This window comes from Liolophura sinensis, chromosome 3 (genome assembly GCF_032854445.1).
Source record: "Liolophura sinensis isolate JHLJ2023 chromosome 3, CUHK_Ljap_v2, whole genome shotgun sequence".
NCBI classification, from domain to species: domain Eukaryota; kingdom Metazoa; phylum Mollusca; class Polyplacophora; order Chitonida; family Chitonidae; genus Liolophura; species Liolophura sinensis.
Genome location: NC_088297.1, coordinates 13,155,303 through 13,258,848, shown reverse-complemented (window position 1 = coordinate 13,258,848; position 103,546 = coordinate 13,155,303). Strand labels below are relative to the sequence as shown.

At 39.1% G+C, this 103,546-nt stretch overlaps 3 protein-coding genes across 5 annotated transcripts; 1 reads left to right on the top strand and 2 right to left on the bottom strand.

Moving 5' to 3' along the window:
• Positions 1 to 6,422: 6,422 nt before the first annotated feature.
• LOC135463607 (oxysterol-binding protein-related protein 2-like) lies at positions 6,423 to 81,514 on the bottom strand. 3 transcript variants are annotated; one of them, XM_064740939.1, is made up of 25 exons: positions 81,265 to 81,514; positions 79,650 to 79,724; positions 75,723 to 75,835; positions 74,042 to 74,127; positions 72,187 to 72,331; positions 69,505 to 69,617; positions 66,930 to 67,003; positions 63,529 to 63,592; positions 61,551 to 61,652; positions 59,723 to 59,851; positions 57,378 to 57,474; positions 55,457 to 55,563; positions 44,162 to 44,348; positions 42,269 to 42,488; positions 32,816 to 32,891; positions 19,155 to 19,289; positions 18,231 to 18,328; positions 16,687 to 16,863; positions 15,821 to 15,899; positions 15,023 to 15,141; positions 14,075 to 14,204; positions 10,066 to 10,194; positions 9,331 to 9,454; positions 8,075 to 8,165; positions 6,423 to 7,352 (listed from the first exon to the last, which is right to left on the bottom strand). In XM_064740939.1, exons 3-25 carry the CDS (start codon positions 75,808 to 75,810, stop codon positions 7,250 to 7,252), a joined length of 2,673 nt encoding a protein of 890 aa, XP_064597009.1. In that variant the 5' UTR covers positions 75,811 to 75,835; positions 79,650 to 79,724; positions 81,265 to 81,514; the 3' UTR covers positions 6,423 to 7,249. The 3 variants fall into 3 exon arrangements, with proteins under 3 accessions (XP_064597009.1, XP_064597010.1, XP_064597011.1); XM_064740940.1 differs by lacking the exons at positions 75,723 to 75,835; positions 79,650 to 79,724; positions 81,265 to 81,514 and adding an exon at positions 75,465 to 75,495; XM_064740941.1 differs by lacking the exons at positions 75,723 to 75,835; positions 79,650 to 79,724; positions 81,265 to 81,514 and adding an exon at positions 74,863 to 74,869.
• LOC135463377 (oxysterol-binding protein-related protein 1-like) lies at positions 79,635 to 83,460 on the bottom strand. The gene is made up of 3 exons (XM_064740635.1): positions 83,235 to 83,460; positions 81,265 to 81,350; positions 79,635 to 79,724 (listed from the first exon to the last, which is right to left on the bottom strand). The coding sequence occupies exons 1-3, from the start codon at positions 83,458 to 83,460 to the stop codon at positions 79,635 to 79,637; spliced, it is 402 nt and encodes a 133-aa protein (XP_064596705.1).
• A 3,729-nt stretch (positions 83,461 to 87,189) lies between these two features.
• LOC135464150 (phospholipase A and acyltransferase 4-like) lies at positions 87,190 to 92,584 on the top strand. Its single transcript, XM_064741645.1, has 2 exons — positions 87,190 to 88,622; positions 92,261 to 92,584. Exons 1-2 carry the CDS (start codon positions 88,215 to 88,217, stop codon positions 92,399 to 92,401), a joined length of 549 nt encoding a protein of 182 aa, XP_064597715.1. The 5' UTR covers positions 87,190 to 88,214; the 3' UTR covers positions 92,402 to 92,584.
• Positions 92,585 to 103,546: the final 10,962 nt, after the last annotated feature.

Sequence of the window (103,546 nt, the reverse complement as noted above, 5' to 3'; positions counted from 1 at the left end):
CGATCAAATACATAAATATATTATATAGTGACATTAGGCTCCAGTCAGTGAGTGCACTTACAAGAGCAGGTTCAATCCTGGCCTTTGGAAGTGAAATTTGTAGCTTTACCCACTCTCATAGGTAACTTCTTCATCAACTTTTTTTACAAGTAATTTTCAAAGGTTTATGTTAAGTGAAATGCCACTTTTCAACATGAATTTTCATCAGAATGACGGCAGTCAGCATTATGGTGGAAGGAAACTCTGCAGAGCCCGGGGGAAACCCACGACCATCCGCAGGTTGCTGCAGTCCTCCAACTTACAACCTGAGAAGAAGCTGGCATGAGCTGGATTTTAACCCCCAGAGGTTTCAAGTTTGATGGAATGGAAAAACTATTACTAGTGCTGAGCTGTCCTCTTGCTGTTTGTGGTACTTGGGTCACATTTAAAAGGACTGCTTTTAAAAATTTAAATTCTTGCTTTATGGGCAGAATAAATCCTGCGTCAATGTCGTTGACAGGTACAAAAGTAAAACTAAAACTTGAAAATCATCTAATTTAGGAGAAAGCGGACAATCCCAGCAGTTGTTCATCCATGATCAGGAAGCCACAAAGGTATGAACCCACAAATAGAAACATCAAGATGAGATGAGTGGGTGGGTGGGTGGGTGAGTGGGTGGGTGGGTGGGTGATTGAGTGCTTGGGGTTTAACGTCGTACTTAACAAGTTTTCAGTCACACGACGACGAAGGAATCCTTAGAGTGCATGTAATGTGCTTCCTTGTTGCAGGACGGATATCCACCGCTTTTTTATCTAGTGCTGCTTCACAGAAACGACTTACTGAAGGCAAGTAAGCCGCCTCACCCAAACTATTATACTGACCGGTCAACCGGTCGTTGCTCCATCCCCTTCTTGCTGAACACCAAGCCAAGGTCTTAGGTGCAACTTGACCCAGGACTGACCCTGAATCTACCACTCCTGTCAAGATGAGACAACATAAAAAGTTGGATTTTTGATTCTTTTTTTTTCCATTTTTTGGACTTCTGTCGACTCACCCATAAAACGAGAAATCAAATAACATTTGATTTATTAATTTATTTGATTTGTGTTTTACACCGTATTCAAGAATATTTCACTTGTACGCCCGCCGCTAGCATTATAACGGGAGGAAACTGGGCAGAGCCCGGCGGAAACCCACAACCATCCACAGGTTGGTGCCAGGCCTTCCCCACATACGGCCGGAAAGGAAGCCAGCATGAACTGAAATAGCATTTTATCACACACATATAACTTAGTATCCATATGTACAAGTAACAAAGACATGAATATCTTACTAATGCCTTTTTAATGGATTCATTTTCAATTACATGTATTTTGTTTATACATATTCACGAGTGCAAAAAAACAATTTTATCACAATTCACTTCCTATTTACCATTTGATAACAACTAAGGTTTGATACAATAATGACTGTCATTGTAGGAATATCGCGTGCAAATCTATATCAACCACCTACTCCTGTACATGTAATATCAAAAACAGCTCAATCCTAACAGATAACAAAAAGCACCACGTTTTTTTTCTCTCTCTTTTCATCCCTGATTAATTATAATACTCTAATTCTTTTAATTTTTAGGACAGATCTTAGTAGTGCTGAAGGCAAAGAATTCTGTTTCTCTCCCAGTCTTTTGGACTGGGTAAAGTAAAGATATGAATATCTTGTTCATCAGATAGACTAACCAGGTGGGGGAAAAAAACAAACAAAAACAGCCAACTAAATATACCTGCTACAAATCCATGTATACAGGCCAAAAACAGCAGGCTGGGTGTCCGAAAAATTAGAAGAATTGGGGTATGTCATGTTTTCATACTTAACTACATGTATTTTTTTTGACACGATTTGGAGGATTTATTCTTCTAATATATATATATATATATATATATATATACATATATCTACATATATACAGTATATATTTGTATTATTTTTCAGACTTGGCATTGAAGACTAGCTAGCTTTTCTTGGCATACAAGGTTAAGATTAAAAATAATAATAATAATAATAAAAAAGATAATATATATCAGTTTTACTTTAACCAAAATACACTGAACTGATAACAGATATGCAAAGGAATGACAGAGTGTTGTCAGAAATGTACTATCAATCAATCAATCAACCAATCAGACCCCGGTTTCATGAAGCACACTTTGCTAGGTAAGCCAGTACCCTAATTCCTCATTGTTTTCACATATGAAAGAGCAACACATTTTTAATTTGAGACAAAACTACATTCGTTGAATATGCCAGATTCAGGGCTTCACAAAAAGCAAAGTTTTATCAGTCAACACAGAATAATGCCTTCAGAACATCCTTGAATAAAGACCTTGCAAACATCCGAAAACACGTTGAAGAATTACAGTAACAGAATAATGTAGTGTATGTTGATAAGTGCACTTAGCACCGAGGTGATAAATGAAAATATTTGTGATTTACATATACTTAGAATTGTCTTGATGTACAGGCATGACAGAGATCGTATATATGTATATAAAGACATAAGTAATATTTGCAAGTATGTACACGCAGCCCCAGCAAACCAAAACCCCTCCGTGATTTATAAGTTTATTTCAGAGAGAACTTCATTTTTCAATGTTAAACGTCATATGTTTGAATTTGTCCGGTATCAATGCATGAAGTATTTGTTAATCACTCCCATGAAGATTTCTGCTTGAACCTAATGCTCTCTGGCCGTACGTGGGAAGGTCTTGCAGCAACCTGCTTATGGTCATGGGATTTCTGCTTGAACTGAATGGTTTTTGAAAGCCTAGAAAACCTTTCCTACCATGGATGGGAACTTTGATGTAATCATTCGTAGTGATTCATAACATGACACGATCATATATACAAATATCACTACTTCAGTTTGTTTGTGAGAAATTGAGCATCTGGGACAGACTCCTCGAAAACCCTTCCTGACTTCAGTCAAAACTTAAAAAACTCTGTACGATGCTTAGTTTTTGGTACTGGAAGTTGAAATTTGGACACATTAATCTTAAAACAACATTAATGAGGTGGACAAGATTTTAAGTTTTAAAGCTTCAAAACAAGCTTTCAGATCGTGTTTAACATTTTGACATTTATTGAGTCAGAAATGGCTTTGTGGAATCGTTAACTCATTAAATTTGATAGGTTCCTTTCTGTTATTTTAGCCGAAATTTGTTGTACAGTAAACTTACCCACAATTTGTGTTGACAAGCAATATTTTGACCTTGTTACATCAGAAATAACAATTGTATTTATTCATTTATTTATTTGATTGGTGTTTTACGCCGCACTCAAGAATATTGCACTTATACGACGGCGGCCAGCACTATGGTGAGAGAAAACGGGCAGAGCCCGGGGGAAACCCACGACCATCCGCAGGTTGCTGGCAGACCTTCCCACTTACGGACGGAGAGGAAGCCAGCTTGAGCTGGACTTGAACTCACAGCGGAATATCAATAGTAAAGTGATTTGAAATTTTCACTGAAGTCTAAGACCCCGAGGCTTGGGCTCTTTGTCCATGTATCAGACATAAATTTGGGTCATTATTTACAGTTCTCACCCTTAACGTATAAAACACACAAAACAATTGTTCCAAATGTACAACAATTTTAGACATAAATTAATCTATACAATGTGTACAAATAACTTTCTGAACTGTCTTAGTAAAAAAACCTCACAACTAGAAACCATACTTTATTTATGAACTCTTGAACTGCAAACCCCTGTAACTGCTGTAACAATGAAGTATTGTGGCAATCTCTCGTAGTCAGATCTAGTCTACAGGCCAACTGATATGTTGCCAACCAGATCTGAAATAACACAATCTTCGTCTCGCCAAAGAAATGGCCTTACATGTAGTAGCAGCAAGTTTGTACAGGGAGCGATTATCAGGCGTCTTTCACAAAACTTCGAAAGTCCTATTTATCGAGACTTCTTTCGTAAAACCTCTGGGTTATACTGCCATAAGGCATGTACGAGAAAAGTTACGAAAAAATGATTAACGAAGTTCTGTGAAAGTAGCCCATGACTTATATATGCAATTAATATGTTCATAGCTGCTATGTCAAATACCCGACAAATACTGTTATCTCTAAGGTCACTGCTGCGTTGACAGACAAATCTTTTAAAATCCCGACGACATATACGTTTTAAAAAAGTTCCCATGCCATTTACACAAACTTTTGTACACTTAAAAATCTGCATAGATCTAGTTTACTGGATGTGTTATTTACAATCCTTGGCTTATAATATTCACATATTTGAATGTGTGTATGTCTGTATGTACAGAAGGGTCCATAACTGTGTGAAGTAAAACTTCTCTGATTTCCACATTCATCTCCCCTGGCTTCCTCTCTGCTAATGAAGTCATAATGGGACATGAATGGATGGATCGGTAAATAAAAGTCTATAAACATAAACACGACATATAGATGTACATATAAACCTACCATTATACAAATTAAAGCGCTTGGAGTATTGATTACCATTTATATAAGAAAAAAAATAAAGAGACAATGACTGTTAAATGAAAAGAAAAAAGATCGAACACAATTGTCAAAATCTCGTCATTATCTCAATGCATAACTGTAACTATAGGCATGTAATAATGACAGACTTTCTACTCAAGTACGTCAACATCTGACACACTGAGCACTTAAAAATATTTCACGTACACAATGGCGGACAGTTTTATGACGCCAAAAAAAAATTGTCATGACTTGTTTAATGAACTGCCGTGCTGAATAGTAAGCCGTCTCGAACAATAAATAAGCACGTTATTGAATCTTCACGTTGTGCATATATAGGCTTGTGTTATAATTTCGCATTAATTAAATGTGGGCCTAATATAATATTACAGATACATTTATACGCTGTCACCCAATCACATTTACTGTGACAAGTCCGTTGATACATTGAACATTACCTGCGTAAATATTTGTGCATTCATTCATTTACTTGTTTAACTCAAGGTTAACTTCATATAAACTCTAGAATTTTCCCACTTTAGATATTTGCAGTTGTGTGTCAGACATGTTTATAGTGGCACCAAATGCCACAATATTAATATTAATACATATCATAATATTGCGCAATGCCCAATGAAATATAAATAAAAACATAATTTTACACACCGTAGGGAATAATAGAAATTGGAGATCTAAAATCATGGAAAACGCCTGGTAAACAGCATACCTCTGTGAGCTTGTCCACTTAGATTCCAGCATATATCACAAGGGCTTTGAAATGTGTTGGAGTCAAAATAACCCGGGGTAATTTTTTTAGTAGAGTAGCCTAATGATGCAATTTCGAGGGTCAAGTCAAACTTCTAAGAATCATGTTAAATGCGATTATATAATCTTGGCTAATTAAATTATTCATTATAAAAAGCGAGTACTTTGCAAATTATACCAACTACCCTAATTCTTCAACCTTCTCAACGGCCTCTGGAGCCAACATTTTTATATAATTTATGTAATACAATTTGTACAGGTTTGCAAATACGAAGTTTGCATCTTTAATAACACAAACAGATCAATTTTGGCATCACTTTCACCGTAATTTTAAGGATAAATTCGTCCCACTCATACAAATGGGGTTTGCTCGGCTTTCTGTACGCATTAATCTAACTGCCTATCCCTTTCGCATGTCAACAATGTTGAAACGATATATATCCGGGCTTATATTCCTCTAACACCTGATAATACCAGTCCATCATCGTCTGTCTATAACCTGCAGTGCACCACGAACGTAAAAGGATGAAGATTTATGGTACATTTACAGCATGAGAGCCATATGGACTTATGATCATGTTCTTACTACTTTCTTCCGTATGTTTTCCTGGACAAAAAGTGTGAATAGGTTATAGCTTCCCTTCAGTATACACTGGATGTTCTAGCTGGGTGAACATAAAACAATATTTTAGATATATCTTAAAAACTTGAGAGGTTCAATAAAGTTGCCGTCCATCACATTTGACAAAATCAATCATAAATCTATCCACGGCTGCTGTTAAAGAGACCCAAACACATGACGCGTAAAACTATCGGTGCACAGATAAAACATATCATCACAGGCTTCCAGTTTATTTACAAGAACAACTACCGGTATTCAAAGCAAAGGACTGGTCCAGCTTCACCTGTTTTTTGCTGGTTGCAATTTCCTGTACAGGGCCCGGTTGTTCAAAACTGTCTTCAGATATAATACCAGATTGAACTTTAAACCGTATTTTCAGTTTTGTACTTGGCCCCAAAATAACTGTGTAACAGTATACTGGTATTAAATATTAACTAAATCTGCTGCTGTTCCATTTTATCTCGGTGCAACTGCAATGATTGCTGATTTTTTTTTTAAAATCATAAATATATAATATATGGACTTAATACCCATATTAGCTTCCCATGAAGCTGTATGTGTAGAATACACTTGATTCGACATGCTGATCTTTGTAAGTTTCTTACACGACCTTGCTACGCCATAAACGTTTCTGATGATAATGTACTATGTATGTCTCATTTGAGTTTAAAAAATATCCATTACCTTCATTAAAAAACAAAACAAAATTATCACATTTTCTAAATGTCCAAAACCCAACAAGCACCTTCCTAACTGCTAACAGGTGGCAACAAGATGTTATGTCACAGTATCTGCAGCTTATCATATGGAGAACTTCACTCACAGCTGAATGAATTACCTCCCTTTAACAGATCTTCACAAATATCAGTCCCCTAGTGCCAGGCCTCTTGTAGGTTGTCATCTTTCAGTCAGACCAAATGTATCTTATCCCCAGAGAGGTTTACCTTGTCCTTATCAGTAGATATTATCGCAATGTTGTACTGAGACAAATTATGTTACGGCTGATCTTGTTTGAAATTCCACTCAGTTTTGCATTTTCTCTACTCAAAGAATTAGATCATGTCATGATCTTATTATCAATAAAACACTTTGCAGGAGGTGCGTTATCAGCTCTGGCTTCATCTTTCCATGGGTCTTTTCCTTCAGTAACTTTCTTCTGTTTTCATCCATCCAGCCTGCCGTTGCTCAATCAACACGGTTTTGTCTATAATCTCATAAATCTGAAACTAATTCAGCAGATTCTGATCCATATTATGCTGATAATCTTGCTACTATGACAGAGCCGCAGAAAATATCTCAGCCACCTGTGATTGGTCAAACTGTCTGCTGTTAAGACAGAGCTGCAGCAAATATCTCAGCTACCAATGATTGGTCAAAAAATGTCTGGACATGTGTCCCACTTCCTCTGCCAATAGTCATCTTTCAGAAGCCAGTCTTCTTTCCCAGTCACAGGGTTAACATCCCAATGAAACCATCTAAAACAAGCAAAAATTCAAGAATAAGGAACATAGATCACATGATAAATAGGCAAGAATTACCTTAATTTTTTTAACCCTTTTCGCTCACCTCTGCAACCAATATTTTGAAACATTGTGAAAGAACTAAGGGGTGTAGAGAAATAATCTGCACAGTATTATGAAGCTTGCATCTTTTCATGACACAAATCATTCTTGCGCCATCTTCATAATAACTGTATGCATAAATTCCACTGAAAAAAACTGTTCTAGACATGCTAGAGGTTGACAAGCTTTACAGTATGCAAATTTACAGTATACATATATCAAGCTGGTATTCAAACTTGATCTTTCGGACCACAAGAGGATTCTACAATCAAAATGTTATCAAAAAGTTGGTAATAATGGAAGCAGTTATTGCACAGAAACCATTATCCATTCAAAATCTAGGAAATTGTTAAATATGCAAAAATATACAGACCCTAGTAGTTATCGATACTGAACAGATGCTACACAAAACAAACCTGCACACAATTTTTTACAAAAACTGGACAATACTTGGAAAAGTTACTACACGGGAAATCAAAAGGTGATGAAAAAGTCCAAATTAATAACTTTTGATTTTTGCAAAGCTCTCTAGTTATAAAATGGCAATGGAACTATTTTGACCATAGGCTGAACAAAAAAAATACTGGCAAAACAGAACAAATCAACCAAATGAAACCTAAATTTTTTTTACTTACGTTGGAACCCACTCCTCTTTCTTCTTCTTTCTCTCCTTCCTCGCTGCCCTCTGTTTTTCTTCCAGTCGGTTTTTCTGCTCTGCAGCCAAATCTGATCAAATCACAGGTATTTATGACTCAGTTACGTGCACTACAGAGAACAATATTCATCGGGCAAGTGAATTTTCATTTTGTTGTTTGAACAGTGGGGGTTCGCTATAACACATGAAATGAATATTTGTGTGTTTGATTTTGACCGACTTAAACGTCCATTCACAAGTTTCATTCACAAGGCATGTGAGGCTTCTCTTCGTGTACAACACTGACCACAAGGAGACAATCGCTACACTTTTACAACTGCTTTCGAGATTATTCCATGCCCATGTGTGGCTTTGCGACTGCAGCAGCACAACGCAGGGTACTGTAACGTTACATGCATGGCCTAAAAATGCCATAGGTTGAGAAAATATGGACCAGATCTCATCAAAAACACCTTTGATTACGGAGGATTCAATCATAGTCGTATGAGAATTGCTAATTCAGCCATGCCTACTAAAATAAAAGGCCGCTGGAAGAGGCTTATATCTCCCTCCTGAAAAGGGCTAAACAACAAAGAAAAAGAAGTCCAGATTTTCACTCTCAGAATGCAGAAGATGCTAAGAGTATAAGAGAATAAGAGTAATTATAGAATTAGTTATCTGTTGATGATAGCTTCAAGAAAAGCACACTGCGAGTTGGCCTAATGCATGGATTTGTCAATGTTTTTCAGGGCTTTTCAATACATAATATTGACAGGTCTTCAGGGCATGACGTCACCGAACCAGGGCTCCGCAGCCGACAAGATAGACAGGTTTTTTTAAGTGGAGCTGGTTAAACCAAATTTTTGTTTTTAAAATGCAGTTCAAATATTAACATAGCAAAAATATTGTGTCTAGGGAACATTTGGTATGCGAATAAAGGTGTCAGGGTTCTCAATTAAGTCTTAAGACAGTTTTGACCAACCAAGCACTGGACCTCAAGCCATTGCTACAACAACAAACTATGACTGTAGTGCAATGTCTACAATGTTGCAATATATTAGCTTCTTCTATAACATTGTTCTGTCTTCATTGTATGACAGTTCATTGTGTGAACTGGGCAACAAAGGTCTGTTGCTAAAAATAGTGTTGAGGCCTCATTGCAAAATCTTAAGCCTTTCTCAAAATCTGTGGATTATACAATGTAGCTAAATGAAGAATGAGCTGGAGAGTGTATATATCCTGACAGCTGTCACTCACCAATCATGCCCTCCTCCAGGTGGCGGATGTCCGGGCGTAGCCTCGAGTCTGTCGGTGGAAGCCCCTCCCTCATCTCATCTGTCAGTTCATTCAGCATCATCGCAAATGTTGTAAAGTTGAAGTACTGGAGGGAGACAAAATACAGAGTTCGAACAGCATAATGATTTCAAATTCCCAGGCCCAAAATTCGCATTTTTCAGGCTACTTAGCATGAATCAATTTCAAAGATGCTGGCAAATAAATTTCTCAGACAGAATACTAAATGTCCATCTAATGGCCGATGTGTATACACAACATAAGCCCAGGTTAGTTCTGAACAGCCATTTTTGTCATTTACTGTTTGTATCATGCTACCTCACTAAAACCACACACAGGATGCAAGACAAGACATTTCACTTTTTATTTACTTACTTAGCTGACTGGTGTTTAACTCCATACCTACACATTATTTATTTATACGACTGTTGTCATTTTAATGGCTGGAGGAAGCCACAGTGCCACAGGTAAACCACAAATCTTTGGCAAGGTACTGCTGTATATTCCCATGTGTGCCAGGCAGATAAGAACACAATTTAAATAAAAAAAAGTCAAAATCAACAAACGAGACTGCGCCAACAAGTGTTATCAGCCACTTAATATCACTAAAGCTGCATGAACAGTCAAAGGATCAAAACTGAAAGGTAAAATATTTTAATGTAACAACCGCACATATAATTATAAAGCAATGGTTTTTACCTGTTCTGAGTGACAGGGACGTGGGTGTGCCCTCCACAGACACTGCTGACCCGGGATATTAAGGTCAAAGTGGGAATCCACACGTGGTATATCATCATCTTCCAGGGAATGTTTGGAGCCATTTGTGTGCTGCAAAACAACAGTATACTTTAAATTTATTTATTTACTTATGTGATTGTCGTTTAATGCCAGAAAAACAATTTTTTACTTCTTCAATGGAGATCGTCAGCAACCTGCGAATGGTCGTGGATTTCCCATGGGATCTGCCTAGTTTCCTTCCCATGGAGGTCAGTTACATAGGAGCACACCCAAGTGTCAAGAAAAAGCAAACAACCTTTGGTAAGTCTCTGTACAAACTTTCCCACTTGTGACATACAGATCTGTCTGCACTACTACTGGTGACAAACAGATCTGTGTGCACTACTACCGGTGACATACAGATCTGTGTGCACTACTACCGGTGACATACAGATCTGTGTGCACAACTACAGGTGACATACAGATCTGTGTGCACAACTACCGGTGACATACAGATCTGTGTGCACTAAAACCGGTGACATACAGATCTGTGAGCACTACTACCGGTGACATACAGATCTGTGTGCACTTGGGTGACATACAGATCTGCATGAACTAATACTGATGACATACAGACCTGTGTGCACTACTACTGGTGACATACAGACCTGTGTGCACTACTACTGGTGACATACAGATCTGTGTGCACTACTACCGGTGACATACAGATCTGTGTGCACTTTTGTGACATACAGATCTGCGTGAACTAATACTGGTGACATACAGACCTGTGTGCACTACTACCGGTGACATACAGATCTGTGTGCACTACTACCGGTGACATACAGATCTGTGTGCACTACTACCGGTGACATACAGATCTGTGTGCACTACTACTGGTGACATACAGATCTGTGTGCACTATTACTGGTGACAAACAGATCTGTGTGCACTACTACAGGCGACATACAGATCTGTGTGCACTATTACTGGTGACATACAGATCTGTGTGCACTACTACTGGTGACATACAGATCTGTGTGCACTACTACAGGTGACATACAGATCTGTGTGCACTACTACAGATCTGTGTGCACTACTACTGGTGACATACAGATCTGCGTGCACTACTACTGTTGACATACAGACCTGTGTGCACTACTACAGGTGACATACAGATCTGTGTGCACTACTACCGGCGACATACAGATCTGTGTGCACTACTACCGGTGACATACAGATCTGCGTGAACTAATACTGGTGACATACAGACCTGTGTGCACTACTACAGGTGACATACAGATCTGTGTGCACTACTACCGGTGACATACAGATCTGTGTGCACTACTACCGGTGACATACAGATCTGCGTGAACTAATACCGGTGACATACAGACCTGTGTGCACTACTACAGGTGACATACAGATCTGTGTGCACTACTACTGGTGACATACAGATCTATGTGCACTACTACCGGTGACATACAGATCTGTGTGCACTACTACTGGTGACATACAGATCTGCGTGAACTAATACTGGTGACATACAGATCTGCGTGCACTACTACCGGTGACATACAGATCTGTGTGCACTACTACTGGTGACATACAGATCTGTGTGCACTACTACTGGTGACATACAGATCTGTGTGCACTACTACTGGTGACATACAGATCTGCGTGAACTAATACTGGTGACATACAGATCTGTGTGCACTTGGGTGACATACAGATCTGCGTGAACTAATACCTGTGACATACAGATCTGTGTGCACTACTACCGGTGACATACAGATCTGCGTGCACTACTAACGGGTGACATACAGATCTGTGTGCACTACTACTGGTGACATACAGATCTGTGTGCACTTGGGTGACATACAGATCTGCGTGAACTAATACTGGTGACATACAGACCTGTGTGCACTACTACCGGTGACATACAGATCTGTGTGCACTACTACTGGTGACATATAGATCTGTGTGCACTATTACTGGTGACATACAGATCTGTGTGCACTACTACTGGTGACATACAGATCTGTGTGCACTACTACCGGTGACATACAGATCTGTGTGCACTACTACCGGTGACATACAGATCTGTGTGCACTACTACTGGTGACATACAGATCTGTGTGCACTATTACGGGTGACATACAGATCTGTGTGCACTACTACTGGTGAGATACAGATCTGTGTGCACTATTACTGGTGATATACAGATCTGTGTGCACTACTACCGGTGACATACAGATCTGTGTGCACTACTACTGGTGACATACAGATATGTGTGCACTACTACAGATCTGTGTGCACTACTACTGGTGACATACAGATCTGCGTGCACTACTACTGTTGACATACAGACCTGTGTGCACTACTACAGGTGACATACAGATCTGTGTGCACTACTACCGGTGACATACAGATCTGTGTGCACTACTACCGGTGACATACAGATCTGCGTGAACTAGTACTGGTGACATACAGACCTGTGTGCACTACTACAGGTGACATACAGATCTGTGTGCACTACTACCGGTGACATACAGATCTGTGTGCACTACTACCAGTGACATACAGACCTGTGTGCACTACTACTGGTGACATACAGATCTGTGTGCACTACTACTGGTGACATACAGATCTGTGTGCACTACTACCGGTGATATACAGATCTGTGTGCACTACTACTGGGGACATACAGATCTGTGAGCACTACTACTGGTGACATACAGATCTGCGTGAACTAATACTGGTGACATACAGATCTGTGTGCACTTGGGTGACATACAGATCTGCGTGAACTAATACCTGTGACATACAGATCTGTGTGCACTACTACCGGTGACATACAGATCTGCGTGCACTACTAACCGGTGACATACAGATCTGTGTGCACTAATACTGGTGACATACAGACCTGTGTGCACTACTACTGGTGACATACAGATCTGTGTGCACTACTACTGGTGACATACAGATCTGTGTGCACTACTACTGGTGACATATAGATCTGTGTGCACTATTACTGGTGACATACAGATCTGTGTGCACTACTACTGGTGACATACAGATCTGTGTGCACTACTACTGGTGACATACAGATCTGTGTGCACTACTACTGGTGACATACAGATCTGTGTGCACTACTACAGATCTGTGTGCACTACTACTGGTGACATACAGATCTGTGTGCACTACTACTGGTGACATACAGATCTGTGCGCACTACTACCGGTGACATACAGATCTGTGTGCACTACTACTGGTGACATACAGATGTGTGCGCACTACTACCGGTGACATACAGATCTGTGTGCACTACTACAGGTGCGAACGGCCACAGGAGCGTTGTTGACCACTTACTGTCCCCAATCCTCCACAAACAGCAGAGGAGTCAATACGCATTATATACTTCAGATCACCATACAGAAAGATTTACTTACTTATTTGACTGGTGTTTTATGCCGTACTAAAGAATATTTCACTTAAACAACGGCAGACTGCATAATGGTGGGAGGAAACTGGGCAGATCTTGGGCACTGCATTGGTGAGAGGCTCCTCGGTCAGTGTGGTGCACTAGCAAGCTTACCACTAGGCCACACAGGGCCCCCACACATACAGAAAGGAAGTGCTGTTATTAATCCTTGGTACATGTATTTCAGAACAATCCTAACAAGCCACTAACCACTGGCAAGCAAGCTTTTCCACTTGTGACGTAAGTCATATTGATCGAAGGTCTGTGGTTTCTAGTGAACGTCATGCAAGAGAGTACTCTTGACTGTTTATTGCCTCCACAGCAGCAAGAACAATGGAATGAATGAATGATTATGGCTTAATGCCAGTTTGGCTATGAAACAATGGAAGGAGGAAAATCCTGAAAATAACCTGTTCGAGACTGGGATTAGTTTTGGGAATTACTTTTCGAGACTGGGATTAGTTTTGGGAATTACTTTTCGAGACTGGGATTAGTTTTGGGAATTACCTTAGACTTCCGGGGAGTGCTGTGTTCTGAACGTGACCCTGAGGACGAGACAGATTCCGTATACTGGTCTACATTCACGGCAAACAGACCCTTCACCCAGTTCCCATACAGCGCTTTCACTTTCCTTTTCCTGGAAAATAGGCAATAAGTTTTAGCAAAGACCTTTCACCCAGTTCTAAAAGTTTTTACCTAAATTCTTTTTTCCACTGAAAAACATAAGCAAATTTTTACCCATTTGCACTAAATAAAGCACCAGGTCGAAGCTTGAAAGCACGTTGAAGTTCTGAAAACATGTTGAAGATTAGAAACAGGTCAAAAACTATTCAACATGTAACACAGATTTCCTATGAAAGCAAGCTATTTGCATGCCATAGTGGTCATAAACCACTCATCTCCAATGGACTGCTGTCAAATGTCTACTGCTACCTTAGACCCAAGAGCATTCGAACACTCAAAATACCATCTGAAGCTGGGGCTGAACTCAATACCTTGCGTATACAACAGAAGGGATGTAATACAATAAAATATTACAAGGCACTTTAACTTCCTCAAAATTTGGAATAATTTTAACACTATAAATAGTACAAAAATCAGAGCTACTGGTGAATACAGAAACAATGATTTCATTAGCGAGTCAAATATACAAAGCCTAATTAAATTTACCTGTCTTCAAACAAGCCAACAGAAATTTTGGCACATTTCACAGTGGGTAATCTACTAGTCTCTGTTACAAATGTGGCCGTCTACAGTACACGTGGAGATCTTTGCCAAACCAGCTTGCAGCCTCATCCAAAACTAATGGACACTTTCTTTTTTTACTTCCGTTATCACAGCGTATAGGCAGTGAATGAACCCATTGTTTCTTAATTGAATTTACCTGTCTTCAAACAAGCCTTCAGAGTTTTTGGTACAATCATGTCACTGAGGGTTTCTATAAAACAGACTTACTCTGCATCATAAATGTACCCTTCGACAGCGTGGAGATCTTTGCCAAACCAGCCGCCTTGTTTGAAGTTCAGTTTGGCCTTCCAGCCTGTCTTGTGATTCACTACTTCCATAACACCGTACTGCACAAGAGAAATCACAGATTAAACATAAAGTGAGTGAGTAAGTGAGTGCTTGGGGTTTAACGTCGTACTCAACAATTTTTCAGTCATATGACGACGAAGGAATCATTAGGGTGCATGTACGTGTAATGTGCCTCCTTGTTGCAGGACGGATTTCCACCGCTCTTTTATTTAGTGCTGCTTCATTAAGACGCCTTACCGAAGGCAAGTGAGCCACCCCGCCCGAGCCATTATACTGATACGGGTCAACCAGTCGTTGCACTATCCCTTTCATGCTGAACGCCAAGCGAGGAAGTTACAACTTCCTCTTTTAAAGTCTTAGGTGTGACTCAATCAAGGATTGATCCTGGATCTACTGGTCCCAAAGCGGACGCTCTACCAACTGTGCCATCTGGGCCGGTAATTAAACATAGAGAAATCTTAACAAATTGTTCAGACAATGTTGACAAACAGACTCTAAACAGGGCAAAATATTATTAATTTTGTTGAACATCGATACAACAGTTCAAATCTTGATCTTGAGCAGTCTGTAAACCTGTCTTGGTTAGGCCATGTACTTGTATCAAGATTCCGCAATTCAAACTATTTAGCAACTATTCTGAAGAAAGCTTGGAAAACTGTCAGCAATCTAACTGTTTTATGCAGAATAAATAAACTACTTTTCTTGGCGTAAACTTACATGTTCCACCCAAAGTTTTCCAACCACCACATTATGAACGCAGCAGTTCACATTTTGCCAACTGTAGCTTTCTTTGTGTCTGTCAACAAAATGAAACAGGCATATTAAGCAAAATATGCAAATCACTTAGAAACAGCATAAAGTAACGGGATCCAAACATTACATGGCAAATGTTTCAGTCATCTGACAGATAGTCAAAGAGTACATGTCTTTGCATTGCATTAGACTTATCAAGCCAAGTTTGAGACTACATGTACAGCAGCCTACATCTTAAATTCCATTTTTATGGACAAATTATTACTAATGATTTATTTTATTTGTTTATTTTGTAGGAGTTTTACGCCATACTCAAGAATGTCAGTAAAGGTCAACCACAACTGTGGTATCCAAAGTTGGAGGAGTTAATCATAACAAATACCTAGCTTCTTAGTACACTGATTTCACTGTTCGTGTATTTTTTTTCTATGTTGCTGTCCACTCCCAAAGCAAAATCAAACCTGCGCCATCACTTTCCGCTTAACGCATTCATGATATTACAAGGATTATTTCAATCACTAATCCTATCTTCTAATTTTGATGACGACAGCCGATTACAATTGTAATCACTCATTTGCATAATTTACTCTTTAAAGGGATACAGAATCGCTACTAACTGGCTGGTTGTGAGAGACAGGCAAGCCTAGGCTGTGTAAAGGCAAAGATGTATTGATACAGGTATGGCATATTTATACAATTTTGACCAAGGCTGCAGGGGTTAACCCAAGAAATCCTATCTGCACTGTCAACCAATCAACACTGATTCTGTATCTCTTAATTTAAATAAAGATTTTCTTTCATCCACTCACTGATTCACAGGATGTACTTACTTCAACAGATTGAGTGTGACTGTCCCTTTGGGCACCACCTCAACCGATTTGCCCCAGAACTTGAGTTTAGGCAGGGTGGAGCCGTGGAATGTGTAGTCTGGGGAGAGGACATGGAAGGCACTGACTGGGGGGTGATGGGAGACCTGCTCACTCGCGAGGCAGAAGTTCAAATCCGGTCTGCGGACAACAATTAACCCATCAATGAGCTTTGTTTTTTGGAGGTTTTTATTTTTTGGAACATTAAGTCTGTCCCATTAGCCAGTGTAATATGACAAAACACATTTGTCCTGCTGAGCATAAAATTTCCTGGGCATCTACTCAAGAACCCAGCATCATAGGAGACTTAGTACAGGTGTTAAGTCCACGTTGTAAGCCTGTGTTTTTTTTTTTTAATCAGCCTAACAAAGTTTACTAGGCATTCATGTGGAAAACCTTTTTGATGGCTTGTTTCGTGTATCTGAATTTAAGTAGGCCAGACACTTGTTTGTGTTCTACCTACAATTTGTTGGACAGAACATTTCTCTGCCCGTCATGTCAGACATGTGAATGGTAATTTCAAACCCTGCTAGTTCAAGTCAAATACAGGGCCACATTGAGAAAATGTTTTGGGCCCCAAGCTCATCAAACTATGTAAGAAAATTAAAAAGTAAATTTAAAAGCTCTCAGAGAGTATCATTTTAACTTCAACTATAAGTATAAAATTCCTCTGTGCGCTGTAACAATGCCACATTTGAAGTTTAATAGGGGAGTTACAAGTTCAAACTCTTTTACAGATAAAGGCAGAAAAAGTCTAACTGTGTCACGTGACCTATCAAAAATGTTAGGCAACTATTTTTTTATGACATATACTGTGACATGGGCATCTGAAAAAATTTCATACAAAGTAATTTAGATTAGACATATGATAGAGAAAAATTGGGAAGTTGGGCCTTTGTGAACTAGTAATGTTCCTAAAGGCAAGAGGTGTCTTTTGTCCTTCTGGAACAAGGTGAGAACAGGTAATTGGTTAATTAATGGCAACAAAGGTTGCCTAACATTTTTCACAAGTCACATGAAACAGTAGGACTGTTTTTACCTTTGACAACAAAAGAGCTCCAACTCAAAACTCCCCTACTGGGATCATAGCTTTCAATTTTAGACATATATTGTCACAGCTGCACAAATTCTGAAACTGTATGGCACTTAAAGTCGGTCAGCCAAGAATGAAACCAGGTTAATCTATTTGCTGTTTCACGCGGTACTCAAGAGCATTTCACTTACAAGACACGGGCCAGCATTTGGGTGGGAGGAAACTTGGTAGAGCCTGGGAGGAAACCCACGATGATCTGCAGGTTTCTCACAGACCTTCCCAATACCTTAGAATAGGTTTGTCAGTTTAGGCCTGTTTCCAGCCATCTTACGAAATAACTTTCTTATATTGTATGTTGCATTTTCAATGAATGAGCACAAAGAATAACACTAAGAGACTGAAGTACATACCTGCATTCGTTCTAAGTCGTCATCTTTTTAGCAAGCGTCGTTTATTAAATCTGTTTAATACTCACCTATTTAACTCATAGGTTTCCCCTAACAAAGGGTTGAAAGGTTTCCCTGTTCTTTCCCAGTTTGATGAAATGGCTGATACGGCGAAGGCACATACTAGCTGACAACACAACAGAGATAAGACACTAGTACAGCCGTATCTTTATTGAAAATTTAGTCTACTTATTTTTCTTTATTTCATTCTTGTTTTACTCCATACTCAAGAATTTTGTGGGTGGATGAAGCCAGAGTGACAGGGGTAAACCACCGACCTTTGGCAAATTACTCAAAAATTCGGGTGTTTCGGACTTTTATTTGTATTTATATGGAAATCATTTAAAAAAAATAAAAAGACAACTCTACTGTAAAAATGTGTATCAGTAATGTATTATACAAATAATTATTTAACACGGCAATGATGTACATGTAACCTAGACATTGCAGTTCCAAAGTAAGCAAATCAAGATAGTAGCTGCCATGTTATATACATTTTCACCAATTAGACGGCCATAGCCCGAGAATGCCGTATTGTTGCCATAAAATTAGCCAGAATTTCAAATCAAGCCGTCTCATTTCCAATTTTCTCCTATTTTCCCTATGTCTCCCTTGTTAATTCTGTCTGAATAGGGCGTCTCAAAGACACTGAGACACCCCCCTGGCCAAACTTGTGATTGTCATGTATCCAGGCTTGCCTTTCAGCCACACATATTGAACAGGGTAGGGTAAGCATGCGTGACAACACATTTCTGGTTTCTCTAATATGGCAATTATCCCATGGTTATTTGTAAGAACACCAGCCGATATATAGTTTTACCAGAATACCGTAGTGTAGGTTTGTCAGTTTAGGCCTGTTTCCAGCCATCTTACGAAATAACCTGGGTTATATTGTATGTTGCATTTTCAATGAATGAGCACAAAGAATAACACTAACAGACTGAAGTACATACCTGCATTCGTTCTAAGTCGTCATCTTTTTTGCAAGCGTCATTTATTAAATCTGCGTATTGTAAATATTCGGAGAGTCTTTGGAGGAAGCTGAGGGGTTCATTAAATATCACCGGCATCGTTATTTTGGAGAGTTCCTGAAACAAGAAAAATAAAAAAACCCCACATTTTTCATGACATACGTATAGTCATATTCAGTAATGAATGTACAAAATGCATGAAGCAAAGATACGAAAATTCTGGGGTCGATTTCTGACTTAAGTTCATGACTTAAAATGCGATCTTCAGGCTTATTTTTTGGCTTTAGTACTTTACAATTTTGTCCACCTCAAAAAATGCGATCTTCAGGCTTATTTTTTGGCTTTAGTACTTTACAATTTTGTCCACCTTAAGACAAATATGTCCTAATTTCAACTTCCTCTACCAAAAATCAAGCATTGTGAGGAGGTTTCAAATTTTGACTTAAGTCAGAAATGGCTTTCTGGAATTCACCCCAGGACCACAAAGCTGCCTTTGACTAAAGTCCTCCTCATAGTCTTCAAAACAGTTTATTGCGGTAACATTGGGTTTTTCATCTTAGACCTTCATTATGATGAAAAAAATGAAAATCAGCACTTCAGTTCAAATCAAAGTTCAGAGATAAGTTCCATGAAGCATACATAGTGTTATTAAAGTAGCCCTCAGCTTAGTGCACTTCATATCTCTACAGCATACATGTAGGTCGTCATTGAAGTAGTTAAGGGCATACTTAGCAAGTATGCTTCGTGTAAAAACCCCAGGAATAATACTAGGTGTGAAATATCAAACTGGAATAACAACACTGACTATAAATAGCATGTCACATTATACTGACACTGGGCTGACCAGTACTTGGCCTATTCCTCTTTACAGTCGCTGTGAGTTCAAGTCCAGCTCATGCTAGCTTCCTCTCTGGCCGTATGTGGGAAGGTCTGCCAGTAACCTGCGGATGGTCGTGGGTTTCCCCCGGGCTCTTCCCAGTTTCCTCCCACCATAATGCTGGCCGCAAGTGAAATATTCTTGAGTATGGCGTAAACACCAATCAACTACATAAATAAATAAATATTCCTCTTTAACATGCTGAATCTACAGCAAGATATAACACCAGAATTACAAAATTTGAAGTCACAAGTTATGACTTAAGTGAGGATTAAATACCTGATCTGCTGCTTTTGCATTTGAAAGATTCCAACTCTGCTTTTGAAACACTTTAGTCATGGTATTTAGTCAAGTATTTAAACACAAAGAGCAGCACATAGGTTGACTGGCAATTAGGAGTCAACCAGGTCTGTAAACTAACTAGACAGGGTCGCCCTACAAGTAACGCTTGTGTCTCAAAAGTTTCACAAAACTGGACGCAAGAACGAAATAGCCTGGCCCAACTGGATCTTTTGAATCGCAGAAAAGTACAATGTTTGAGCAAGATCGCAAGGCCACATATATCGACTGAAACCAGTCTGGAATTGGATGTTCCCAGCTGATTTACATGTAAGGCGCCTCCAGTCACCAAAAACCCAGATGGTCACAGTCGCAATGTCAATCTACGCTCAGCTGAATTGTACACATACGTGCACAAAACTGCCTGTTTATACTATAACAATACCTACATTTCAATAACAATAAAATATGCACTCTACTTCTTTTTGCATGTTGGCAAGGTTTTTATTCAAGCACTTTCCTGTGCTTATTATACTTTTTGTGACGCCCTGATATTGGACAATTCCAAAAATGCAGTTTTCTGTCCAAAATCAAATCAAAAATGTGCACAAACTGCACTGAAAGTTGATCTTATATATGCCAAAAAGGTTGAGGAATTAGGGAACGTACCAAATTATCTTGGAAAACACTGCATGTTCATATCTTCCAGAAGCCAAGGTACATCTTCCTATATCACGTATATAGTGCCTTTATATTCAAATCACACATGGTTTACAAATATCTATGTGTATCTATACATTTACTAATCAAATATGTATAAGCCAGAGAGAGCAATCTTGATCAGCCAATCTTGCTGAAGGCTAATCGACCTGACTGGTCCATTTCCCTCCCTTTGTGGAATATGTTACTGTAATTCTTCAACCTTTTCATATGTTTGCAAAGGCATTCATTCCAGCATATGCTGAAGGCATTTTTCTGTATTAGATAAAATTATACGTTTTGTCCAGCCCTGATGCTGGTCAATCCAACCAAGGTGGTTTTATCTCCAAAATCAAGTTGAAAATGTGTAGAAATCGACTGAAAGTTGCTCTTTCGTGTATGAAAATCAGGAAAATTTTGTAATACTGGTACTAATGCAAGAAAATCAATTTTTGGGGGGGGTTTCTGAGATTTTTTTTTTTTTTTTGATTTCAAACTAAATGCATATATATACATATATATATATATTCAGGTTTATTCTACAGATTATACAAGAAAACTATAGCATTACATATCTACAGCTGTCACTCAACTACTGTTTGCCCTGTCTGCATGATGTAAATCAAATTTTGGGGGGTTTCTGAGATTATACAAATGTACATGGCTGCAAAACGTTTTGATTTCAAACCGAATGAATATATATTCGAGATTATTCTACAGGTTATACAAGAAAACTATAGCATTACATATCTACAGCTGTCTCTCAACTACTGTTTGCCCTGTCTGCATGATGTAAAAAAAAAAGTGATTAATTGGCCATCATTAATTGGCCTTGATGACAATATGGGGTCAACTCTGTTCTCTTTGTGTGGTCTTGCATGAAGTGTCCTTATATGGATGTAATTTGACTTACACCAGTATGACATTTGATTAAAAACTTCCCCCAAAGACATGCAAGTTCACAGGAAAACGAAAGATTAAAAAAAAAATTTTATTTTTGGGGGAGCAGACACTTACATTTCATCAGCAGAATATCATCCTACCTTCCAACCAAGTCTTAAAACATCTATTTTAAGATTTTAAGAACTTGCAGAATCAGACAAAACAGGTAACTACGGTCATATTCAAAATCTTGGAGCAAACACAGTAATAACCCCTGTTGAAGAAGAGAGCAAAATTAGCTTGCTGGAATAGGTTACAATTGTTCTTGCATATTTTACAACACGTACAGCTTAACCTCTATATGGTTACCACGAATTTGGACATTGACTGCTCTGTAGATTTCTCATGCCTTGCATGTATCAGAAACAAGTGGGTAAGTCTCTCTAGTAGCTAGACACTTCCAGACAGGAAATCAATGTTGTCATGGTAACAGAGAGAGTGCACGCCACCCTCTGGGCAACGCATCGAATCTGTTCTGTTTGGACCCCAAATGCCCCTTCCCCTGTCCTTTCTGCCCTCCTTCACCCACAACCCATCTTCAGCAGATTCAATAATTCTGTGCTAACCTTTGACACCAAGAGCTTGGCTTTGCTCCAAGTCTTTTGTCGTTAAGCACGCAAGATAAAAAAATACTTCAAATTTTCTTTTTAACAGGGTTCCCATAAGTGTTTGATAATATTTTTAAGGACTTTCAACGACCTATAATATCCAACATGTAGTTATGTTTACCAGCACTTTCAAGGGTCATTCAGAATATAAAGAACACATATCCTTATCAATGGAGATTGATGGACACCAGTACTATTTTGGTAGCTTCATATAATGTCATGTAACATTAAACATTGAAAACTCGAATAATTAAATAATTGAAAATAAAAAATTACTCTTTTCTGAGGTCTTTAAAACCTTTCAAAAAAATAAGAATAATGTACACTATTTTCAAGCATTTTATTAAAGGACCAGGTGGAAGCCTGTTTGAACATTATGCACTCGTATGATCCATGTAAAACAGCGTTATAGAGCTGGTAGACTAAAACCTGCCATTTTTATAGACTGATTTATTCAGCCTCCCAGTCGGGCTGTAGCCTCCCACCAATGCGGTCGCTGTGAGCTCAAGTCCAGCTCATGCTGGCTTCCTATATGGCTGTATGTGGGAAAATCTGCCAGCAACCTGTGGACGGTGGCCGGTTTTCTCCCACTATAATGTTGGTCGCCATCATATAAGTGAAATATTTTTGAGTACGGTGTAAAACAAAAATCAGATAAGTAAAATAAATTTACAGTTTTTATAATTATAATGAAATAAAATAACAGGTAACATGTATTTGGTCACAAATGTGTTCCTTAAATCTGTATGTTAAGAAGTTCCAGTAAAGAAATTCTTTGGAGTGTAATTCTTCAACCTTTTCGCATTTTTGCAAGGCATTATTCTGTGTAGGCTGATAATATTATACTTTTTTTTGAAGTCCTGAAATTGGCCAAGCCAACCAATGAAGTTTTATCTCCAAAATAAAACTAAAACTATGCATAAATAGTAGCACTGGGAATTGCTGTTTCATATGAGAAAAGGTTAAGGAATCAGGGTTATGTGCCTTGTTTACATTCAGACAGGGGCCTCCGTGGCTCAGTCGGTTAGCGCGCTAGCGCAGCGTAATGACCCAGAAGCCTCTCACCAATGCGGTCGCTGTGAGTTCAAGTCCAGCTCATGCTGGCTTACCTCTCCGGCCGTAAGTGGGAAGGTCTGCCAGTAACCTGCGGATGGTCGTGGGTTTCTCCCGGGCTCTGCCCAGTTTCCTCCCACCATAATGCTGGCCGCCGTCGTATAAGTGAAATATTCTTGAGTACGGCGTAAAACACCAATCAAATAAATAAATACATTCAGATATTTTAACCATTATGTCATATTATGTACCACAGTTCAACGAAAGCCATATTAAATATTGTCCTTGTTTGACATACAGCTAACATCCAGGATTACACTCTCCCTTCCTGCAGGGGCCTCTATGGCTCATTGTTTAGCGTGCTAGCAGAGCGTAATAACCCAGGAGCCTCTCACCAATGCGGTTGCTGTGAGTTCAAGCCCAGCTCATGTTGGCTTCCTCTCCGGCTGTAGGTGGGAAGGTCAACCAGCAACCTGCGGATGATCATGGGTGTCCCCCAGGCTCTGTCCGATTTCCTTCCACTATAATGCTGACCGCCGTAGTACAAGTGAAATATTCTTGATTACGGCTTAAAACCCAATCAAACAAAGAAATAAATCTCCATTCCTACATGTATATTTACTGTAAATCTTTTCAACCACTAAAACACTTTTTCAGTGAAATTTATGGATTAAATTATTATGAAAATGACACTAAAAATGATTTATTTGTGTCATTAAAGATACAAGCTTCCTAATAGTGTGCAATTCATTTCACATCCCATAGTTCTGTCAGAATGTTTCCAAATCTTGGTTTCAGAGGCAACTGAAAAAGTTGAAAAATTAGGGTTTTTTGTGTTGAAGGCACATTAGTCATTTATAATTAAATTAATTGATAAAAAAATCCAACCACTCCCCCCAACCCTTTATAATAAGGTACGCATATTCTTCTGCCAAAACCAGTGGGTGCCTCCATGGCCTAGTGGTTTATAGTGTGCTAGCACAGAACAACGACCGAGGAGCCTCCCACGCCAGTCGCACGACTGGGAAGATCTTGCAGCAACTTGCGGATGGTTGTGGGTATCCTGTGGGTTCTGCCCAGCTTCCTTCCACCATAATGCTGGCTGCTGTTGTGTAAGTGAAATATTCTTCAGTACGGCACAGAGCACCAATCAAATAAATAATAAATCAAAAATAGTGCTTTAATGAGAAAGAACTGGATTAACTTGATGGGTGTTTAGCACTGTCCTGAGAAATTTTTCACTTACAGGACGGTGGTAAGGAAACGGAAATTTCCTGAAAAACCACTGAATGGAAAGCATACCTAACAAATCTCCGCACATGAACATAAAGCTGAAGCAAAACCAGCGAGTGCTGGATTTGAACTGGCAACCTCTTATAGACAAAGGCTGCTTCAGGGTGCAACATGAAAAACTGCTTTGTATAAACAAACTACTTTCACTACAAAGGAATGAAATGGACAAGAAAAACAGGGGAGTCATGGCGGTCAATAATGATGGAGGAGATGCTGCTGTGAGAACACTGTCAGTACCATGGCATGATAGCTTATCCTGTAGCTTCATCAACACAGCCTACTGAATCTGATCTAAAAATTCTGAGCTGCACTTAACTTACTCATTTTGCCTGATTCTGAAAGTTCTATTCATAAAGTTTTTTTTTAAAGATCTGATTGGAAGGCAGGATGATATTCTAGCTGAAATATGTCAGCTTTAGCACCGAAAGTAATATTCATAGTCTTTATATGCCTGTAAGAATGCATTTTTCCACACGACTTTTTAGGGCAATTACAGTAAGATATGGATGGGCTCTCTCTGTAAGGGCTGTCTTTACAAGACTAGGGTGGAGCTTTGGGCCTTATCTTTAGCCATTAATGTTCAAGATTTCTCCCTTGAAAATTGATGACTGTGAAAGAATAAATATTCTTGTGACGGAAGACTTTTTATTCAAGAGAGAATTTCACAAGGAAACAGTGCATACATCTCATCTGTCATACATCCTGATGCAACGGAAACAAAATGTCATAACCTGCGTTTGACCTCATGACCTCAATATTGCAGGACTACAAAACACTGCATGCCTTCTACTCCTGGTAAGCCTGGTAACAGGGAGCTCATGATAACCAAAACCCAGCAGGACAGTAACGACCAGATAGTACCCTAACATATCAGGGAAGCTAATTAGAAGCTGTACCACTGTTAAACTGATCAGCGTTCTTTTAAGGTCACCTCTGGGGAGATGACTTACTGCTATTATTAAATCCACCAATAAGGAGCTATGTCCATGAATATTTCATAGCTTGGTGGTGCGTTGTTACATGGAGGACAGACTGATCCATAATTGAGGAGATAGTACCATAAAGGTTATACAACACACAATACACAGATCATGGCCTATACATGTAAACACGTTTTCTGATTTTTTTTCTTTGTGTTAAGTGTGTGTTTTCTAGACACATACAGTACAAAATCAAGATTGTGGACTGAATGTGTGCCTTCATTAATTCATTATTTCCAAAAAAAAATAAATAAATAATTGAACACCTAACTTGGCTTAACACCAAAGCACCACAATTTAGTTCAACAAAGACGTAACACATACACTAATTTTTCTACATCTGAATTTACCAGTGCAGCTAAATTTGAACACACAAATTTTCTAGATGTGAAAGCTATGTACATAACAACCAGTGCAAACTTAGAAGTGATAGCCAGGTTACCAAAAAGCTCGCCTGTGTAAGACAAATGAATGCAAAACTTCATGCTAAAAGCTCAATGCTTAAAGAAATGAAATCGCGAATTTGTTAATCTACGGTACTTAATGTGCTCACAGAGCATCCGCAACGGAACATCCTCCTTGCTTCATTTTGTGAAGCCCAAGAAAATGGCCAATCGGTATGAGCCCGTGGCTTTCTGTATTTCGCCTGAAGTTTGGCACGTAAAATTGCACTTTCAGAAACACATGAAGCTCATACATGTAGATGTCTACAGTTGAGTTTTGAGGTGCTACGAGGTGCTAGGAGGTGAACCTATCAGGTGAATGAATTAATCAGAATCAAGCAGACCCTTTATTAATCAACAGAATCAACCCTTTATTAGTCCTCAACAATGCAACCAGTATAACTTTAGATAAAATAAATCTGAAAAACAAAATTCACTGGATTATGAATGAGTGAGTGGCTTGGGGTTTAATGTCATACTCAACAATTTTTCAGTCATATGACAATGACATTGGATTTTGAAGGGCAAAATGTGTTAGTATGCCAGCCGAGCATAATGATCCAGAAGCCTCTCACCAATGCCGTCACAGTGAGTTCAAGTTCAGCTCATGCTGGTTTCATCTCTCGCAGTACAAGAGAAAGGAACATGCCAAGAACCTGCAGATGGTTGTGGGTTTCCCCCGGGCTCTGCTCCGTTTCCTCCCACCACAATGCTAGCTGCCACTGTCACTCCCTGTGAGTTCAAATCCAGCTCATGTTGGCTTCCTCTCTGGCTGTACATGGGAAGGTCTGCCAAAAACCTGCAGATGGTTGTGGATTTCCCCCTGGCTCTGCCCGGTTTCCTCTCATCATAATGCTGGCCGTGGTTGTATAAGTGAAATATTCTTGAGAACGGCGTAAAACACCAATCAAACCAAATCAAGCTGTCATTGTATAAGTGAAATATACTTGAGTACAGCCTAAAATATCAATCAAATAAATAAATAAAATATATAGGGAGACATACGTATATGAACGTACCAGAAATAAGAAAATTACCTGTCCAGAACAGGTAACATTGCTCTAATATACCATAACACTCTCTACGCTCGTGCTCAAATTTGTCGAGGTTTTACCGTATAATGCAGTTTACATGATCAGCTTTGTTTACATCAATCACTTCATGAAACAGGACCTGGGCCAACACAGACTTTATTATAAATAAGTATGTAAGTGTCTTTAACAGATCTGAATTTGTTCAATTATCAGCCACTACAACATCTACCAATAAGTGCATGTGTAAAAATCTTCAAGGGTCTGCCAATCTGAATGTCTGGAGATAGGCCAACACACAATTGTGACGACAACAGATCCACATAAGTATTTTCACAGTGTACATGTACACACTGTAATCCTTCAACCTTTTTGCATGTTTGCAAGGTGTTTATTCAAGCATATTCTAAAAGCATTAGTCTGTGTGGACTGATAAAATTAAACTTTTTGTGAAGCCCAAGGAAATGGCCAATCGGTATGAGCCCATGGCTTTCTGTATTTCGCCTGAAGTTTGGCACGTAAAATTGCACTTTCAGAAACACATGAAGCTCATACATGTAGATGTCTACAGTTGAGTTTTGAGGTGCTACGAGGTGCTAGGAGGTGAACCTATCAGGTGAATGAATTAATCAGAATCAAGCAAAATGTGTCACTTGAAAAATGCTGAGCTGTAGGTGAAATGCGGTAATAGGGGAGTTTCAAGTTTGAACTCTTCTATCATTAAAGGTAAAAAAAAAAAACTCCTACTGTGTCATGTGATCAGTCAAAAATGTTAAGTCTGAAGAAAAAATACTGGAACAGTTATTTAGAGTACCGGTACATGATCAATGGAGGAAACTGAGGAGCTGAACATTTGTAAACTTGAGAAGTTTTTACCGAGAAGAAGTGCCATTTGTGCCTCTGGCATGTCTGGATCACAGTGAGGTAAGTGATTGGTAATTTAATGTCCACAAAGGTTGCCTAATATTTTCCACAAGTCACACAATACAGGAGGACTGTTTTTACCTTCAACGGCAAGAGAGTTTGAACTCAAAACGCCTCAACTGCCTACAGGAAGTGCATGCTTACCCACGCTGTAACCTTTTGTGTACACGTACATGTAAATTTAATTAGCATATACCAGGGGCCTGTTCTACAAACATAACAAAGCTGTCTCAACACTGCAACAAGCGCATTTACCATGGTCACGTATCTCTTCATGTTGTCATAGAAATGGCGCCAGGTGCAGTTTGAGACTGCTTCATAGAACACACCCCAAACGCTATGCATTGTGCTATTCGTGCAAGCCAATTTCACGTAATACATATCGGCTTGGTTTTAGTCACCATACGTCCCAACTTTTATCCTCCGCTCAAACTTTAGACTGTTTTTTTTTCTTCTAGTTTTTGTGAGCATATATTTCACAACTAAATTAAGGCATTGATACGGATGGTATTTTTCAAGGGCAATTTTTTAAAAGGCAAAACAGGCTGGCTGCTCAATTTTGCTGAACAAGATTGCAAATTCGCAAAAGCACTCAGAACCCTTGATGACAGTAAATGGCGTATGCTAAAATACAGGTTGTCAAATATCAATCACCTGACTGGCTGTCCGTTTATCTGACGGCAGAGCAACTTAAAAAGCTGGTTGTTAATGACACAAAACCAGAACTGTAATGTTTACAAATGGCAATCTATTTTTTCAATATTATATTCCAACCAACACACAGATACACGTAAACAGAGCAACTTAAAAAGCTGGTTGTTAATGACACAAACCCAGAACTGTAATGTTTACAAATGGCAATCTTTTTTTTCAATATTATATTCCAACCAACACTTAGATACACGTAAACAGAGCAACTTAAAAAGCTGGTTGTTAATGACACAAACCCAGAACTGTAATGTTTACAAATGGCAATCTTTTTTTTCAATATTATATTCCAACCAACACTTAGATACAAGTAAACAGAGCAACTTAAAAAGCTGGTTGTTAATGACACAAACCCAGAACTGTAATGTTTACAAATGGCAATCTTTTTTTTCAATATTATATTCCAACCAACAGTCAGATACACGTAAACAGAGCAAATTAGAACCTGGTTGTTAATGACACAAACCCAGAACTGTAATGTTAACAAAAGGCAATCTATTTTTTCAATATTATATTCCAACCAACACTTAGATACACGTAAACAGAGCAACTTAAAAAGCTGGTTGTTAATGACACAAACCCAGAACTGTAATGTTAACAAAAGGCAATCTATTTTTTCAATATTATATTCCAACCAACAGTCAGATACACGTAAACAGAGCAAATTAGAACCTGGTTGTTAATGACACAAACCCAGAACTGTAATGTTAACAAAAGGCAATCTATTTTTTCAATATTATATTCCAACCAACAGTTAGATACATGTGAACAGAGCAAATTACAAATTACCCATAACTGTAACGTTTATCAACCGCAATATATTTTTTTCCTCACTACTGACACATATCAATGCTTAGGGGTTGCCATTTATATATATATATACATATACAAAGCTGCCTGTCGCTACTAGCCTGATAGTAATTGTTAATCAGCTACAAAACAGTTTTTCCTAGGAAGTGAATTTTTAGACTGCATTGGCCCAAGAGGAAAAAAAACAAGAAAACAAAACCTGATCTGGTATAGAGATTATAATACTGTAACAGCTCATCTTACATGAATGGAATACAGCACAGAGATTAATCATACTGCTCAAGTCTATCTTTCTTTTCCACGTGTGTATAGTAGTTTGTCAAAGTGCCAATAGCCGCTCATGCTGACCTGATTAATGTACCAATCTCTGTGCTACACGTACTTGTTTATGTACCGATTCCAACTCCCGCGCCCGATAATCAATCAACGCAATTTGTTTGCTCTCCGTCACAAAAGATTTCCAGTGTAAGTCATCCCAGTAGGGCCCGAGCGAGACGGACCCCTAAATCAATCGTGTTGACCGACCAAATCAACTGAAAGAGGCCCTCGACCAACTACATGTATGGAGAGTTGCTGTAGTTGACCTAAATTTTCATCCTAAAAATGTAGGTCAGTTCTTGATGGGGGAAAGAAGGTCATAAGAAATCACATTAAGTGGGGAATCTTATTTTTTCCCCAGTAGGCTATCATCATCCTGTAATTCAAGTTTCGCATGTTTGCAAGGTGTTTATTCAAGACTGTTCTGTTTCACTGATGAAATTACAGTTTTTGTGAAGCCATGACACTGGTAAATTCCACCAATGTAGTTTTGTCTTTAATTTATCCAATTAAAAAATGCATAAATTGCACCGAAAATTGCTTTTTCATACGGGGGAAAAAAAGACCTTTCGAACAAACCTTATCAATGCACCTTTCTATAAAGATCTACATCATAATAATGCTGGCCACCGTCGTATAAGTGAAATATTCTTGATTATGGCGTAAACACCAATCAAATAAATAAATAAATAAAGATCTAAAAAATAAGGCTAAATGAATGATTTAATCATGGACGAAATTTTAGGTATATGGATGTATTAATTTTATTCACTAATTTTTTTTGGTCATTTATTTATTTATTTATTTGATTGGTGGGAAACCCACGACCATCCGCAGCTTGCTGAGAGAACTTGTCACATGTATTAATATGCGATCAGCTATCCTCACAAACAGTCGCAGGTAACCAATAGAAAACTTGCAACAGGGCAGTTTGGTTGTACCTCAGTACAAAAACAAATAACATGCAATCTATTCAAAAAAAAAAAAAATTGGCAGCATCCTTAATTTATAAATGCATATATATATTCACAAACAGAAATGTTTTTTGAATTAACGTTTTATCTTGCTCAACATAATCAATGACCTTAGAACTGCTCAAACCAACAAGATAAAGAAATCAATAAAATGTACGTCCAATTAGTGTACACCCGTTTTTTGGTTTCTATGACAGTAATATGACCTAGCTTACGTTTCTCTAACAGCATAAATTGCTCTTTTTTTTTTCGGTATCTCTATCTGACCCAGCACACAGGAAGGAAGTGTTTGTAGCATTCCCCATACAAGTATATACGTAAGCCAAACTACATGTAAGCTAAACTACATGTAAGCCAAATTTCATGCAACTTTACACAAATGTATGTTTCTAATATTGACTGATTTGCCTTACGAAAACAGCCAAATGCTATGAATATTTGGCTTACTAATCAAGAAATATGTGAAGGTAATACTTAATATAGGATGAAACATTATTTTTAAGGGTTTCTTGGGCTATACGTTAGCATGGGACTCATTATATGTGTATCACAAAATCCAATGCGTTTTACATTATTATATTGTTTTAACTTCAGAGCTGATGATTTAATTGATCGACACTAAGTTTGTCTATGTGGGATATGAAATCTGAATCTACTACTATCACATTTTCTAGGAGGCTATAATTTTAGGAGTGTTTTGCTATTTCTTTCAAGCCCTGATATAACCCTGCATGTACCGGTAGAAGGTTATCTTCTCAGAATAGCACTACTTGATATAATGTCCATGTGGTAATGACAATTAATAATGTCTGCCTCTAGACAGGTATTATAGAAATTTTGATTTCAATGAGTTAATCTAGAAGCCCGCTAGTGGCGGACAAATTTCACCAGTACATGCAACGCCTGAGCTCTACCATTGAGTCTATTAGCCAATCAGATTGTAGACGGAAGAGCCGTTGTCCACTAATAAAATGAACGGAATTACTTGCACAGGGGGGTCAGATATTGTTGCCGAATTCCTAGAGATGAAGCTAATCACATCTGGTTTTATTCCCGCAGCCTGGACACTGTGTAGGCATGAGAGGGTGGTAGAGCAAGCTGGTAACGACCTATAAAACTGTAATGTCTCTGCTAGCAGCCATCCCCCAAAACTAATCACATGAATCCGACTGGTGCCAAGAGCTATTTTCCGGCTGAGTATCAGTTTGGTGTGACTAATCTGAACAACCCTCAGTCGTTTGAGGAGCGAGGGAGGAGGGGTGGGGTTGTTAGCAGGAAAATTAATGCCGCAAACAAACAAACTTGAAGCACAAATGCGAAGCTTTTAGACTAAGCATATTTTTAGTCTTGCTTGTTTTCTGTGCAGTTATTTAATTTTAGAAGGAATAAGCTGAACTTTCGTACTTGTGTATGTGACATATATCTCTATATACCATAATGGTGGAGGACAAGTGTTTTTCAATGAACATTAAACTGCATTAACGACCCAAACCTCAATCATCGCTTATAATTACCAAGGCCCTACAAACAGTGAAGAAAAATTCCATATCCAAGGCTGGATTTGAACCCACACCTCATGTGTCTGGAGAACTTGGTTTGAGTTTATGCGTGAACATATACAATTCCACTCAAAATTCTTTAAAAACCTTCATGTATTCCTTAAAAATGTCAAAAATCAAAACCAAAGCAACACAGCTGTCTTACCTTTCCTATACACTGTTTCAGAATGCTCCATATACTGAAGTCGTTCCTAGAAAACATCGGCACAGGAAGACGCGTTCTGAAACACACAAAATGTTAATTAATTGAACACTGAATTACTGCTTGTTGCTTGATGGCACTCTCAACAATTTTTCATGTGTATGATGATGCAGGTGATGTATGGGTAAAACCACTAGCCTTTGGCAAAGTACTAACCAACTTTCTTACAAGTGACACTGGTTGATAACAAAGTGATCACAGAATGAAAGAGACTTAAGAACAAATAGAAACAGACATCCAAGAACGTGGCAACCTTTTCAGATCCTCCAGTCGATTCCATCAGGTTTGGTGAACAAAATCATAGCATCTCCCAGCTTCACAAACCAATTCTTGGCAAAGTAAAAACTTAAAATCTTAATAAAAACAATCAGTTTATGACCCCTGGTGTTCAAAGTTAATATACTTATCTGACCATGATACTTATTCAGTACTCCTAATTTAACCTCTATATGATTTGAAAATAAGGATTTAAATCACATTTTCAATTTTCACTTGAGTTAAAAGGCGACAATTTTAGACAAAATCATCCCACAGGAAGTATAAAAGGCCTAACTTTTTGTTTTTTTGTGATGTAGCAAAATCACACTCACTGAGACAATCAACAGCGTTGCCATGTTACTAGTATCAGTTTTAACCAATCAGGAGCAAGTTACATGTTACTAGTATCAGTTTTATCCAATCAGGCGCATGTTACATGTTACTAGTATCAATTTTAACCAATCAGGCGCAAGTTACATGTATTTCTATAGCCAGAGAACACAGGTGTTTCTGTTTACGTCACCTGTTTTGATTTATTCATCCCATGGTCTCGAGAAAAATTCCCAATTAAAAGTTTATTTGTAGAGTTACCGAAGCAAGTCAATATAAAATGATGAGGCCTTTTAGGTCAACTTCCATGACTCTTCAAAAATAACTCAAGTTATATCACGTGTTGTCTTTTCTTTTACAAATGGCTTTACGGAAATATGTGGCCCCAGGACATTAGATGATATGCAAGTCAGTCTGAAAGCCATGACACTGATTCACTGCTTAATTAATTTATTTAATTAGAATTTTAAGCTCGTGTATAATAACATTTCGCTAAAACTCTCCAGAGTTGAAGCAGCATTCTAATTTTTCTTTCACGTTTTATTTTGTACGCTTTATTCTGAATTCACAGCTGATAGAGTCTGTCAGCAGAAATATGCCAGACACATCTGGACAATGCAGTGTGTGATTCACTCCAAACATTGTGACACCCAGCCCCATATTCTACAAAACAACCCCCATGTTCACAGGCTAACTTGATTGTAAGCACCATGGCATTAACATATCTTAAAGAACCATGTTGGCAACGTAGTTACAATCAAGCCAATAGCCTAAGGTCGCTGTGTGGAACGTTGCCCTGGGTTAGGATAAGTAACTTGAAATCTGTATACATTTCTACTGCATATAATTATAATTAAGTAAGCCATATACAGCAAATTAGTGACATGCTTGACTTAACATGACTAGAGGATATACATGTACATCTGTTCGAGTGAGTGAGTGAGTGTTTGGGGTTTAACGTCGCACCTGTTCACTCAATGAGCTAAAAGTAAAAGGCAAAATACAGTTTATTCCAGAAAAAGTGAATCCTTTCGAAGAGATTACCGCTCAAAATCTTCCATTTGTTCAGTCTGGTACATGTATATGTTAAATAATGGCAAATTCTTATATTTGAACTCGTGTGAAGATCAATGCATTTTAAAAGAGAAGAAGGCAACCTCCTTCTCATCCTCCAAAAAAAAAAACACAAAACAAAAATGAAGTCAGCATTAGGAGGAAGATCTGTGCACTGAAAACTGTATTTGAAAACACAAGTACATTACTTATTATCTTTCTTTTTATTCTTACTGAATTTCATGCACTCAATGTAATGTGCAAAAAAGCAAATATGGCACTAAATACATGGTCTGATAATTCCATATGCTTACAGTTTGTTCTCTTTAGCTAATTGGTGCCTTTTTTTTTTTTACAGTTTAATGCTCTCAATCTTCACCTATTCGTTCAAGCAAAGCAAATATCAGAATCTTTATATATACTATCACCTTCTGCAACACGATCTACTTGCAGGCTGTCTTACATGTTAATGAATAAGGTCTCATATACATACTAATCGTATGATGGACATGGCTCAGTTGGTTAGCACATTAGTGCAGCATAATGACCCAGGAGCCTTTCACCAATGTGGTTGCTATGAGTTGAAGTCCAGCTCATGCTGACTTCCTTTCCGGCCGTACGTGGGTAGGTCTACGGATGGCCGGGGTTTCCTCCCACCATAATGATTGGTGTTTTACGCCGTACTTTAGAACAGTTCACTTAGATGACGGCGGCCAGCATTATGCTGGGAGGAAATCGAGCAGAGCTTGGTGGGAACCCACGACCATCCGCAATTTGCTGGCAGACCTTCCCACGTACAGCCGGAGAGGAAGCCAGCATGAGTTGGACTTGAACTCATAGCGACCGCATTTGGGTCATTACGCTGCGCTAGATGCTAACATGTTAACGCGATGGGATACACTATTCTACACCAGGGCTGACTGTGTCCTTTAAATGGACAATCAAAACAATAAAATTCAATCGCACCAAAAGAAATTTTATCAGTACATGACCTAAAATTTCATCCCTAAATGCAAATAAACACCATAAAATATTAATTTTTTGCACTGAAACATTTTCCCAGTCTGGGGTTCTTATTACTCTACAATGCCTTTCCAGATCGATCAATAGAACTCTCTGAATGTGGAACTTTTGTCATTTTTTTACTTGATTGGTATGTAATAAAATTGAATACCTGGTTTAAACATTTGCTTACCTACAAATCTTACATCCTTTCCTGTTTGATTTCATACTGTTCAACAGAACCAAGTCATTTCATAGTTGTATTTCAATTATTACTATTAAAAAAAACAAATAAAATAAATAAATAAATTTATTTCATTCATTTGTAGGATTGGTGTTTTACATTGTACTCAAGAATATTTTACTTGTATGACGGTGGCCAGCATTATGGTGGGAGAAAACCATGACCATGCGCAGGTTAAAAATAAATAAATAAATAAATAAAAAAAACCACAAAAATTCAGGACATACAATTCCTGGATATTACACGTGTATTATCAAACCAAATATCAAACACATTTATACAGCTTTATCAATGTGCCTCGTTCATGTCAACATTTAAAACAAATATCCACAATGTTGTTTCAAGTTATATGGTAAAATATATGTACACGGAAATGCAGGTTATTCTCTGAAAAACGAACGAACTCTTTGGAAAATAAACAAACTCTCTTGAAAATAATCAAACTCTTTGAAAAATAAACAAACTCTTCGGAAAATAAACAAACTCTTCGGAAAATAAACAAACTCTAATCAAACTCTTTGAAAAATAAACAAACTCTTTGGAAAAATAAACAAACTCTTCCGAAAATACACAAACTCTCTGGAAAATACACAAACTCTCTGGAAAATAAACAAGCTCTTTGGAAAATAATCAAACTCTCTGAAAAATAAACAAACTGTTCGGAACAGTGTTTCATGCTTAAAAAGAGATTTGTTAATTTTATTTATTTTTTTTTTTTGATTGATGTTTTACGCCGTACTCAAGAATATTTCACTTATACGATTGTGGCCAGCATTATGGTGGGTGGAAACCGGGCAGAGCCCGGGGGAAACCCACAACCATTTGCAGGCAGAACGTCTCACGTACGGCCTATAGTTTTTAAGTTAACTGTTATTTCCTATATATATATATATGCAAAACTTAGCCAAAAATGCATGTTATATATGATATTAAACATGTTAGGTGTCTCAGTGTGTGTCTGTACATTATTAATATTACATGTATTACTGTTAATTCCCTTCAGGATGTTTTGATCTCTATTTTTTATGCTAGTAAATTTATTGTGGGTCAATAATCAGTATACGGCAGTGCTAATGTAAAAAAAATAATTTACTTCTACATTTATACATATATTTATAGTAATGTCAGAGTACAAAAGACAAAATATACAAATGTACCGATGACCAATCTTCACTTTTATACGCATCTGCTGAATGAGCACTACAGTAGCAGCACATGGTTTTGTTTACATTCGAACTGTGACCCTGTGACCTCCTGTATACAGATCTACACGTATGTGCATAGTTTCAGCAGACAGTATATATATATATATTATAAGTTACCCACATATTGAGGGGTTTAAACCTCCATTTACCCTTCAACACCGACATAAGAAAAATCATGCCAAATTGTATCAACAGCGCAGTCAGTCTGCGCAAAGATTTAATTTTCACATACACGTACCCCTTGTGGACATGGCCTGCAGCTCTGGCAAGTGTATGTCAACATTTTTATCTGTCTGATCAGTTAATGGCAATCAAGAATCACAGATGATGAGCAATAACTCAGAATTACAAGTTTAATATTTAAACATTGCAAATTACAAAATGGTCATGGCTGAGTACATGTGTCCACATGAAGATATGCATGGATATGATTCATGATTTATGAAAAAAAATAAATCAATAAAAAAAAACAAACTACAATGAAAATCCAACCTGTATTTCCCTGTAGAATCTGTACAGTTTGAGCAGCTACACTGAGTCCCTGATTTGGTCTGTTGTTCGCCATCACAGCAGCCTCCTGCACCCGCGGAACCTCCGTAGCTAGTCTGAGCCATGTTTGTCGCGGCCATGACTTTACATATAGCGTATGCTCCTGGAAAGCCCTTCTGGGGTCGCAGAATCTTTGTTAATACATATATGGATGTCCACACTCCATTCAAACAGCACGATCTCCAACTGCAGCCCTACAGTACGTGGTACTAAAGTGGTATTCTGCCGTCAACTTGACAGGGCAAATTCGGCTACTACTGCATCAAAGCCAATTCAGCTAGGAACCAATAATCTCACTCGATATTAAATGTTTTATATCTTCACCAGATCATCAATCAGATCTGAAAGTGTTATGACTCACTGCTCGAGGTACATGATTTCCACCGTCAGTTAAAATTCTGCAAGTTCGGATAAACAATCCATAATGGTTGACAAGCAGAACGTGTTAAAGCTTTAAGACCAGACATCCGAACCAGATCTATAATGTTTCTCTCTTCCGTAAGATCTTCCACAGATCAATACAGGCCTTCCTCAAGCCATCCGACGGAATGAATGCAGCTATTCCTGGCATAAGCTAGTTACCCATGAAGGTTAATGTAACATTAAAACGGAGCCAGAATTGGGACAAAAACAAGAAAAGAAAAGAAAAAAAGCTGAACAAAACTTCACGTCAAACTCAAAACAGGATATATCTGGCAGGATATATGCCTAGCTAGATACCAAAAAAAAAAAAATAATTTTTTTTACATTTACCGATCAAGAAACCTTTTTGTCAACTTTCTTTTTCCTTTAACTTGGCAAGTGTTGTTTACAGCTACCTACACCCCTTGACTGTCCACTTCGCTGCTAACAGTTAAGGTATCTATATTCCAGTACAATACATGTTTTTATATTATATGAGACATGGAATCATCTGACTACATCGAGCTTGGACGAAATTGGCCATCTGTGACGCACAGCTGTACAAATAACAGGTGTTGTGAAATGCACAGATTGAAGATCATACTACAACTGGGCGACCTGTTTTGTTTAAACAATATTACATCTACACACTGACATTTACCCTCTAAATATGTAATATGCAGTTGTGTATCATTCAAAGCTGAATCCCTGAAATGTCCACACTGAGAATGAATAGTAAATTCTTTTGCTGACATAAATGCATTGGCACATAACACCGTCCAGGTGGTCGAGCACTTTTGATAGTAAGAAAGTTGAATTAGAAACACGTGGCGAAACACATGTACTAAAACAAAAAATAGATCGTGTAAAATCGGGCACCGGGTAGAATGAAAACGTCTCTGACCTAATGAGAATTCAAAATCTTGCATTACATTTCAAGATCGTGGAAATTAAGAGCTTTTTTTGGCTGCCTACCACAGGAAAATCCAACTGTCAAATTTCGTCACAGTCGACCCGCTTCAATCCAGCACATGTTCAGTGTATCCAGATCAAGACGACAGCGTGCGTGAAAATCCTGTCTCTGACGGTTCAAAGCCACATAAAGATGTACAATGATGGTCTCCTTTGCCTCCGTGGCTTATCATTCATCGCCACCACATTCCACCACAATCCTTTTCTCTTAAAATAGTCCCGGGTCAATCGATGAAGCTATGCGACACAGTTTTTCTGACATAAAAAACTGACAGCTGGATAGACTCGCTCCCAGTGCTGAATCCCACACACGTAAACGAATAGGCGCCTCAAAACAGACTCACTTTCGTCAACAAACGTCACATCCGCCAACAAAAACACGTGGCCTACATGAGGCTCCCGTGGAGTGGGGACCACTTTCACTCACAAAAATGCAATGTCACCACGTGGGCTAGCTTTGTAGGGTTGATATATTCACTGTATATACGTACAAACATTTTGCTTGCACATTAACACATAAACAAAGCCACCACAAGTCTATCACAATAAGCTTATAAATCAGTCTGTAAAATTAGCAGGAACTTATGCTGCTATATAAAGACTAGACCAGCTACTAAATACCAATACAAAAAAATCACTAAAAATTTGCCATTTCATGCACAAGAATATCTGAACGATTTGGAGAAGCTTTCAAAAACTGATTTTCTGTTCATATAATTATACTTGGCAAATGAGCAGGAAAATTGGGGACTAAAGGAGACTCCTGGAGTAGGATTCTGCTGTAATTTGCTGACACACGACTGCAAAAAAATGATTCCTTTGAAACCAGAACTTTATGCACAAAGCTCTCGTATTATCAGAATAAAAAATATAGAAATCAGACCACCAAGTCTGTCAGCTGGCATTATAGCCAACATGGTGACATTGTGCCATCACTAACATGAATCTGTTTACATGTTCTAATATATTGTGTAGCTATTGTTCATGATGGTAATTGTAATTCTTAAAACTTTTCATGTGTTTGCAAGGTGTTTTTTCAAGCATATTTAGAAAATATCATTCTGTGTGGACTGGTAAAATTATACTTTTACCATGAATTCCTGAAATTGGCCACTCCAACAAATGCAGTCCCCAAAATGAAATTAAAATATGCCTAATTTGCGCTGAAAGTTACTCTTTCATATGCAAAAAGGTTGAGGAATTATTTATTTATTTAATTGGTGTTTTACGCCGTACTCATGAATAATAGGTGCTCCCACAAGACGAAGCCAGCATGAGCTGCACTTGACCTTACAGCAACAGGATTTGTGAGAGGCTCCTGGGTCATTGCACCGCGCTGGTATGGTAACCCGCTCAACTGCGGAGGCCCCTGGTTGAGAAATTAGAGTGTGTGTTTCTTCCTTTAATATGGAAATATCTTTTCCTAATTCTCAGGTAAGTACTCAGGTATGCTGACAAGCATTCATGGCTATCAGCTGTGATGGCATGACATCATAATGTCAGCCTCCCACTCAATAATTTTGATCAGCTCTTTCTTGCGTTAAAATTTTTTTTTAAATATATGAAAATCTTCGGTGTGTTTCTTATATCCAACGATAACAGGTTTCAATTTGTCTGTAACTCTCCTTCAGGAAATTCCATATCAATGCTTGCTACTGTTGGCTACACATGCACAACCCACACAAAGGTACTCAAGATTTGCCTCATGAACTGAAAAATGAGTGCAGATGCACTTACCGGCTGCATAAAACTGCCACACCAACATACTGTAATGGCTCTAAAAATTCGCCAAAAAAAAATACATCGTTATTATGTATTATAAATATTTCTCCTGCTGCTGAAACTTACAACATGTCTATTCACAGCTTCGAGTTATGTCCCTTTGAACAAGTAAAATCGTATAACTCCTATCTCTACAACGTGAACCCTTACGAAAACTTGGCTACAATTTCTGCTATTGATAATTTAAGTACACAGAAACAAACTGAAAATGGCAAAGAATTCATTTGAAATGAAATCACATGTGAAAAGTCAACTACTAACTTGGAAAGTACATAAAAAAAAAGCTTAAAAAAAAAATCTCCCATTACATGGTTTTCCAGTTATTTTGCCAAACTGATAACAGCTGTATTTCCAGGAGGATGTCTTCCTACCATGCTTACAAACAAACCTCAACATACTTTTCTAAAATTAATAGAATTTTCAGATTAATGCAAAATAAGCAAAAAGTTGAGATGGGATGGGTCATGAGCAGGGATAAAAGTTCAGAAGAGGTTGGGCATGAGAAAAGACAAAAGTTCAAAAGGGGTGGCGCATGAGAAGGGATAAAAGTTGAGAGGGGGTGTGGCATGAGAAGAGATAAAAGTTGAAAATGGGTTGGGTATGAGCAGGGATAAAAGTTGAGAAGAGGTTGCGCATGAGCAGGGATAAAAGTTGAAAAGGGGTGAGGCATGAGAAAAGACCAAAGTTGAAACGGGGTGAGGCATGAGAAGTGATAAAGGTTGAAAATGGGTTGGGCATGAGAAGGAATAAAATATGAGAAGGGATGGGCACGGAGAAGGGCTAAAAGCCGAGAAAAGATGGTGATTGAGAAGGTCTGAAACTGATAAGAGACGGGATCAAAAAGGGTAAAAGCTAAGAAGGGATGCAGATTCAGAAGGGTAAAACTGAGAAAAGATGGAAATCAAAGAGGTGAAATCTGAGAAGGCATGGTGACTGAGAAAGGGCAAAAGTTAAGGTGGGATGCTGAATGTGATATGGTAAAAAAAAAAATGAAAAGGGATGGAGATTCAGAAGGGGTAAAACTGAGAAAAGATGGAAATCAAAGAGGTGAAATCTAAGGGGGGGGGATGGTGATCGAAAAAGGGCAAAAGCTGAGAAGGGATGGTGAATGTGAAGGAGTAAAAAAACTGAGAAGGGATGGAGATTCAGAAGTGGTAAAACTGAGAAAAGATCGATATTGAGAAGAGGTCATATCTGAGAAAGGATAGTGACTAGGAAGGGGTAAAAGGTTGAGAAGGAATGGAGAAAGCTGTATCTGACCAATTTGGTTGTTGTAAAAATATAGACTTGAAACAGCACTGCTTCAGCCTGATATCACTGACTGGGATCAATGCGTTGGCTATTTGGCCTCCCTCTTGCACCAAATTTATCATGGTTTGAGTGATATACTGGGCTCATGCTGGTATTGTTGAGAAGTATCGGCAGTTTTCGCCCAGCCACAAGAGACCAATGTCATAACAATAACAATACAGAGTAATGTTGTATCAGACTATATTGGTACATGCGCATACATGTATTATGGACGAACTGCTTCATACAAACTTGGTGTTTCATCCCTCTTCCTGCGATTTACTGCGATTTTTTTTTTTATCAACTTACCTCCCAATGCATTCTTGTTTTGATTGCCCCATGGATTTGCTCCTGGATTGTACATTCTCCTGGCAGTGATCACCAGTCTCTGTCACCCCATGTGTATCTGCGAGCAGATCGGCCCCACTTAATCCGTCTCCATTAATAGTGTGGAAACTGGCATCATCAAATGAATGGGCATCCTCAAAATTATCACTGGTGTGGGAGTTTGTCCTGTCTCGACTATCATCTAAATATAAATCAAAAGTCCACTTGCGTTAAACAAAATTTCATTGCTTAAATGTAAACTGCAATGTTTTCAAATTTTGCCGAAAATACTGTCAACAATCTTAATTCTCCTGTTCTATAATATTTTGGGAAATTTTCTTAAAGAAAATAATTTATGAATTGATTTTATTATTACCGTACAATGTAGCTGTGAACGAAAACAAATATACATGTTTTTTTTTTCATGGGAACATGGTGACATCATCTTTGTAGGTAGCCTGTCATTCATGACATGATTTGTTGATGTCATTGACAGTCAGGGTCTTGGATGTTACGATGGTGCAAAACCCAATGGGAACAATACATGGAATTTTGTAGAAATTGCAGGTATAAACTGTCCAGATTTGTGCTGTTTATTGAATTTATTTATTTATTTGATTGGTATTTTACACCATACTCAAGAGTATTTCACTAATATGGCGGCCAGCATCACGGTGGGAGGAAACTGGGCTTTGGAAACCCACGACCATCCGCAGATGGCCGACTGGAGAGGAAGCCAGCATGAGCTGAGGTCATTATGCTGCGCTAGCGCCCTAACCAACTGAGCCATGGAGGCCCCCTGTTTATTGGAGGTTAAACATAAAACAGCATGTATTACACTATACAATAAGTCACCAGCATTACCGCAATTGTTCAACCGTTTCGAAGATAGGTGTTTATTTAAGCATATTCTGAAGGTATTATTCCTTGTAGATTTGTCAAATTATACTTATTATACTATATATGAAGCCATGAAATCAGCCAATCCAACCAATGTAGTTTTATCTCCAAATTATAAATGCGCATAAATTGCACTGAAAGCTGCTCTTTTTTATGCGAAACGGTTGTGCGAATTAGGGTAACACAATCATTACCATCATTACTATGTTTAGTTCCAGATTAAAATCTCTGTACCAGTAGTTCATCTTTGAAGGGATATATTCCTCTCCGGCCATAAGTGGTAATGTCTGCAGCAACCTGCGGATGGTCGTGGGTTTCCCCCGGGCTCTGCCCAGTTTCCACCCACGTATAAGTGAAATATTCTTGAGTACGGCATAAAACACCAATCAAGTGAAGGGATATATATATATATATATCTGTTACACGTGTAACAGATATATATATCTATATATATATATATATATATATATATATATATATATATATATATATATATATACACGTGTAACAGATCAATGTTCATTGGCTGATAGAAACTAGAGATCCTGGGTTAAAGATAACGCATACATGGGAGCACCTAGTTTATTTATTCATCTGACCATTGATTCATGCAATCTTCAAGAATCTTTCTCTTCTAAAATAGTGGTCAGCTAAATGATGCAGGACACTGGAATGCTCAAAAAAAAACCCACTGACCTTTGGCGAGTGGCTGACAAATTGTCCTACTTTTTTTCGAAAGTGCATACTTTGTAAGACAAATACCCTCCAATGGATGCTAAACTGTGCGAACTGCCACACCAGCATCATTGACTACATAGCATCAAAGCTCTCAGGCACACTTGCATGCAACTACACTTCACAGCAGCCACTGAGCAACAATTCTATCATTCAAATGCAATTCATCAAGATGATTTTTAAATCTATTTTTACGCTCATTCATGAAAAGAAAATGCACACGTGTTTTTTCGCACATACCATTATTAGCATCTTCCTCATCTGTACAGTCGTAAAATTCGTCGTCATCTGTGTCATATATTTTATTCAGGGAATGACGAGAACCAAGTGATCTTTCCATTTCGTGGTGCTCTGTTGCTAAAGCGTGCAAAGCTTCCTCCAACACTCGAGACTTCTCCATTTCTTCTTTTAATTGTAATTTCCTCACCTACAATTTTAAAATCAAAACAACTTCTTTAATAACAAATCATTATATGCAATAATTAGTTTAATTAACAACTAAATACAGAAAGACATTTGTATGTATAAAACTCAAATTATCATAAGCTGCTCTGGTTATTCCCTCTATGCTATACATCTTTTCTGCACTGTCAATGTCACCATGCTGGCTGAGCAATGTTAACATCACACTGCTGATTGGGCAATGTCAATATCACACTACTGACTGGGTGCCGTCAATATCACACTGCTGACTGGGCAATGTCAATATCACACTACTGACTGGGTACCGTCAATATCACACTACTAACTGGGTACTGTCAATATCACACTGCTAACTGAGTACTGTTAATATCACATTGCTGACTGGCCACTGTCGATATCACACAGCTGACTGGGCAATGTCAATATCACACTGCCTACTGGGGAGTGTCAATATAACACTGCCTCCTGGGGAGTGTCAATATAACACTGCCTACTGGGGAGTGTCAATATAACACTGCCTCGTGGGGAGTGTCAATATAACACTGCCTCCTGGGGAGTGTCAATATCACACTGCCTACTGGGGAGTGTCAATATAACACTGCCTCGTGGGGAGTGTCAATATAACACTGCCTCCTAAGGAGTGTCAATATTACACTGCCTACTGGGGAGTGTCAATATAACACTGCCTCCTGGGGAGTGTCAATATAACACTGCCTCCTGGGGAGTGTCAATATAACACTGCCTCCTGGGGAGTGTCAATATAACACTGCCTCCTGGGGAGGGTCAATATAACACTGCCTCCTGGGGAGTGTCAATATCACACTGACTACTGGGGAGTGTCAATATAACACTGCCTACTGGGGAATGTCAATATAACACTGCCTCCTGGGGAGTGTCAATATAACACTGCCTCCTGGGGAGTGTCAATATAACACTGCCTCCTGGGGAGTGTCAATATAACACTGCCTCCTGGGGAGTGTCAATATCACACTGCCTACTGGGGAGTGTCAATATAACACTGCCTCCTGGGGAGTGTCAATATAACACTGCTCAGAGGGTACTGTCAATATCATACTAATGACTGAGCAAGGTCAGTATGACTGCTGATTGGGTACCGTCAATATCACACTACTCACTGATACTGTCAATATCACATTGCTGACTGAGCACTGTCAATATTGCCCTGCTGACTGGTTAATATCAATATCACACTAATGACTGGGTACTATCAATATCACACTGCTCACTGGTCACTGTCAATATCAGCATGCTGACTGGGCTCTCTTGATATCAATCATCCCATATGTACATAGCTAACAAACTTTTAACTATCTTTGTATTAAAGATAATATATAAAGATAAGTATATCTTAGTCAAATCAATATCTCACGCTGACTTGGTACTATAAATATCACACTACTGATGGGATAATACACGCAGCAGTTACATACAGTGTCCACATTCAATACTGTCACTAATGCAAACAAATCATCAGGTGAACATACTCCATATTGTGTGTGAAAATAAAGGCTGCGGCTAAGTGCCACCAAGTAGGATTATCTCGAGTTCTGCACTGAAGGATTACATCTGATGAATCTAATCATTACAGTAAGTGTACATGTATCTAGTTCCAGCCCTGACTCTAATCATGAATCTAATCATTACAGTAAGTGTACAAGTATCTAATTCCAGCCCTGACTCTAATCATGAATCTAATCATTACAGTAAGTGTACAAGTATCTAATTTCAGCCCTGACTCTAATCATGAATCTAATCATTACAGTAAGTGTACAAGTATCTAATTCCAGCCCTGACTCTAATCATGAATCTAATCATTACAGTAAGTGTACATGTATCTAATTTCAGCCCTGACTCTAATCATGAATCTAATCATTACAGTAAGTGTACATGTATCTAATTTCAGCCCTGACTCTAATCATGAATCTAATCATTACAGTAAGTGTACATGTATCTAATTTCAGCCCTGTCTCTATCTCTATAAACATAGAGGGCTGTTTTAGTGCTTTGGAGCCTCTCATCAAGGCAGTTGCTGTGAGTTAAAGTCCTGCTCATGCTGGCTTCCTCTCTGGCCGCAAGTGGGAAGGTCTGGCAGCAACCTGCGGATGGTCGTGGGTTTTCACTGCTTTTCTCCCACCATTATGCTGGCCACCGTTGTATAAGTGAAACATTCTTGAGTATGGCGTAAAACAACAGTCAAATAAATAAATAAATAAATAAATATAAACACAAAAGCATCACACAATGCCAACGCTTCATGCATCAATCTCCATCAATTATGCATAATTTTTTTCTCTCACAAAAGGCATTCTCTAATGTAATTTATGCACTTCAATCTCTCCTCTTCCATACAAATGGGGGTGGGGGGGGGGGGGGGAATAGATACTTTTCACTGACCTCAAAAAAATTATGCAGCATAATTTAAACAAGATGTGAAATAGTTTTTGTTGTTTTACATCATACTAAAGAATATTTCACTCATACAAAGGCGACCAGTATTATGGTGGGAGGATTGAAATAGCTGATTTTCATCTAACGTCATCTGAAACGTAACTCTTTTAAAAATGTTTTGTTTTGTATTGAAAAATTGGTTCATACTGTTTTAATGCCGTGAAAGAGCTAATTATGTGAAATTCTGCCTTTCAAATTCTTGACATATTTATTTGATTGGTGGTTATTGCAGTGTAATACTCAAGGACTGTGCTCTCACATACTAGTGCATGTACTCCAAGTACTCAACCTTTTCGCATATGAAATGGCAAATTTCAGAACAATTTATGCATATTTTTAATTAAATTTTGGAGACTATAGTGGTTGGATTGGCCAGCGTCAGGACTTCACAGAAAGTCTATACTCTTATCAGTCTACACAGAATGATGCCTTCAGAATATGCTTAAATAAAAACCTTGCAATCATGCAAAGAGGTTGAAGAATTACAATATATAGGGGTAGAGGAGACCAAGCATCATACAAAAGGGGACATAAACCTGTAAATTTTGACTATATGACAGGTTTAAATTCTACTATTGTTATAAAGACAAAGAAAAAAAAAATCCATGTAGACGGAATAAATGCCTAAGAAGATCAAGGACGGCCTGACGGACAGACGGACGGACGGAATAACAAATAAGGTCTTGTAATTCATACACTAACAGCCTACAGGTAACGTATGAATAAAAATGTCCAATATATCACTATTTTATCACATGTGTGTGTAAGCTGAGCTTGTTACAGATAGTATAAACATGTGGATGGTCATGGGTTTCCCCCCAGGCTCCGCTCGGTTTCCTCCCATCATAATGGTGGCCACGGTAGCATCAGTGAAACACATGTACACACATACTTGAGTACAGCATAAAACACCAATCAGGTCTGGCAACAACCTGCGGACGGCCGTGGGTTTTCCCCGGGCTATGCCCGGTTTCCTCCCACCATAATGCTGGCCGCGGTCAAAACACCAATGAAATAAATAAATAAATAAATAAAACACCAATCAAATAAATAAATATACTACAGACTGAATGTTCTTGTTTATATTGTAAGTAAAACAATTCCTAGCTATAATAGAAAACAGTTTATGTTTCTCGCCTGAATTTACATAAATCCAAGTCCAATTGTTGAATACCACCTGATTTATTTATTTATTTATTTGACTGTTGTTTTACGCCGCACTCAACAATATTTCACTTATACGACGGTGGCCAGCATTATGGTGGGTGGAAACTGAGCGGAGCCTGGGGAAGAAACCTATGACCATCCGCAGGTTGCTGGAAGACCTTCCCACATATGGCCAGAGAGGAGGCCAGCATGAGCTGGACTTGAACTTGGTGAGAGGCTCTTGGGTCATTAATCTGCACAGCCTGCGGAAAACCCACGACCATCCGCAGGTTGCTGGCTAACTTTCCAAGGCGCGGTCGTAGAGGAAGCTAGCATGAGCTGGACTTGAACTCACAGCGACCGTATTGGTGAGAGGCTCCTGGGTCATTACGCTGCACGAGTGCGCTAACCAACTGAGCCACGGAGGCCCCTGGCTACCACTGGAAGTCACAACCAGTCAGGTTCATGTGTATGTATCTCACTACTGACATTACATTACAGCAAAGCTTAGATTTAGGTCTTCTGCTCGCTAACACTATCCTCAAAGGAATGTGTCTATTTGCATGTTGATAAGGTAATAAGCCCTACTTCTGATCTACATTTGAATGCTTACACGAGATCTATTTTCTCAATTTAAATTCCTTTCCGTCGTCATATGTGCTTAAAGAGTTCATAGCCTGCTAGAGGTTTGGTAAGATAATGATAAACTTCCCCATGTGTGATACATTACTGATACACATGTTATAACACACGCCATCTTGGTTGAAGACAAGTGGTTTTTAGCGAACATTATTAGAAATGCGGGTTCATCAACATGACCAACACACATGAACACACATCCTTACAACAAAAACTTTTTTGCTCATGAAAGAGCGGCTTTCAGTGCGATTTATGCACATTTGTAATTACATTTTGGAGACAAAACTACATTGGTTGAATTGACCAATTTCTGGGTTTAACAAAAAGTATAATTTTATCAGTGTACACAGCATTGAGAATATGCTTGAACAAACACCTCGCAAACAAGTCAAAAAGTCGAAGAATAACAGTAAATGTGGACTTCATCAAGTTTCATAAAATTTTAATTTCTCTTTCTTTCCATCTACTGACACAGCTCTGGCCCTTGTGATGAAAGATCTTAACCCCTTCCTATATAGCAATTAAAACAGACGAGATTTAAATCTGAATCTATAATTTGCTCTCAACCTGTCATACCAGCACATCAGCCCCACACTTATTCTGTAAGCCTATAATATAGCCTATGTTCTATAAATAGACTATAGGCAAACAATGTTCATGACTGAGCACTCAATACACAATACTGTACATCCTGGATGAAGATGAGCTACATATTTTTCTAAGTACAATGAAACGGTAAAAAGACATACCCTAATTCCTCAACTTTTCCGCACATGAAAGAGCGAGTTTCAGTGCGACATATGTAACTTTTTAATGTGGTATTGGAAAAAAAACTACATTGGTTGAATTAGCCAGATTCAGGGCTTCACAAAGAGCATAGTTTTATCAGTCAAAACAGAGTAATGCCTTCAGAATATGCTTGAATAAACACCTTCTAAATAATGCAAAAAGCTTTTAGAATTACAGTACATAACCACACATGGAATTATCATACAGTTGGCCACATCAGCCAATGACTGTTTTCTTACCTTTGTTGTTGTTGTTACCTAGGTAGGACTAAAATACTGTGCAACTAGGTCTATAAAGGCTATTAACATGGGACCTCGTGAATACACTATTAAGTCTTACAGGTATATTAAATAATGCGTAATTATATATAATTTTAAAAAAAAAAATATACATATATGAATAAAACAAAAACATATCTTAAACTTATCGTCATTTTAACGTCGCATGCGTCATAACAAAAAATCACATTCCACATGGCGACAGTATTCTTAGTGTCAGAATAAACACCAGATCTTTGCACAACCCATAGCAACAGCCGGCTATATTTAGGTCTACACTTGACTGTGTGAGTGAGTGATAATGGATATAGCTAGAAAACACAGCTGGTGCATATTAACACATACCTTTGTGCATCCCCATGTAAAGCCTTAGTGCCTGCCACGTAAAAATACAGACAGGAAATTCTACAAGGAAACGGGACTGCGTAATTCTGCCGTCACCTTCTCAGTGGCACTGTGAAGTCGAGGCCAATAAGCTAACAAACCACACCATATGTTACGACGATGACAACTGCACGACTAAGGCTTACAGCCTAGCAATACAGCATGATAGCTGATAACAACAGCTGGGTCAATATCCCCTGTACAAACAAATCTCATGAATCTTCAAAATATTTAAACCTTGAGGCTTTTCGCGATATTTTTGACCTCATCTTCTTAAGTTATAACATATCTCTTTTATGTGATTTTATATACACCCTAAGGCAATGAAAAACAAGTTTGTGTTTTTTTTTCAGGATGTAATTTGCTTTTGTTACCATGGCGATTATATCACAGGGTCAGCAGCTGACCTTGCTCACAATAAATAATGTGCAGTATTAAACACACAAGTTGACTGATATTACTTAATGAAAATGAAGACCATGTCCAATTTAGCATGTACCATCAACAAATAGTACATCGTTCATAAGGGCGACAAAGAAAAAATTTGTACCATAGTTATCCTAAGATTTAAATCTAACAATATTATCAGTTAAAATGTAGGTATACACCCAATAAAGATGTAAGGTTGAGAGGATAATTTAGTTTTGATTTGTTTGTTGATTTTATATAATGCTAATGACGTTTAATAAACTGACAGGGACAGTTAAAATTACCCTAAATGATCTAAAATTTCGTCCACAAAAGTACATTTTCAGAGGTAAATAAATGTTACAAAACGTCGGTGCTGAAACTTCCAATTTTACAAACCTCTAAACACCTTTCTAAAATCCAAAGAATTCTCAGAATCAGGAAAAATGAGCAAGTTAGTCAGATGATGATGAGCAAAATTTATGGTCATTTAGGGTAAACCCTAACTTTGGTAAACTGACAAGAAACCAGATTACCTGTTATGTGTGAAATTTGCCAACTATCACACTGTTGTCACTCCCCTCGTTTTACTCTCCATTGCTGTGGGTCTTTTATATGCATGTTTATTACAAACATAACGGAAAATATGATTTTTGACCCACTTTCTCAGGTCAGGGTTTATAGTTTTCCTGCAAAATTATATGTTTTTCAAAACTAGCGTCATTTCACAACAATGATGTCAAGCTTGGCAAATCTAGGTCAACCCGTTTTTTTTCAGCTGAGCGGTTCTTTGTCGTAATACATTTCCGAGTCTATATTTAGAGGTTTAATCTGTTTCAATGTGAAATGGAAAGGAAAATCAACTTACCCGTGAAGCGTTAGTCTATCTTATGCATCAAGCTTTATTTACCAAATTTAAAAACTAAGCCGAGAAAACGTAATTTGTCAAGGCCATGTATTTTATGCATATGCACGGCAGTGTGCGTAGGCCTGCATGCCACAGTTTCCAAGCTCTCTGACTCCATGATGTAAAGATGTAAACAGCGTCGTGCTAGGCATTATTCTTGGTACATATCATCAGTGACTTCATGAAAATATAGCATTGGTCTTATTTAGTTGGTGGGAGCAACTGGTGTAAATCGTAGCCATCACAACGACACAAGATCGCCTGGCTCGCTCTATCAAGTCATACACCTATCTCGTTGATGATTATCTTAACCTCTCTATTGTCTAAATAATCAAACTTACAATATAAAGAGGCGATATCACATGTGCCCCAGACAGATGGACAGACTGACAGGCAGACAAATCTCAATTAATATAAATGTATTCATTTATTTGATTGGCGTACGTGGGAAGGTCTCTCAGCAACCTGCGGATGGTCATGGCTTTTCACCGGGCTATGCCCGGTTTCCTTCCACCATAATGCTGGTCGGCATCGTATAAGTGAAATATTTTTGAGTACGGCATAATAAATAAATAAATAAAATTTGATTGGTGTTTTACATCGTACTCAAGAATATTTCGCTTATACAACGGCGACCAGCATTATGGTGGGAGGAAACCGAGCAGAGCCCGGGGGGAAACCCACGACCATCTGCAGGTTGATGCCAGACCTTCCCACAATATAAATGTAAGATGTGGAAATAATCAGGCATCTGTCTGAAGTCTTAAGTGGAAGAATGGGCAACACCAAATTTGTGTTCAACAGAAAAATGTCTCAGACAAGGTTTTACTTTATAGTATACCAACTGTGTAAACCTGTGAACACAATCAATATACACCTGTAAACACAATCAGTATACACCTGTAAGCACAACTGGTAAACTCTTGTAAAAGCAATTGGTATACTACTGTAAAAACACAATTGGCATACACCTGTAAACATAATTGGCATACACCTGGAAACAATTGGTATACACCTATAAAAACACAAATGGTATACACCTGGAAATACAACTGGTATACACCTGTAAACACAAGTGTTATATACAGGTGTGTAAACACAATTTGTATACACTTATACACACAACTGACATACAAATGTAAACACAATTGGCATACAACTGTGAACACAATTGGTAAACAATTGTTAAACTTCATGATCGTCTTTCAGACGCTGTGACGTTGAAAACGCTGTGACACTAGAACATTGTGACACTAGAGCATTGTGACACTAGAACGTTGTGACATATGAGCGCTGTGACATTAGAGTGTTGTGACACTAGAATGTTGTGACACTAGAGCGCTGAGACACTAGAACGCTGTGACACTAGAACACTAGAGCGCTGTGACACTAAAGTGCTGTGACACTAGAGTGCTGTGATACTAGAATGCTGTGACAACTAGAGGGCTGTGACACTAGAGCGCTGTGACACTAAACTGTAAAGTTCATTCTATTGTAATGTTGTTATATGCTGTACGAATAATTGAAAATTATAACCCCATATAACAAAGACTTACTTCATATTAATACATTTCCATTCTATTCCACGGCAACCTCCTTCCTGAATGCAGTCAAAACATGTGTACCCGAAACATTACAACAAACTGTACTCAGCAATAATTTTATAGTTTTTGAACTTGAAAATTCACCTGTCTATCATTTACCAAATACTTTAAATGACCTACCATTTTGTCCACAAAAGTGCATTTTTAGAGGCAAATAAATGTCACTAAATATTATTTTGGTGCTGAAAATTTTCCAGTGAAATATCATCCCATGTTCCAAGCAAACCTCAAAATACTTTTCTAAAGTCAATACAACTCTCAGGATCAGGCCAAATGGGGAAGTTAGGCACGGATGAAATTTGTGGTCATTTAAGGTAGTTACAGAAACATACCTCTACTGTTCTACAACAAGAAGTCCAATGGGGTTATATGGCTTATGCGACAGTATTCTTAGTAAGATAATCTTATGTTAAGGCCCTTGTCAACGGACTTCAAACTGCATCTGATTAAAGCTGCCCCCAGCGGATGGATCCAGCACGTCCAATGTCCCCACCATCCCTTCTCATGACAACATTACTTTTCATTCCATTTCTTATGAAAGTAACTGTGACATCAGGACATCACAGAAAGACTGAACATTTCTAATCATTGTATTGGGACATCCAGTTGACCTATTTGCTACAATACTGCTTATGATTGGTCAATTGTGTGTGACATCACGACGTCACAGAAAGACTGAACATTTGTAATCATTGTATTGGGACATCCGGTTGACCTTTTTGCTACAATACTGCTTATGATTGGTCAATTGCATGTGACATCATGACATCACAGAAAGACTGAACATTGTAATCATTGTGTTGGGACATCCAGTTGACCTATTTGCTACAATACTGTTTATGATTGGTCAATTGCATGTGAAATCATGACGTCACAGAAAGACTGAACATTTGTAACCAATGAGTGGGACATCCAGTTGACCTATTTGCTACAATACTGTTTATGATTGGTCAATTGCATGTGAAATCATGACGTCACAGAAAGACTGAGCATTTGTAATCAATGTATGGGACATCCGGTTGATCTATTTGCAGCAATACTGCTTATGATTCATTGCGTGTTCTTGATTGACAGTTCGGAAAGGTCTATACAGAAATACTGTTCAAGGAGCCATCAAAAGAGTGGTTTATTCCATCCATCCACACCTAGTAAATCCAGGGAACAAAATCTTTAAAAAAGCTGAACTTTCTTCTACTAGCTAAGTCTAACTCCTAGCAGTAAAAAGACCAGTGTTCGCCGGTATTGTCAACGGAACCAAAACATCTCACATACGTCTACACACTGTCTCCAAAGTCAAAATTCTATATCCGAATGGTGGAAAATCATTTACTGGATGTAAACAAGAAAACCCATGTTCATATCTACATGTTGTATTGTCCTCAATACATCTGCCAGATTTCACAGATATCCTCAGAAAAGCTTTGGTTGTCATTAGGTTCCGTTTCCTTTAAGTCCAAATTCTATCTTTAAACGGCGGTAACTTGCAGAGCAAATTCACAGAATTGATCCAATGAACAACATGAACATAGTCTCTCCAGCAGGCTTGCCAAATTTCATAAAAGTCTGTTGAAAAATGTAGGAGCTGCGCTGATAAGAAAAAACGATAGACAGACAGATGTAGCTGATCGCTATATCCCACCCTGCTATTATATGCCACAGACATAAAAAAACAAAAAAAAAAACAAAAACAAAAACAGAAGAGTGGACAACCTATAGGACGAATTACAAAACCCAAAAGCTGATCAACTAACAAACATGCATGTCATGAAGCGTCAAGATGAATTTAGATAAAATTAGCTCGTTAGTTCCATGAAAAGGGCTTTAACATAATACTTCTATATCTCATATGACAAGATTAACCATAAAATAAAAATGACTATATGGTTGAGGCATCTGCTGTCTCTTCCATAAAGAATGGGGCTCTTCAGGATTTGAACCGTAAACCCTGTGCACACATGAAAATAATGCTAATCTGTGCAACCTCTTCTTGATAGGTAAAGGTAATAACGCAGCTGGAGAAAAATGGACTAAAATGGAGGATTTGAACCCCATACCCCATATACATGTACACATGTTAACGATGTTAATCTTACCTCTTCTTCACAGGTAAAGGTAATAAGACGGCTGGTTAGGGGTTGAACCCTAAACCATACATACACATGTTAATGATGTTAATGATGCTATCTTACCTCTTCTTGATGGGTAAAGGTACTAAGGCAGCTGGAGAGAGAGAGATGTTAATCTTACCTCTTCTTCACAGGTAAAGGTAATAAGACGGCTGGTTAGGGGTTGAACCCTAAACCATACATACACATGTTTATGATGCTATCTTACCTCTTCTTGATGGGTAAAGGTACTAAGGCAGCTGGAGAGAGAGAGATGTTAATCTTACCTCTTCTTCACAGGTCAAGGTAATAAGACGGCTGGTTAGGGGTTGAACCCTAAACCATACATACACATGTTAATAATGTTAATGATGCTATCTTACCTCTTCTTGATGGGTAAAGGTACTAAGGCAGTTGGAGAGAGAGTGACTGGTTTCTCGTGAGCACTGGAGAACAAGAAGCATCCTCTGGCTGATGGCCTGTAGATTAGCTGTGAACAGTGGAGTACAATTTATCATTACAGCGGCAGAACAATCTAGTAAAATCAAATTTAATAAGGCAGTACAATATATAAAGAATGCTGTAGAATATATGAATAATGCAGTACAATATATAAAGAATGCTGTAGAATATATGAATAATGCAGTACAATATATAAAGAATGCTGTAGAATATATGAATAATGCAGTACAATATATAAAGAATGCTGTAGAATATATGAATAATGCAGTACAATATATAAAGAATGCTGTAGAATATATGAATAATGCAGTACAATATATGAATAATGAGGGGCCTCCGTGGCTCAGTCGGTTAGCGCGCTAGCACAGCGTAATGACCCAAGAGTCTCTCACCAATGCAGTTGCTGTGAGTTCAAGTCCAGCTCATGCTGGCCGCTTGTGGGAATATCTGTCAGAAACCTGCACATGGTCGTGGGTTTCCCCCGGGCTCTGCCCAGTTTCCTTCCACCATAATGCTGGCCGCCATCGTATAAGTGAAATATTCTTGAGTACGGCGTAAAACACCAATCAAATAAATAAATAAATATATGAATAATGTAGTACAATATATAAAGAATGCAGATGAATATACGAATAAGGTAGTAACCTACATGTACATAACAAATGCTGTAGAATAGATGGTACATATGATGTATGGTACAATATATGAACAATAGAGTACAATACCTGCATAAGGTAGAACATCAACATTGCAGACAATATGTAATGTACAACAATACATCAACAATGTAGTACAATAAATGAATAAGGTAGTACAACATATGAATAAGGCAGTACAGCATATAAATAATGTAACACAATATATGAATAATGTACTTCAATATACATGTGTAAACAATGTAGTACAAATTATGAACAATGTGGTACAAAACTATATGAGAATAATGCAGCATAATATAAAAACAATGTAGTATGACATGTGGACAATGTAGTACAATCATGACTATATTTCTTAACACATCTGTATTCAAAACCTTTCACTTTGTATTTTAAATATGTTGGTCTTTCTTGGTCTTTCTTGTTCTTTCTTAGTGTAGCAGAAATTGGTGTTTTACGCCGTACTCAAGAATATTTCACTTATACGACGGCGGCCAGCATTATGGTGGGTGGAAACCAGGCAGAGCCCGGGGGAAACCCACGACCATCCGCAGGTTGCTGGCAGACCTTCTCACGTACGGCCGTCAGCATGAGCTGGACTTGAACTCACAGCGACCGCATTGGTGAGAGACTCCTGGGTCATTACGCTGCGCTAGCGCTTTAACCGACTGAGCCACGGAGGCCCCCGAAAGCCTGCAATAACGTGCATAAAAAGTTGTACAGATTGGAGTGTGATGTTGTGAAGTAAGATGCTCTGCAGTATGGTGCTGTGTGATGGTAAAAATGTTCTAAAGAATGGCGTTTCTTCCAGACAATATAAATATGTATGAAACCGAACAATTTTGATTACATGGCTATATGCTGAGAAAAACTGTCACACTTTAAAACCTTCACCAACTGCTGTTGTCATGGTAGTTCATAAGGGCTTATTTCGTTCATTGGAATTCACGAAAACAAGGCTTAGCTAACAAGACTCTCAAACCACAAAGCAGCACTACATTTGAATTCGATTCGTATAAGATCTGCTGGCCAACGAGAATCTGGATGGGTAGAAACAAACAAAACAAGTTTCCAAAACAAACAAACGTGTTTCCAAAACAAACAAAACACGTTTCCAAAACAAACAAACGTGTTTCCAAAACAAACAAAACAATTTTCCAAAACAAACAGAATTAGTTTATCCTACCTGGCTTTGACAACTGCTTTTCGTCATGAAAACTGTTGAAGAGGACAGCCATTTGAGCGACTTCCTTCTCAAGGACCTCATGATGAGCACGGGCCGTCTGAAAAATCACCAAAGTATAATTTTATAAGTCTACACAGAATAATGCCTTCAGAATATCCTTGATTAAACACCTTGCAAACATGCAAAAAGGTTGAAGAATTACAGTAATACATAATTTTTTCCTTAATAGAAGGCTGATTCCAAAGCAAACACACACACATATATGTATATGTATATATATAGTGCTGCCTCACTGGAATGCCATGCAGAAGACATCATGCAATCACAGGATACTGACATTGTGTTCACCAGTATTTGGCCTATGACCATACTCTGAGAACCAAGCAGAGACTTCAAATTTTTGTTTTAGGAATAGTTTGCGAGGTGATGCTGATCTGGGATAAGAAATTCAAATAATGTAACTCAAAGAACAAAGAACTTCCCAATAATCCCCTGTTGTTGTTACCAGCTGACCCTTGAAGGTGGAGAAAAGATAAAAATGACATAAAGTTCAGATGAAACACTGTGAAAAGTTATTCCCTAAATGTGGTCTTCAATATTTTTTCCAATTTTTCCCTAAGGAGAAAAAGTCACTTGAAAATAATTTTTGTATGGTGGACATTTGGGACCACCTTTTGGTATTTATAGTCTTTGTTTAATAATGTAATAAATGAGGATGTAACACAGGTTTAATAAATATTTTTGCACTAGAATTTGTTCTTTTCAGGTAACAAATGTATTAAACCTCAATTTGGATCATATTTTTATTTTTAATATGTTCATAAATATTGTCATAATTTAGGTTAAATGTTTCAATATAAACAACAAATTTACATTCAAATAAATTTATTAAACAAATAAATTTATTAAACAAGTATTACATCTTTATTTAGAAAATTATTATGCAAAAATGATAAATACCCGCCATACAATAATATTTTCATACACAGTTTTCTCTTGAAAAAAAAATCCAAAAAAATATTAAAGATCATATTTGCAAATAAGTCTTGAGGCTCTTTCATCTGATTTTGACATCATTTTTATGTTTTCTTCTCCTTTAAACAAGACTACTACCTAGAGAAGTTCATCGTGATATGCTAAGTATATATGATATATGCTAAGTATATATGATATACGTGCTAAGTATTCTGAGATTGTTTTCTACCAAAACAGCAGTCAAAAAAGGTGTGCTTAAATGCAAGGTCCACTCAGGTACAAACACCTTGCCTTAAAGTATACCTCCCCTATACCTCTGGTACACCTCAGGCATCCTATTTGTTATCTACCACGGTACTCCTGAATTGCGGTGTAATTGATGTGTTCTTAAGGTACTAATTTGCACATTTGGCAGTACCTCATACACACCTCGAGTACAAGTGAAGTATACCTCAGCTATACCTCAGATACACCTCAAATATGAAATATGCTACAACTCAAAGGTATTGAGGTGTATTACGTTAAACTAATTAGTGGAACACAAGGTTTCTAGAAATTAATCAAACTTCCCCCAAAAACCTCTTAAGTATCCTTAACACTGTGTGTATGTACAGGGCCCATGTACAGTGTGTATATACAGTATATATGTACAGTACAGCTCAGACTAAAATTCAAAAGCCAACCATCAACACCAATCTGAGATTTATTTATTTATTTACTGGTGTTTTACGCAGTTCTCAAGAATATTTCACTTATACGACGGCAGCCAGCATTATGGTGGGAAGAAGCTGGGCAGAGCCTGCAGGGAACCGTCCCACATATGGCCAGACAGGAAGCCAGCATGAGCTGGACTTGAACTCACAGCGCCCGCATTGGTGAGAGGCTCCTGGGTCATTACGCTGCGCTAGCGCACTAACCAAGGCCCCACCCACCTGCGACATCTGCATGCATTGTGTTTCACAACGTATTCAACCACTTTTCAGTCATATAACAGCGAGGAGTGATTAGATGTGTGATAGGGCGAGTTCAAGCCTCCAAAAGTGCTACTGCCACTAAAAGTATCATGCTGGAGACACCAGACATGGCACCCCACCCAATCAAGTTATACTGATACCTGGCCAACCAGTCCTGTTTCCTTGCTCTCACCTCAGAGCTGAGCACCAAGCAAGGCAGAAACAAGTATCATTTTTGACGTTTTTCCTAACAAATTGTGATATTGCTATATCTTTATGTCACTAGTACATAGAATACATGTAATGTAATGAGAGGCCTTAACACATGTATCAATTACAAAAACTGGTTTCAATTAATGTGTGTGATACCAATTGAAGGCTGAGTATTACCAATCAATCAAAAAAGACTCCGCCTACCTGCAGTGCATCAAACATGGAGCTGGCTGCTGGTTGGTCATCCTCCTTGTCATCATCAATGAAGTCTCCGCCTTGACAGGTGTAGTGTGTGCTGTATGCCACATGGTCCTGGAGAGCGTTCAGCAGTTTCTGTTAACACCAATGAGGAAATAATGGCTTTAGTGCTTTTTAGTGTATGTTTTATTTATTTAATGGCAATATAAAAACTTTTTTCAGGCATGTTTTTGTGTGACATAAAAATAAACGTACACTTTTTAGTGTATGTTTTATTTATTTCATTCATCAGCTTTCATCATAAGCTGATGAACGCTTATTTGATCAGCTTATATGATGCAGCTCACTTTTTATTAAGTGGAGGAAACCGTAGTGCTTGGAACAAACCACCGACCTATGTTCCTAATAAACACTGATATGCAAATCAGGCATACTGTTAGAAAGCAAGTATTCTCAATTAACATTAAACCTGTCTGTTAAAATGAAAAACAGGAAAAGGATGCAGGTATGTTTTTTGAATTGACACTTTTTTCTTAATTCATTAATTTAGGTTTTACCTGTTAATGTAATGATTATTTTTTGTGTGTTTTTCTCCAAATTTTAAAGCTGTTTCAGTCTTTCCTCTCTACAATATCTGACATGCATGTCACATGTATAATCAACTCCTACCCGCCTATAGTCTTACTCATTCTTTAGAGGTGCCCCAATTAAAGTCAGCTAAGACACTTCAATACCAAACGACATTTACTGACTATAATCATAGTCAGGACTGCTCTAAACAGTGTTATATAAATACATCAAATATATATCTTCTTATGACGTTTCACTGGTCCTTTAACCTCTGTCACACTTTCTCACCTGTCTGTTACTGTGAACCCTTAACCTCTGTCACACTTTCTCACCTGTCTGTTAATGTGAGCCCTTAACCTCTGTCACACTTTCTTACCTTTCTGTTAATGTGAACCCTTAACCTCCATGACACGTTCTCACCTGTCTGTTAATGTGAGCCCTTAACATTCGCCATACCTTCTCAGCTGTTGGTTAGTGCGGGCCCCTAACCTCTGCCACACCTTCTCACCTGTCTGTTAAAATGAGCCCTCAACCTATCACACCTTCTCACCTGTCTGCTGACAACAATCCTTAACCTCTGTTAGACCATCTCACTGGTCTGTTAACATCAACCCTTAACTTCTATCAGACCATCTCACCTGTCTGTTAACATGAAACCTTAACCTCCATCACACCTTCTCAACTATCTGTTAACATGAACCCTTAACCTCTGTTACACCTTCTCACCTGTCTGTTGACATGAACCCTTAACCTCTATTACACCTTCTCAACTATCTGTTAACATGAACCCTTAACCTCTGTTACACCTTCTCACCTGTCTGTTAACGTGAACCCTTAACCTCTGTAACACCTTACTCACCTGTCTGTTAACATGAACCCTTAGCCTCTGTTAGACCTTACTCACCTGCCTGTTAACATGAACCCTTAACCCCTGTCACACCTTACTCACCTGTCTGTTAACATGAACCCTTAGCCTCTATTACACCTTACTCACCTGTCTGTTAACATGAACCCTTAGCCTCTGTTACACCTTACTCACCTGTCTGTTAACATGAACCTTTAGCCTCTATTACACCTTACTCACCTGCCTTTTAACATGAACCCTTAGCCTCTGTTACACCTTACTCACCTGTCTGTTAACATGAACCCTTAGCCTCTGTTACACCTTACTCACCTGTCTGTTAACATGAACCCTTGACCCCTGTTACACCTTACTCACCTGTCTGTTAACATGAACCCTTAACCCCTGTCACACCCTACTCACCTGTCTGTTAACAGTACCCCCATTGACCACCTCCACTGCCAGCCTGTGTGTTGTCCCATCAGAAAACTCAATCTTAAACTCACTCTTTGACGATGCTTCAGGCTGTAAAAAAACAGCAATATCTTGTCGTAACTTTGCCACTTGAAACTTTTTTATTGTTCTCAGTTCATCACTAACCAATAACTTCCTTCAGCCTTTTACTGTTTTCCTCGCATGTTCAAATCCATCTGATTCCATTTTTATGCCAGGCATGTCAAAAGGTAACAGATGTAGGGTGGCGCTTCTTTAGGATTTCAAACAAATGCCCAATAATTCACTTGGTTTCCCAGTTATGTCTGTCATGAGGATAAACAGAATCCAAACTACTAACAATTTTCAAAACAATTAAAATGTTTTAATTAATATTCAGGTCTTTTTCTGACTCACTGATAGAAAAACAAAAACAGAAAGAAAATAAAATCTTTTTTTCTGATAACGAAAATGGTGGTTTTACTATTAAGATGATTAAAGTCCCTTGAGAGGCCCCCTTGGCCTAACGGTTGGCGTGCTAGAGCAGTACAATGACCCAGGAGCCTCTCACCTACATATACGCGGTTGCTGTCCAGCTCAAGCTGGTTTTGTCTTTGGTCGTATGTGGAAAGGTCTGCCAGCAACCTGCAGATGGTTGTGGGTTTCACCTGGGTTCTACCCAGTTTTCGACCGCCATTTTGCTGGCCACTGTTGTATAGGTGAAATATTCTTCAGTACAATGCAAAACACGCATCAAATAAATCTTATTTTCTCCATGTGTTTAGCACAAATATTACATTTTGCCACCACATGATTTTCACCTTCTTCGTTTGACATAAGTTTAAAAATTTGAAGCAATTTCTTTCTCCTGTAGGAAAAGGGTCTTTCGAGATCCCTTTACCACCCGATACTATCTTTAAAAATCCATTTGTATTAACAAGAGCCATTTCAGGTGCATCCTCACACAAATGGATTTGTGGACAGGCATCGTGTCTAACCCTACGGTGGTTCCACCCAAACTCTTGGTGGTTTTCTCCACCAATAAATTTGGCCATCATCTCATCACTGATTCTAGAGTACTGCACTGAATCCAAATCAAATACATAATCTAACCCTCTCAGGACGCTTTTTTCTTCAAAGTTTGCCAGAATCTATTTGGATCTGCATACAACTTCATTTCACCGGATTCTAATTTTAGATGTCAGTATCAACCATACTGGCCAATGCTAATGTGTTTTCAACAGCTTGGTACACAAATTATTTGTTTATGGTGGGTGGAAACCGGACAGAGCCCGGGGGAAACCAATGACCATCCCCAGATTGCTAACATACCAGCATGAGCTGGACTTGAACTCACAGCGACCGCATTGGTGCTTTGTAAACAGAAAATATATGTTTGACAATTTATATGTGCATGCACGTACGGCCCCAGATTGCTGGCAGACCTTCCCACGTACGACTGGAGAGGAAGCCAGCATGAGCTGGACTTGAACTCACAGCGACCGCATTGATGCTTTGGAAACAGAAAATATATGTTTGACAATTTATATGTACATGCACAGTGTACATGTATTGTATTCCTTGAGCGAAAAAAGCATATTACGTACTCAACAGTTTAGTCCGTAATACGATTTGAATCAAGTTTGATATTTAGGTTACACTTAACACCTTTATTCACCTTCTACATATATGCTGGAATATAAATGGACAGGCAACTATTCCATAGTCAGCAGTTGTAAAGGCTAGGTTGATCCTTTCGCTGGGCAATGTGCTCCTTTTCAGATATTCACTGGGGGAAAGCTCATTCTTCAATGAATTGAAGTCACTAAACCATGTGACAGCAAGCTCTACTTTAAAACTTCAAAAGTCTTCTTTTTTTCATGAAATAAAAACATAAACTGAAAAATCAGCCCTAGACCACATGTATTTTTTTTTTTTTTTTGGGCTAATTTTTTCATTGATTACTTACCGTTACTTTGGCCTGATCTAAATATTTCATCAATTTTCTTTTCACGCCCGTACTGGCATCTCCCCTTCAAAAGAGATGAATTATTTTGTAAATATGTACATGCCTACACTGTGTCCACGTAGTTTCACCTCAAAAAGCACATATTTGGAGACATATGAACATCAAAAAAAAAAAAAAAAAAAAAATTTCACCTGGTACTGAAGCTTAGGTGTCTCCAGTACAATATCATTCTACATTTCAAACAAACCTCAAAACATCTTTTCTAACGATAACTATGAGGAGGGGCTGAGAAGTTCTGAGGAGAATGAATAAATGAATGCTTGGGGTTTAACGTCATACTTAGCCATTTTTCAGTCATAAAACGATGAGGAATCATTAGGTGTATGGACATAAACCGTGTCTTCTTATGGCAGGGCGAGTCCATGTTGCAAAGTGCTGCCACCCCTGAAGTATCATGCCGAAGACATCAGACATGACACCAGACTCAGTCACATTATACTGACACTGGGTTGACCAATGCTGTTTCCTTTAGCTCTAACCTCTCAGTGTCGAGCGCCAAACGAGGCAGCAACAAGTACCATTTTTAAAGTCTTTGATATGACCCGACCTGGGTTTGATCCCGAGTCTCCCGACTTCGATGGCAGACCCTGTAACTATTAGTCCACAGAAGCAGTCGGTTTCTGGCATAGATATTTCAAAGATGATTTTGTCAAACGTGATGATGTTTCTTGTTCAACTACTCAAATAATGATCTGAATGGCTTGTCACTTCTGATAAAATATACTGATAACGAGGTGCTCAATTACATGTAGTAAACTACATAACGAGCATACAGGATGACTGAATTTGTGCACAAGGCCACAACTTTCAGAGTTTAAAGGACAGGTAAAAATATACTTATTTATTTATTTATTTATCTGATTGGTGTTTTACGCCGTACTCAAGAATATTTCACTTATACGACCGCGGCCAGCATTATGGTGGGAGGAAACTGAGCAGAGCCCGGGGGAAACCCATGACCATCCGCAGGTTGCTAGCAGACCTTCCCATGTACGGCTGGAGAGAAAGCCATCATGAGCTGGACTTGAACTCACAGCGACCGCTTAAAATATACTTATACATCTCTATAATTTAATTTTGCACATTGTAACCTAACATCTCCCACTACCCTGCCTCACCCACTCTTTGGAACAGTCGCTAGGGTGACAGTCATATTTGGACTTTGTCACTGAAGACCTATTTCTCTCTATTCTTTTCTTTTTGTTTGTGACGGCCTTGGGGAAGAACAGCTTTGTACAAATTGACTGAGTTAACTTCAATAAATAAAGATATTATTATTTTATATTTACATAAAAATCATTATATCAGCTTAATAATAATATGCCAGTCTGATGTCAGCCCACATGAAACATTTACCCACAGTTAGTGACTGAATCCTGTGTAAAGGTAGCGCAATGCTACGTGCACAGAGATATAACACAGCCCACATGAAACATTTACCCACAGTTAGTGACTGAATCCTGTGTAAAGGTAGCGCAATGCTACGTGCACAGAGATATAACAACACTACCAACCAATAACCAACGCTACTCTCATTCCTCAACCTTCTTCTCATATGAAAGATCAACTTTCAACGCAATTTATGCAGAGTTTTATTTTGATTTTGGAGACAAAACTACATTAGTTGGATTGGCCAATTACATGGCTTCACACAAAGTATAATTTTGTCAGTCTACACAGAGTAATGCCCTCAAAATATGCTTGTACAAACACTTTACAAATATGTGAAAACATTGACAAAGAAGTCACTACGTACATATACATGTTTTTTCTACATTTTCATGCCTCGAGATGACAAAGCGATCTTAGGCTTAAGTCAAAATTTCAGTCATTAAACTTGGTGTCCTCCCTTTCCATTATTTCAGCTGAAATTTGGTTCACACTAACTTTTCCAGGATTTATGCTGTCTATCAACATTTTGACCTTGTTACCTCAGAAATAACAATTTTAAAGAGATCTGAAATTTTGACTTAAGTCTATGTTTACTTTGTGATACCTGGGCCACATTTCTAAGCCATACACACCACTGAAAGATTAGTCATTCATTACCTCCACCATCAGTCAGTCAGTCAGTCTGTCTGTCTGTTTGTCTGACTGTCTGTCTGTCTGTCTGTCTGTCTGTCTGAAAAAGTTCTGGAAAGATCTGGACAAAATTTGATGCACTTTGCACTTGGGCATTGGGCCAATCTCTACCACTCCATTAAAATTTGGTGCTGATTCTGCCTTACATTGATACTTCTGGTGCCAAACACTCTGGTGACATACACCCTGGTGCCAAACACCCTGGTGCCAAACACTCTGGTGCCATACACCCTGGTGCCAAACACCCTGGTGCTAAACACTCTGGTGACATACACCCTGGTGCCAAACACCCTGGTGCCAAACACTATGGTGCCAAACACCCTGGTGCCAAACACCCTGGTGCCAAACACTCTGGTGCCAAACACCCTGGTGCCAAACACTCTGGTGCCAAACACCCTGGTGCCAAACACCCTGGTGCCAAACACTCTGGTGACATACACCCTGGTGCCAAACACTCTGGTGCCAAACACCCTGGTGCCAAACACCCTGGTGCTAAACACTCTGGTGACATACACCCTGGTGCCAAACACCCTGGTGCCAAACACTATGGTGCCAAACACCCTGGTGCCAGACACTTAAGTTTTTCTGATAAGTAATTAATCAAACTTCACAAAACAACACTTGAACAATCCATTCAGAATCAAGGAAGATGTGCCACATGAAAAATGTTAAAATATTTAAAAATATTTGAAATAAGTGAATACACAGACAACTCAAAACCTTCCCTCACTTGTCAGGGACAGAGAAATATCTTACCTATTCCTGCAAGATATACAGATATACCTTATCTATTCTTGAAGTACGGAATGTCTACAGGTATATGTTATCTATTTCTGTAGAATGACGCGACTGGAGGTTTACCTATTCCTGAAGTTTGACAATGCTGGAGGTATACTTTGTCTATTTCTAAAGTATGACAAGCCTGGAGGTATATTTTGCCTATTTCTGACGTATGGCAAGATTGGAAGTATACTTTAGCTATCAGAGAATTATGACTAGACTCGAGGTATACTTTTCTATATCTGAAGTATGACAAGCTTACATGTATACCTTATCTATTCCTTAAGTATGACAAGACTGGCAGTATACTATATCTATTTCTGAGTATGACAAGAGGTATGACAAGCCTGGAGGTATACTTTACCTTTTCCTGAAGTCCGACAAGACTGGAGTTATACTTTACCTATTCCTAAAGTATCACAAGACTGGAGGTATACTAACCTATTCCTAAAGTATCACAAGACTGGAGGTATACTAACCTATTTCTGAAGTATGATAAGACGCCTCTTTCCAACACTACCCAGAAAACACGGTAACCCATCAGTTTGGACTTCTGGAACAGAAAAGTACAATTTGATGACACCAAGATTATTACACACAGGTTCCAAATTGTATTTTAAATAAAAAGACAGTATGACAGGTGGAGCTTTACTAATTAAGAGTGCAGTAATAAAAAAAAAAAGAAAAAGAGGTTGTTTTGGAAAATCATACATTAAAAGGTGTTACTAATCCAGTTTATAAAGGCAGCCCTAAAGAGCTCAAATTGTGAAGGGGCCTTCGTGGCCGATATGGTTAGCTTGCCAGTATGAAGCCAATCTACACGGGGTGCAGGTATTGGTGTGGGCTCACTTGCACAATACTACACTGGGTGCAGGTATTGGGGCGAGCCCACTTGTACAATACTACACTGGGTGCAGGTATTGGGGTGAGCCCACTTGCACAATACTACACTGGGTGCAGGTATTGGTGTGGGCCCACTTGCACAATACTACACTGGGTGCAGGTATTGGGGTGAGCCCACTTGCACAATACTACACTGGGTGCAGGTATTGGGGTGAGCCCACTTGCACAATACTACACTGGGTGCAGGTATTGGGGTGAGCCCACTTGCACAATACTACACTGGGTGCAGGTATTGGTGTGGGCCCACTTGCACAATACTACACTGGGTGCAGGTATTGGGGTGAGCCCACTTGCACAATACTACACTGGGTGCAGGTATTGGGGTGAGCCCACTTGCACAATACTACACTGGGTGCAGGTATTGGTGTGGGCCCACTTGCACAATACTACACTGGGTGCAGGTATTGGGGTGAGCCCACTTGCACAATACTACACTGGGTGCAGGTATTGGGGTGAGCCCACTTGCACAATACTACACTGGGTGCAGGTATTGGGGTGAGCCCACTTGCACAATACTACACTGGGTGCAGGTATTGGTGTGGGCCCACTTGCACAATACTACACTGGGTGCAGGTATTGGTGTGGGCTCACTTGCACAATACTACACTGGGTGCAGGTATTGGGGTGAGCCCACTTGCACAATACTACACTGGGTGCAGGTATTGGTGTGGGCTCACTTGCACAATACTACACTGGGTGCAGATATTGGGGTGAGCCCACTTGCACAATACTACATTGGGTGCAGGTATTGGTGTGGGCTTACTTGCACAATACTACACTGAGTGCAGGTATTGGGGTGAGCCAACCTGCACAACACTACACTGGGTGCAGATATTGGTGTGGGCCCATTTGCACAATACTACACTGGGTGCAGATATTGGTGTGGGCCCACTTGCACAATACTACACTGGGTGCAGGTATTGGGGCAAGCCCACTTGCACAATACTACACTTGGTGTGGGCTCACTTGCACAATACTACACTGGGTGCAGTTATTGGTGTGGGCCCACTTGCACAATACTACACTGGGTGCAGGTATTGGTATGGGCCCACTTGCACAATACTACACGGGGTGCAGGAATTGGTGTGGGCCCACTTGCACAATACTACACAGGGTGCAGGTATTGGTGTGGGCCCACTTGCACAATACTACACCGAGTGCAGGTATTGGTGTGGGCCCACTTGCACAATACTACACTGGGTGCAGGTATGGGCCCATTTGCACAATAAGTTCGAACCTACTATAGATAGTAAAATAAGTCAGGCTGCTTGCACAAAGGAATTGTAAAGAGATTGTAGGCCAAATTTAACTAGTACATAAAGGTGGTATGTATAAACTGAAAATGTACCAGTCAATAACATCATTTTCAAAAGAGTTATACATCATAACGATTCATACTGTAGTCTAAAATAATCTCTGGTACCTGAAGGCCATGAATGACATGACTTAAAGGAGAAGAAAATTTAAATATCAATCAAATACCATTGAAAAGAGTATGCATTTTCTTGCAGGTGCATGCCATAAAAAAATTCTAATATGTACCTGAAGTTGATAAATTATAAAATCAGCGCCAAAATCTGCTGTGGGCGACTTCATTTTGCCTAAGAACTAGTCCTGAAGTCTTCTGTGTTAGGAGGAGAATTGCCGTCGGAAACTGCTGAAGTGCAGTCTGTACATTTCCGGTAGAACTCTTCTTTCCAGAAGGTAGCGATCAGTACAGTTCGTTCTCCACTTGACGATCGGGAAACCAGAATGTTGGACGTAGGTTCCGAGTTCACACAAACAAGCTGGCAGTATTAATGACTTTCATTGGCTGAGAGACAATGCACCCCCAGCATAAATTTCAGGGTGTTAAAGATGGAGGATGCGATGGACTCAGCGATTTATGCCCGCTTTGCCGTTTTCAGGCTTTACGTGTAAGGCGGGAAAAATCACACAATTATGCAGCAGGCACCACCAGATACAAAAAAAATGTACTCTTGTCAGCCTAAAGAGTAATTTTTTAAAATTTTCTTCTCCTTTAACTCTACCTTTCACAGGTACATGTAGATGTCAATATATCAATTATGATCGCCTCAAAAGAATCTTTTTAACGAAAACAACCTTAATCTTCATTTAGACATTGCACGTTAATTACACATGTTAAATTACCTTAGCTACAGGCCCCTCCCATCTCTGAGGTAAGGTCTGATGATCTTTCTGAGGTCGCACGCCCAGTAGCTGTTTCATGTGAACACTGCGTGCTAAACTGTTTGCTCTCTGGCCTGTTTTAATGAAACAATTTCTAAAAATTAGCATACATGTATAAACACATAAGCACACCCTTTAAGCCCATTAGCACAATGTATAACCCCATTAGCACAACACATAAACCCATTAGCAGAAGGTATAAACCATGAACTTATAACTCCGCATTATATGCGGACCAACTTTAATAATTAAGCACCATTCCAAAGGCTAATTCATACTGATTCCAAATATCAATTTTGTGATTTTTGGGGGAGATTTTTTTTTTTTTTGCAGTGAACGGTTGAATACAGAACAAACCCGGTTTCCCCCACCCATAAAACTGACCACTTACATAGATGGGAGAATTCTTGAGGGTGGTGTTATAGACCAGTCAAATTAAAAAAAATCAATCCCGTGTGTGTGCATCGTTACATGAGAAAACTGACAGCCAAGAAAAGACAACACTAGTCAAAATGTATATATGCATGGGTAAATTATCCCATATAAATATTAGTAAGTGTACAGTAATAATTTTGTGATGTGGCACAGCCAAGATAACACAACATGGAGAAAAATGTTCTCAATTTCACAAAATCAGGCGTAAACTGTTTTGATCACTCAAACACCGAGCAGTCCCTGTTTACGTCACGCAAACACTGTTTTGCTGAATTCCACATTACAAGCTGATTTATCCAGAGTCATCAACCACATTAGAACAAAATGGCTGTGGCCGTTTAATCCAGAGTTATCAAGCACATTAGAACAAAATGGCTGTGGCCGTTTTATCCAGAGTTACCAAGCACATTAGAACAAAATGGCTGTGGCCGTTTAATCCAGAGTTATCAAGCACATTAGAACAAAATGGCTGTGGCCGTTTAATCCAGAGTTATCAAGCACATTAGAACAAAATGGCTGTGGCCGTTTTATCCAGAGGTACCAAGCACATTAGAACAAAATGGCTGTGGCCGTTTAATCCAGAGTTATCAAGCACATTAGAACAAAATGGCTGTGGCCGTTTTATCCAGAGTTATCAAGCACATTAGAACAAAATGGCTGTGGCCGTTTAGTCCAGAGTTATCAAGCCCTGGTTCTGAGGGTGGCTTACATATACTGATACACGGGGACTGCTGGCCACCCTTACAATATAGCCTTACCCCAGAATACAGAGTATATGATTTGGTGGCCCGAGACCTGGTTCTGAGGGTGGCTTACATATACTGATACACAGGGCCTGATGGCCACCCTTACAATATACGCCTTACCCCATACTACAGAGTATATGATGTGATGGCCCGAGACCTGGTTCTGAGGGTGGCTTACATATACTGATACACGGGGACTGCTGGCCACCCTTACAATATACGCCTTACCCCATACTACAGAGTATATGATGTGGTAGCCCGAGACCTGGTTCTGAGGGTGGCTTACATATACTGATACACGGGGACTGCTGGCCACCCTTACAATATACGCCTTACCCCAGACTACAGAGTATATGATTTGGCAGCCCAAGACCTAGTTCTGAGGGTGGCTTACATATACTGATACAAGGGGACTGCTGGCCACCCTTACAATATAGCCTTACCCCATGCTACAGAGTATATGATGTGGTAGCCCGAGACCTGGTCCTGAGGGTGGCTTACATATACTGATACACAGGGACTGCTGGCCACCCTTACAATATACGCCTAACTCCATGCTGAAAGATCACAGCCGAGATCCTTGGCTAATGATGTGGAGCAACAAATAAAACTATAAAGACAAGTTTGTCAGCATACATCTTAAAAAAGGGCATAAAAAAGGCTTTAAACTAGTTTTCGTAAAATCACAGTCACTGTGGTCATTGCAGAAATTATTTATTTATTTATTTATTTGATTGGTGTTTTATGCTGTACTCCAGAATATTTCACTTAAACAACGGCGACCAGCATTATGGTGGGTGAAAATTGGGCTGGGGAAACCCACGACCATCCACAGGTTGCTGGCAGACCTTCCCGTGTACTTCCGGAAATTAAGTAGCCTGCTGTGGCGAGGACAACGGTGATAGCTGTCAAAGCATCTCTGTTTGCGAGAGAGCCCAAAATGGGGTCATTTTCACCAATGAAGTCATTTCCAAATATTTCCTATCAATGACGGAAAATAAGAAATATGTAATATACCTCAAAAATGAAATTTTTTTTTCACATTTTTTTTCATATAACTTTCATTATTTTCCTTACAAGCATAGTCTTCGTTTTATAGTACCTTTTCATGTATCCTTTACATCACTGAATTTGTATGCCCACAGAGGAGTCAGCCTCTGTCTCCCTGTTTTAATAAACATGCAATCACACAGCACAAAAAGCAAAGGGAGGTAACTTAGAACAAATGCAGGTGACTGTGAGATATTAGTGCAAGATCACTCGCTATTGCCTTGTGAATATGGGATATTATTTTACGAGTGTGACGCCATGTTGCTTGAGCACATTATCTTTGTACGTCATGTTGTGCGGAATATCATGAGACCCTGTAATAACCAATGTAAAACAAGAATCACTCTAGGAGACACTATAAAGTTTGTTGACTTTTCCTTTAAATCAGATAAGCGAGAATGTAAAACCAGACCTTTGATGTTTTTAATAGAGGTGTCAATGCCGTGCTGCAGGAGGAATATAGCCACGTCTTTTCTGTCTCTCTGAGCCGCAATATGCAAAGCAGTGTTTCCAAAAATATCTGTACAGTTTTTATTGGGCGGGACAGACCGTGACATCTGAAAAAAAAAAAAAACAGGTACAATCATGAGTGGACTGAGAAAATCTAGAACAAGTTATTTAATTACAGGTAGCTGCTTGACTAATGAATTTACAATGTAATGAAGTGCTATTTCTACATGTTATTCTTCAACCTATTCAATCGCCTCTGAAACCAATATTTTGAAACATTCTGAGAGAACTATAGGGTGTGGTGAAATAATTTGCACAGTTTTATGAAGCTTGGATCTTAAATGACAGAGACAAATAATTTTTAGCATCATTTTCACAATAATTGTATGCATAAATTCCGCTGGGAAAAGTGCTTTGGTGGTGAAAGTTGAAGATTTACAGTATGGTTGTATGTATGTCCATTCATTGTAGTTTTGTGTAAAGTTATTCAATTTAACATTAGCAATATCAACCAAAAAGAGAAATAAGACGAAAGCAAAAGAATTCAAGAGATAATAAAAAGAGACGCAAGACATTTCAAGACATAACATAAGAAGAAAAAGACACAAGATGTAATAAAACAAGCCATTGGACTCATTTACTGATTTAGTTATTTATTTGATTGGTGTTTCACGCTGCACTCCAGAATTTTTAACTTATACGACAACAACCAGCATTATGGGAGGAAACCGGAGAGAACCTGGGGAAAACCCACAACCAACCGCAGGTTGCTGCCAGACCAAGTCATAACATGACAGGACCCAATAAGGGAAATCAGCATTTCAGGGGTCTCACGAGTTCATGAAAATATGGGTGAGACAAAGATTAGGCTCTCCCAAACTAGCATAGATAATAGTCGTGACTTTATGCTAGTTGCTAGATTGAATATATATCTGTCTGTCGACTCGACAATGCTGCTGACACCTATTATAAAATCACAACTTTTAACCGCTGTAGTTTGCGAAAGCCCTCGCCCTGTCTCGCCTAAATCTGCTTGAGACCCCTGAAATGCAGACTGGGCTGATAAGACAAGGTTTCATTAGCCTTAAAGTTAAAACGTAAGAGGGCAAATCAATAATTAAACACACAAGAAGATATAACTATAAGAAAGGTATAAAAATACAAGGTTTACCAAGAAGAAGACATAACAAGATATAATAACAAGAGAAAACATAATAAGACAAGAAATAACAAGACATAATAAGACAAGAAATCACAGGACAAGACATAACAAGAATAGACATAACAAGAGAAGAATTAACAAGAAAGATGTGGCAAGACCAGACATAACAAGACAAGAAATAATAAGGCTAGATAAAACAAGAAGAAACATAGCAAGAGAAGAAATAACAAGGTATAACAAGACAAGGTGTAACAAAACCTTGACAAAATAAGACAAGAAATCACTAGACAAGACATAAAAAGAATAGACATAACAAGACAAGATGTAACAAAACCAAAACAAAACAAGACAAGAAATAACAAGACCAGACATAAGAAGAACAGACATAACAAGACAAGATGTAACAAGACCAAACATAACAAGAAGAAACAGAGCAAGGGAAGAAATAACAAGGTATAACAAGACAAGATGTAACAAAACCAAGACAAAATAAGACAAGAAATAACAAGGCAAGATATAACAAGACATAACAAGACAAGACAAGACATTACATAAGATCAAAGAAGCCAGCACAGTGACAAATCAAACCAACACAGAGATCCCCACCTCTCCCCCACCCCATGATCCCACCCCTAACAACCCCACAAGTACATACCAGTTCAGTCATGGTGCTGATATCCCCATACCTGGCAGCTGTCAGGAATTTATCTTCCACTAATTTCAAGTCTGAAGAAACAGCAGCTGTGTAGAAAAATGAAACCACATCATTTTTATCATCAAAGAAAACCTGATGCAATTTTGTGTGTGTAGCAATTGATCATTCTAGTATGTTCTTTGTATTTATTTATTTATTTATCTGATTGGTGTTTTACGCCATACTCAAGAATATTTCACTTATACGACGACAACCAGCATCATGATGGGATGAAACCGGGCAGGTTTTCTTATCTATAGTATCTGTCATAAAGTGCATGCTTGCGGTTTAAGGTAATTAACAATTTTTCAGCCATATAACGATCAGGAGTCATTAGGTGTGTGTACTTATTTTGTGTCTTCTTATTGCAGGGAGGGGTGGGGGGTGAGGGGGCTCAATGCAGTCGCTGTGAGTACTGGAAGGGGCCTCCGTGGCTCAGTCAGTTAGCGCAGCGTAATGACCCAGGAGCCTCTCACTAATGCGGTCGCTATGAGTGCAAGTCCAGCTAATGCTGGCTTCCTCTCCAGCCGTACGTGGGAAGGTCTGTCAGCAACCTGCGGATGGTTGTAGGTTTACCCCGGATTCTGCCCAGTTTCCTCCCACCATAATGCTGGCTGCCTTCGTATAAGCGAAATCAAATAAATAAATCTTATTGCAAGGTGAGTTCATGCTGCCATGGTGCTGCCAAGCCTGAAGTATCATGAATCTTGGCCAGTTTTTTAGGGTGGGTGGGGGGTGAGGAGATACAACCCTCAATGTAAAGTGACAAGAGATCTTCAAACCTTTGATCATGTTACAGACCTCTGCTGTTTTGGCCAGGGTTTGAGAGGTATGGCCAGTGTAAAGTGATAAAAGATCTTGTCACCTCTGATCATGTTACAGACTTCTGCTGTTATTGGCCAGGGTTTGGGAGGTATGGCCCTCAGTGCAAAGTGACAAAAGCTCTTCTCACCTCTGATCATGTTACAGACTTCTGCTGTTATTGGCCAGGGTTTGGGAGGTATGGCCCTCAGTGTAAAGTGACAAAAGATCTTCTCACCTTTGATCATGCTACAGATCTCTGCTGTCTTGGCCAGAGTTTGGAGGGAATGGCCCTCAGTGTAAAGTGACAAAAGATCTTCTCACCTTTGATCATGATACAGATCTCTGCTGTCTTGGCCAGGGTTTGGGAGGTATGGCCCTCAGTGTAAAGTGACAAAAGATCTTCTCACCTCTCATCATGTTACAGACTTCTGCTGTTATTGGCCAGGGTTTGGGAGGTATGGCCCTCAGTGTAAAGTGACAAAAGATCTTCTCACCTTTGATCATGCTACAGATCTCTGCTGTCTTGGCCAGAGTTTGGAGGGAATGGCCCTCAGTGTAAAGTGACAAAAGATCTTCTCACCTTTGATCATGTTACAGATCTCTGCTGTCTTGGCCAGAGTTTGGAGGGAATGGCCCTCAGTGTAAAGTGACAAAAGATCTTCTCACCTTTGATCATGCTACAGATCTCTGCTGTCTTGGCCAGAGTTTGGAGGGAATGGCCCTCAGTGTAAAGTGACAAAAGATCTTCTCCCCTTTGATCATGCTACAGATCTCTGCTGTCTTGGCCAGAGTTTGGAGGGAATGGCCCTCAGTGTAAAGTGACAAAAGATCTTCTCACCTTTGATCATGTTACAGATCTCTGCTGTCTTGGCCAGGGTTTTTCGAGGTATGGCCTTCAGAATTAACAAGGTGTACATCTGCCCCATGCCTCAACAAACAGAGAACAACCTCCTGTCAAAACAAAATTAGGGATCTGTTGAACAAAAAGCATCTGGTAAAATTCCAACAGGGCTGATCAGAAAAGCAAGGCATCACAATTTACAGACTGTCCAAATTTAGGTGGTTTATTTCTGGCCATACATAAGCTACAATGAAAGTACACAAAATGACATGGCTTCACAGTGACTGGCACTTGTTGACACTGTTCAATGCGCCTTTGCTGTGGACTCTTGCCAAAAAAAAAAAAAAAAAAACGAACAAAAATGGCTGGCAGATCTCATTCCGCTGCTATGATAACCAAAGTGCGTTCTTCAACGCTAAAGGTACGTTTGGTCTTGGAATTAAAATCTCAAGTACAATGGGTTCATTCACGACCGCCTTGTCCACTTAATGATGTCCTAACTGTGTTGACTTTTTCGGGCCGAACATGATGAAGTCTCGGGACAACATTTTGATTATGGGAATGCCAAGTGAATATACAGACTTGCATGGATATTGACTTAACATTATTGTAAACTTATTGAGTCGTGTTTGAATTTGTTTGAGACCTGTTGCCAAGAAAAACTGTCAATTCACCGACAGGTAGACATGCATTATTTCTACACCTGGAGTCACACATCTGATAGGACAGTGCCACACATCTGATAAGACAGAGTCACAGAGTTGATAGGACAGAGTCACACAGTGACCAGACAGAGTCAAACAGTGACAAGACAGATTCAGGCAGTCGATGAGACTGAGTCACACATCTGATGAGACAGTGTCAGTTAACTGATAAGACAGAGTCAAACAGTGACAAGACAGATGAGACTGAGTCACACATCTGATGAGACAGTGCCAGGTAACTGATAAGACAGAGTCACACAGTTGACAAGACAGATCTGGACAGTTAATAAAAGACAAATTCAGACATTTGGCAAGACAGCATCCGATATTTGATGAGAGTCACAGCTGAGAAAAGTCAGACGGTTTATAAGACAGAGACAGACATCTGATAAGAAAGAATCAAACAATTAATACAAAAGCCTGAATCAGGCACACTTGACCATTGATCAGACACGGTTTTTTTCAGTGAATTTTGCCGGAATACAAACGAATTCTTATTCAGATTCCAGTACATTCAAATTACTATTTAATTCCTTTTCTCAAGACAAGTAAGTAATAAAACGTAAGCTGCATTAGACATAAATACTATACCTTCTCAATAATTACAGACACTCGCTAACTGAGACACACTGAGAGTAAGTGGTTAGATCAGAAGGGTCACCCAAGAGGCGGTCACTGCGGGTAGTATCAGCACGTCAGCTGGAGAACAGGCCTGACCAGGCCCACATGTATAAAGCCAGCCTTTCTCGACAGCTTATACACAGCAAGTCACGATGTGCTTTTTCCGTATACATACTTGTTTAAAAAGTAAAAAAAACAAAACAATAACACTTTCAGCCGTATCCTACAATCTGTGCTATCCGATATTTAAAGTAGATGGTCGCGTGGCATTATTTAAAGGGGAACACCGTTTTAGGCATTATATCCACCTAATTGTCTCGAATCTACTGATCTCTAGTCTTCCTCCCCACTCGTGTACGGGGTCTATATAAGAGTGGATCATGGGTGAATGCTGTTTAATCATTAATTAATAATGCTGCCTTACCTATGTGGATAAAACACCTGTGGCAGTAAAAGAGGAGTGTTGGACTTATAGGCAGACTTGCCATGTATTACTGACCATATGTCTATTTTGGCGGGGACATGACATACATCTGACAGTTTGGCTCAATGAGGAGGCAGAGAAGCAGGGGGCCACATCCTTTTTAGATTACTTTAAAAAAGTTTGTAACATATTACCACAGGTATTTCAAGAAAAAGATATTAGTGTATGTACAGTCAGGTATATATGTCATTAAATTAGATAAACAGGGCTTTGTAACACTTTTAAATGCCTTAATTCAAAGCTTTCTGCTTACATACAAGATGACCATGAGAGAATATCAATCTCTGAAGAGTACGTACTGCTGTAAAAGGCACTGCTAATTTGACGGAAAGAACATAAACAGTGTTCGCACATAAAACATGGTTCAAGTGGTTAGACTCAAGTGAAAAGATGACAGGCCTGACTTCCCTGTTGCTGGACGAGAATACAAGCCATGTAGATTTCATCTGGCACCTACAGCCCGGGAGTCATTTCCAGATGCAAGACCTAAACATATATGTTCTGTGTACTAGTAAGCGTCTAAAATAGAGAAGAATTGTCAAATTCTCATATATATATATATTTACTAATCACTCTAAAGGTATGCTCAAAAGTTACGAATGATGCAGAGTATGACAAGGCATCAGTAAATACATTAACAGGTACCTCAACAGCCATCCCACGGAAACCTCACTCAGTTCATTTTAAACGCAATTAAACTAAAGCATCTTGACAAACTCTTCAGTTGAATGTTAGTGAGGCAAAATCTGCAAAGTGTACCTGGGTATACGGATTGCAAAAATCAAGACTGCATGCAGAAGAACCGCTACTGGTACTGGCTTTAGAAATTATTACCAGATAACAAACTCACAACAAAAAGCCTCAAATTGTAGATGAAACTGGAGTTTATCTGTCTATGCTGCAGGAATACTTTATCCCTAAAATCCCTCCATGGGAATTAAAACTTCCTGTTGTTTGTATGGATGCCAGGGACTACATTAGAAAGTCTGACTTACCACAGCTGAGCTTTCTTTGTTTTAATGATTATGTTAAGTCCATTTGGAACAGCTATTTGCAGATTGTCAAGGATGTCTCTTGCATGCCAGATGTTCACAAGTGCGCTGCGGCTTCTGTTGTTCCTGAACTGAAGTGTTCTAAACATCATAGCGATAATCTATCCGTGTTTTCATTTGAGTTAGTAGCTATTTTGCTTTCATTGCAGTTTTTGGCTGGGTGTAAAACGTCTTACTGTTAAAGGGTTATAAAGTCCTAACAACCACCGATTGAAAATTTTCCAGATTTTTGCTGATTATATATTATATAGATAATATATAATTATACATATATCTACAGGGAGACTTCTAATGTTTCGCACTGATTTGAATAATTCAGTATTATGTGTAAATCTCTCAGTTTTGGTGTAAATCAATCCCGCTTGAGACTGGGACTGGCACACGCCGACATTTTGAAATAATAATAATAACAAAAAACCTGATTAAAATATGATGGAAATTCTCAGCTTGTATGCATCCCGTTGATAATATATTTTTAAGCAGCTTTCCCAAATTATCGGCAGGCCTACAGATAGATATATTGGTAAATGAATAACTACCTAATAAGAAAAAAACTTTTGAACCAGGTTTTACTTTTACTGTGGCAATAAATCTTTAATTCACGGGAAGTAGGCCTCACTTGGATCGGTCAATCACCCCTATGGTGAATGGAACAGTCTACAAGTGCCTGGCTCACAGTATCAGTTGAGTCCATCTAGTTAAATCAGTAGGGGTACAAAGGCTTCAACACCAGCTTACAAACATGTGCTAATTTCATCTTCATGGACTCTGTGTTGTTGTTTTTTTTAACATCTTGACATTCATTGCAACACCTACTCCAACTCCAACCCTAAAACCGTTCAATGGCACAAAAAGTGAACCTTTAAAAACCCAAACGTCTTTCTTGTCTCTCCCCATTTGACGAAAGCATGGGCAGCTGTCACTGATCGACTACTTGTCCACCCCACCCCCCCATCGTGGTATGTAGTTTCTGAAAATGCGTCTGAAATTATTGAGAAGGTACGGTGTAGTATTTAATTCCTCAGACATGTACAAATCTTACTGTCCATTACACTTGACTCACCTTACGTCCAGTGAATGCTGCCTGGTGCAGTGGAGTGTCACCCACCCTGTTCACGATGTTAACATCGGCACCTGCCTGAAACAGTCACGTGACATACATCGCATATCATCAAAAGATTTGACTGATTTATTTGATCAATAAAAAAAAAAAAACACTAGACCAAATGTATATATGCATCAATAAATTATAACAGAGGAAGTTCAAAAAGCATAACTTTTTATTTCTGTGATGTTGCACAACTGAGATATCACAGTCAAGTCATCCAACTTTAGACAATCGAAAGTGTCGCCATGCTATCAGTTTTATCTAATCAGGCACGTGTTGTCTGTACAACACAAAGTTTCTATTTACGACATCCGAACCCTGTTATGGGTCTTGATGAGAACTCTTTCAAGGCTACAAATGTGTCTTATAATACTACATTATACATGCAGTAATTGCGCTTTCCACAACGTGTCATGGCAGTGTCGTGAATTTGGGGATGGCATGGCAACACTAAGTGGAATATGCATGGCTGGTTGCGCAGTTGCAAAGTAAAACTAAGAGCTGCAGATGTTTTGCACATGTTTTGCATGGCATAGTTTAGAAAAGATTTAATGAACCTAGCATGAAATGGTATGGTTCACTATATAATGTGCCTATGGAATCTGCCGCTCCAGAACATTTCACTTATACGACGGCGGCCAGCATTACGATGAGAGGAATCCGGGCACTGCCCTAGGGACACCTAAGAGGTTGCTGGCAGACCCTCCCATGTACATCCGGAGAGGGAGAAAGCATGAGCTGGGCATAAATTTGAACTCACAGCGACAGCACTGGCAAGAGGCTCTTGCCTTTAGAATTTAACACATACAAGGTATTTAACACTGCTGACACACAGAAATCACTGAATATGGCTATCTACTCACCAGATTTGGTTAAAAAATTTGCTTTGGTGCGATCTAGATTCAATTTGATTCTGTTTGCTTTGGTTGTATCTTATGTCAGAAGGAATACAGTTCTGTGTTGATTTATTTATTTATTTATGGATTGCTGTTTTACGCCATACTCAAGAATATTTCACTTATACTATGGCGGCCTTCATTATGGTGGGAGGAAACCTGTCAGAGCCCGGGGGGATCCCATGACCATCTGCAGGTTGCTGGTAGACCCAGTTCCATTAGACTATGCCTGTACAAGTGTGCACGACACAGAACCGTAACGAACCAACTATGAACCGTAGTCCAGCGTGGGAAAGTTTACCAGCAACCGCAGATGGTTGTGGGTTTCCCCCTGGCTCTGTGGGCTTCCCCCTGGCCCTGTGGGTTTTCCCCTGGCTCTGCCCAGTTTCCTACCGCCATAATGCTGGTTGCTGTATCCATATAAGCGAAATATTCTTCGGTACGGCATAAAATCACTGATCAATTAAATAAATCAAGCCATGTTGATTCACATCGATAAGTATATGAAGTATTTGAAATGTATACCCAACGAATAAGAATCGATCTGAATTGATATAAATTAAATGAAACCGTACTTAGCACGTCAGTGGCATTACTTTACAGCCAGTTTTCACTGTGATGCCAAAAGATGATGATTATTTCTGAAGTTGTGTTTTCCTTCTAAATTTCCTTACCTGTGCAAGTAGATCCACAACATCACAGTGTCCGAAGTATGCAGCAAGATGAAGGGCGCTCCATCCTCGGTTAGCCTTCTTAGACCCTAAACGATATCAATCAAACAATGATACTGCAATTATTTGTTAGACACAACACTAAACTTGTCTACTTGTGCTGGACTCATTCATTTAAAAGAGCTGGGCACCTCTAAAGCATGTATCACCTGTACGCATTTCCTGAAGTACGCATTTCCTGATGGACGCATTTAGCCGAAATATAGATTGACAACAACCACATCCAGCCTCGGAGTTACTTTCTTTTTATTTTATACAAAACCAATCTGTGGAACCACTGGATTCTGAAAGGCCATATAATGTAGATTTCAAATATGGTTTTCATGATTTTTTTACAGTTCTTTTTTTTTTACGGTGAATAAAATCCAAAACAAACAAAGAAATTATTATTAACTAAAGATTCTACGGGCACTTTTGGGGCCATATTGAACAAATTGAAGCACAGTTATGTCACAGATTTCATTTGGTCTTTATTAATCTATTTGATTGACAACGGTGGCCAGCATCACGGTGGGAAGAAACCACTCAGAGCCCGTCAAAAACCCATGACCATCCACAGGTTGCTGCCAGTTCTTCCCACATACAGCCAGAGAGGAAGCTAGCATGAGCTGGACTTCAACTCACGATGACCACCTTGGTGAGAGACACCTGTCCCATTGCACCACGCTGGCATAATAACCATTTATTAGTGTTTAAACATGCTCTATAAACAGTTTATATTTCCACTTTAAATACAGATTTACCAAGGTAGTACAAAATGTTTATTCATGTTAAATGCAGAATCATAGCAACAGGTAGAAGGGTCAGGGCACATTGCTGGTTAATTCAGATCCAGTGTTTAGTCTTGTCACAGCTCATCTGCCTTTGTCCATGCACAAACACAGCTGTCTTCGGTTCATCTGTGGTTTAATTAGTCATGAGCTTAGTCAGGTGCCTGGCAAAGTATTTATTTGATTGGTGTTTTACACCTGGCAAAGTATAGTACTCTACTTCCTCAACCTTTTTGCACATGATAGATCAATTTTCAGTGCAATTTGAGCAAAGTTTTGATTTGATTTCGAACACAAAAGTACATTGGTTAGATTGGCTAGATTCAGGGCTTCACAAAAGCATAACTTTATCAGTCAACACGGAATAATCCCCTCAGAACAAGCACTTTGCAAACATGTGAAAATGTTGAAGCATTACAGTAGTACATTTCCATTCCTCTGGTTTCCTATAGGCTTAAACCTGACTCACACCACATTCAAGCAATAAAATTCTTGAGTATGGAAATTGAAACTCCAGCCTAATTTTAAGTTTTCGTCCATATTTAAGGACTAGGGCAAAACCACGCTTACTTAAAAATGCATTAAGACATCTGGACTCTCCAAACTAATGCTTCCTTTGCAGAGATGAGCGTTTTTCGAAAGATGTCCAAACAGAAACATTGCTTTTAAGAGTCGTTATGTCATAAACTTTCCAAAAGAATGTGCTGCTTTGCTATTCTCCATAAAATTTGATAATGATTATATTCTAAGATCTGCAGTAAAGATCAGATATGTGTTTAAACACTAAACAAAATTCATATACAAATCAACATTTTGACTTCAATATTCAGAGTTTCTCTTAGTTTGTCTTAAACCTGAGTGTTTATATATATTTATTTATTTATTTATTTAATCAGTGTTTTGCATCATACTCAAGAATATTTTGCATATACAACAATGGCCAGCTTTGTGGTGGGAGGAAACCGAACACATTGGGGAACCTGCAACCATCTGCAGCTTGCTGGCAGACTTTCTCACATAAGACCGGAAAGGAAGCTAGCCTGAGCTGAACAAGAGACCGCAATGGTCAGAGGTTCCTGAGTCATTGTGCTGAGCTAGCACGAAAACCACTAGGCCACCAGACTATGTAGTGCAACAACAAACCTATCCTGTTCATGTCCAGTGTGATCTCGCCATTGTTGTGCTGCAGCAAAAGATCACGCACGTTCCTGAGTAAGCCGTTGCGAGCTGAGAACAGCAAGAAGTCTTCTGGTGATGAGAAATCCTGACTGCTGGGTGACCCCTCTGGCGACCTTTCCGGTGATCTTTCTGGCGACTTCGCTGGAGACATCTCCGGCGACAAATGGGGTTGTTCGGTTGGCTCAGCCATAATCATGCTAAAAAAGTTGTATTACAATCATGAAATCATGCATTATGCAATAATAATAATAATAACAATATTTATTGAAGGTAACTCTGTCAATTTGTTCAAAACTTTTCTTCCCCAAGGATTTCACAAACAAAACCAAAACAACATGTCAAAACAGTAATGCAGTGACTAAGGACGAATATGACTGCTGCCCTTGCCCTCAGGCTGGAACACCTCTAGACACATGCACCATGTCCATGTACAAACACAAGTGGCAACCTAGGGGTAATTTGTTTGTATAGAATGTAGACACCCCAATATGCAATTGCTAAATAACTGTGCTTACACAAAGAGATTATTTTTCTGCTATATAATATGCAAAGTACTGAAAAGATTGGTCATTTGTAAAAACTTGTGACCATGAGAAAGAAGATGACAGAAATGTACAAAGCACCCAATTCTGCAATACTCCCACACTTTGAGACTTTCTTAAAAGCTGTCAACTGAGACCGCTCAAGAAAACTGATTTTCTCTCTAATTAAATCACCAGTCAAATACAGTGTACTGGAGATTTTTGGGAAAAGATCCACATTTGGAAATCAAATTCAATGTTTTTTATTAACCAAGAAAAGCTCAACTTATTGCCTTTGGGAATATATCAGACTCGAACTCGAAATATTCATTTATTTTTTCTACAAACTTTATTACCAATTTTGAACAGTAAGACATGAACAGACAAGAATGATATTTTGTGACAGGCACTTATATGGGCCAGTCTAAAACAACAGCAAAGACCTTCCTCGAGTATGAAATTAACACTGTGAGGTCAAGATTCCAACTCCGCTTGGCCAGGATGAGAACAAGAATCAGTGTCTTTGAGGCAGCCTATTCTGACAAAATTAACATGGGAGAGATAGGGAAAATAGGACAAAATTGGAACTGAGATGGCCTGATTTCAAATTCTGGCTAAATCTATGTTATATTCTCGTGTTGCCGTTAAAACCATTGTGTTGGCACAACAAAAATAGACATATCTGTGACTTTTATTAAGCACAACATCGAACAGCTACATTCCTGCAACAGTTGATTAAGCTATACCAACAGCGTTGTTGTTGTTGTCAGTGACAGAAGTGGGTGGGCCAAGTTACCATGGCTATTCAATTCCCCCCAAATCGCCTTTCACAGACAAAACGGATTTGGCCCTGAAGGATTCCACTTCCTCAACCCCCTAACACCATCTTACCTGTAATGTGACAACTGTTACACGAGATATCAGATATCCATAGCCCAAAACAAAAACTTTGTTTCTGCGTAATCAAGCCATTTCCTTCAATGTGCTGTTAGTGGCGAGTTTACATAGGTCCAAAGTCTGTTGTAGCGAGCTCGCCCACTCGGGAATATTCGGAAGTTCACGGAAACTTGTCATATGCTCGCTTGTATTGGATTTTCTGCATGTCTACAGCTAGGCCCACAGCACAGAAAGCAAAGTGATTTATTTATTTATTTGTTTGATTGATGTTTTACGCCGTACTCAAGAATATTTCACTTATACGACGGCTGCCAGCATTATGGTGGGAGGAAACCGAGCAGAGCCCGGGGGGAAACCCACGACCATCCGTAGGTTGCTTGCAGACCTTCTCACTTACGACCGGAAAGGAAGCCAGCATGAGCTGGACTTGAACTCACAGCGACCGCATTGGTGAGAGTCTCCGGGGTCATTGCGCTGTGCTAGCGCGCTAACCAAATGAGCCACGGAGCCCCCCCCCCCCTCCCCCCCCCCACAAGCAAAATGAAGGCTAAGTGAAAGCGGTTGTTTATTTCTTGAAACCCCAGGCAATGCCTTAAACGGAAAGGTAAGCAAGCCGGGGGTTAAAAAAATAAATTATTGCCTCTTATGCAGCCTCAATTTTTTATTTATTTATTTATTTATTTATTTATTTATTGCACTTTTTGCAGCTTTTAGGATTCATAGTCAGATTACCCTTTCCAGTCGTGTATAGGTCTATACATGTTGCAAGGTCTGACACACTATTGTATAATTTATATTGCAATCTCGCAATGCTATTAGGCCGCTACTCGTATATTTCAAGACAGGTTCTAAGTATGCAGAATGTAGGTGTTAGCTGTGCACATCTGTGCATAGGCCCAACCAATCAAAACAAGCGCGATCGTGCGTTGTGAATTTGAACACAGGCATATAGATGGGTGATATCATCGAGAAACCATATATGGGCAAAATGGTACGGGAAATTGTTACTCGCTATCTCAATGGAGACAAAATGACCTATCATGTATACCTTAATATGTAAGCTTAATCAGTAACAGCCAGACAACATGCGTGAAAATAAATCTCGTGTTCCACTGATTATTTTACCGTAATACGCGTGTAGTGTGGGCAAACTCAGAAAAACGAAAGACTCGTTTTGTACATATGTCTGTACTGTTCACCGTGATATTTAGTTCTCCAGATGATGACAAAATAAAGTGCCGAAATATTGAGTCAAAATGAGTCTTTCGTTTTTCGGAGCTACACCACTCGTGTATTATGGGTGAAAATGTTACAGGGTACGAAAAAACCTATTTTTGAATCACTGTCACCTATAGGGTATTTGTTGTATTTTTATGATTTTCAGCTGTCTAGATAGTGTGAGTATTTGTGTAGAGGTTACGTTATGTATTCTTGTACAACCAGGGCTTAGTGGTGGCTGCATGACGGAGTGGCAAACATGGGTATTTTTCACTATGCTTCAACCTCTGGAGGCTAGACTGTTTTCACCGTCCACGCTATTGCGATCACGTGATCTCCAACTTTCGCGCCGTCTAACAGAATGGGATGTGTACACATGAATGTTACCTGAGGTGTATTTGATTTATTTATTTAATTATTTGATTGGTGTTCTGCGACACTGACTTAGGAATATTTCACTTATACGACAGTGGCCAGCATTATAGTGGGGCGAAAGCGGGCAGAACCCGAGGGAAACCCAGCCACGACCATCCACAGGCTGCTGGAAGAGCTTTCCACCTAGAATGTACGGTATATATGTTGTATAGCATGCTGTGTAGGTATTTATAATTTGGAGTTATATTTAGGCCTATATTTATTTATTTTATTGTTGTTTTACTCCATATTCAAGACTATTTCACTCTTACGGCGGAGGCCAGCATTATGGTGGAAGGAAACCTGACACAGCCCAGGGGAAACTCACGACTATCCGCAGGTATATCACAGATCTTCCCACGTACGGCGACAAGGCCAAAAATCTGAGTATTATGAAGTAATGTAACTTAATGTAGAACTCACAATACCATGGAGCCATAGCAACTTGGCTAAATCACTGACTTAAACGTTATACGCATTTATACCGATTAAAAAAAATACACACGAGAATTTGTCGATCGAGTAATATAAAGTACTGTTAGAGTGATCTCCTCTTGATAGTATTGATCGGGATGAGTCACCCATGGGGGTCGAGAGAGACCCCTACAAATTAGACCGGACGCTTCGAATATTAGGGCTAAAAACGCTTCAATTAAGTATCATATAAAATATTGTTCGACAGTTCACGTTCCTGTAAGCACTTCAATGGTTAAACAACGAATTTAAAATGTGAAAATTCATCCGTGTGAAATCTGTTTTCGACACCGCTTTTCGGGAGCCTCACATTATAGGTGATCGTGTAACACTGTTTAGGTTGGCGCTATATATACGCTGTGATCTACGAAGACAACGTGGCCTGGACAGCGAAGTGATCGGAAATAATGCCCAATGATGTCATCGCCAAACCTTCATTCTCACGTGGAAATTATTGCTCCCGGATTTTTTTGGCAACTTGCTTAATGGTTGCATTGGAAAGCAAGCGAACTGCGTCTTCTCTTGGCAATGTGCAGTGAATGACGTGCGTGTATTAGAACTGTATATATATTTTATAAACCACGGTGACAGTGACTTCATGTATCTATACAACTTGGATTGCCAACATCAGAACAACTGGCAATGTTATATATTTTATCGATCATGTTCATTTGAGATGATTTGGCCTATGTGAAAATCAAGTTTTCTGCAGGACATCAAAAGGTTTTCGACAGAATCTACCCAGGTTACGGACATCCTGTTTTGGAAGAAATTTCAGCAGCAGTGCGGTGGATTTTACCTTGGCGAATATTGCGAGTATTACTGCATTGTTATATAGGCTTAAACAGCAAAGCCACACGTATACAAGGGGCTCTTCGGTATTCATTGGCGACAATCTTGCCGTTTATACACGTAAATTGTTATTTAAGTTAATCCGAATTTGCTGTGTTTCGAAACACCTATTGACGAGGCCACTCGAACTTGACCTGAACGCTATTAACAAACAACACGTGTATATTTGTGCGTAAGAACTTTCTGTCCGCCCGTTTCTACATTTGAGAGCCAAACTCTACAGCGTACCGGTCTTTAACCAGTCTGTGCCATACTAGAGCAAAACATTCTGATTACCTGGCGGGGAACATCCATATTGGAATCTTTTTGAGGACTTCGTGAATGTCGTTCGTTTACACCAATACCTGCATATGTGTTGATACCGAATCGTTTACCTGCTAATTTTGAGACGTTTTAATTCTTACCTTGGTGCGCGGGAGCCATATTGCAGGCCTACAAAAACTCGCGCGATCTGGCAGAACGTCTACAACTATTTTTTTTTTATCGTCTACTTTGACACAAAAGTCATCTCCACCTGACTTCAGCTTCTTTTGTATAGTGTAAAGACAGCCTATAATATACCAGAGACATGAACGCCTACATTTCTAAAAAGACTGATGGCGACTTCGTGCGTGTTCAAAGATTACAACCGTTTCCAGGAGATCTTATCGAAATTGACCGTGGTCGGTATAGGCATTGGGTGTTATACGCTGGCAATGGCATGGTTCTGCATGTAACGGGACTTGAACGGGAGATATCCGTGAAATGGGCACGCGTCCGCCTCAGTGACTTGGAGTCCGTGAGCCATGGCTGTTTGGCTCGCGTGAATAACAAAATTGCTGAGGCGAAAAAGCGACTCTTGTCCCCGCGAAATTCGGACGAAGTTGTCGGAGCGGTGACGAAGTGTGTGGGAGCCATTGTACCGTATAATATCCTTACCAGAAATTGTGAGCATTTTGTCACTGAGTGGAAATTCGGAGTTGCCTGGAGTGAACAGGTAGGCACAGTACATGGACTTTAAATGATATATAACGTTTAGATTATCCTTTTAGATACAGCCTAAATATGATATCAGTTGTTATAAGTGTCCTGTTACAATACATTTATTTGATTAGCGTTGCGTCGTACTAAAGAATATTTCACTTATACGAGGGTGGCCAGCATTATGGTGGGAAGAAACCGAGCAAAGCCTGGGGAAATCCACGACCATCCGCAGGTTGCTGAAGGTCGTGGGTACTGTACGGCCGGAGAGGAAGCCAGCATGAGCTGGGCTTGAACTCACAGCGACCGCATTGGTGGGAGGCTTCTGGGTCATTGTTAAATAAGGTTATAATACAAGCTTCCCTTGCTCTCACCGCTAGTGTGGCCTTGGCGATGATAAGTTGTCGACGTCTTTCGTATGTCATATAGTCATATACTTGTTTCGGGATTGAGGCTATTGCCACAATATTAGGGCCTGAAGTATTGTGGATTGCTCATTAATAATGGCCACTTTAATATATGTGTTAATATTTAGGATTTTACGTCGTACTTAACGGAAAAGATCGCTCTAAAATAAAGTATATTATCAGATGAAAGACCATTAAATACTGTCCAGGAAAATAGTTAGTTTTAATTTTTTTTTTAGAATTTTTCTAGCCGAGTATAATTGCGCCAAAAGATAAGATTCCACAGTGGTATTTTGTCACCCAGAAGGTATCAATTACGTCACATCATGATACTTTTTGCCTGAAATAATTCGTTTCTAGGTGAAATCGGCGTATTGCATTAATAGATTTTTTCATGGTCTTTCATACGATGCATACTTTATTTTAGTGTTTTCTTTGCCTTTAACAATCTTCAGTCATATGATCATATGAAGTCATTACCCATTTTAATAGTTTTTAAAACTAAACTATAAAGCCGCCAAAGATTACTCATCGTATAGAAGATTTAGCCATTTAAGCATTCAGTATACATCTGAAATGAATCTCTTATCTTAAACCGCTTTAAATAGCTAGTGACTAAAAGATAGGCCCTGGCTGAAATCGAAAAGATAGCTAGGATGATTCTGTACTCTAAAATCATTTGTGTACATAAACTGCACAAGATGAATACCACAGGACCACATTAATAGTAACACTTTTACACAGAAACATTAATGTGTACCTTGCATGTATCATTTTTGTGTACCTACGGTTTTCATGTGTACTAGGCCGTGTTCCTGTGATACGCATCCTGAATGCATCGTGTCCTACAAAAGCACGTGTACAAAATGGTACATATTTGCTTTTTGAAGCTTTTTTTAGAAGTTATGCTAGAAAAGGACAAATAAAGGCTGTTATGGAGCCTCGATGACAGAGTAACAGCAGCGATACAAATGACCTGGCAGCTAAAGAAACGAACTAGCAGCGACAAAAACGACCTGGCAGGGGAAAAAAAATATACATATACAGTCGTCATGTACCGCTGAAAACTGTTAACCTGGAAAAACCTTGACCTTTAAACTGGCTTAAAACTCTCTTGAATAGAATTAAATACTGTAACATTTAAATATTTTAAGATAAACAGTGTGTTTTGTGTATGTGATGCTCAGCGCGACAACAAGCATATCCTGTATGACTGTAGAGAGATTTTGCTAATAATCGCCAAACGGTTCTGCACAGCCGACTCCATGTTCGAATTATCTGAATATTTTGTTAGATATATTGGCCTATATATCATAAATATAATCCTTCTGCATTTGTATATATACAATTTGACAGAAATATAGGGCCCATATATATATTATGTTTTCAAACGGTTTTAACTCCTGTTTGGCCTAGCTGATTTTTGATTACTCATTGTCGCATCGAAAACCATCTCCTGTCTACTGGTTTAAAAGTCTTCTCTCGCCTCCACATGGCTGCAATAGTGCCGAAATGGCGTTAAGCTGTAATTATTCATTCATTCGTTAATTCATACATCTACTAATTTCAAGGTGAACACACCTTCTGAAATAAGTATATACGAGACATGGCCTTTGATGTCATGGGTTGTACCTTTTGATAAATATATACTGTCTGCTATTGATTAATTTGCAATGAGTCAGAAGGCTTTTTATAACCAATTATCAGGCTTGGCCTAACCAATCAAAAGGCCTCTCGCTTTTTCTAGCCAGCCAGTATTTCGCATTTTATATAAACCTACAATCAGAAAGCATGCATCTCCTAACCAACCAGCTGGCGTGCGATGAATGAGTTATTTAATCGTTATTTAAACTCTTGGAAACTGTACGCTAATCTGGTATTATCCGACTTGAAGGCCAGCAAATATCTTGGGTAGGCCTATATACAAGGTGTTCACACATAACAATGCGATTACCGGCTATATAGAGAGCCTAAAATTGTATAAAGGCAAATTAAAGTCTTATGCAATTTGTCACGAGATGGAGTGGTGGAAGAGCTGATGTGTTAGATCATCCATACTCACCAAGTGTGAAAATCAAGCTTCATAAACTTTGTTTCGTGATGAAGACTAATGTTTTTGGTCTTTAACCAAAAGAGTCCCGATGTTGACCTGAAAGTGTGCATATTGTGGAGGCTTGGCATTCGTCCGAAAGTGTACATTTTCTGCAGGCGTGGCCTTCGCCCAGAAATGCGCAAATTCTGGAGGCGTGGCCTTCGCCCGAAAGTGTACAGATTCTGGAGGTGTGGCCTTCACCAAAAAATATGCAAGATTCTGGAGGCGTGGACTTCACTTCAAGGGTGGCCTTCGACTTTCAGTTAATTTTATGTATTTCTTTGTTCTTTAACACCAGACAGACAATAATTTTTCACCTACCCGATGGCGACCAGGTTTGTGCATAGGTGCATTGAGGAAAACCAGATTGCATGTCATGAGTAAACCAACAACCTTAAAAAAACTTAAATCAAATAAATATAAAGATCCAGTTGAATTGATTTATTTCTTGTATGTAAATTATGGTTTAAATTACCTGGATGACTGATGATCTTCATTCATTTATGCTTTGATAAGCCTATATATAAATGATCATAGCCAAAATAAAGTCGTTAACACAATACAATACAAATAGCCAGTTTGTTAAAGAGAACTTGGACTATTAGTTAACATATATTTTATATTTATCTATTTATTTATATGATTGGTTTTATACGCAAGAATATTTCACTTATACGACGGCGGCCAGCAATATGGTGGGAGGCAATCGTGCAATGCTCAGGGGGAACCCACGACCATCCGCAGGTTGCTGACTTATGTTCGGACTTATGGCCGGGTGGAAACCAGCCTGAGCTGGAGTTGAACTCACAGTGACCGCATTGGTGGAGGCTTCTTGGCGTGCTTAGCACCTCGGCCATGGAGGCCACTAGATATATCTATAGATTCATTTTGTATGCAGTGCATTAATGATTCCTTCCAGAAATACCACTAGTTTCATACTCATGTGTTGTGAGCCTATGGAAACGCTTTTTTATATGTAGCACCCATATACTTCAGGTGGGTGACACTTTTGTTTGCTCTTATGTATTTAGTGTTCACGTTTATATGCACGGTGGCAGTCAGGTTTATTGGTGGAGGAAACCAAAGCGTTTTTGCACACAGTTTTCGTGAAAAAACTATAGTTAGTTAATCATTCAAACATTTGGTGTCTTTCAGGCCTCGTTGTGGAACACGCTGCTCATTGGCGGATATATCAGCTATAACTTCCTGGGTTGTGTCATCCGCCGGATGAGGAATTCCACCAGCCGGTACCTGCGCAGTTATGTGTATGCAAATGAGGAGAGGGCGGGATCCTAAAGGTCAAATGAATCGATCTCCATTCATGGTCCTAATCGTCACGCACGTGCCCGTGATTGACAGGAAGCGGTGTGTGGTTTTGGGACTTTTTGTACCTGCGTGCAGTGCCTACTGTTGGATTTCCGTTCATTTGCGTTTGAGTGTGTGATGCCTATTGAGCGGAATTCGAAGTGTTTTAATTTGGTATTTATGTTTGGGTGTAAAAGCTGATGGATAGACAAAAACAAAACAAAACAAAAACAACAACAACAACAACAAAAATACCCGCTCGCGAAAATCTCTGTTGATGAAAACTTCTTCACAGCTGACGCTTTTGAATGTAATATACATGTATAGTCGACTCTGCATGCTTAGACCCTGTTTTAATTCGGTGCCATGTGGATCATATACGATGTGGTCTTGTGTTGTGATGCTCTGAACGAAAGCATTTTGAATGCTTTAGGGAAAAGACGACAGTTCCATCCATGCGATCATGCTGGGATGATTTGGTATCAGTTGTATGCACACACCAATGTCAAACACGCATTGTCTTTTTAAGAGGCCGGCTCATCATCTTTGCAAACCAAAGACATCTCAAACCACACGCCAGACGTCGTCATCCTCTCGTGCTGTGGTCTCGTTCTTCACGTAGTAAGATCTTAAGGGCGGTTCAACAAAGACATTTCTGATTTAAGTCAAAATTTAAAAGATTGTCACAGTGTTTTGTTTTCGGTAATGGAAAATGAAATTTTGACACATTGATATAACATTGATGAGGTGGTTAAAATTCTAAATTTACAGTGTTAAAATAACCTTTAAAATCATATTTCATATTTTTGACTTCAGTCGGCCCCAGCTGGTCTCTGTTTCTTTCTTCCTCTCCGGCCTTGCGTTGGAAGGTCTGCCAGCAACCTGCGGATGGTCGTGGGTTTCCTGCCATCATAATGCTGGCCGCCGTCGTATAAGTCAAATATTCTTGAATATGGTGTAAAACACTCATCAAATAAATAAATAAATCTCTGCTTCTGTCTAATCCATGCCTGCCTAAAATTAACCTACTGCACATCGAACTTTTTATGATATGACGCAAGAATCGGCCGATGGTCAATATCACTTGTCCTTTCACAAATTCATATTAATAAATATTTTTGAAAAACTTAAAAGTGTTATAGTGAATTCATCTCGTCAGAACAGTGAACACGGCGTTCTATGCTGTGAACAGAATTGAAAATTGTTTGGTTTTTTTTTTTATCAGAAATTGAAAACGAAGTCACGATGTTCTAAAGGTAAAGAGAAAATAAGCACGACAGGGTGCTTCTGACCTTGTTTGACTGTTATATGAGCATTACTAGTGATATGGTGGATTACAAACACAATCCTTTCTCTTTTTTTTTTTGGCTAAAGCTCAAGCCTAGTGCCAAGGAGTGAAAGTTCCACATTCTTCCGTTTAGACGATTTTTGTCGAAGTTTTCAAGTGCCGAAAAGGACAGTCTTAATAGCCCGCATGTTCATGTTTCTCGACTCTCTAGACTTGGGACCCATCACAAGCAGGCTTCGAAGATCACCATCATGTACAATGTAAAGGTTACCTGCCATGGCATTTTAATGGATGGGAAGTAAAGCCTGATGATTCACAGTCACAGCTGTATCTACCAGAAATACATTCATACATCTCCAAATCTTTAACCACTTTAGCGTGATTCAATATTTTACAAGCGATTATCTTAGTGTAATGGTACAGGAAATGCATGGGGCCTCGTATATTAAAATAATTCGACATAGCATTCATTTAAAATTCGTGGCATGTTGATTAAAGCAAGACCTTTAGTTTTATCCTTATTGTTCTAGCTTAATTTCGCCTTTCCCGTGTCTGGGGTTGAACTAACACTTCATGTGCATACGTGTCCTAATTTTTCAAACGTTAAATAATTAATTTATCGCCGTGCAGAGTTTTACACTAACCCCCCCCCCCCCGCCAAAAAAAAAACCAAAACCAAAACCAAATCCGGTTATTTTAATAGGGAGTCTATTATCTGAGTCATATTCACCATATTAAATATCCTGTTATTCTAATAGAGTCTTTATGCTGAATTAATCGAATAATTGTGGTACATTTAATGTGGTACAATAATCTGCTACAATAACAGAATACCATCACTCAGACAACAGACTTTCTCTTATACTTAACAAAATCAGCCAATAAATGCAAATAGGCCTACGTGCATATTCTTTCAATGTCCATGTCAGTTGTTTGGAAAACAAAGGTCAAAACTTGGGTGACGTCATAGTGAAGGGCCCAGCAACGTTTCTAAATTCCTTGGAAACCAGCGAAAATTTTAATTTTACCGAATATCCGGATATCAAAGCACACTGCACATTTCTTACAATACTTACAATAGTGTATATACATTTCCTGTTTTTTTGATCTGGTTTAAGCTGATAACGCTACAAAACTTGGGTGACGTCATAATGAAGGGCCCAGCAACGTTTCTAAATTCCTTGGAAACTAGCGAAAATTTTAATTTTACCGAATATCCGGATATCAAAGCACACTGCACATTTCTTACAATACTTACAATAGTGTATATACACTTCCTGTTTTTTGAGCTGGTTTGAGCTGATAACGCTGCAAAACTTGGATGACGTCATAATGACGGGCCCAGCAACGTTTCTAAATTCCTTGGAAACCAGAGAAAACACACTCCAGAGCGTTTTGCTTACTTTTTCGAGACACACCGACTTAAATAGATCTGTACTGATTCTTTTTACTGTACAGGCGTTCAAAATGATTAACTGGATATTATACTGGATAGTCTTCGTTTTCACTATTCCATCCGACACTCAAGGTAAGATCTTAGTACTATTGTATGTCAATGATTCCGTATTTTTTCTTACCTATAGGCGAAAGGCCTATATACAGATCTGGAGCTGGAAGAATTGTGTAAAATCAGGAACTTATTTCTACTGCTCTACACATCTAGCAGTCTGGTCTGAATTACATGTATGGGTTCCATTAACTATAATATACTTAACTATAATTAACTCTGTCAATTTGGAGCTTACCCCATTTAACTCTAAGGAATGTAATTAATTAAGAGTTCAGTTCACAGATCGTCAGAGTTGTGCACAGTTAAAGTATGCGCATGTACATAATACCATCAGTGCTGTTTGGACACTAAAGCCCGCATGCGCGTGGATACATAAGGCCTATAAGTGGTCGGGCGCACACACTAACTTGTATACAGTGAAATCCTTTCTTAAAACTATGATCTTACATTCCAATCGGTAGGACACACAATTCAGGTACGAGTTCAAAACCGGCCTTGTGTGGACAGAGATTTTGTAAATTTCCTCACTCTCACTGCTTGTAGGGTGTTGGTAGAAATACGCTGTTAACGACGCCCGCGTGATCATTAGCGCAGTGTAAAGTTGGTTGAAGACCATTTGTCTTAAACCAGTGAATCTGTATGTCACATGTGCGACAAGTTCGTCAGTGACTTGCTAAAGGTCGGTTGTTTGTTCCGGATACATTGGTTTCCTCCACATATATTATCGACCACCATTGTTTAAGTGAGACATTCTTGAGTACGGCGTAAAACACCAGATCAAATAAATTGATAATGGCTTTAATCCTGAGTGTGGCGTAAAACACCAAATCAAATAAATTGAGTACATCGTTGAACAACAATTCAAATGAATTAACCTAAGAATTAGTCTTTAACATATATAGTACTTTTCTGAGTGATGTATATAGAATAAATCATGTTACTGTAACACAAATATGGGACAACATGTTTCCTGCAAATGTAACAACAGGGCAAATCACTATATACAACACAGTAGTTTGTATACCGGCCCCCCTCCCCTCCCACACACACACACACACACAAACCGCGGGGGATCGTAAAGTGAAATATTCCAGAATACGGCGTAAAACAACAATCAAATAAATAAATAACCTGTTCTCAGCAACCTGCGGATGACCCTGCATGGTTTCCCTCCCGGCAAGCCCGGTTTTCTCTCACCACAATGCTCGCCACTGTCGTATAAGTGAAATATTTTTGAGTGCGGCGTGTAGCACTAATGCAATAAATAAATACATAAATAAATAAATAAATAATTTGTTTTCAGCAACCTGCTAATGGTACTGGGTTCCCCGCGGACTCTGCCCGGTTTCCTCTTTCCGTAATGTTGCCGGCCGTCGTATAAATGAAATATATACTTTATTTGAGTATACGGCGTAAAACACCATTCACATAAAAAATTGAATTTAAATAAATAAATGAATAAATAAATCATAATCTGTTCTGAAGTCGCTCAGAAAACACATATAGCATTGTGTTAATTCAGCTGATTAGGTTATAGAGTATCAATTTAACGGTGTCTGTGAAACAACCATTTATTAAAATTACTGCATGAAAGTAAGTCCAAATTTGCCGTTTTGTCTCGAAGTCACGGGGATCAAATCCGGGTCGGGTGATACAAAATACTTTAAAAATGGCATTTGCTGCTGCCTCGCTTGGTGCTCAGCACTGAGTGGCTAGAGCAAGGAAACAGGACTAGCTGACTCGGTATCACCATAAGGTGTCTCCGGTATTATACGTCAGTGGCTGCAGAACTTCAGCGGGGTGATGGACTCACCCTGCCATAAGAAGTCACGGTATATCTACACACTTTTAATGACTCCTCGTCGTCCTGTAACTGATATGTGTCTCATGAATTTGTCGTGCGTAATATGTTCCGTACACGAGGATAAAATGTCCCTTTCCATCAAGGAAGTAAAACTGTTAGGTTCCCTTCTGTAACTTGGAGTCCCCGTTGTGTAGGGGACTCTCACTGTCGCAGACTCCTTGCAATGCAGGCGCCGCTCTCGGCGGTCGCTTTACATCACTGCCACCACTTGCAAATTTTGTACACAAATCTTGAACAACGTCGAGGTCATGACGTAAGCATATCAGTAAACACAAAAATTCTCAAAGTTGTTTCTAATAATACTTTATACACATATATTCTCTTGATCTAAAATAAGCACGAAAGCTTATTGGCCACGGAATGTTTGGGACTGAGGTACAGCGCTAAACCTTAACATTGTCGCTTATGGAAAATTAATGGGGGGTCTGTGGCCTGATGTAAAGCGAAAGGTGGAAAGCTACGCATGCGCTGTAAGGAGTATAGCCTTCTATGCCCAGGCGAAGCAAATCTTGCACCTCTTGAAACAGGTGTGCCGCGTACTTCACTCCATATGTAATTGCGAATTTAGGAGGGTTTTCGTGTTTTTCTGGTCGTGCTTCTTTTATAGGGAAAAGGGTTGTGGCCGACTACTTCAGGTGCTTCGTTTCATTCGCTAGGACACAAGAAGTGTGAGGGTTCAAATCCGGTTTTGGGCACAGGGACTAGATTTCCCTTAAACGTCTTAAAACAACGTGTTCGTTGGGCTGTGGTGACAATAAGCCGTCGATGACGCTCGTGTGACCGTTTGCGCATGTTGACGCTCGTGAATCATAAAGACCACATGTTTTCACCACCATGGTGTGCCGACAAAGGTCGTTGGAGTATCTCGACGCTCCGATATTCTCCACACGTAAATTTATTTTATTCAGTGGATTGGTTTTTTACACCGAACTCAAGGACATTTCATTCACACAATTGTCGTCAGCATTCTGGTGGGAGGAAACCGGACAGAGCCCAGAGGAAACTCATTGTCATGTAATGTTATGCAATGTACCAGTCCGGAGTTGTGTAAAGGTACTAGTGAATAAATGGTGTTGATTGGGCAATCTATTGAATGAGCAATCTGTTGAATGAGGAATCACTACTGGAAGACGTAGCATCCACACTCACGACCATATGGAGGTTGCTAAGGCTGTCGTTCCCACGTACGGTTGGAGGGGAAACCAGCATGAGCTGGACTTGAACTCACAGCCACCGCATTGGAGAGGGGCCACTGGATTATTGCACTGAGCTGGCAACCAACCATAAAACTACACGTCATCGTGTACGTGTAAAGTGCCTGAGTATGAATGGCATTATAGGCAACAATCAAATAGATGAAAAATAAATAAAAGCACTATTATGAATGATTTTATTTCAAAGAAACCCTGGATGATCGTGGGTTTCCACCGGTCTCTGCTAAAACAAACAAACAAACAAGAATGTACACATATCTAACAAATATAGGCCTATAGTAGATCTGAGGTCCGTTTAATTCGTCCTATCATAGCTGTCAGAAATGCTAAGTTTATGTGAATGTTAACTAAAAAGTTGGGAACATGGCCAACGAAGCTAACACATATCAATACTGTAACAGTTATTATTTGGAAATTCGATCCGGAAGTATACCCGTGTCAGCACATAGCTCATGTTTTTTAGTCATATACTTGTCTTGAAGGCTGTAGTAAAATAACTTTCGAATACATGCACATAAGGCACGCAGCCAGTACATGGGGTTATATTTCCAACCAGATATTAGTCAGGCACGTGTTGTAATATTATCTCTTGAATACCACATTTGAGGAGGGCGGTCATGTTTTTGACGGCGTTTATTAGTCAGTGTGTCTGTCTGTGTGTCTCTCTGTGTATGGCTGTGTGTATGTCTGTGATTCTGTGCGTGTGTCTGTCTGTGTGTATGTCTGTCTGTGCAAGCGTCTGTGTGTGCCTGTTTGCCTGTCTGTATGACTGTCTTACTGCCTGTCTGTGTGTTTGTTTTTCTGTTTGCATGTCTGTCTGTATGACTGTCTTACCGTCTGTCTGTCTGTGCGTATGTTTTTCTGTTTGTATATCTGTCTGTATGACTGTCTTACCGTCTGTCTGTCTGTGTGTTTGTTTGTCTGTTTGTATGTCTGTAAGCTTGAAAAAGTTGTGAATGGCTTTGGATGAAACTTAGTCAATATATTTAAGCCTTTAATAAAATACAATATAGCCTTTAATTTTCTGCTAGTTATATGTATCGAAATCCCTCCTATGTCTAGTTCTGGTCACAATTGTTAGTAGTTAGTAGTAGTAGTTCAAATATTCCGTTGTCGCGCATACTACTTACAGCGCCTGCCTGTGCGTCTGTCTGTGTGTGTGTCTGATTGTGTGTCTGTCTAACTCTGACTGTCTGTCTGTTTGTCCTGCCTGACTGTCTCTGACTGTCCGTATGTCTGCATGTCTGTGTGTATTCCTGCCTGTGTCTGTCTGTCAGCCTGTCTCTCTGTCTGTATACCTGTACGTCAGTCTGTAAACCTGTCCATCTGTATGTCTGCATCCCTGTTTGTATGTCTCTATGTCTCTATGCCTGTCTGCCTCTGTGTCTGTCTGTCTGCCCGCCTGTATGTCTGTATGTCTTTTGAAATAGCGTAGCTTTATTACTTCTGTTACATCCACTGAAAAACTGGTAGCCCAACTACGCTTTACGTAACTTAAAAAGTTCCATTGGTCACAATGCGTAGTTTAAGTATTTCGTTGCCAAGCATATTCCTTATAGCGCATGCGCCGCTCTTTAATTCGCTTTATATCACTGCCACTACCAACAAATTTTGTTATATGTAGAAATCCTGAACAACGCCAAGGTCACTAAGGCTACGGTGACGAGGCCAGGAATGATGTCAGAAAACACCAAAAATTTGTCTCAACCATACTTGATACATATGCATTCTCTTTAACTGAAATATGTTCAACGTGATTCTAACCAAGCCTTGAATAATTTTATTGATGAATGCTGATTAAATAGTTTCGCGCGAGGATAGCAGTGGTGAGGGTAACCCTAAGCAAGCCTATGTGCGTCGCACAGGCTGCAAAGGTGGTGGTAGTAGCGCATGATGTAAAGCGAGTGTAGAGAACGATATGTGCGCATTAACGGGTATGGTTGTCGCTCTCTCCTCTTGGAGCAGATTCTAATAGGCGCAAACTTGACAATGAAAATTTTGACATAAACTGTCAGCTAATACTATCAACAAAAAAACAAACAAAAAAACAAAACAAAAAAACCCAACAAAACAAAACAAAATAAACAAACAAACAGAATCGACTATATAATGAGCTATATTGTTTTCCGCCGTGGTGACTTTTGGTTAAAGCATCTTATTAGCGTCAAACTGGCCCCGTCGTATATAAGTGTAATATTCTTGGGTACCGCGTAAAATATCAATAAAATAAATTAGCCTAAATGTAGTTAATGCGCATGTGTAAAATAATAACCGGGTGACGACACTTAATACAAAACTGTGAGAATGCAGAAAGCAACAGCTTTAAAATGTTTTAAGTTTAAAAATTAAAGTGTTACTTTGTCGCAAATGAAAAGTATGTAGCCTATCTATTGTTACGGTCAACCGAGTATCTCGAATATATATCTCAATATACCCCGTCTGGATGACGATTTGATTGAATTATTTCGCTTTCCTTCGTTGAGAGAAACCTTAAAATTGCCAGCCTTATATAGTCAGTGCTGACACCACTGGCTCTCAACTGGAAATACGAATCTAGACTTAATTAATATTTAAGTAAAAAAAATGCGGTATTTGAAATGTAAATGAATACATTTAGTTACAAACCATTAAAATTTGAATGGAATTAAAATCGATTTCTTTCGAATAAGATATTCTTCCCGCTTCTATCTCGGGCCACTTGCAATTCCCATTTAGAAATGTCCACCTTGTGACGTGAAATAAAACCATATGACCTGCTCACAGGTAAATGACCTCCTATGCATCTATCAGTTGGGTTAGATAAGGGGAGGTAACTGTGAAATCCTATGTACGCCATGTTGCAGCGTAGTTTACCCCGAGAAATATCATGGGGTGGAGTATTCGTGTACTATGTCAGTGTAGACCAGTAGATGTGCAGTCCCTGTGTAAATGTAATGTTGGTGATCGGTGCGTGTTGGTCAGACCTCCACTTGTTACTCGATTTTGTATTAGACCGGAAAATGATGCGTCGAAAGAACTCTGATCAATATGCTTATTTACCCGGTGAGTATAACAAATGAACTTAACACGGGCAATGCTTAAAGCTATCCACCGATAGAACGGAAATGTAACCGTCTCCCTGACTACACGGTCACTGGGCTGCAGTTTTCGTAACTCTATGTGTATGATAAACCAAACCCTTCCTGTGTCTGAGTACAAATTAACTTGCGACGTTGATGCATGAGGATTCTTACACGGGTAGGAGTATTGTGGATGCTTCAATATACATGTATGTTTGCCCCGAGTTTGTTTCTGTTATCATGGCATGAATCCCTTGACTGGACAGATGATTTGGGTAATATTACCTAATAAGCGCAACCTTTAATTCACTCTTAGTGACATGTAACCACTGGATGCTAACGTCTTAGCTTTTCGGCTACTAGACGAGCTCCCGTAGTTTCATCATTGGGTTACCCCGAGTTTGTGCTATGGGTGAATCAAATCTTGGTACCGGCTACCCGAGTTGCTTCTGAGGAATATTATTGCTGACTGAGGTCCATATTATTTCCGTATTTTTTCCAGATTTGTTATTCATGCGTATGGAAAGAGCATGTTAATTCAGTGTACTCACATTGACGTGACTGCACACATGACTCAGCCAAAGACTAAGTGAAGGTTACGTCGCCTTCTCAAATTTATATCTTCGCGCCTCATGTGAAAAGCGCCACCTGTCGGTAAAATATTAACCAATGACTGTGCAGCCTAGCCAAGTGGCGGTCTCTGGACGTAACCTATAATATATGCTGTATTTTCCCATATGTTTACCATAGTCCATATCACCGAAACCAGGTGGTAAATTACTTAAAATATTAACGAAATTGACCACAGTATTAAAACGGCTGTTTATATAAGATATTGCCACGTAATAGCTCCATTTCTCGCTGCATCCCATGTGACATGTAAACAATGTAGCGATCTTCGCACGATGTTCTCAGTAAATCAAATCACGAGGTGAAAATTGATTTTCTTTAAACAAATTCTACAAGTTTGAAGTTGTTGTGTAAAAATAGTGTAATTACGAAATAAAGGTATGTAAACAGCGTAAATGGGAAAATAAGAACAATCTTAGGGTAATCCTTGAAACTCCATGTACATCACAGTGTCAACAAAATATGTATGAAGGGTTTCGTCACACTGTATGAATGTATGTATGTACATGCTTAGGGTTTAACGTCGTATATAGGCCTACTTAACAATTTTTCAGTTGTATGACAACGAGGATGTGTGTTAGATGTGTGAACCAGTTGCGGAGTAGGGCAACTCTCATCGAGCAATGTAGTTACGAGAGCTACGGAATGAAACGGCCCCAAATTTGTCGAACTGACGTTAACGAACACCTACTGCTGTTCACACGTGCATTAAAAACTTCCCAAGCATAATTTGACATCAGTTCCAGAGTTAGATCATAGATTTATTTCATTTTTCTCAGCTTAGCTTTCATAAATACAGATCTGTGGTCTTCCATTCACTTACCTGGATTTCTGTCTTTTCGAGTGTGCTGTCCTGAATATGTCAAAGCTGTGTGCTACAAAATCGTGTTTCCTTTAACTCTGAAGTCATTCTGTCTTCATTTCACCTAGTTATTCGTCAATAATAAAGGTCATAAAGTCACAATTATCACAAATGTACCCGATGCATTGGCAGCAAACTAAACTTTGCTAGCCGCCATTTTCAGTTTGAGTCCGACGAACTAGTCATCGTCCGGAAAAGATAAACTCTTGGAATTATTGGATTAAACTCAAGAATTTATACACCATTAAAACTTGTTCGGTACTCTTAACTTTAATTTGTGTGTTAATAATAGACAGAAGGAGCTATAATCAAGTAGTGTCAAAAAAGGAGGATCTAATTTTGTGAACGTCGTCACGTGATTCGAAATTGCCTTTTTTCGCGAAGTTCTGTCCTGTGGTTCCGTCGCTACATTGGTGTTAATTGCGATGTTATGGTGTTTATTATTCTCGCCTATTCAGAATTAGTTAATTCTGAATTCATTAGATTTGAATTCAGAATTAGTTTGAGATCATGCGACACTTTGTTTTGTGGCGTTAAGTGTTGCCACTTTGAAGACAGCGAATCCAGGCGACAGGAGCGTCTTCCAAGTTACTGAAGGTTACGATTCAGAGCAGTTAATGTGGAAGCTAATCTGGGGACATGGCCAACCAATCTCTGAGCTCTTAGAGAGCCTATCTCCAATTTGCTGCCTTAACAAGACAGATCTTGA

Bases quoted from the DNA above. Each gene is read 5' to 3' on its own strand.
- LOC135463607 (XM_064740939.1), bottom strand. From the start codon at position 75,810: ATGGGGCAGATGTACACCTTGTTAATTCTGAAGGCCATACCTCGAAAA. The intron at 72,332-74,041 runs GTATGTACTTGT...TTTTTTTTTCAG, and splicing joins TCAGCACCATGACTGAACTG to ATGTCACGGTCTGTCCCGCC. The intron at 14,205-15,022 runs GTAAGTCTGTTT...CCTATTTTCCAG, and splicing joins GGGTACATTTATGATGCAGA to GAAAAGGAAAGTGAAAGCGC.
- LOC135463377 (XM_064740635.1), bottom strand. From the start codon at position 83,460: ATGGCTGAGCCAACCGAACAACCCCATTTGTCGCCGGAGATGTCTCCA. The intron at 81,351-83,234 runs GTTTGTTGTTGC...GATATCGTTTAG, and splicing joins ACTGGACATGAACAGGATAG to GGTCTAAGAAGGCTAACCGA. The intron at 79,725-81,264 runs GTAAGGAAATTT...TGACTGTTTCAG, and splicing joins TTGTGGATCTACTTGCACAG to GCAGGTGCCGATGTTAACAT.
- LOC135464150 (XM_064741645.1), top strand. From the start codon at position 88,215: ATGAACGCCTACATTTCTAAAAAGACTGATGGCGACTTCGTGCGTGTT. The intron at 88,623-92,260 runs GTAGGCACAGTA...GGTGTCTTTCAG, and splicing joins GAGTTGCCTGGAGTGAACAG to GCCTCGTTGTGGAACACGCT.